We start from the raw sequence: 139,305 nt of genomic DNA on the forward strand, positions 1-139,305 counted from the left end.
TATACAACCCCTACATAAAATCATTTGATCCTAAAACAACCAGTGGTTTTTTTATTGGTTATCCAAAAAGATCGAAAGGTTATAGGTTTTATTGTCCATCTCATACACCACATATTGTGGAAACAGATAAGGCTAAATTCCTGGAAGATGACTCATTTGGATTAGATGCATTACAAAACCTTACTTTTAAGGAAATACAGGATACTGAATGTAGACCTGCAAAAGAGAATGTAAATGTGTATGATTATGTTGTCTCTCATGATGACATGGATGCAAATCATACAGGTAATGCATCAGATCAAGATGAGTTAAATGTAGATCATACTGATAAACACGAACAGGATGCAGACATACAAATTAAAAATGATCAATTACCTATTCATAGATCTACAAGAGCCAGAAGATCTGTTATATTATCAGACTATGTGGTATATCTACAAGAGCCTAGTGATTTCATAGATGTTGATGATGATCCTTTCACATTTATTAAAGCCGTTGAAAGCAAACAATACATGTATTGGATTAATGTCATGAAAAAAGAGCTTGACTCTATGGCAAAAAACCAGACATGGAGCCTTGTATCGTTGCCTAAAGGAGTAAAACCCATAGGGTGTAAATGGGTCTATAAAACGAAGGGGAACTCTAAAAGCAACATAGAGAGATACAAGGCAAGATTAGTTGCTAAATGATTCACACAAATGGAGGGCATTGACTATAATGAGACATATGCACCTGTCTCTACTAAAGAGTCAATGATTATAGTTCTTGCTCTTGTAGCTCATTTTGACTTAGAGCTACACCAGATAGATGTGAAAACGGCTTTCTTGAATAGTGATTTGAATGAAGAGGTATATGGTTCTTTGAGAGTGGTAAAGATCAATTGGTTTACAAGCTTAATAAAGCAATTTATGGATTTAAACAAGCCTCATGTCAATGGTACATTAAGTTTTCCAAAGTCATTACGACTTTTGGGTTTACAGAAAACATCATTGATCGATGTGTGTATCTTAAAACATGTGGGAGTAAGTTCACAATTTTGACTTTATATGTGGATGATATTTTGCTTGCTTCAAACGATCTTCAATTGTTAACAAAGACCAAACTTTTTCTCGCATCTCAATTTGAGATGAAGGACATGGGTGAGGCTTCATATGTTCTCGGCATTGAGATTCGTCGAGACAGACCTAAATGTATTTTAAGTCTCTTCCAATCAGCATACATCAATAAAGTACTTAAAAGATATGGGATGGAGAATTGTTCTCTTATTTCGGCACCCATAGCTAAAAGTGATAAATTGAGCCTAAATGATTGTCCAAATGACGAATTTGAAAAGGCATAAATGATCAACATTCTATATGCATCAGCGGTTGGCAGCTTGCAATATGCATAGATTTGCACTAGGCTTGACTTTTCATTTGTTGTTGGCATGCTTGGTAGATTTCAATCTAATCCAGACATGGCATATTGGAAGGCGTAAAGAGAGTCATGCGGTACTTGCAATGGACAAAAGATTACATGTTGACATATCGCAAGGTAGACCATTTACAAGTGATTGGCTATTCTGACGTCGATCTTGGAGGATGTTCCGATAGTAGAAAGTCTACTACTGGTTTTGTTTTCCTTCTATCAGGAGGTGCTATTTTATGGGGGAGCAAAAAACAGACTGTGACTGTTGCTCATACCATGGAAACAGAATTCATTGCATTATATGAGAATACATCGCAGGCAATTTGGATAAAGAATTTCATTTCGCAGCTTAAGATAGTGGAATCTATTGATAGACCACTTAAGGTTCACTGTGATAATGAAGCTGCAGTGTTCTTTTCCAACAACAGCAAAAGTAACACTTCTTGTAAGCATATGGAACTTAAGTATTTTAATGTTAAGGAAATGACAGAAAATCAACTAGTGTGTATTCAACACATTGGAACTACAGATATGGTTGCAGATCCTCTTACCAAAGCGCTAGCATTTGGTATGTTTCTGAACATATTAAGAGGGTGGGTTTGTATGGTTCAATGTAAACACACTATTATACAAACATTTATGAATGTGATCACATACAGTTTGTTGATTCTCATTAAGTTTGTTGCCTATTTATTTTGTATTCTAATTTGTTTATTGAGAAGTTTTGTAAGACAACAAAGGTGGGACTTTGAAGTGGATTTTAAGGTCAATTCATCCATTTTGTTTACCCTTGATATCAACTTAGACTAGTGGGAGATTGTTGGGATTTACCCATCTGGATAGTCCTACATCGATGTGGGTCCATATCCGTTGTTGGAACCTTGAGTATAAATACAAGACTCGTGTCTTGTGATGGTGTGAGACACATTCAGTTTTTACCGTCTGGGTGAAAGGTCTCCTCTGTCATATGTGAATTGCATGTCCCCATCACTGGGCTGCTATGACTGAGGAGAGAAACTCATTGCCGCCGCCGCCACCAACCCCACTGGGGAACGACTCTATGGGAACTGTAGCCGTTCTTCCAATAGCCGCCGACATTCAGTCAGCGGTCACCTCTACAGGTATCACTTCCGCTCTATGAAACACATGGATTGGGGAACGTTTTTTGATTTTTGCATTCTCGTTTGTACGCTACCTTGATTCCATGCAAACCTCCAACAACTAATACTCGATTCAGAACTTCTGTTTGGCCATTCGATTGAGGATGATTGGCAGTACCCATTTGTAGTTTCATTCCTTACAGTTTAAACTTTAAAGTAGTATTTTCAAAAATTGCTCAAAAATATACGACTGATGTTGGCATGCCGTGCAGTTTCCCAACCTGGACTTGGAAAGCTCTAGCCACAACCTTGGCTGTAAATGGGTAAGACAGGGCTATAAAGTGGGTATACTTGGATAACCTATCAAATACCACTAATATAACTAATTTTCCCTTCTATTAGGGCAGTCCCTCTGTAAAATCCATCGACAGGTCCTCTCATATTTTGTCGAAGATGGGTAGGGGTTGTAAAAGCCAGCTGGGCATAGAGTCTCATATTTATGTCGTCTACAAGTGTCACATGCCTTATATTGATTTCCCTTTTCATGTCTGGCCAAAAGAAAGTCTGTTGAATCCTATAAGTGCCTTCTTCCCCTTGATGTCCTTCTTTGACTCTATCATGGAAATAGGAAACCAGCTTCCTAATTAATTTGGGGTTTAGTGATGCATAAACCATGTTTTGATAGTACAAATAAGGTTCCTTCCACCTATATTCATACAATTTGACTGAGTCTTGTTCCAATTCTTCCTTTTCTCTCACACCGTGAGTGAGTACTGGTGCTCCTCTCGTAATTGATCCCAATTTTCTGCAATAGGCCTGTACACTGAGGGCAGGCAGAGGTTATGCAATTTAGCTCTGTTTTCATCCTCATGTTTTTGAGATAATCTATTATCCACTATGTTATCAGTCTCCTTCTTGTATATGACGTCAAATTCATATCTAGCTAACTTTATGACCCATTTTAGTTGAGTGGCATTGACTGTTTTCTGCTGCATGCAGTGTAACAGACCGCTTTGGTCAGTGAAGACCTGAAATTTTCTCCCTATCAAGTAATGATGCCACTTTTCGATGGCAAGAACCATGGCTATAAGTTCGCGTTCATATGCACATTTACTTTTAAATCTCCCATCACCTTGCTAAAAAAGGCACAGGATGCTTGTCTTGACTTAACACTATCCCTACTCGCTTTCGAAAGCATCTGTTTCCACCTTGAAAGATTTTGTGAAATCGAGCATTGCAAGAATAAGTGTGCTAGTGATGGCTAGCCTTTCAAACGCAACTTCACCTTGTCATTTCCACACAAGCTGAATCTTCTTTAACATGTTGGCTAAAAGAGCAGCATGTAGTTCAAAGTGTCTAACAAATCGATGAAAATACCCTGCCATGCCTAGAAAGGCCCTCAACCCTTGGACCCCTACAAATAATGTCCATATATGTATGGCTGCTACCTTGTTTTTTCCTCCATCCCCACACCTCGCTTGGAGATAATGTGACCCAAATAGGTCACCTGGACGTAGTCGAATATGAGTGTTCTCTTTAGTGTTTTCAGCATCACATTCAAATGACTTTGATGCTCCTCTTTGTCCTTCTATAAATGATGAGTATATCGTCAAAAAACACAAGAACGAATTGGGGAGAAAATGTGGTTCATTAATGCTTGAAAGATTGTTGGTGCATTTGTTAACTAGAAGGGCACTACCTTGAATTCGTAATGGTCTTCATGTGTTTGAAAACCTGTCTTGGAGATGTTCTCCCTTGCCATTCTAATCTGATGGTACCGAAAACCAAAATCTAGCTTAGAATAGATTTCAGCTACTTGCAGCTCATCCAACAATTCTTCTTTAAGAGGTATAGGATACTGATTCTTATCTGTGACTACGTTAAGTGCTTTGTAATCAACAAAAATCTTCATGCTCCATCTTTTTTCCTTACTAGCATGTTCTAACGAGCTTTTCTATCTTCCCTTTTATGAGTCTCAAACGCATGAGCGTATTCAGCTAACATATCGTGCAAGAAGGTTGGGGTTCTAACGTCAATGTATCACTTAGCGTTGCAGCTGTCTAGTCATGTATACATTTTTCTCCATTTTCTCCCTTAAAAGTCATGGTCATAATGGTAAGATCATGGTCATAGTGGTAAAATCCCACCACACCTTGCCCAATTGTTTCAGCCATTGGATGCCTAAGACCAAATTAGCTCCTCCCATGGCCAAGGGAAGTAATTCCACGATGAATTTATATCCCTGGATTTTGATCTCTTCTTGTGGGCAGCGTCCCTTGCACTATAATGAACTCTCGTTGCCTACCACTACCTTAAATTAACTGTTCAAGTACCCTACATCGAGCATATCTTGGCAGTCCTCTCTCCGGTGAAGTTGTGCATCGACCCTATGTCTACCAATATGCTGACAATTTGCCCCTTCAACCTGCCTTTCACTCTCATCATCTGGGTTATGTTATCTCCAGCCAAAGCATGGAGAGATATTTCTAGAATGAGATCTTCCATACCGTCATCAGTTCCTTGTTATAGGTATTCTTTGCCCATCTCTTGAGAGTTCTCCTGAGACTCATCCACCAAATACATATGCAGCTTTTTACAAGCATGCACCGGGCTCCATTTCTCGTTGCTTTGAAAACAGAGGCCCTTCCTACGCTGTTCCTTAATCTGCTCTAGATTCAACCACTTGACCAGCACTTGCTTGTTCCCAGCAATATCTTTGGTGTTGGAAGTGCTTCACGCTTGTCTTTCGAGACTCACACGTTTCTACCCAACGAAGCCCTGTTCACTATGTTTTCCCTCTAGTTCTTAAGGTGTCTACACGTCTTCTCATCTACTATGTGTGCTAATTCGAAGGCTTCCAGAAGATTTTGAGGTCTCGCCACTTGTACTTCTATGCAATAGTCTTCCTTCAAACCTCCTGCAAAGGTGCCGATCAAGGCCTTGACGGGCCACACATGCACCATGTTGCTCAACTCTTCAAATTCCGGTTGACATTCCATCACTTTCCCTTTTTATTTGATCTTTGACAAGTTGATTATAGTCTAAGTACGTTGAAGGCCCAAATCTCACAGTTAACGCCTCCACGAAGGAACTCCACAGTAGCTTCCCTTGCTGAGCCACGACCCATCTGCAGCAGCGTATGGCTGGTCCTTCAAGGTGAACAGCTGCATGCGATACCCATTATTTTCGCTTGAACTACGTAGCTTATAGGATCTTCTCCATTAATTAGGAGATTTCCATCCTTGGGACCTTCGTATATCCATTGTTTCGCCATTCTCATCCGGTGAACCACAGAAGCACCATTAAGAGGCTGCATAGATGTTTCTGATGGTCCACGCAGGGGAATGGTCTTCCACGGCGTATTATTCCCCCTCCATCGTTGGTCGTCTTGCTGATGACCTTTCTCAACAGTGTCATCATCTCATACTGTCCATCTTGCATTTCTTTCTCCATGTCGACCATACTCTGTCCCAGTTTGCTGCTGCTCTTCTCTACTCCTTCCAACCTCCCAGTGATCGCTTGTCAGTTGGCTTCAGCCTATCTGCACAAAGCTTCCTTTGCAGCTAATGCCTCCTTGGTGGTCATCTAGCTCTCACCAGATGTTAGCCGTCCGCCTAGATAAACTGCAATAAAGAAACACAATATGCACACACTTTTAACGTAATCTCCAAAAATTAGGGTAAAACCGCTCAACTCAAGATGGAGTCCATTTCATTGTTCATAGAATCATAATTCGCCTAATGACAGCATATAGGAATGAGCCGTCTGCTGTATACGACCTGACCCAAACCTATTACTAAGTTCCCCTTACGACTACTAAGGAAGACATCTTAGGGCGTGGGGCTATCACAAAGTCTTAAATTGGGGGCTATTGCAATGGACTTCAATTTTTGGATGTAAATGTTACAAATCTTCTATCAAAGCATCCTTTGTTTTTCTAATATTGGATATGATTAAAATAAAAGGAATATATATGTTATGTATCGAGAAATAAAAAAAGAAAAACATGTTTCTAGTAATTTTTCTTAAACTATTTCAATGACTTGATATGAAATATAGCAATGTACTACCGTGACAATGAGACCGTTAATGAGAGAGAGAGAGGGAATTCGTCATTCACCTTAGAAAAGCTTGTTATAGTTTAAAACAAGCTCTTAGAAGCCTGGTTCTATAAATTTAGTGATGTTATGGAACGCGTCATTTTAAATCTTGTTACACTAACACTGCCTTCTTGTTAAAAGTTGTGGAGAAGGAATTTTTATATTATTGCCGTATGCTGATGTTACGAAATAACTAGAAGTGACAAGAAAGGAATTACAAAACATTATTAAACATAATTTTGTTATGTGAAACTTAGAATTTTCATGTTATGTTCTTGGCATTCAGGTAGCCTACAATTTAAAATGCTACTTTAAAGTCGCCAATAATCTAAGGTTCTTGGTGCGAATGAAAATTAAAGAAGGGGAACTCCCGACTAGTTTTACTCCAGACAACTTATTGCGGCAGTCTTTTATCTCACCACTACATCAAATATAGTTCATATAGCTCAAATATAGTTCATATAGCCCACTTGGTAAGTCAATTTCAGCATATACCAACTATAATTCAGATTGGAGCTGTTCCATAAATGATATGTCAACAACACACTCACCAAAGGGACACTTCTTGTCTTCATCATCCTCATCTCATTGCCAATACTAACGTATTCATAAGGTGATCCTAATGCCCGCTTATTATACAAACAGGGGACGTGCCATTACAAGCCGCCCAGCCTGACCAATTGCAACCACCCATAACAGGTTCTACCAAATCTAAAAAGCCCAGACTTTGGAAGTGTGCTCTTTATTGAGTGTTGAGAAGAGGGACACTATTATCATGACATCATACTTAATACAAGTCGTGATCTTATATATATATATATATATATATATTGTGGTCTAGCTTAGTTAAGCTTCAAAAGTGGTTGTTCAAACTTGTTTATCTCCAGCAGGCTCAAGCTTGATTTGTTTGTTCTATAAAGCTGAAGACAGGTTTAGGTGAGTCAAGTTCGTTTAGTGCCAAGACGTTGGCTGAGTAATCAACTACAAGTGAATCGTTATGTCAACTCCACCAATACAAAAATCCAGGATCTTAATATTGATACCTTTGGAAGATATCCATAATAAAGATGCTCACAGTTTGACATAGAAAGATGAAGGGAGATGGGAAGTAATTCCTTGTTAAACCCCTTTATTGATTTATTGGCCTGCACGATCACAGTGGGATTTGGTTTTCAGCGTGCACTACCATCTTGTGCTTCGCTGCTTTGTTGACGTTCTCCACAACGTTCGCCACCCTTGCCACCTGAAATATGGAGCAAAGAAGACATTTTAACGTCTAACTAGCACGTCTAAAGAAAGGAAGATCCAAGAGGAGTGTACCAAAACCTGGTTTGCAACAATACATCCGCCTGAAATACTCAGCAAATGGGGTCTCTGGGACGGGAAGAAGCTTAGAAAGTAATGCCAGGGGCCAGCTGGATACGTAGGGCAGAGAAGGGAAAATTAGTCAGACTGATCCTTTGATCAAATGTACAAGTGGTAACAGTTATGATTTCCACTCTGCATATAATATTGTTGACAAAATAAGCAAGTAAATCCAGTCATATGCAACAATCATAGTCCCGTCCAAATATTCACTAAAACAAAAATATGCACGAGAAAATCTTTTTTTTTTTTTTGCTTATTTTAGCAGTGTTGACCAATTAGAATCCATAAAAAGGAAACAAGGTAACTACTTACTGTAATAATAATAACTATACCATGAAAAATCATGAAAGTCAACCGCTATGACTTCATGAGAAGTCATGCACCAGTAAATAACAGTTCAAATTAAGTATCAAAGATTCAAGACTAAAAAATAGACTAGCAGGACTTTGGATCTGTCTAGCTCCCACACAAATCCATTTAGCATGAATGTCCAGATAACTCTTGCAAATGGACCTCCATAGCAGATGAATAAGAACTCCCACCATATTCAGCATTTCATCATACAATAGAAAGCTGTGAAGCCGATTTCAGAGACCCAAAAACTTGGTCATAACATATAAAGGAAAGGACTGGAACGAATTCAAATAAAAAAGATACTTTCGTAAGTGATAAGTATTGAACATAAAGATGCATTAACCACCAACCTTATGAAACCAAGAGCAATAGAGGCAATCCATAACTGCCAGCTCAGCCTAACAGTCGATGCAAATTTCCCAAGGAATTCAACAATCAATGCCTACAGTAAGTTTTACAACTATAAGAAACATAGAGCTACAAATATAGAAATGAAGATACAAACTCAGCATCACTTGCCTGAAATATAACTGTAGCCCCTATAATCCCCATAAAAAGGTGGTTTTTGGTAACTCCAGAGAAGATATTTAACTTGTCAGGTTTTCGAGCGTTGAACTCATTAAAAACCTGAAACCAATAGAGAACATTGAAAAAAAATTAAAGGACTGCCCATCAACAATTCCACAGTGACCTTTAGGGTCGTTTGGCAAAAGGGACATTCTGGGAGTGTCCCATGAATATATTCCAATTTTGAGATAGATTCATGAGACACTAGTTCTAGTGTTTCATGAACCTGCCTCATTCTTGAGGAAGATTCATGGGACACTTTAGTAGTGTTCCTCAAGCCTAACGACCTCTTAGGTTCATGAATACTCACAAAACAAAGGAATAAAAACAACAAGAGTACATGGTTGTGTTGTTAAAGGAAAACAGAGTTGTGCCAAAAGAAAAAATGAAAGACATGCTAAATATGCTCAATTGAGTCCATACATGGTAGAGAGGGTCGTATCTCAAAAGTTACTATCAGCAAATCCATCTCAGAACCAGCTAAAGCAATCATCCCTCACCCAATTTTCCTGTCTTCTCTTTGTCATTTCGCTATCTACCATTACTCGGTCACCAACCCTCTCTCTCTCTTTCTCTCTTCATTAAATGAGATGGGTTCACATGGGTTACAAAAATGGGGGTAGAAAAGAGTGGGAAATGAGAGGAAGGCATATACATACATACATACACACATACATACATACATACATATATATATATATATATATATATATATATATATATATATAGGAAAAGTTAATGTGGTCATGTGCCAGATGACTAAAATTTAAAAATTTAAGGCTAAAATGACCATAAATCATGACTGAAGCCGCCATAAACCATGGCTACATTATAAACTGTGGCTAGTACTAATTTAATGACTGTTCTCTAGCAACAAATTTTTAAATTTTAACCATTCGGCAATGTCTAGTACGACAACATTGAGCACCTTTTCGAAAAACATAACCTTATGCTCCAAGGTTCTTTTTTGCTTCGAGGTAGGGTGGACCTATGGTACATCCTTCAACTCGAGTGTCGTGCTTGCCACCATTTGTAGCTCAGAAGAATAATGCACCTAAGTGTGACAATAACCACAAGATTTGAACTTTGGACCCCTTAAGTGTGAACAGTTTTGCTGCCCCAGCTGCACTATGTCCCTCTTTTTCAAAAACGTTTATAGCCGCAAATATCACAATTTTCAAAAATTATCACAATATTTATGAGAAAAATGATAAAAACAAAAGAATCTAAATAAATGTTTCTGAAAAAAAAATTGAGGCATATATTTATCTCATTTTTATCATGTTTTTTTCCCATCTTTTCCCTCTTTTTTGTTTTTCTCTTTTTTTAAGGTTAACGACAACATAGGTTCTCCTTTAAACTTAATGAAACTATTTATTATCATTCTTATCATCATTAAGACATTATTTTTTATCATTTTTATCTAGTTTTTTAACGTCTTGTTGTTAGTTTCTTATTTGTTTTATTTTTACCTAATTTATAGATTTTTTTATTTTTTTAAAAAATTGTAAATATTTTCCTGAAATTTTACTAAGAAAAACAACTTTACCAAAAAAATACTAGGCAACCATCTTGTTGTTAAAAACCCGAGAACGATATTTGTGGCAACGAAATGTTCCTAAGAATCTTCTGTGAATGTCGCTCTTCTACTTACTTGATCAATGGAATGTCCTCTAAGATTTTGGAAAATATCTCGGTTCACCATTCAAAAAATCTTTTTAACATTCATTTGAAATATATTTCAGTGTTTGGTAGAAGCAACAACAATTAGTGCTTTAATAGATGACATTCTAGAAACAAGGGCAAAATTTTATTCATTGTCTATATCATATTTGTGTGTATGTCCCTTGGTGACGAACCTAACCTACTATCTTTCAAGAGAATCACCCCTTTTAGTTTTACCCTTATAAACCCACCTACATCTTATACTTTGTTTTTTCATGTATTGCATTTTCATGGGATCTAAGCTCAGTATTAATGACATCCACCCAAGGAGGCTGATCTTTGGCCTCACTAGAAGAGGTAGGCTCATCATAAGAATGAACAGCTAATAGACATGTCCTATAATTTTGAGAAAAAGAACCATAAGACATAAATTTGGGGAGGTTTTGTTATCCTATGAGACTTAAGAATTGGTTTTGGTACTTAACTTGAGTATCCTTTAGTAGTTGACGAACTTTTCTATATGTTAGGACATACTTAAATGGCTCATTTTCATATGAAATGTCATTTTGCTCATTGAAAATATGATGTTTGTTATGGACATTTACCAACATATCATCATTATCATGAAACAAAGAGTATTCATTCTAGAACCATTCATAAAGAAAAAGATGATCATCTTCATGCCTGGATTTATACTTTCATTTCAATTTTTAAACAGATCAACTTTATCTTTCTCAAGGTCATAACATCTATACCCCTTTTGAGTATCAAAATATCTAATGTAAATACATTTTATTGCTTTAGAAGAGAGTTTATCATTTCTGTCATTTAAAATATAGCACTTACAACTAAAAAAGTTATAAACAATTATTATTGGTTTTCAAGTTACAAAGTTTCTATGGATGCTCCTCCTAGTTTTGATATGCATAAAAGAAAACTATTTTCGCCTAAGAAAGGCATTATATGATTTGAAACAAGCCCCAAAAAACTTGACTTGACAAATTCAACAGAGGTACATTTGATCAATTATTTAAATCCTATCATTTTCATACTGCTATATATGTCAAGAATCCTTCTGTGTGTGGTTAGATTACTACTTTATGTTGACAATATGATTATTAGGGGCAGTGATGAAGAAGAAATTAAACTGAGTTAAATGTTTTTCTAAGGAATAGACTGAGTCTATCTAACCTATTTTCTTAGTATTCAAGCTCCTTACAATAAAAAAGGAGACTTGCTTTCACATATCAAATTTGCCATTGATACTATAAGTATACATGAAATCACCATGACAATGTAGTCGATATTCCTGACATGCTAAGAGGTGAAGATAACTAATGGAGAAATTTTAGAGAATCCAACACATACAATCGACAATTAGTTGGAACCTCAACCTACTTATCCATCACCAGACTTGACATGTTATCCATGTTGCATGCCAGTTTCAGCAGCCAACCATCTCCAAGCATATAGACTTCAACAGCCTACTACACCTATGAGGCCAGATTTATGAAAAATGGCTGCACAGTATATGTGTGTCTGTGAATGTGCATGCATGTGTGCCTGGCGTAGGATCAAGTATTTTAGCTGGTCCTACCAATGACAATCTAGACAGTTAGTGAAAGGACGTCATGGGTTTGGATCCTGATTTATTTTGGATACAAAACCCATGCATCATGTGTTGTATATTTCTCTTGTGTAAATGGTGGCATGCTTGTATTTTTCATTTTCTTTGTTACACTTCTTAGTCATGTAAACTTCTGTTTATTTTTAATGAATGTTAGGGCCCGTTCATTACTTTGAAGCCGCCATCACGTTGTGAAAGAAATTCCTTCCTGTCTTCCCTTCTTCACAGCTGAAGAACTTTGGATACTAAAATATGTTTTCTCTGAGTTGAACGCTTTCATCCAGCAGTCCAGATCTTCATTTCCTTCTCAAAAACAGAAAGGGAAAAGGATGGTGGGTGGTTATTCTCTAAGGTAACCAATTCCTTTTCAAGAAGGGGAGATCTTTGGTAGTTGCTTCATCAAAAAGTCCAAATTGGCACTAATACAACCAATAAAAAAGCTTACGTGCCCCTCCACATCTTCACACTCACATATATGGAATTTAAATGTGGCTGCTCACCATGAGAGCCGCTCGGTAGTTTTTAAGAGTTTCTTCAAAAATCAAATATCATAGATGATGTAAAATGTTCGAAACTATATAAACCATGAAATTGATGTCCAGACACGATCTCATGAGTCAAGAAAGCAAAGACCTTTGATTTTAAGTCATAAACCAGATGCCTAGACATGGTTTTATAAGCCTAGAAAGTTAAGGCCTTTGACTCTCATGGTGCCATGTCCCATGGGTACAGGTGTGGATCAAGTTCAGCATCACGGGTATAAGGGTGCGGGCTTACATATACATACACTATATATCTATCTATCTATATATATATATATATATATATATATATATATATATATATATATTTGAAATAAGCTGGAAATTTCATGCATTAAGGTTTTAAATAAACCAAAAAATGCACCATTCACCATTGCAATCATGCTTCATCAATCCAAGTTTGATATCATCCAAACTGGATACATCGATCTAACATTGCCTTGGTGCTAGCATGCTGCAATTAGCAGGAGAAAATAAACAACAGATAATAAAAAAAAAAAACAGAAAAATAATATATGCTAACGAGTAAGAATAGTCACATGCACATAGTAATATCAACAAAGAATGAATAGATGAATAAAAGAATGTAACAATAGAATCTATAGATGATTAAACCGAGCAAAAAATAACACATAAGGAATTGATAGTTAAGAGACAAAAGACAAAAAATTGAATAAGGGGTTGCAAAAATGGGGCAAATCAGCATGGACGTCTGTAAATCGACAAAAATCGGACATTAATCGTATATGTCGTTGAAAAATGGACGAAGTCGATCAGAAAATTAGGGTTTGCTGAGAAAAGGGAGGAAAACAAGCCTGCCTCAGGTGGCTCCCTTCGCTGGAAATAGGCGTTCATTGGAGATAACACACTCACTGGAAATAGACGTCAGACACCGGAAAAAAACTCCTCTGCTGGTGACTCGACCAAAACGTAAAAGCCTTCGACCATTCAATGTTTGGTCGATGACTGCAATGTTTCGAGCCATCGTCTATATGCAGTGTTGTTAAAAAAATAAATAAATAAATAACCGATAATGGGACCAAAATAGGCTCAGTCAAAGTTGACTAAGTCCATTCTTACACTGTCATGGGGTCGGATGCATTGATCGTACCTGACACAGTCCATGCCATGTTGGGCCTGTGTCTAAATGAGAACCCATACCCATATCGACCATGCACCTGTGTATCAGAGATGTGTGTGTGTGTGTGTATTTATGTATATATGTATACTTATGGCTAGATCGATTCTCCTAGTCCATGCGGAAGGGATAAAGAATTTTGTATTTGTTGAAACAGTTGAATCGTGAAGAACAGTAGAATACAAAGACAAATGTAACGTGGAAAAACCCTCAACTCGAGGGAAAAAAAACCATGATGGAGATCTCTGGCGCCCACTAGCAGCCTATCTCTCTCTCTTAATTTTCATTCACAACTTGAAATAAGGGTTACAAAGGCTTAAATGGAGCTCAAACATGAGCAACGGGTCGGATAGGGGCCAGACCCAGACCCAAACATACAAACACGTCAACTGTATTATTCCTTTCGTTTTTGAGGCCTTTGGATTTTAAAAAAAAAAGCCTTTTTTATTAGTAAGTATGTATATATTCCTCCCAACTGAGAAAGAAAGAGGGAGGCTCTCTTCATAAACTTGATCCTAAACACACAGTATGCATAAATTAAATATGTAGGATTTACTTTTCAGATATACATGTGTGTTGTGTGTGTGCGCGCGTATTTATAGGAGGATTCAAATCTATCATATTCTGAATGTTGCAGATGATTAAAAATTAAGTTGAAACCACAATAAACTGTTGCTAAAAGTACCATGAACCATTACTACATCCTAAACCATCGTTAATGCTCTAGGGGAACTTTTAGCCATTTAGCATCCAGCAGATTTGAAATTGAACTATATATATATATATACATATATATATATATATATATACAGAGAGAGAGAGAGAGAGAGAGAGAGAGAGAATAAGTATTTTCCAAACAAATATATCCTAGACAAGAATGGGACTTTGGGCTGATTGGAAAGGGAGGGTTCAATGTACAACGTCATTGTTCCCCCCTTTCTCTCTTGCTCTCTCTCTGCCTGTCTCTTGGTGGCAGAGGTACTGCATTGGCCTGCTTGCCTCCTCCCTGAATGGGGAAAGACAGGAGGTGTTCCTCTTTTACCAAAAAAAAAAAAGCACTCTCCCTTTCTTCTTGTTTGCCCCTTTCTTCTAAATCTCTCTCCCTCTCTCCCTCTCTCTCTCATCAGGGAGGAAGACACAAGGTATTCATATTCTTTTTTAACATAGGAAAAATCACTCTCCTTTCTTCCGTCAACAATCACTGACACAGAGAGTTCCTACTCTCTCGTCAGCTCCTTCCAACAAGATTAAGGCCAAGCTGCCTTGGCAGACCCTTATTATTATTTCTTTTTTCTAAATTTCGCTCCCCTTTATCTTTGTCAGTGAAGGGAAGAGGTCCTCCTCTTCCCATCAGCCCATTTCAACAGTGTGGTGAGGGGTGGGGACAGAGAGAAAGCTGATAAAGATGATAATGAAGCTCCTATCCCCCATGATGACGATGACAAGAGTGTAACAAAGAAAGGAGATAGAGAGAACAATGGATTGTGTGGCAAGCCCCTCTCCTTTCATCCATTAAGCAAGGGCAAAATGGGGAGAAGAAAGAGGAAAGAGGGCGCCCTTCATCTGAGTGGCAGTTAGATTAGATCAGATTGAACAGCCCATATTTTCTCATTCTTATATGGGATATATTTGTTTGAGAGATACTACATATATGTACACTTGTATATATGTGATTTTTGTAAAGATATTCATTTATTTCATTTATTATTTTCTTTATTTTTATGAGGCCGAGTACTGCTTGATCAGGCTGGAGGCTCACATCTGCTGTCCTCTCTCCTTCATTGTATTCTTTTTGTATAAATAGCTATGCTGTTTCCGGAGTAAGACGTGCTGTTTTTGAACAGCTCTTGAAGTTAGTCAACAAACTTTCCTATTCATTACAGATCTGTGATATTGTTCAGGCCTTAGTGCCTCTGTTTGTTGACTGATATCGCTGCTTGACAGCTTCATTTACAGATCTATGCATCAAAGTTCAATCTAACTATTAGATCAGACCTATCCAAACCAATTATTATTTAAATCAATCAGAATATTAAGCAGACATATATTTCATTAAAAAAAAGTAGATAAACTTACTTGACACATGACAAATGCATTAAAGATAAAGGTATTCTTCACATCCTCAGCATCAGCCTTTGTCTGATTACTAAGATGCAATAAGCGTATGCCATCAAAGTTGAGCACAAGTAGAACTGTCACTTGATAGATTGCCTGAGTTTCATGTATTAATTATTAATAATCAATTCTAGACAGTGGGAACAATAACTTCAAGCTTCTCAGCCTTAATTATCACAATACACTTACTTGTACAATGACGTTTCTCCACATAACATTGGTAATAAGAGGATCCCTGAGGAAAAGAGGACCAATTTCACAGGAGATAGACAAGCTCATTACAGTTGTTCTTAGTAGATTCAAGCTCAAGAAGGAAAGGATAACAGAATTATGATTATCCTCAAAGCAACCTAAGAAACCATTTTACCAGCCAAGACTAAACGAAATAATCATCTAATGATTGTTATAATATCGCCTTTTTTTCAGAAAAGGGAAAAAGAAAGGAAAAACAAAAAAAAAAGTCAAAAAAATCATGAGTTCCTGAAAAACAACACCAAAATGCAAAAATTGTCTTTTTGCATTTTTTTTACATTTTCACAAAAAAAATGTACATAAATATATTTTAATTTTTTAAGATTTCTTTTCACATTTTAATAACTATTTTGAAATTTTTATCGATGTGTTTGTATGAAAATTAGTTCCAAATACATACTTTCTGTAAAAATTTTTTGCCCTCTATCTGTACTTTTTAATTTTTTGAATTCCTGAGATTTTCCCATGAAAACAAGCCCGATTACTAATTGATGAAAACCTTGCATGTGGAAACCCAGGAAGGATATTTATAACAATGCTTTTAGTTAGGTAAAAAATTGCTGAGCTAATCTGTTGAAACCATGCTTCCTCACCTCCGACCAACTGGGCGTCTCTGCATAAGATCATCTGTAGGTGGTTCAGTAGCCAATGCAAGTGCTCCAAGAGTGTCCATTATGAGATTAACCCAGAGAAGCTATAGACAGCAAGTTCAGGAAGAAAACATAACACAAGAAACCAAACTATAATCAAATCCAAAAGAGAAAAACCTGCACTGCTTTTAAAGGCACATCTCCTGCAGAAATTGAAGCGACCACATTTATTATGAGAGCTGCAACATTGACAGTGAGTTGAAATTGAATGAATTTCTGAATATTTGCATATACCGAACGACCCCATCGGACAACCTGAAGAACAAAACAAACAAATTAAAAATCCAAGATCTCATGTTCCTTAAGCTAATCAGCACTAACTGTGGAGTTTTACACCATGATGACCTTTACAACTGACGAGAAATTATCATCTAAGATGATGATATCTGCACTTTCCTTTGCAACTTCAGTTCCTTGAATACCCATTGCAAGACCTATATCTGCCTACACACCAGAACCAGGAAATTTTACAAAAACAGACCATATCCAATAAGAGTAAGGCATGCAAAATTGAGAAAAGCTCCACGTCACCCATCATTATGCCATAGGACACTAACCTCGTGCAATGCAGGAGCATCATTTGTGCCATCTCCAGTAACTGCCACAACATTTCCTTGTTTCCTTAGTGCTTGGACAAGTAGCAGTTTGTCATTAGGGGAAGATCTTGCCATCACCTGAAATCAAGCACAAGCCAGCCTAAGCATCCAAAAGACAGAAATATGGTAAAAACCTGAAAAGATAAAAGGGCACCATACAGATAAATCACGTGCAACATGCTGCCTTTCTGTTTCTGAAAGGACACGAAAAGCCCTTCCTTCAATAATTGCCCCTGGCTGAAGCTCCCTAGAGTCAAGAATGCCACACTCTAAAGCAATAGCTGTTGCTGTCTGGATATTGTCTCCAGTAACCATGCGGACCTATAAGAGGCCACATCAAATTACAAAAAAGATGCAAGTACAGAACACATTCCAAAATGCTGTCAAGCACATAATATGACATTAGTTTATAAATGTGCAATCAAGAAGCCCATTAGTACCTAATATATATAAATTGGGATATACATACATACCTACATATGTGTGTGTGTGTGTGTGTGTGTGTGTGTGTGTGTCATAGTGTATGTATGTGTGTCTTGGCTGTTATATTTCTGCACTTTTCTGTTATTTGTTTCTTAAAATAAACTAAATGTCCCAAGGGCACTACGTAATTAGCCTACGTAGCTGCTGTAAGTGTCCAATAGCCTAGCCATTGGTTACTCCCAACTATTCAGCCTCATCTATCATAAATAAGGGGAAGCCCCTTATTAATAGTTATACATCCTCAAATGTATTGTGAGGAATATAACAAGGGTCTTATGTTATAATTTGTTCTTTAATTCTATCTCTTTTTAAGTATTCTTAGTAAATTATTATGTGTGATTAAGATGATTAATAATTAAGCATTCGGTGAGAGATGTCTTTAAAGCCCTTATTGTAGGTTTGTCTGCCTAATATTCATGAAAAAAATATCCTTACTGCTTCAGGGTTCCTCCAGCTTCTCTTTTATTAATCATTATTTTATCATCATGGGAGATAAAGATAATGCTATGTTCCCTACAAATTCAACTGAACCAACAACGCAATGTGGCAATCAATTATGAAATAGCACATTCAAAGGAGAGGTGTCACAAACACCTTTTGTTCTGTTCTTACCTGCTTGGCCTAGGTTCTCTCTAGAACCCAATGGGGGCTGTAGCAATCTTTCGCTCTTATGTACAGAACCAACAAAGGTCTTTCCTCAAAGAAACTCTACAACTTTTATTACTTAAAGGGACAATTACATTTTTCACTTGACTGCCTGTTTTTCGGCCTCAAGATTTCATCTGTCAAGCTTATAATGCTCGCTCCTATGCAGTTACAAAACGGAACATGAAATTACACCATGGAGTGCCCCCTCTTGACACTGCTGCTACCTGCCCATGCAAGTAACATACCCAAAGCCTATAATCTGCCATCGAAGCAACAGCATCTTCCATGTTGCACGGCCCACTTTGCGTCTATTCTTGAGGCATTTTGTTTTGGGCCTTGGCTGCCCAATGCACAACCACATAACTAAAAGGCTCCAAGCATCTTGTGCTGCCTTGTTTTCCATTCCTGCGCCTTCAAGAACGAGTCTGCTTGGCCGAGTGAGTGAGATCTACTCCTGCAACCATTCTCCGCAAGACCATACGGCAGATCGAAATCCCCAGGACGTACATATGCTTCTAGAGTTCCCCATCAATGTGCCCATTCAATAGGCGAGCAGCTACATGACATGCGAGCTTGCATACATGGCTTCTGCTTAACTTGCAGCCATATGTTAGGGCAACCCTACATGGTCCCAGAACCATGAGCAGCTGTCAGAACAAAGGTTGTCCATACAAGAGATATGGGCATTGACCCCCTGCATCCGAGGATGGCCTTAAAATAACATGGTCTATCGTGGATTCTTCTAGGCCTGCCTTGGCCAGCATGGTCAGGTGACTTTGGCACGTTGGCCAAGCTACTTTGGCTAGCCTCAGCCAGCATGGCTAGGCTGCCTTCACCAACATGGGTAGGCTACCTCATGCAGCAGGACAGAGGGCTTCGGCCAGCATGGCCAAGCAGCCTTGGCCTAAGGGCTTCCAAGAGGTTTCTAGGAAGATGTTGATGGTTCCATAAAGAAACTTATTTTTTAACTTAGTAAGGATATGGCTGAAATATTCAATGAGCTTAAAGGAGATGAAAAATCAAAGTTGTAGAACAGTATGAAAAACATCTTCATGAAATGAGATATGAAGCACTCCGAGGTAACGTCGTGGATTCTTAACATTGTAGAGATAAGTATCGTACCAATGTGGTCAAACTTTCCCTTGCTAATGAAGCAAAGGTTGAATACAAGAAAGAACATTGACAGTCAATATCATTTTGAGGGGAAAGCTCCCACAACCTAGCAAGGTGACATGTCAATAAGTTTCCCCACCCCCACCCTTTATGAAATGTCTTATTTTGAGCCAACATGGAAGACTATTAAGGATCTTGATAGCATAGAATTGAAAAGTAACGAGTCTTTCAATTCTTCAATGGACTCGGACTGGAATTGGAGTAAACAGATCGAACTTACGGCATCATGTGTGTCTTCCTTCGATGGATGTTAGTACTCAAAACATTAAGCAGGTGTAGACTATGGACTTTAAAAATTGCCTAGGCAACACAAAAACAGTTAAAGAAAGGGAAAAAGGATGCAAAGGAAGAAGAATAAGGAGAAAGAAAATAAGCAAAGAGGAAAAAAACAGGAAAAAAAATGAAGTGAAAGACATTTTTCTTTTTTTTTTTTGAACTTGGGCACCTAAGCCTAGCCTAGTCTAGTTGAAAAGGTGGGTGCATAGGCATGCGTGTAGGCATAGACTATTTCTTATTAGTTATTTAAGTCTCCAATCATTCTTAAAGTAAAGGAAAAACTATTTTGCTATGCATGAGTTGAAGTTGAACAGTTAAGTTTGTTATATTATCTTGAACATTTAAATTATTTGATGCAGCTAAACATAAAACTTAAAAGACAAAAGAATAGGAAAAGTTTTTAATAAGGTAGGACAGTTGTGATTGGTTTAGTGACAAGGTTTTGATATTTTTTACCTTCTCTCTTTGAACCATTAAATGCTGATTTTTTGAATGATCAGTAAAATTACTATTTTTTAAAATAAAACACCAAAAAAAGTTCTTGTGAAACTTGCCAATGAGAAGCCCCTCTTTTTTCAACAGGAGCTTATTTTCTGAATAATTGGTGCTTGCACAGTATATACACAAGTCATAAGAAGATATAGGTGTTTCCTCAGATTGTGGAAAGAGAAAACCAATTTTAAGTAAAACTGACCTTTTTGTCATGTCAGCAATAGCGGGACACACACACACACATATATATAAATAGAATCCACCAACCTGCAAGCATGCATCCATTCATACACCACGCACAAAGATGTAAAGACCCACACAACACCCTTGACCATGTGATACAGGAAGTAAGATGCAACAAGATACAGGGAGTAAGATGCAACAAGGAGCTGATAGCATCTATAGATGTTGTATACCAAGACCTAGCAGTTCAACAACAAGAACTGCTGTTTATCAACTGAAAACCAATAAATGAAAGAGATAGACACAGAATTCACCTTCACTCCAGCATTCCTACAAAGGTTAACTGCTTCTTTCACACCTGGACGGCAAGGATCCTGTAAGGGGAAAAAGAAATCAAGTTCTATGACACACAATCAAACTGAAGACCATTTTTCACATAAACTTGATCTTTTTGCAACAAAAGAACTGAGGAGCTTTGATAAACTTCACATAGCTACAAAGCTATGTCCCATGGATATGAGTATGGGTGCAGAGCACTTTCAAGAAACTTGGGTACAGGGACATGGCCGTATATACATGCATACATACATAAATACATATATAAAACAAAAGTAAGATTTTAAACAAACAAAACCACACATGTAAATTAAATACATTACGGACTGATATGAAGCTTCAAGTTCGGGATCCGGTGTTAGCATTTTGGGCAGACTACAGTCTATTTTAGGCTTTTAAGTTTTAGCATTTTAAGTTTTTAACAGAATAGATTAAAGAAAACTACGTTAACAAACAGATCAAACAAAATACAAGCAAACCACCAGCCATAAAATGCAAACTACAAAGCTGCAGAAAACAACCTGTGTTACATAATAAAACAAATCCAAACAAGAAAAATGTGCAGGAGTGATAACTCTATACAATATATATATATATATACACACACACACACATACACCCACATAAGGAAAACACGTTGAAATAGAGTTCACAACTCGAAAAAAAACAAAAAAGTATGCAGTAACATTACACAAAAATGTTGAAGCAGGGCATGATAACAAAGAGGTTAACTTCAATACAAGTCCTCGGAGGGCAGGAAAAAGTGCCGGAGATGCAAGGGTTTGCTGGAAAAAGGGAAATAGAGATTACTGGAGTAAAATGCTGGAGATGCATAAAAACTTTCAAGAAATGCAAAATAATGAGCAGACTCTGTTTTAACAAAAAACTTGACGATCACTGGCAAATTTTGCTGAACAGGTGCAATATTGCAGATAACAGGAAGAGCCCTTTGGTTTCTGTTGAGGGAACTTCATTTCCATCGTATATGCACGCTGCTTTAGAAAAACCCTAACTATTGGACACAAATGGACTCAATCAACTTTAACAAAGTCCAAAAAAGGAACAGATACATCCACGGGTGCATTGACCGCACCCAACATGGGACTGTCCGTGTCTGGGCCGTATCTAGGGGTGCATACCCACACCCATCTCGCACCATGTGAGAAACGGTACCTCGCACAAATAGAGGTACTCATATAACATAGCCACAAAACTACATTGTTCCTATATCCAACTGAACAAATGGCAAAGATAAAGATGACACTATAGATTAATGCTTAAAAAACACTTTATAGATAACCAATGGGGAGTATAGGCCCACATGCGGTAAAATGTCCACACTAAATTATTTTTAACTAAAATATCCAAACGAATTATGGAGAATTGATCCTTGCTTTCAGCATCAAATATAACCATATAATTTAGTCAATGGCAAGCACTATGAGCAACTGATCGATCATGGTTGAAACTTAAAAGTCACAACAGCAAGTTTTTAACTTCCTATCCAATAACGAATGTTTATTCACTCTACCAATAATATGCTGAAGCAAATGATAGTGGCCTATCATGCATCTACTTTTGTATCAATAAACTGCTTCAACTATAGCACTTCATATTTAAATGGCAGCAATGATTATTGTTACAGCCGGCAGTCTTGGAGAGAGAAAATCATCTTATTAACTGTAATCTCACTAATAAAGAGATTAAGGCTTACAAATAACATCAACCAAAAGTAGAAAAATGTCTAAAGAGCACTCTTACTATTAAATATTGCAAAGGACCACCTAGAAACTTAAAATCTTCTAATTTAACACTCCCCCTCAAGCTGGAGCATACATATTAATCATGTTCAGCTTGTCAGAACATCTAGAGAAATCACCAATAGGAAGAGCTTTGGTGAAGACATCTGCAGTTTGATCTTCAAATGATGCATGAATAGTGGTTATGGTTTCTTCTTAAACAAGGTCCCGATGTAATGGTAGTCCATTTCAATATGTTTAGTTCTCTTATGAAAAACTAGATTGTTTGCAATACATGTGGCTGCCCTATTGTCACAATACATCCTCATGGGAAGAGGAATTGACACACTCAGGCTAGATAACATGGATTTAGGGCAAGTCATTTTAGCGGCAGTTTGAGCCATAGCCATGTACTCAAATTCTGCACTAGATCTTGACACCACACTTTGCTTTTTGCTTCTTCAGGATAGAAGGTTGTCTCCCACAAATACATAGAATCCTGTGGCAGACTTCCTGTTTTCGACTGAGCCAGCATAGTCAACATCACTATAGACTTCTACTTCCAAGGTCTTGCCTTTTGTGAACAAAAATCTTTTACCTGGAAACTATTTCAAATATTTGTTTACCATTAATGTTGCATCCCAATGAACTTTCTTGGGTCTTTTCATGACTTGACTTAACTTCGCCACTGCAAAGCTAATGTCTAGTTTGGTCACAGTAACATAGAGGAACTTCTCAATAAGGGATATGTATGATCGAGAATCCACTAATTTTGATTGATCATCATGAAGATGTATGTGTGGATTCATAGATAGAGTGGTCGATTTAGCTCCTAGCATCCCAGTGTCCTGCAATAAATCAAGAACATACTTCCGTTGGAATAGAACTACACCTTCACTGTTGCGAGCAACCTCTATTCGCAGGAAATATCATAGTTGACCAAGATCTTTCATCACAAAGTGTTTTTGGAGAAACAACTTTGTATCAGAAATTTCTTGATCAGAGTCACCTGTCAAGATAATATCATCAACGTTGTCATAAACTACTAGAATGGTCATACCCCTATGATTCTTCATGATAAACAGAGAATGATCAAGAGGGGATCTCGCAAAGCCATAATTTGAGACCACCTAAAAGAACTTATGGGACCACGCACGAGGACTCTGCTTGAGTCCATATATAGCTTCTTCAGTTTACACACTTTTCCACTGTCACCTAGGTCTGCCATGTTTGGCCTCGCACCCGCGTCGATGCGATGAGGGTGTGGTTGCGGGTGCGGGCGCACGGTGCGGTCAGGACTAAAATCATCTTTTTCAGACTCACACCTGACTCGCGTTTGAAGCGAGTCGGGTGCTGTCAAAGGAGAGTCGGTCTAATATTGTCCAATTTTTAGGCTTTTCTTTTTTTTAATTTTAACAAAAACAAAGTCGACCCCGCGTCTCCTCTCCCCTTTGCCCGTTTGTTGCAGCCTGCTGCTTTACCCCTTTCCCTTTGCCACTGTTTCTCTCGCTTGCGATTTTCTCTTCCACCAACAGCTTCGGGCTTCCTCTCCAGTCTCTATCCAGTGAACGGCGTCTGTGGCTTCATCTCTAGCCAGCGGCATCAGGTTTCCTTCTTTCCCTGTGTTTTCCTACCGTCCGGCGATGGTCGTTGTCTCGAATACTTCTCTTCTATTTTCCTTCGTTCTTCATAAAACCCTACCTCGACTCGACTGCTTCTCTTATGTTTTCCTGCATTCTTCATAAAACCCCCTTTCCCTGCATGCTTCTCTTTTATTTGCCGTTGTTCCTGCATTTTTAGGGTTTTTTGTTTTTCATTGTCTCGTCTGCTTCTCTTCTGTTGTATTTGTACGTTTTCTTTTCCCTTTTCTTATTTGGATTAATTGATTCGATTTCTTGTGTTAGCATTAACGAGTAACGACATTTTGATGAATGATTCTGGTGTATCATCTGAATTTCAAATCTTAGTGGATACCTCTTTAGGCACCAAGCTCAGTTGTCCCATTTTCTGATGGCCTAGGAACACTGCAAATATGCTCTATTTAGATTTTTTTTTTCTTCTGATGTAGCCGAACTTGAAGACAGCTCAAACTGATTATGACAGCGGACTTGAATGAATCTATATTGTGATTGAGAATGCATGAATGTCAGCAGTTTTTTGTTTTCAAAAGGCTTAGGAGGGTTCTCCTGATCAATGCTCCTGAGTAGCAGATTCTGCAGAAAAACACCTGTACAACAGGACCAAATCATTCTACTCTATTATTATGACCCTAACTTTATGCTAATACAAAAGCATCCTGTCTTATATTAAGCTATGGCTAGAAACATAGATGTAGGGTACTGGAAAAGGCTGTAAGACATTGTTGCATTCTTGACTTGGATCATAACAGTTTACTGGTTTTCTGAAAGTCTATGCAATTTACGGTTGATACCTTGCATGGATGTATGCTATACATGAACATGCCTAAAGTTCTGAATTTCTCAGATGAGGAGATCAAAGAAATTATATGTAACCAGGTCTGGGTGAGTACAGAGTCTACAAGAAAGTATGCCAGAGAATTTATGACAACCAATACAAATAGAGACAGGATTCAGTCCGATTTCTTGTTATCGTATCTATGTTTCGAGAGGAGTCAAATAGGCTTGAAATTGCAGACTCCTTTTATAGATCCTTTAGTTTAATAAAGATAAACAGAATTTGATCTGGTTGGAATGATCAGAATTGCAGATGTTTTTTTCCTCTTGGTTGATTGGTTGCATACATAGATGAGGGTAAAACAGTCTGAAAAGAAACCTTAAGGCTGATTAGAAGGGTTTGGCTGCAGTCCAAATATTAAATTCAAACAGAATAAAAGAAATTGGAGGACAAAGCCAAACAGGGGTTTGACTGAGGTTAGAATATGATTACAGCCAAGGAAATTTGGGCCTAATTAACATAGAGAAACATGGTCAGATGAAGGAGTAAAACAGAAAACAAATTAGACCTAAAACCTTAAATGACAGCAGCGATGGGGAAAGAAATAAGTGATGGCTAACGTTGTTGAATAAATTTGCATCAGTTATGTTGGCCATAAGTTTTAATTCTAGCCCTTTCTATAGCAGTATATTCCTTGGGGATCTACGAGTAGCAAAACTGGTTTTACCTTGGGAATAGTGTCCGATGGTTATTGTCATGGTAATTACCAAAATGTTGCTTGTGTTAGAAAAATCCTAAGGGAGGAAACATGAAAAGAAAGAACTATGTCTTAAACAATGGTATATGTGAGTGCAAGCTTAGTCTAGTGGATGGCATTATCCCAGAAAGTACTGGTGTATCATGAGCTCATTGTGATTGCACATTCATCCATCTGTATTGGCCACAGGGTATTGGGCGGCACAAGGGCTCGGGACTTTGTTTATTTCTGTTTGGAGACTGAGGTATCTCCTGGTCCCTCAACCTAGGTGCCTAGAGGGACCAGCCAACCACTTCAGGTGTGTCAATGGTGAGACCCTATTGCTATTGCAGCAATCTAGGATATCTCAGAAAGATTCACTGCAGGTTACTGGATCGCTTGGTAAAGATATGTTTGCCTACCTATGAGTATGCCCATAAGGTTTTCTGTTGATGCTTGTCATTAATACCATGTTTATAGTGAATGGACTGTCAGTGCATTTTGGTAACCATAAGAGCCTTGCATCTATCTCATGTTATATTTTGTTATAGTAAATCATACCTCTTTTGACAGCATTAAATTAATCGTTCAACTCATGGGTGGTAGCCATGATCTTCCATATTGATGTGTCATGATATAATTGTATATCTATTTTGTTGAACCACACTCCATCTATGGTGGGATATCGTCATATTCAAAGCAATCTGACCTTCTCCCTTCTACTACTACCTATAGTTCTTCATTGACTGATGGCTTTTGGATGGACTCCATCAGTTTTCAATGGACTGGCATGGGCGATCTAAGTGCTAAGTCAAATATGGATTTTTTGTGGAGGTCTATGTTTGTCTTTTTGTCTGAGCTTTAAATGAGTCCTTGAACGATTGTTCTCATATATTTTAATTTGTTATGCATTGGTCATTACTCAAGTTATGATTTTGTTCTAATGTTTAAATGTTTATTTCCACTGTGTTGAAAAAAAAAGGGGTCAAACTTGTGTCGTGGCAATCCAATTTGCAGAATGATGCTACATTTCTCTATGGTGGGTGTAGGTCATGGTCACTACTGCTACTGCAACCATGCTGCAATCTACTCTTGGTGTCATTTAGATCAAAAGACCCACCCATGCAGTTTGCATCTAGTTAACTGCTATAGGTTATACACCAATATATGGCAAGTGTATATGACCATTCATAAAATCTCCACCAAACTCCTCTTTGGAGTTTGGGAGTGACGAAGCTCATACATGCACCACAATATGGAATATGCAGATTGCTGCAACCATAGGATACCTAATGGAATATAGGCATTATTTCTTGGCACAGAAATTCGTTCAGATTATAGTTTCTCATTTTAAAGAAAGATCAATCACGTAAAAGCTCCTTGACCATTTGTGCTTTCAGATCCCAGGAATATCAATGTCATCCATAAGTGCTCCCCTTCTTTCACTCTGTGTGTGTATGTGGGTGGGTGGGTGTGGGTGTGTGTGTGTGTGTGGGTGGGTGGGAGAGAGAGAAGAGAGAGAGAAAGAGAGGGAGATAAAGTCCCAAGAGCTTGGTCTCCAGACCTAAATTTGTGACTGCTAAATAAATATCAATATATAGGGCTTCTACACCAGAAGAAGCACTAAGAACCATTCTCCAAGAACAGACCAGATAGCTAATATAGTCATGACAGAAATATCATTTCCAAAAAGAAGCTTCAGTTGTTAGTTTGATTTTAAAGCTGTACCAGCTTAGGTGACTATATGAGCCACTTCACCAGATCTGATTAGACTGTTAAAATAATGTTTCCCATGTGTTCTTAATGATTCTCATACCCCAAGAACACACACACACACAGATGCATACACATATATGCTCCATTATAAACTAAAGTATTTCATGCTATATTTTTTCCATAATCCATCCCCTATAAGCATGTTGCTGCAGTCCATTTCCTCAAACTCAATTCTTGATAATGGGTTCTGACCAAAAACCAAAAAGCTATTTGAATAGGAAACAAAAAAGTTTAGGACTTGATTTTAACTCTTCATAGAGACATTCAGGTGTAGTGGTTTCTAGACCATATAGATAGTGGAACAAATATAGTTCATGAGTTTCAGATTGTACTAATGGCAATTTTGTAACTTTACATTCAAGAATGCATAATAAATACATTTTATATGTATATATATATATATATATATATATATAAAGAGAGAGAGAGAGGCACAAATTCAATTATTTAAATTACTTTTCTAATTAGAACATAAAAATCATAAATAAATTAAGAAAAACATGATGTCAAGCTGTCTCAAGAAAGAGCAACCATCTCCCCTTCTCTAGGTCGTTTCCTTATATGTTTGAACTCTCTGCCGCCTTTAAAGAAAATTGTTATTAAGTTTTAGATGAGGGAGGGAGATAGCACTTCCCCTCTCCCAACACATCTGACAGAGAGATGTGATGCGAGAGAGGACGCCAGAGAGAGAGAGTGCCTGATATAGTTAGACAGATGGTAAAAAAAGCGGCAGTTCTTCCATTTTCTGAGAAAATGTATTTTCAATAGAATTAGTTTTTTTAGAGTGTGCAATCAATTGTTAACAGATACTAGTTTTACCATAACAAGACCATATCCAGATGCAATCAAATGTCGTCTCTCTGTTACAAGGGGAGATCCAAATGTTGCATCCTACGAAAGCAATCACTAAGAACACATTACTGGATTATTCTTTTAAAAAAAAAATAAAGTCAAAAAGTGTATGAAAAATTTTAGCCAAGTTTTTAAGTGCAATGTTGTTTTGCACCACCGACGTGTCACATGGATGTTAACTTTGCAACAATAACATAAAAGAATATATTCTGCTACAAAAGCATATGCAAAACAAACTAGGAAATTAGAATATGACAGATATCATTCGATTTATTTACGTCTCTGAACTTACCTTTATACCTACAATTGCCAACAAAACAAGGCCATCATCTGGTAGCACCCACTGTTTCCGCTGCTCTATGCTGACTGGAACCTTTTTGACATCACACTGTCTGAAACCAAAGGCAACACACCGAAGGCTCTCTCCTGCCATCTTTTCAATAACATGTTTGAATTCATTCATCTACAACAAAGAAAGGAATTGACCGGTTCAGTGTTGTCTCAGATTGATAACAATAATAAAAATAATAAATAAAAACATTGACCTTGTCAGGGTTAATCTGCTGAATTGAACCATCTTGATCAAGATACTGAGTGCAGGAATCAAGTACCAGCTCTGCAGCACCTTTCCAATGTATATGAATATCCGACTCTGACTGCATTTATAATAAGTCAAGCATGGGAATATATGGGAATCATGGTCACAAAATTTGTTCTTGGTCTTTTATTGGCAAGATTTTTCTTGGATATTAAATAGGCAGTTTGCTTTTTTGCAGAAAAGGCTCAGGAATTCAAAAATTTTAAAATATAAGGAACTAAGAGAAAAACTTTATGAAAATTTTGAGTTTTCTACTAGTTTCTCACAAAAAGATTAATCAAAAGCAATAGACATTGAAATATCAAAGAAAATTTTGCAGCATATTAAAAAACATTTTTTCTTAAAAAACAGAAGAAAGTGATAACAACATGATATTTTCATTTTGTTTTTTCTTTTTCAAAATATTGAAATTTTTCCCACTTTTTCATTTTCCACATTTTCTCATTTTCATGGCGATAGTTGTGGTAATGAAAGAAATCTAACTCAAGATAGGATGGGCAATAGTTGTTGACAATTATTTTTCTCCAAACATATGAATGGATAAGATTCTATTAGAAACAATGGATAAGGCACTGCAGATCACACATTGCTGACCAGGAACAGGAATGAAAATCAAAGGATCAAGATTGTAGCCAGGTAGATAAATTAGCAGGACATAGAGACCAGAAAGATCTATATGTTATCCCTAATTTTCTTTGTTTGAGTTTTGCATGTTCAGACGACCTCCATTTACAGAACATGCGCCTATATTGTCATCTACTGTACCCAATAACCTGTCATCAGTGCTTAAGACTTTCTTATTGACCTCATCATTTTGACATTTGGCCTCATTCTACAGATTCTTTGTTTGAGTTTTGCATGTTCAATCGACCTCAATTTACAGAACATGCACTTACATTATCATCTACTGTACCCAATAAATTGTTCTCCAGTAGTATAAGTAATCTCTCATTGTCAATGTGTAGAATCAAGTGCCATGCTGATCATAGGTTTGTCATGCTTACCTTCAAGTTAGCCATTGCACCATTCTTCACTAAGGTTTTTAACATTGTCTTCCACATTCACACGATCACCGTAACATCAGGGAAAAGCACATGATAAAATGGTTCAGCTGAAAACCTTGGTACAATTATCAATAACAGATCTAATGCTGCAATGGATATTGATTACATCTTAACATTCTCACGTCTACACTTTGGAAAATTGGCATCCAGTTTGATTGGTCTTTTAAGTGCCTAAACACACACTTAAGAGAGAGAAAAAGAGAGAGAGAGTCAATTTACCAGTTGAATAGCAACTCCACCGCGCTTCTTCTCTGAATTGAAAGGGAAGACTTGCACAACAGATGATTGTGACCGCAAATCCTCAAACCTCATACCAAGCTTAAAAAGATGCCAGATTTACATGAATCAAGACCAAAAATTACATAATTAAGAAAGAAAAAAGGGGGAAAAAAATTAACAGACAAGGAAGCAGTCAAACCTTTAGTCCCCAATAAAGTATAGCCTTCTCAGTTGGTGACCCAGTTACTTCAACCTGACCATCCTGTTAAAAGATGAAACATTGAACTACACACAATTTGATATTTTCATGGTTAAACTACCCAGTTTTTACTGACAATGGGCTTGTCTAGGATCTCAATCTGATGAATCAAGGATAGGAGTCAAAATAAATCGGATAAAATATTCAGATACTACTTGTAGAGAAGTGATTAAACAGAAAAGGCATCAAACTGCCAATTGACTAAGATCTATGTTACATAGGTATAGGTATGGGTGCCAGTATGGATTCCGGTACCGGTATGGTGCAGAACACTTTCAAAAAAACTTGGGTATTGGGACATGGCAATACACACACACGCACACATATATATAACAAAAAATATGATTTAAAAAAAAAACAATATAAAAAGCTATATTAAAGAAAATTAAGTTGCTGGAAAAATCACCAAAAAATTGCTGGTCACCAGCAAAATCCTACTAAACAGGTGGAGTTGGTCCATAGAGAACACAAACAGCCCTTTGACTGTCAAGGGCACTTCATTTCTGTCATATATACATGACTGTTTAAAAAAATCAGTGGACGAAGTCACAAAAATAGACTTGGTCAACCTTGACCGAGTCCAGAAAAGGACAAATACGGCCATGGGTACATTGACCGCACCCAACACATGTTTGATCATGTCTGGGCCATCTCCAAGAGTATACCTATACCCCAGATCGACACAGGAACCTCACCCAAATGAAGAACTCGTGTGACATAGACTAAGATACAGGTTGTTTATCCTATAAGTTATAATTACTCAATTGACAATTCATGCAAGAACTTTATATATTTAAGATGGCCATAGATGTTTATGGTGTAAAGTGGATGTAAAAAATAACAGCAAAGAAGAAAGACTGAAATCAAATTAAAAATGTATGTTTACAAGTTTCAGAAGTATCGGTCCAGTGTACACTTGGAGAGGTGGTCCAACTTGAACTGATTTAAATTGGAAGACATTAAAGTTTTGGAATGTAGAATACGAGCCCTAAGCTTTAAGGCCCAAGCAATACAATGGTCATTGGTATGTGGGACAGCCGGACAGGTTATGTGTTACACCCATGAGAAGCAACTATTGACAAGATCTAAGTCACACGGACGCTCCACTTTTGCCGCCGTGCCCACTTCAACAGGACTTAAGTGCAGGCGTGGCTTCGACTCGCACCCACAATCGGTCAAGAAGAGTCGGGTGTGGTCAGCCACACCCGACCATTTCTGTCCATTTTCGACACGCACCCGACTCGAATAAAATTCGAGTCGGGTGCGGTCAACCCGTGTCGAGTCCATGTGTCCTTTTTTAGTTTTTTTGTTTTTTAATTATATCATTATAAGTATTAAAAAGGAGGTTGGGGCACCACTCAATCCCTTTGGAGTTCAGCCTTCCGTGTGTGAGTGGAAAGACTTCATAAATGATGATTTTTTGGCGGCCATCAGTGCGACGCCGACCTGAGAGACCGGCAGGCTGTCTTCCAGCGGAGACCTTCAGCCCTTCTCTGGCACAAGGCAACCGACGTTCAGTCCTCTAGCAGCTCGTGTTTTTCTTTTATCAGTTTTCAGTCCTTTGGTGACCGGCGACAACAATCTGAGAAGGCAGGCTGCCTTCCAGTCCTCTAACGTCCAATCCACTGACGTTCACTGTTGAGCTTTATTATTCTATCAAGTATCAACTATCACCCTTTTATGTTCATTTTTTCACTGCTGTCCAATTTTTTTTCCAGTTGTTTTTTTTTTTTGACGTGTGTGATGACTGATGAATTAATTGTTTGCTCTTGCTGCAACCCTGTTTTTTTATGTTTGCTGTGTGTTTTTCAGTTCTTATTTGCGATGTACCTTTTTTTAGGATTTTACAATCTGAAATATATAATTGTTTTATTGCTGTTTTCATAGTATACGATGTACTAACTTGCCGTTTCAACATTTTGTTTTACACTTTTACTGTTGTTTCATATCATGGTATATTTTACTATCTATTGGTTATAACTTATTAATATATCAGTTTTGTTACTTGTATTATAGGCACAGCCGTGTTCTACTTTCCAAATGTTAATTTCAATTTCTGCTTTTGCATATATCTTAGTATGTTATATTACTAAGTTACAATATTACTATATATAGTATATGCTGTTCTAAACTTCTAATATGGTCATATGCATTACGTTCTATACATTAATAACTTAAAGACTCGTTGAATTGTTGATTTGCAATTTTTAATTTGTTATTTGATAAATGATATTTTTATTGTTCATAGACAAATTTGCTATATATATTTATATTAATCTAATAAATTGATAATAATAAAAAAAATTATTCTCGCCGCACCCTTGCACCTAAATTTTTTGGGATGTGCTGCTCACACCCGCATCCACAGCCCCACCCACACCCCACACCTATGTGACATAGAACAGGATCTCCTATCGCCAGCAAGTGGTATCATAAAATTTTCAACATGTTCACACATTGGTATGTGCACCAACATGTACCTATTGCTAGTAGGAGTACCCAATTAGCAAAGGAATACAAGAAGGTCAAGGACAGGGAAATGGGAAAGATGATGCTGACAATAATAAAAATGAAAAGATGTATTGGTTATGGGAGTTGGATCTGGATCAGTTCAGATCCAAACGTGGTATAAAATGCGAAAAAACACGATAAATACATTAAATATAAGTCAGTTGTATAAAACGTCAATAAAACGAGTCTTTTTCAAAAAGACATCGGAAAACAAAAAACGCAAAAAATATGGAGTTTTTTAGCGTGAGTTTCTATCTTTAAAATGTATTAAATAAGAGAAACAGGTGATTAACCAGAAAATTAAGCATAATAAAGAAGAGAGAGTGCGGAAAGGCAATGTTGTAAAAAGCGTATCGTAAGCCGTCGGTCTGGCTTTAAGATACAATGTATCGTAAAATGTCGTAATTGTATCATATTTAAGAAAAAATAATCAGAAAAAATAAACAAAAGTCTGAGAAAATCATAAAAAATTAGTAAAAAATCAAGAATAATATGTTCTTCATAAAAAACATGTTTCACAGAATGATAGATTTATTATTGCTATAAAGTTACGGTTCATTACTTCATCATTCATAAACATCAAAATTCATAACAATATGTCAATATCAATCTAGAAAGTACAAGAAGGAACATAACATAAATACATATAGGTATCATAACTGTATCGTAGTGTATGAAAGGTGCATGTAGTAATGAAGATTAATTATGTAATAAAGAGGAGAGAGAGATGGTTTATAGAAAATTAGATGCAATAAAGAAGAGAGGGAGAGAGAGCCCAGCTGCTCCTACGGAACCCCTAAACTCCTTCATTAACTCAGCCTTCATATCATGAAGGCTGAGTAAATTGGGTCTAGCATGGAGACCAACCAAATTTATTATTTCGTAAATCTTACGTATGGCTATTATTTGCTTTTAATGTACTACTTTTCACCCACATCCTATCATGTTTATGATTTTCATTTTTCAGAGTCTTATTATTAGTTTTTTTATTTATTTTACTTTTACCTAATTTTTAGGATTTTTTAATTTATTAAAAAATTCCCAAGATATATAATTGAGAGATTGTATATCCTTTGTAGAAGAAACACAAAAGCCCTGTTTTTCCAAACACGAATGGGTTTCCTATGAGCAAATCTCCCTCCAAACCAGTGATTTCTCCCTCAAATTGATGATTTATCTGGCAATTCTCTCTAAAACCAACAAAAAATCTCCCTCCCAGAGCTCTTAGAAGTGTTAGAAATCGAGAGGAACAGGTGGTTTTCAAAAAAAAACTCGATCAAAAGGGGCATAATGCCCCTTTTTAAAAAATTGAACTGTATCATACGCTATGGCAGCCATATCATAAGATATGGGCTGTGTCGGTTGTATCATACCATATGGCAACTGTATTGTAAGATATTGTCAACGAAAAATGTGCACCATAGGCGCATCATAAAGGTTTTGCCAACATATACTATATGTATCGTATGATAGGTGATTACGCTTTGCTTTCCTACATCGTTTTTCCTATCTTCCTTACTAGAATAATCTATGATGGTACATGAAAATCTAACAATAATGAGTCAGATCTATTTGTCATGCTCCAATATAAATAATCAAAGACGTCAGGTAGGTGATGCAATTCGAGAAATCAGAGAATCCTCAATAACAAATAGTGTTTAGGCTACAACAGGTCATGTGTCACCTAGTACAAGGGTAGTTTCTTCTGATTTAGTCCCATTATTCTCGTAATGAACATTACCTCAGAAACATATACACTTCCAGTTGTATTCTGTGCTATTCCTTCAGTTAAAAGGGAAGATGCCCTGGGTGACAACAAATCTGCCTTGTCAGGTGCTTCTAACATCTTCCCACCAGCAAAGGCCTTTACAACCGTCATCTGAAAAATCAACAGAGAAAAGAAGTTAAGGTTGGAAAATGGATCTTTATATGCGGAAAAATAAGGGAGAAAGTTAGTTCTTGACAACAAACTGTTGCATTTTCAACTGGGGAAAAACATAGAATAAGTTGCATTTTAATGAAAATTTTCCACCGGTGCTTAGTTAAATGAATCTGGTTGGGGAAGATGACCTGATTCAAGGTAAGTGTTCCAGTCTTATCGCTGCAAATTGTTGTGGCAGATCCCATAGTTTCACAAGCTGAAAGCCTGCGAACCTGTAAGTTCACTTGTCTAAGAGCAGTTACATGCATAACTTAAATAAAGCAATAAACATTGAAGCTGTATACGTGCCAGGGCTTTATCCATCATCATTTTCCTCATAGAATATGCGAGGCTGAAAGCATAAAAAGAACAAAAGGTCACCATCAAAATGCAGTAGCACAGACATGCAGTATTAGAAATGAGTCAATACTTATCAGAATTAATGGTAACAATCACTTACGTCAAAGTCACAGCCAACGGGAGACCCTCAGGAACAGCAACAACCACAATGGTCACCTAATTAATTTTAGACAGGCCTAAGAAACATGGCGTAAAACAAATGAAAAAAAGACGAAAGTGCTGGATATAAATGTAACAAACCGCAATAGTTATGATCTTAACAGTCCCATTTAGTGCAGTACCAACTCGGGTCTTTCCAGGCTGAAATTGGACTGAGCCATCTGCATTTTTGGTGTGACCAGTAAAGTATCTGAAACATTCATTGGTAGTCAATAATGTCTAAGATTAGATAAAAAGGCCACTATCAAACAAGATATGTTCAAACATACCTGACAACAAGAACCACAAGAACAACAAAGGCCACTGAGAGCCCTACCATGCCTATAAAAGTGGCCACACCATTCAGCCGTACCTGTCAAGTACCACCAAACTTTAAATGGCAAAAAATTAACCATTTCATGCAAGAGTCACATACGCAGTATTTGCAAGAAAAAACCTGCAATGGTGTTTCTTCACCATTATCCTCTGATATACTGGCCATCAGTAGCCCCCATTCAGTGTTCAATCCAACACCAGTCACCTATGCCAAAAAGTGTATATGGAAAAATAAAACAGTGTTGCAAATGTCAAACTTCATCATATAAGGTATCAAAAATTCAAGACCAGGTAAACTAGGACAACCGAACAAAAATGATAACTGAGAGTTCTTTTTAGAACAATTGATTTCAAATTTCCAATTTATGTGACACAGATACTTCCATTTGTGTCCTGCAACTGTGCCAACAAGACTGGATATGGGTGGATCATGAGCTCCAGACACAGCCAAAGAAATGCCAAATGTAGTCACCATGCCCATGTTCACTTTTGTCGTAGTGATTGAAAATTTAGTAGTATACATCATTGTCACAAATATCATTCTTGGGTTTTAAAAGGCAAGGTTTTTCTCCGGCATTTTTTGGCAAAGTTGTTTTTCTCAGGAAAATCTTAGGAAAAATTTGGTATTTTTTAATAAGGAAAAAACACCTAAAAATTAGGTAAAACTAAAATAAATAAGAAACTAATAAGAAAACATAAAAAAAATTAATTAAGATAAAATGATAAAAATGATGTTTTAGTAATGATAGAAATGAAGATAAATAGTTTAACTTCACTTTTAAACTTTAAAGAAAAAAATGTAAACACGATGCAAAAAAATGTGATACAACCACCCAAAATGCATTAAATTCACTTTGGCATTTTTTTCAAAAACAAGGCATTTCCAGTTTTTTTGTTTTAATCATTTTTCAGGCAAATATCGGGTCTCTTTCGAAAAAGACACAATGACAATGGTATACATTTGTTCTTATATGATTTGCTTATTATATCACCATTTTTGTTTTTGAATGTGTTGTACTAGTAGAAGTTTGGTGGGTCAGTCTCTAACAATATGGAAGCAAGGGTTCAGGAAGCTTGCTTGCGTTTTTTCTTGGACCATTAAAAGGTTTCACCAAAACAAAGAATGCACAACATTTTGGCAATAAATGGCAGAAAAAAATCTGAATTTGTCACCTCCTTACCCAATTGTCTCTTCAGAATTTATATGCCAAAATTCCCATTAATGACCATTTTATGATTTATCTAACAAAACACATGCAGACAAACTTGTATATGAACAAACACCACACAGACTTGTATATGAATAAACATGCATCGTTGCCTTTCATAGTAAATTTTGGATGTAAGAAGCCACAATGGCATCTCAATATCTAGGGAAAAAAAAAAACTGTGTTGAACCTACTAACATTGTGTGTTTGTATTTGCATGTTTATATGTATAGCATCTGTATGCATGTACACTCATTAAAGAAAAAGAAAAGAGAGAGAGAAAGCCCAGTTTGGGGGAATCAAACCAATCCAGTAGGCAGTAGCCTGCATTGGCTGAATGCATAAAAAGACTATGAGCTGACAAAAAAAAATAATATTGAGTTCAAATATATATAATCACCATCCGCTTTCAAAACTTACGATGGGAATGGAACTATCCTCACACCATTCTCCAATATGAGGTGTTGCAGTCTACCTCTCTTAAATAAAATCACCCTCATGCTTTTCATCCTTAAGTCCAATAGTTGAACATGGTATTGATATTTGATATCAATTGTACAGTTCAAAACCAACCAGAAGGTTCAGAACATTCAGTCCAACATACATAAACTTCACCTTATAGGCTTATCGCCATTTTAAGTTTGGCACCTAGAAGAATTATGAAGTAGGGTGCAAGATCGTAATTAAGCCCAGGCAGACTGTTTACCTTCTGTCTACAAACAGCAAATATGGGTCCCCTCCTAAGCAATTCTCCAACATGTAATGTTTGAAAAGAGAGAAGAGACGGGGATGTGCTTATTCAAATATTAAGGAACTTGTGTGAGTCCCGTGATCAAAATCACTAAGCAGGCATAGGGGGTGGACCTTCAAAAAGAAGGCATCTAGGTGGGCCTGTAAATAGTAAAAAGAAGAAAGAGGAAAAACAGGAAAAGAGAAAAAGAGAAAAAAAAGAAAAAGAAAAAAAGAGAGACAGTAGGTTTTTCAAGGTCTTTTAAATTGGGCATCTAGTTACTACAGTCTAGTCGAACAAGTGGAAGCCCACGTCCTAGGAAGGCACCTAAATGCGGTTTTGACTCATAGATGAAGCCATAACCCTTTGAAACCTATGTCACTGAAGTGTAGAGTGTGGGTGTGAGTAACAGTGCAAGCACTGACGCAGGTATAGCATTTCTCAAAAAAAACAGTGAGGGTGCAGAAAGGATTGTGTGTGTGTGACGTACAAAAAGTTTGTCCAGAAAATGATTTTAACAATTAACAAGCTATGATTTTATATATGACTTAATGAAGAAGCAAGCACATCACCAGTTACTGCACCTGCATCCAAGTCATGTCGACTCAGGTGCAGACACTGTTTTGACAAGTATCAGAGATAAGCAAGAAGAGGGCTTAGATGTACATCATTTTCAGGTCAAGAAGACACAAATAAAAAATTATGGAAGAAATAACTGCAAATATAGTCATAAAAGGTGAAGTGGATAAGCTCTAAATAAAGTAAAGCTGCAAAACAATGCGTCAGTAAAACTGCCTAGATATTTATAGGATTTAAACTTCCTAACAGAAGGCATTATACAACACAAAACTGTTGTAAGGAAGAAGAAAAGAAGTCGCGAAGGTACTTACTAGCATGTTACCATAACCATCAGCAACTTTGCAACCAGACATCAAAAATGGGTCCTTCTGGTCTTTGTGAACCTGCAGCAATGGCATATGTGAGTTTCTAGTTTTTGCAGCTGCAACATTGAAAAAGGTTAAGTAAATCCCTACAATTTTGCTCTCCCCAGTCATACTAGACTCATCAATTGCAAGAGAATGCCCGACGATAAGCACACCATCAGCTGGAACCTATAAACAGAGAAGTTTCAGGACAATGACTTAAAACATGTCAGATGATAACATGTCTTTCCCAGAATTTTTTTTACAGGTTTTTCACTTTTTTTGTTTCAAAAAAGTTCTTTTCCTCAAAAAAATCTCGCAGTTTCCAAAAAACTTAATAATAAGGATAATAAAAAAAAATATCATATTATGATATTTCTATTTTTTTTTCTAGAAAAAGTCATCGATGAACAGTCACAAAAGCTTTTAAAGTTAAAAAGATACATAGAATCAAAAGTGGACGCTTAAATGTACACTTTCCTGACAAAGGGAAAACATTGTGATGTCATTGTGATATTATCATGATAGTATTTTTGATATTTTGAAGATATTGGAACATTTTGCTGACAATATCTTCTGACTTCAAAATATCATGATATTTTAACCATCGGTAATATTTATAACTATGATGTTGGGACATAATAATTGAATTTAGCAATCACCAACGATGAAGAGCTAAGTCCATTACGTCTTCATAAAGAGAAGTACGGAAAAATGAACAAAAGATTTTGTCCATATGGTCTTCACAGATACAAAACATGCACTTTTTTATAAAGAGCAATGCTGAATTAATTAATGATAGAAACAGAAGTTTCAGATACCTGATCACCGATTTTCAAGGGAATAACATCACCAACCACAATATCAAATATTGACACCTCAAATCTTCGTCCACCTCTAATAACCTAGATATGCAACAAGCGTTAAATAGACCACTCATAAATTTATGATACAATATTGCTCATGAACATAAGCACAGACCTCAAGTTTGATGTTTCTCTTTTCTTCATTTAAACTTTGGAATTGAAGAGACTGCTTGTAATCACTAGTAGCTGAAATTGATAAAAGAATAAAACTGAGTGTCTATATCAACTTAAACAAAGAGATTACATGTGTCATTCACTATAGTTGAGATGCATAGCAGCATTCCAAAAGGAATTCATATATATGATCAAACTGGTAAATGAAAAAATTACAGGAAATAACTAAAGTTAATAGAATTTTACATAACAACTTTAAGGAAAACGAGCACATTATGTGTAATCATATCACTTAAGACAATGCTACACACACACACACACACACAGAGAGAGAGAGAGAGGGAGTTGACTGTGACATAAGAGATTCTAAATGAAGTTTTCTTGCTCTGGAACTCCTTATGTCATCCAACAATTAAGGGACATTCCTGCTGCATCAGCTACCTACAAGGAAACATTGTTCCTTTAAGCTACTAGATGGTCAAAAACAATAGCTTTCTAAACAAACAACCTCACAAAACCTCAATGCTGCTTTCGAAGGCATGAAACAAAAACCAACCACTGGAACACGGACTCTTCTAAAAAGCAGCAGTACTTGTATCGATGCAACACGACACAATTACGGGTGAGGCAGTGGACACAGCTTGGATGCATGTTTGACCGTGTCAGGTGTAGTCAACTAAAGCCGAGTCTACATTTAGGTCTTCCGTTTTTCTTTTTTATCTTTTCATGGTGAACTCGAAACAGCTTTCGAAGGCTATTCTGAGTTATCCTGGATACAGAAGAAAACTCCATCACCTTACGGTGTTACCGAACTTCATTTTCGGCATCCGGTGAGTATTTCTGACAAGCAGCAGCATTCTTTGGCACGCAGCAGCTTTGTCTAGCGACCGCAGCTTATTCAGGTTAGTTTTCTTTCCTTTTGTCAATTCCTTTTTCAGTATTTCCATCTCTTGTCCCTTTTTCAGTTTTTCTAAGTTTGCCTCTCTCTTTTCTCTCTATGTCCGCCTCTCTTTCTCAGTTTCCTAAGTCTGCTTTTTTGTCCTGTCACTTTTTTAGCTTTTCTTCCTTTTTTTTCTTTTTTTAAGCTCATACCTCCTTTCATTTTTTAATGTTTTTTCTCTTGCTCTCTATATCCCTCTCTGTTCCGATGCAAACTTGCAGGAAGAAATAGGTTTACCAACCGTTTTATTATAATAAAATGAGCTCTACACAGATATACAAAAATTCAACTACAACACAAGCACTGTGAGGACAAAATAGAAGTGCTCACCAGCATATATTTTCCTATCATATAGACAAACATCTTACTTGAAAGAAACACTCAAAAACCAGCTCCTTGCATCAGAGAAGAGATCTGCTCTAAAACCGCCCAAGGGGGTATCACCATCAGCAACTACCGTAGAGTCACTATGATAGAGTGCTCCAACCCACACCTGTTTTATAGATTTCAAGGCAAGGATATAGACATAGAAATCATATGTCTCACTCGGGATCTGTTGAGCCGTGAAGATGCCATACTCCAGTCATAGCTGAACTTCTCTCACGTGGTCTTTCCACTCCACAGACATCAGTTTCTCTGCGCAGGCTGACCAAGAGAGCCTAATGGCTTGAGGGATGGTGAAGGTGTGGCCATCAGGGTAGGATTCATTCCTTAATGACCACAGCTTACAGCAGACAATAGGGAAGATCATTTTCCAGCATCTTCCAACCTAAACCCGTTTGAAGGAGGTAGAATGCCACTTCTTAAACTTTTACTGACATATAAGGAGATCTTTTGGCATTAAATCTTCTAATAATAGCTGCCCATACATTTGAAAAGATTTTGCATCCAAAGAAGAGACCTTTCTCCCTCTCTGATGTTTTTTCAGTTTTTCTCTTGAATCTCACAATCTATATACCTTATCAGTTATCATATTCCTCCCCTCTAATTTTTTAGTTTTTTTGTTTTAATAGAACTGTAAAAACCATGTTTGTTATGTATATATATTAAGTGTGGAGTCTATGGAGTATGCATTGTGGATACACATAATTGATGATTGATCTTATCATCTTGTGACTATATATATATATATATATATATATATATATATATATATATATCCCTGAGTTCAAAATTATACATCAAGCCCTAATTTTTTTTTTTTTTTTCAATATACTGCTCCCCTCCGTCCCCTCCCTGTCCCGTCGACCGCCCTGGTGGATCCACAGGTGGAGAGAGGGAAGAAGAAGAGGGAGAGAGATAGAGGGAGGGATGGGGGAAATCTGGGCCATCCGATCTAATCAAACGGCCCAAATTTGATGTCCATCCACTTAATTGTGGAGTCACCATATATATATATATATATATATATATATATATATATATATATATATATATGTGTGTGTGTGTGTGTGTGTGTGTGTGTGTTGGTAGAGCCAAGGCCACTTGGGCTATGTGACATAGGTGTGGTACAGCTGTAAAGCACTTTCAAAAAAAATGGGTACGAGGACATAGCAAACAAAACAATATTAAAAGTTCAATTAAAGAAAATTAAGCCGCCGGAAAAGTTGCTGGAACTGGAAAATCTCACCAACAAATCCTCCTGAATAGTTTGAGTGAGACCACAGAGAACAAGAACAACCCTTTAGTGTCTATGTAAGGGTTTTGCATTTCCATTGTATAAACATGATGGTTTAAAAAAAAAAGTTAACTAGTGGACAAAAATGAACTTGGTCAACTTTGACTGACTCCAGAAAAGGATGGATACTGCTATGGGTGTGTTGACCACACCCGACACTGGTTTGATCGTGCCTGGGCCATGTCCAAGGGCATACTCATGTCATACTTGTGTCGAAATGGGCACTTCACTCAAACAAAGTACCAATGTGACATAGCACTTGGATAAAGGACAAAAACCAAAAGCATTAAACTTAATTATGAAAGTATTTTTTCTGCAATCGAACCTTATAAATGTAATCATACACGTGATTTGGTGAGAAACATATACAGTCATTCATTTGTTTTAAATGAACTGCTCTTATAACATCAAAATTTTGGTAGTAGAAAAGATCAATTTTTTTACTAAAGTAACTTGAAGAAGATCTATATAAAATTAGTATTTATATAGGAGGTCCACAGTTTGTTTAAAACACTTTTAACACAAATTTAAGAAGTCTGGTTTTTATCTCTTGCCCAAGTGATCTAATATTTACCAATTACTCTACACAAACACACACATATATATACATACACATACACACACACACACGTGTGGTCGTGTCCCCATACCCAAGTTTTCTGAAAGTTCTCCACACCTGTACCCCCACTTATAGAAAGTAACATTTAGTGATCATATAACTGTGGAGCAGACAAAGATTCAGCTGAAAAGGCAATCTCCATGAGGACCAGAAACTGAGCTTTATCATCTTTCATTGAAGAATTGCAAAGCTTTTCAGACATCAAATCCAGCTACATGCTTTTCTCTTATTGAATAAGAAATACAAATTCTTGTTTTCCCTTTGACAAAAAGACTCTGAGATACCAGATATGTTTTTAGTTACCAAAAATTTATCCTGCAGAAAAGTGAGGAGAGAAAAAAAATGCTCTCAAGGGAGGGGGCAGCATCAATTAATCCGGCCTTCAACCATATGCATTATATCTATAAGCATGATTATAAAACAAACAATAATGCCCCTGGTACATCGACAAAATATAACATGCCATTAGTGAGAACAATTTGCACATGTCTAATTCAGATTCACAGCTTATGTCAGACGTGTTTGTGTCTAGGGTCCAGATCCAAACATGATCTCACATCTTAACATGCTCCCTCAACTTGTATATGGTTCTAGACCATGCACAACTTTTCTTCCATAATCTAAATTGATATTTTGTCAGCTCTTTAATAAGCAAATCAACAATTTGATCCTCCATCTGAACATGATAGGGTTTGTTCTCTCTTATCCTCCACCTTCTATCAAATAAAATGTTGATCTATCTAAATATACTTGGTACAGATGTGATGAATAGGGTAAGAAGCAATATTAATAGCACCTCTTAATCACACATCAAAGGAGATCGAGTGATTTCTCCTAAACCTCCCAAGAGATGTCGAACCCCTGTGAACTTAGTCCCTACTGCCACGGGCCTATATATCTTGTCATTGTTGTTTGTTTTCGACTACCATGATGCAAGTTTTTGCTCAACGAATATACGATACCTAAAAATAGATCTCATCTCATCAAGATCTCCAGCCTATCACCTACAATACCTTTCAAATACCTCAAGAACCTTTTCACAGTATCTGTATGTCCATCCCTTTATGCATGTATAAATTGGAATACCTGATTAGCAGAATAAACAATGCATTGTCTAGTAAAAGCAAGATATTGAAGCATCTCACCAATACTTCATTAGCTAGAGGGTCTGCATATAATTCACCATCTTCGAAACTCAATCTCTGATGCAGAACACTAGTGATGGTATCACCAATGGTGAAGCCAGGATTTTTTATCCGAGCAGCACTTGCGTTGGTGACACAAGTTTGGTGTGGGAACCGTAAGTAATTTTTGAGTCATGAAAATGTGACCTTGAGGCATTGTACTAAGATTTTTTATGGGCTGGTGTGGCCCACACCAGCCAACAGGTAACTCTGCTACTGGTACTCACAAGCTTACAATTCCTTATGCCTGCCCTGCTTGAAAGTTTGGTGTGTACTTATTCATAATTTAACATCTCCTCCTTCGTTCATCTCCACCCTAAAAAAAGTCGCTCAACTCCCGAAGATCCTTTATCTTGAAGGTCTGCATTGATAAATTCTTCACTTCCTGTACATGAATATCTAAACTCCCAATAGTAACAAGATCATTTACATATATACCACTAATGTAGTGGCTCCCTTTTCCTGATCAGCAAATAGAGATTGATCAACAGCACACCTACAAAACTATAAGTTTGAATCTTGAGGGAGAAACTACCAAACCAAGAACACGATACCTCTTCAAACCATAGAGAGATTTTTTTCAACTTACCAAGTGTGGGGATCTCTCATAGTATATCCAGTAAGTTTCTCATTGCACAGTTCCTCTTTTAAGTCTCAAAGTACAAAAGCATTTCTAACATTCAACTTCCATCCATACACCACTGCCAATGATATAGCGATACGAATACCCATTTTTAACTACAAGAGTAAAGGTCTTGTCACCCTGAGAATACTACTGCAGAAAACGAGCCACAAGCCCCACATTATATCTTTTGATGCTTCCATCAGACATATTTAATCTTATAAACCCATTTGGGAATAACAACATTTTCTCTAGAGGCCTAGGGACTGCCTCCCAAGTCCAACACTCATGGAAGGTTTGTATAGCTCATACATAGGTTCTACTAATGGATGTGACTTGACAGCTTGATTAAAGAAATGGGCTCATCCTATTCAGCAATCTGAGATAAATAGCGGAAAAGCTAAAGAAAAATTTTAGTAGATAACCAATTGTTCGATTCGATGTTAAATCCACTCAAAAGTTCTTATAGATTGGTTCATCCCATCTTCTGCATTATTTGAAATTAGATATCTCTCTTCGAGAATAAACTTGACCATAAAAACATTGGATTGCATCATCTCTAACATGTCCTATAGTGGTTGTTCATCAAATTCCAAATCAAGGTTGGAGGATGGCAAGGTGAGGATGAACAAGAAGACTGGCAACGTTGATTTGCACTAGCAAACAATTTCCCACTCATCGATCAAAAACTTCCAATGAGTGAAACTTCTCTTGTTGCAGGTGCTTCGTATCTTCAAAATTTTGCTCATCAAACACCACAACCATACAAATTTGGACATGCTTGGCAATAGGATCATAGCATCTATATCCCTTATACTCATTTCTGGACCTGATGAGCTTGCATTTTGCATTGCCCTGAAATGTTCCTTAAAGATGTACCAATATGAATGGCACACACATAGTAGAACATTCAACTCATAACAAGTAGGGTATTGTCCAAAAAGAGTAAAATAAGGAGACTTGTACTCTCAAACCATTGCGGACAAACCATTAGTCACATGAACAGCACTACTAAAAGCATCCTTTCAAAGATTAATGGGCACATTACCATCATAGAGCATACTCATGGCACTTTAGCAATGTGGCATTGTTTAGATTCAACAACCACATTTTCTTGAGGAGTATATAGGCACAATACTTGTCAACTTATCCATTATTTTGAAGGAAATCAAGAACGTCTCCCGATGATTACTCTCCTGAAAGTGCAGAATATTAGGAGAGAATTTTGTTTGAAATGGAGCATAAAATCCTTGGAATGCTTGGAAACTTCATATCCGTGTTTCATAAAGTGCATCCAAGTATGACGAGAGCAAAAATTAAGGAACAAAACATAATAATAATTAATAAGGAACAAATGGAGCATATCCCCATACATCAGAGTCACAATTTCAAAAGGTTTGGAGGCTCTTTTCATTTACGACATAAAAGGGAAGCACATAACCTTTGCATAGTTGCAACTAGAACACTTCTTACCATATGAAGTAGAACACAAACTTGACTCTAGAATGAGATTTTCAGATAGGCTTTTTAACAAAACCACAATTATAGCAGCCTAGATAACCGTGACATAAATCTGGCATACTTCGAAGAGCAATACCATAAAAATCAGACTTACAAGGACTACAGCTCCAAACTGATTACTCTGAGGAAGAAGGCTAAGATGACTCTGAAGATGAAGACTTTAAATGATTACTTGAATAAGGCGATGAGTTTTCCTTGAAGACATAGGCATTTCCTTGTTGCTCCCCCTTAATGAATATCTCCTTCGTTTGAAAATTCTTGATATTCACAAAAGAATGAAATCAACAAAAGAATTTGTATCATCGATAAGCTTAGGGTCAGAGGCTGTAATCTTTTTTATGTTTAGAGCAATTAGATAAAGCAACGGACGACCCAAATAATATTGGAATGCATGCATTTCCAACATGTACACCATTTAGAGTCTGTTGTACTCTATTGTTGGCTGAAACCTCATTGCCAACAATGGCAAATGATCCTTGATTATCTTAACCTGATTCAATTACTTGATAATCGTCATGGAGCCCTTTCTTGAGACTCTAAAATTCTCTCTTCAAATATAGAACTTATGCCACTAATATCTGAGAACATGTCTAGGCAAGTTTAATCCACAATTGTGCAGTGGCACTGTCATCTGGGATGGAAAGCAACACTTCTAGTAAAGTGTCGGTGTATTGTGCACAACAAGCGGCTAATCCTGCTTCATCCAAACTACACATTTTGGGTTTCAAACAAGCTAAGAAGATAGCATTCCTTTCTCATCTTTGATTCTTGTGAGATAAACTGTGGTGAGACAGAAGCAAAACCATCTAAATGCCCAAACAGATACTGACTCCTTATAATATTAATCAGTTATCCTTTCCATGTCAGAAAATCAGTGTGAGTAAGCTTTGTAGACACGAGTTCACCCGGGAAATTTAGAAGAAAGACCAGTATGTGCAGAGGAATCCATTGATGAAGACAACTAAGAACATGAAGCCAAGAAAACTCAAGGATAGAAAAGAAAAGCTTAATCAGCAATTAGCAAAGTCAGCAAATATGAACCTTGGAATGACATAACAGCCCCAATCATGAGCCAGCATTTTTCTCTTTTTCTTTTGGCTGTTAGACCAATAAACAGAAATTTGGCGCAACTTGTTCTAGGTGATCAAAACTTAAACAGAAGCACTTTCTCTGCTGATATGTTGAAGGTAATCTGATTTATGTAATAATTACTTAGGCTTGGACATCTCTACAAATGCCAATTAAGCAAGAAAAGAAAGGTTGGGGACCCAACATGACATGGAACCCAAAGCAAAATAGGAGGGAGTGAAAATGATTGACATCACAAGAAATGCAGGGAAGACATAATCTTATTTATGACAAGCTAATCAGCAACATGAACGATCTCATTCATCAGTTTGCCGACTTTTATATGTCTGACGCAATCATACTCGAACACAAAAATCAAGAGATAACATGCTGACCAGAATGGCAAGGAAAACAGATTTGGAAGATGAAGAAAAACATTCAGCCACAGAGAAACAGATATAGGGGAAGACACGAAGGTTTTCAGATTAAGGAAAGACGAGGAATTGAATAAAGATGCAGAAACAAGGGATTCTTGGAAGAAACGTTCATAAACAAGACCAGATATCAAGAATAAGAAAATGAAGAGTTTATAATTTCCTAACCAAGAAAGAACTTAGGTCTCCTTACGTATACCTTTTGGTAAATCCACAAGAACCTACCTCTAATGCCATGAAACATTTGTGATACCAGACCTGTTTTAATCACTATACTACCCTGCATAAAAGTGAGGAGAGATATCCAGGTCTCAACCCTAATTCATTACAGCTGTAAGTGTGGTTACAAAGTGGACATCAATTCCCCTGTTACATCATGCCATTACTCAAAACAATTTACACATGTTTAATTTAGATTTCCACCCTATATTAGACATGTTTGGATCTAGATCCAGCTCCAAATGTGATCTCCACAAATGGAACAAATTTTTGCAACTGAACCAAAAGGTTAGACTATCCTCTTAGAAACAATTGTTTATTCTAATTCTCCTATCGTACATCACATACGACTGGACAGAAAATTTTCGAGATATTATGAAATCGTCATAACAATATACATTAGACAGTTTGGCTAGAATTGGCAGCACTTTTGCAACATCCAGATATATATGTAAGCATGAGGCCAATAGCTACAAGTGCCAAAGGTAGATAAAGAAAGAAAAAAGAAAAAAACTAAGGACAAGAATGCCTTAGAGCTGAAGAAGCAACAATGAAATGATCAATCACCAAAATTATCTAAATACACGAGAACATAAAAATGATAAGCCTGAGAGATGCATAAGAATAAATTTTTGAAGCACTTGTTTCGATTACTAATAGTATTTTGAAAGCATAAGATTGAAACAGTTAATCAACACAAGAGGACAAGTCTACTAGTTTAAAAGATGAAAAACTCATACCTGTGACAAAAATAACAAGAAAAACAGCAAATGCAATGCTTCCACCGTCATACCAGCCTTCCTTAATGCCCTACAAAAAATCGAAACATAATTGAAGTACAACTTCTGATTATCACCATGAAATGGCATATGTCATCAACATTACCACAAACATGATTCTCAGGTTTTTATCAGCGAGGCATCTTTCAAATATTTACCAAAAAGATCATTTTTTATTTGTCAAGAAGGTTCCCAATCAAGGGTTCCCCTTTCCTGCCTTCTCAGAAAGCCGAATAAATTTTAAAAAAATAAAACTATATAATTAAATTAAAGCTTCAAATTCGTTTTTAAATGCTAAAGAAACATATAAAAATGACAGCAAAGTCTTAAAATACATAAAAAATGTTTTCTAAATAAAAAGAGAAAATGTAATGATATATTTTAGTATTACCTTTTCATGATAATTTCAAAATATCAAAGATATGTTTCCATTCTTGATTGTCTTCAACTCTAATACACGGTGCAGCTGTAACAAGCCGAACCCTCACAATCTTCAACACGAGACTAAATTTTTGGGACGTTACAATCCACCCCACTTAAGGCACATGCGTCCGCGCGTGTGGGACCCTAGGTTCAAGTGTTGAAACTGCTCTAATACGTATGTAACAAGTCGACCCACTCTTGGGCTCCGGCCCCTGGTTTGACGGATCCCAACCCATCCCCTAGCAGTTTTGGCTCTAACCCTGAAAAGGCTAGGAACCAGGACAACCATCTCATTAATAACCCTCCCTTTATAAGCCCTTGAAGATCCCTCACAATCTTCAATACGGGACTAAATTTCTAGGGTGTTACAGCAACAATGCACCTGAAGTGTCGGTGTCGACTCAGCTGGACACAAGTGAGGGTACGGACATTGCACGTGGCAATGTCGGGTACGGTCAACGTACCAAGGGCCGTGTCAAACCAGTTTTGGGTACGGCCGTGCTAACCAACTCCTCTTTCGTCCAATTTTTTACTTTGATTTTTTTTTTTAGAATACTGCTCCTCTCCTTTACCTCATTCCCTGCATCTTCATTTTCATTTTTACGTCTTCGATCATTTTTTTCCTTGTTTCTTTTCCCCTTCTCATTGGCCAACCGCCAACAATTTAAGTCCTCCCATTCCGCATCACACTACAACTGTTGTGCTCTCCTATAATATCGTAATTCTATCGTAACGTATCGTAACTTTACGATACAAGTGGTGTATCGTATTTTTGAAACCCAACAATACATATCGTACGATACGGCCCCGTATCATACGATACGTACAACACATCAAGGACCTATGTCACATGGCTACGGGTGTGGTTATCAGGAAGTCAAAATTCAATAAATTTCCTCAACAGAAAATTATGGTCATTTATTCACAATCACAATACCAACCATATAAATTGAGGCCACAATATTTTTGCTTAATGAATTAACTAATTAAGCATAAAGAAGGCATGACCTGCATGTACACCAAAGAATACAGGCAAGCAACAATATTGATGTAAGCATCACATTATGTGTGAAGAAGGATGACCAGCAAATGTGTCATCAAAGGCATCAAGTTAAGTGTGTCATCCAAAACAATCAAAATAGCAGTACAAAATGAAGGCCTCCTAACCAAGAACAAAAGCATAGAAACATGTTGTACTAGTTCTCCCAATCAATTCAAAAGAATAACAGTAGATGGACTTGGAAGACTGGGCAAATAACATTAGAAAGAACCTATCATAAGGACCTTATGAAAATAAAATTGATTGATTGTCATAATCATGAAGCATATCAACATGTGTAATGTGTGCAAGGCATCTGACGCAGCAGCAAAAAATAGGAGATTCTTGTGCCCATGCCAAGCAGAGCCACAGTACTAGGATTTCTTTGTGGTAATTAAGCATGAACCACTATTCTTATATAGGGGCAGTACAACGTTGCAAACCCAAGTTCCTCGTTGATTGAATCCTGACTGACCAACTTTCCAACTATATGATGGCACATTAATGAATCATATGGCAACATCAAGTTATGCCATCTATTTGAATATGATCCAATAGCTTATTCAGAGTAAATTATGATTTATGAGGGGATAAAAGTGACGGTCTCTTCACGTTTGACTGAAACATGAGAAGTATAATCATGGAAAAGTGAAGACAATAAGCATCAACCAGGGTGAATTGGTAAGCCAAACACATCAGGGGTGAGTGCAAAGCAAATAGACTAGCAACTCAAGAAGGAGACAAATAAGACAAATTCCACTTCACCTCAGTCTTGATTCCTAATCCTAGTGAAAGGGCAGCAGCTATCATCAGGATAATAAGTGTTGTGTCTTGACAAGCTTCCCAAAGAAAGACCTGAAAAGCAAAGAATATTAAGTAATGAACAAACTCAAGAAACCCAAACCCCACAAACTGAAGAAATGGAAGAGATAGACAAAGCACTAGAAAAATGAACCCAAGAAACGTACAAAAAAACTCCTCCCCTTTTTTTTTGGATATGTATTTTCACCAAATGCCTGCCTTCTGATCAAAAGTTCGTTATCATCTCCAGGAATCCCCTTATCCAGGTTAGCTTTTAGCAGGTTAGCTAGCCCTTCAACCTAAAGACACCATGTGTAAGCAGCAGCAACAGAAAGAATAATACGAGAGAACATCTTTACTAAATTTCTTTTTGTGTTTCCAGAACTTGCCCCGCCATATTCTTGTAAGGAAGAAGTGTCATGGTCCCGATTCAATGCAGCAAGTTTCTCACATCCAACTCCAAAACCATGAACAGCAGACGGGAATTCCTGAGGTGGGCCTGGTACTAAAGAAAGCAAAACCAGATAGAACAGAAAATATAACCATCCATTTTCCAAAACCAACAAAATTTGGTAGATAAATAAGAGAAAAAAACAGCCAAGTTTGCATTAATGATACTGTATAGATTTTATCAGCATCATGTTTCTCATGATGAATTTCACATTAAAATTTCTAGCATCAACAAAATGAGCTCTAAACAAAAAAAGCTACATATGATGATACATCTAAGGGTCAATGAACCATTCACAAGCACAAAATATTCAAATAGAAAACCAGTATAAGAAAAGCACTTACACGCATGTCAAACATGCAACAAGCATAAGATAATGCATATCAAGAAAACCATGCATGCCCACATATATGCAAGATGAAGGAGAAGTCTTTATTTTAGTTTAGATCAATGACTAGCTTGATTACTGTACATAATCACCTAACTGCCTTAAAAACAATATTTGACAAATATAGATATGAATACAAGTGACATATGTCATGTAAACATGGATATAATAAGTCTGTAACAAAGTATATACAACTACAAAGAATAAGAGAAAACTTCATTCTCGATTCTACGAGAATTTTTATGAAAGCATTTCATTTGCTTCTCTTCAATGGAAGTTTTATTTTCCCAGAATGTATCCTAATTTTTGGCCTAATTCTTCTTCTGATGATCGATTTAACCTGTTTTTTAGAATTTAAAAAAAGACCACCAAACTTAACTAAACCAGTATAAGAAATGTCGTTATCATGATAATGAAACACAGTGACATTTTAAGCAGAAGTGAGATAAATAGAAAAAAAAACATATAGGTGCACCTTATATGTTTGCTCTCGTTTGACGAAGACACGAGTCAGCTTGTATAGCAATGTGAATAAGTATCATGAAGCAGTTTCCATTCAAGGCTGTATGAACTTCTAGTTGTCCATAGCACTTGTTTGGACATACAAGACATAATCTCAAAAAATATGGTAAATTTTTAAAATTTTAAAAAAACTAAAAATGAAAGGAAAATAAAATAAGTGAGAAACTAATAACATAAACATCAAAAAACAATTAGATTTTCAATAAATAAAAAATAGAAAATGAAAAAAAACTGTTTGAGCATTAAAAAACATGAAAAAAGAAAAAAAAATGCCTCGTTTTTAAGGGTTTTTTTCTAAAAAAATGTACGTTTTTAAGTTTTTAAACAGAAATGTTATTTATTGTGTTTTTTTTTTTTTTTTGCGTTTTTGTGACAATGGTACTAGTACAGAAAGATGTGCATGCATGCATACACACGCATACCTCACCTAGACTAGCGAATTAGTTACTTTTGATAACACGTAGTTAATTCATCTAGCAACTTTATTATTAACTCTCTCTCTCTCTCTCTCTCTCTCTCTATATATATATATATTCAAAAATGGTAAAACTAAAAAATGTGAAAAAATTATACTATTGTTGAAGAAAAAATGCAAGAATGAAAACATCATGCTTTTTAATGTTTTTATTTTTTTTCACAAAAAAAAGGTTTTCACTATATTTTACATCTTTTGAGGTTTCTTTAACATTTTGATAACTTTTTGAATTTGTCTAGACGTTATTGTAAGAAAGCAGTAGAAAACTCAAACGCTTTCATAATGTTCTATTTTTTATATTTTTAATGTTTTGAGTTCCCAATATTTTTTCGAGAAAAGCAAAATTCTTTAATAACTGAAGAGAACCTTGCCAATAAAAACCTAAGGATGATAGATGTATATATGACTTGGAAAGTACACATAACTTGGACTGAATAGTCTTAACTAGCCATTTTAGGACCTTGACCAACCTATGCCCAACTTCTGATTTTGACAACTTAGATACCCACAATTATACTCTCGGCAACCAGGAACAACTTGATCACTATCTTTTTACCCCTTATTATAATGATCTCCAACTCTTTTATGATCTAAGTCATGGTACCATTCTACATAACATGTCACATTGCTATTTGATTTCTTGTACAGATGATCAAACAAGTTCTAGGTCCTTTGTATCAGATTCTGATCTATATCCAACTAGATCTAACCTGAAATACTGATCTAATCAGGTGAAGCCTGAAACGGCAAATCCAAGTCCAAAAATGCACGTCCATATGGATCCAAAATTCATGTTCATATGGATCCTGCTTCACTAAAATCAACTTGTTTGTTGCAGTCCTGGACAAAAGATGACATTCATCCATTTCCCTAACTGAACCCCAAGCTGGACACTGCTAAAGTTAAATCCTGGTTACTGTCTCCTGCTTCTGAGAAGCATTATTACCCATGCAGGGAAGGATGTAGGGTATTAGCTAGTCAGCTATATCAAGGATCAACAATTAAACAAGTCAACAAATAGGTCAAGCCTCGGACCAGTTCATTTTCCAAGAAGCCAGCTCAAGCATAGCTTGCAGCTTTGGTGGTTGCATATATATAGATATATATATATATATATATATATATATAGCTATGCATTCCCTCCAGTCAAAATAGACCGTTTTTTTTTTCATTCTTTTACAATGGTAAATCATTGAATGTCATCTACAAGGTTGGTTTAGTGGCAATAGGCATTTGGATTGCCAGAACCCAATGTGCATCAATTTTTTTCTTGATGAACCAAAAAACATAGGGCAAAGACAGGAATATGTTTCTCAAGAGAGAGTCCATTTTGCAAGGACTCTATGTCTACATGGAGTGTCAATGACCAGCTTGCTGTGGTAGGATGTTCCATGAGTGATAGTGATTTGATGCAGCAGATTCTTAGCAGATTGGGACCAGACCAGGACATGAGTGCCACCTTCATCGTGTGACTTGCTATTCTTACTGGCTATCAAGAGTTGAGGACCAAGCTGTCAATATGAGACAACATTCAAGGGATTCTTTGAATGTTCTCATTTTTAGTCAAATCCATAAGATGTCCTTCTCACTGGCACATCTAATGGAGGGGCAAGGTGGTTTTGGTGCATAGGGTGGACAAGGCGGCCAGGGCACGGGCTGATCAAGAGATCGAGCCATTCTCCCTATCCCCAACATCCTGCCAAACCCTCAGATACAACAGGATCCTCCTACCTGTTTTCTATGCAATAGACGCAGCCATATTAAAGCGAATTGTTGGTTTAATCCTCAGAACAAAGAGAAAGCTCCACAAAATGAGATGAAGAAAGAAAATAGCATCAAAAAGGACATCAAGTCAGTCAAAGATCCATCGCTCTCTGCCCTTGCTGAGATAAATTTGTGATGGAAAGATCATAGAAAAGGGTTTCAAGATTCTGGTGCAGAAACCCATATCACAGGTGAAGTAGGGATATCCTTAATCCTCTTCCTGACTTTGCATGAGTTGCTTTTTCAATAAAGATGATACTCATCATGTTGGTAGTTGCTACTCATATAGGGAATTCTATCATTCCTATAGTCAATTCTAGTCTCCAACTCCAAAATGTCCTTCATGCACTTAAAAACACTAAAACCATTGCTTCTGTTTCCAAACTTGTTGACAATGCTTGTGCTAAAGTTGAATTTACTATGCCCTTTCTGCTGGTCAAGGACCTACTACAAAGAAGGTATTCACTAAAGGATGGAATGAACACAATACATACATGTTCCTTGAAGATCCTCATTGCTATCGTGCCATGAAGCACTGTCATGTTTCTCTAGTTTTGTCCAAGTATATTCATAGTGTGTCAAAATGTGTTTTCCTTTGACATTGTCACCTAGGTCATTTTGAGTATCATTTTATTAAGAAACTTGTGTCAAATAAACTTATTCCCCAATCTAGTCTTCATTATGAATAGAGGGATTAGAAGTGTCCTAGGTGTCATTTATGCAAGAGTCACGTATTTCCCATTCATTAAGCTAATAAAAGGGCTTCAGCTCCATTTGCTTCTGGTTTTGGCAGTTATTCTTGATATTCCTTTATATTTTATGGATAAATCTAAAGTTTTTGCCTTATCACAACATTTATATGCCTTGGTTAAAAATCATTTTTCTGAATCTATTCAGTCTCTCTCAACTGACAGTGGGGGTGAGTTAAAATCAGTGACTATTGGAATGGGGAGACCGGTGTCGTGCCTGCATACATTTCAACAGAACGGGATCGCTGAATGTAAGCATGGACATATTACTGATAATGCAATGAACATGCTGCATGACAGCATTCTCTCCATTTCTTCATAGACAGAAGCTTTTCATACTGCCGCACATGTGAAACAATAGGTTGCCTGTAACGCTCGTTGGTTTTGGCAGGTCGAGTCGAGTTAGGGTCCAGACCCGGACCCGACCCCCACTCGCGTAAGGAGCCCGACGCGAGGCCCTTCTCCCTCGCCTTTCCCTTTTTCCTCCTACGTCGTCTCCTGGTGGTCTCCCGTGACAGCGCAGAGGGAAAAGAAGTGGCGGTCGGTGTGGTGGTGGCTGGAACGGCGACGGCGACGAAGGTGGCAGCGGCGACTACGGCGACGGAGGTGGCAGCAGCGACTACGGCGGCGGCGGCTTGGTAAACCCTCTCTCTCTCTCGTGCGATTTTCCCTTCTCTGCCACTCATGCCCTCTTGTTTTTTTTTCTCTGCCGCACGTCCCCTCTTCTTCTCTCTCGCCACTCTCTTTCCCCTTTTCCGCTGGTTCTCTACCGCTCGACCCTCTTCTCACTCACCCGCACTCCCCCACCTGCTCTTTCTCTCTTTTCTCACCCCCACTGCCGTTTTCCCCCTTGAACAAACCCCTCCTCTCTTTGTCTCTCCTCTCTGTCAGCGTCCCTTTTCTCTTGTTCATTTCAGCTTTTCCCACTACTACCGTGGGTCTCTCCTAGCAACAGATTTTGTGTTGAACTTTATTTGGACGTGTGTTGACTCTTTTTATGGCGTTTTGGGGTTGGATTGCAGTTTAGGGACGTTTTTCCCCTCTTACCAGCTAGTAGGGCGTGTGGTGAGCAGCGGCAGCAAGCAATCTCGAGCATTGGCACTTGATCGGACGTGTGAAGTGGTTGCTAGAAGGGTTGTAGCAGTTTGGACGCTTGTTTTGGGGTGAGCGATACCTAATCAAGCTCAAAGTAATGAATATTATCTTCTAAAGCATGTATAATTATTGTTCGAGCATGCTAGAGCTTAGAATTGATGATTTTGGGACGCATGTTAGTGATTTTGTTTTTGGGGAAAACTTAGGATTTGCGTTGGAAAGTAATGATTCATGTATTTAATGATCGTTTAAGCATGATGGATTAATTTTCGAAGCATTAGGGAAGCATGGTAGAGATTGTGAGATTGTGGGGAAGATTTAGAACTGTCTTAAGGAGTGTAGCGCAGACTTCTGTGAACGGGTGTATCATGAAGTTAATTAGGGAAAATATACGTATTTGGATGTGACTTTGGGGTTGATGTCTTAATTAAAGAACGTTATTGAGGAAGGAATTAGTGATGGATTGATTGTTGGTTGAGGGTTTTGATATTTCGAGGCAACGTCAAGACGTAAAGGAGGAGGCCTATTGGAGAGCTTGTTGGTCGACACTACCTGTCGACACCCTCTTGAGGCGACGACACGTGCCTCAAGGATTTTATTTTGTATTTGTTCGTTTTTGTTTGAATTGTGTAGGTATCTAGTAGAAACCTTATTCTTGTTTATGTTTGCAGGTGCACCGGGCACATCCCGTCGACCTTGAGTTCGAAACTTGAGGCATTTTGAAGAATTTGGTGAGCGCGCCACAGGTATGGCGACATTCCAGGCAAATCCCTGCCTGGGGCAAATGTGTGATTGTGTGCTCCTAGGATCAAGGGATCCTAGGATTGTGATGTTAATTGATTGACTGCTTTGTGAATGAGTATATGTATGTTGCTTATATGATATGAATGGGTTAGAAAGATTATTAGTTATTTGTTTTGAAAAAGTTACGCATTGGCATGTGCATGCTAGAATTGATATCTGTTTAGGACAGATGAGGCGGGGTATCGAGTCGAGTGTCTCCTCGACCCCAATTGTGCATTAGAAAGCATCATAGAATGATAACTGCATAGGACAGCTACGAGCCAACCGCAGATCGAGACTACTCTCTGTGGATTGGCTAAGTTTTTCAAAGAGGTGATTGACGTGATTGATGTGATGACTGATATGAATGTGTACGTTGTTGCATATGCATTGCCATGGGCAACGATGCAAATGGATGAATTAGAGGGTAGTTGTACCCGTACTGTATGACGGCTAGCTGTTACTGTATGTATAGACCTCGTGTGGAGGCATTGGGAAGTGTAAGTGCACTCGTAGAGTGTATTAACCTCATGTGCTAGCCAGTCATCTTGTGAATGAGTAATGATAATGATAAAAAAAAAAAACGAAAGGATAAGAGATGAGAGGCCAGTGGGATGTGGCTGTGTTTGGGAGACGTCCCGTTCTCGCCACTGGTCTCGCCTATCAGAGCGCAGGCGGTGTAAGGCCCCAGGGTTCTGTTGTGTGTTGTGCTTGGAGCGTTGGGCTCCCGCCTTCCCAAACTGGGTGTCCTAGGGAAGGCTGAGTATCTCACCTTAGACTTCACACATCCAGGGATGAGTGCTCTACCGCTGCAGCGGGTGAAATGGATCCATACTGTTATGGGCCACCACGGGGGTTGTCTCTTGGCTATAGGCCGCCCGCGGTGTGCACGTGTCTGTGTTGCACCCACAGGAACTGTTAATGCACTAAGTTAATGAAAATGTAATATGTTTGATAGAATGCATGTGACTGACGTATATGTGATTGATATGAATGCAAGTGTTATGTTTAAGCATGCTTCGCATGTGACTGATGTTGTGTTAGTGTGGCCATCAAGTGGCTTTTACGTGTCGTACTCTGCCACGACATGACGATAGATGGGTTGATATTTGTTCTTTTATTTGAGCCTTACTTAAGAGGGTTTGGCATTTTCCTGGCTTGTTGTCATACTGCGAAGGCTGAGTCTTCAATTGTTTTCTTTTTCAGGTTTTGGCGGACCCGGGGCAACAGGTTGAGCAGATGGCTTCACTCACGTCATACTGCGGAGGTTTTGGGATTGTCGTTTGTAGTGCCGGCGCGTCATGTTTTGGTTTTATTGATGTCTTCTTTTTGTTAGGCATCAATGTTATGATTTTGGGGCATTTTGGTCATGCACATAGATGTGAATTTGTATGAAACAAAATGGTTATATAAATGAAAGTTCGCCCCATTGTTTTGAATTGCTTGGCTCATCGTCTTTTTGAATTGTTGGGTAGTCACACCTCAATGCTTTATGTTTAGAAAAAAAAAAAAAAAAAAGGTTTGTGGGTTAAAAGGTCGGGGTGTTACATTGCCTGTAGCAATCCTTGATAACCAATCTCCACATTTTACACGATTTGGTACCCATTGCAATTATTCTGATTTACATGTGCTCCAAAGTGTTTGATACGTGAATGTGGATAAATCAAGAGACACAATTTTCAAGACAAGGCCTTATTGTGCGGTTCAGTACTAGGCCTGGGCATCGGGCCCAGGTACCCGATGGGTACACGGTACCCAGCCCGATTGGGCCCGGGTCAACCCGACAGGTGCCAATTCGGCTCAATTTATTTTTTTCATATTATTTTTATTTAATAATGATATATATTTTATTATTAAAAAAATATTTTATATTTAAAAATTATCTTTTATTTTAACCAGGCCCGGGCTCGGATGTCAGGTATCAGGCCAGGCCGGCTTGATGCCCAGACCTAGTCAGTACGCTATGTTGATGAGTACAAGGATTGTCGGTGTTATGATCTAGTAAGTTGAAAAACTAAGACATCACATGATGTTATCGATGAGTTGGACTTTGATCATCAACTTGATGTGTGCATCATCGACACTAGTAATTGAAGATAATATACTGTTGCAAACCAAGTTTGGATTAGACACTATTGGCAGATCTGGAATATCAAATGATAGAATAGTAAAGACTCCTGAAGACATTGGAATCAAGATAAAAGATACTATGGAATTTGAATTGAAAGTCCTTGTTATAGACAGTTAGATAGATGTCTTATGTATCGTAGTATTACTAGAGATACCACGTGAAGTAAATGTGACCAGTCAACTTCCACATGTTTCAACTTCAGCCCACATGATGTTTGCATATTATCAAATACATGAAAGGAACTCTGATTCTGTCCTCTTCCTTTCATTAGATATAATTGCATATATTGATATTGACTAGGAAGAGCCAAATAATAGGAACTCCACAACAGATTTCTGAATTTCCTTATGTGAATTGCTCCATTGAAGTCTAAAAAGCGGCAAAGGGTTTCTTAATCATTGGCAATGAAGTATAGACTAAAAGAATAACTGTATGGCTCACACAACTTTTAATAGGCATGGAAATTTGTCTAGACAAGTCCATCAAACTATATTGCGAATTTGTCTAGACAAGTCCATCAAACTATATTGCGAATTTGTCTAGACAAGTCCATCAAACTATATTGCGATAATAATATATATATATATATATATATATATATATCAAACTATATTGCGATAATAATATAATATAATATATATATACATACATACATATATATATATATATATATATACCGCTGAAATCACAGATTCCATGCATGAAGTCACGAACTAAACACAAAGAGATGAGTTGTCATTTTGGTTAACAAAAGTACTTGAAGAATATAAGTGGTCTTGCTTATGTACCCTCATGTGTCATCTTGCGAACTTTTCACCAAGGCGTTAAGTTTGAGGATGGAAGTTAGAATCAACGTAAATACATATGTATTATCTTTGTATACATATGATAATCATATACATGTATATATAAAACATACACATTTGTATACTATTATGAACATATACTTGAACAAGGAATACTATACTATGTATATAGTTTGAATATGTATTTTATTTTTTGAATCTGTTTCTTTGTACTTTCACCTTTCTATTATTTTTTCTATTTTTTCTGTTTTAAGGTTTGGTCAAGGTTGTCCTTGAGTCCTGGACCATGACTACCCATTGACTAGTCCCAATGACTCTTTCCTTGCTAGATGTATATATGGATGAAGACTGTACCAGTCACAAAAACAGGCTCCTCACACTCAAGTTTATTAAGGATAATAAATCAGAACGAAAACTGAATATTATTCATACAACACAGTCATACAAAACTCGCTTCAAAAGCCATAACCTTAACTTAGGGTGATTAAATATTTATAGAGAACAAGAGACAAGAGAGAGAGAAGCTAGCTCTTGGGCTGAGTTCCAACAGCTAGAAAAGTAGCCATTGGAACTCCCAACAGCTAGAAAAGAAAAGAAAAACAAAAAAAGGTAAAAATAGGAAAACAGAACTATTATAAAAATAAATATAAACAAAACAAAATTGCAGTCTATGTACATTATATATTCATAAGTACATATGAGTTCATACAAACACTTAGATATAGTGATGTATGCTGAAACATATATATATGTATATAAACTAACAATGGAGGGCAGGACCCCCTTGCATTCTCAAAGCATTTTGGGACCTTAGTCACAGCGGTGCGCCACATTTGGTAGACTACCCGTACCGGTACGCCGGTACATAGGTACCGGTATGCTGGTACGGCCCGGTACGTTTGGATCTGGTTCCGGGTCGGAACTAGATCCAAACTATATTATAACCTAAAAAGTTTTTTTTTTTATTTATGAGATTATCTATGGATTCATGAAAGGAACATTGTCTTAATGTGATGATATCATTTGGTTTTTTAATTTTTTGAATTAAAAATATATAATAATATATAATATTCGCCGTATCGCCGTACCAGTACTTGTACCCCCATACCCATACCCGCACCCGTACCATTGTGACATAGTTTGGGACCAATTCCATTATATAGTTTTGTCTTTTACTGATGCCTCTACACATATTATGAAATTGTGATTGTGATTGTGATTGACCTTGACAACTAGTACTCTTTTCATTAATGGGCTGTTATTGGGCCTATGTACTGGTGACTTTTTGTACTCATTTTGTTTAAGAATGTGAATGAGCGAATGTTCAGGTCCTTTTTATAATGAGTCAATCTTCAATGAGCTCATGGTGTGGACCAACAGACAAAGTTATTTTGCTCATTATCAGCTCTACTCATGTTTTGACAATGACAATCACATACAGGATCCAGGAGTAGAGTGACTATAAATTAAACACTATCACAGATTGATAAATTTGAACACAATCATGTAAAGTATCAAGTCCAGAAATATTTGATGTAAGGCCATTGATTTCAAACATCAACCATTGTAGATTAATGACCTTAAAGAGAAAACATTTAGAGATATGACAAGAATCCATGATCACAGCATAAAAACAGCTGGATGAGTTAATCTCTCATATGAACACACACACAAAACATGCAACAGGACGAGCTTACAATCCTCAAGCAGAACAATGACAATAAAATTAAAAATTCAGCCTTCTACACAATCTCCTCCAGTATAAGTAGTGGAAGAGTCTTTCAATTGACCATCTGAAACACACTAGCTCTTAAGGCTTATCAGTGATTAATCATTACCGTAGGAGGCTACAGATAGTGTTTAAGAGAAAACAATGGCGTATACATGTATTGTATGCACAATGCTCAGTTATTCAGAGCCAAAAACACAATTGGCATATATCAATTCAAAATTCCAAACATTGTCAAAAGGAGACAAATACAAGATTACATAATCTTATTAACTATGAGGTAATTAACAATAAATATGCAAACATAACTACATAGCAAATTATACCAGGGGATGGAGTTCCACCAGCCTCTTTAAAGAGAAGTGCCGCCTGACATGTCAAGAATAACAAATTTAAGAAACAGAAGACAATTTTTTATGAAACTTCATTAAAGAAAAGCACTAACCCTTATTGCTTGAGCATGTGCCCTTATTTTTTTTCTTGCTTCCTCTTTTTCTTCTTCCCTTTTCAAGTCCAACGTGTATCGGAACCGGCGCGATGCATTCAGCACAAGAGCAGCTTGCTGTTCACAAAAGAGGAGGAAAAAGAAATTGGCTCTCAAAAGACACAAGTGGCAACAGTTCTAACTTATAACATGTAAGTCAATAATCATAACTCTGGTGCTAACTTTCAAGTTTAAGGTTATGCTTTAGTCCATCGAGACATTCCATTGGACATAATAACAGTATTTTTTCAATAAAAACATAAGACATGCAAATCACCAATTATAGAACTTCCAAGAAGCTCAGTTGGGGACCCTAATGTAGTATGACAAGAATGTGCTGCCTACTTCCAAGAGCTTCCTCCCATTGATGAAGCTATAGGATGGACTCCCCAAAAACATGTCCTTTTGAGTTTTGAAGGCCCATGGACTCTAATCATGATGTGCCTTTACACTCAATCCTTGATAGGAAGATTAGGACTATTCCAAGCAAATGTTTTATACACATTGGGATATTGTTGAGGGAAGGGGGAACCAAAAGTGATCCAAAGCCTCACTGTTGCCAACCTCACATAGATGACAAGCATTGCAAGATTTTGAAATTATCGACCTATATCATTATAAACATATACAAAATAATTAAAAAAATTATAAACTTAAGTACTTGACTGCATTGTCTTATCCAACCAAGGCACCTTCTTACCTGGACTAGTGCAAGGGGGGCCACGTTGGTGATGTTGGACATTCATATACTTGCAAGGACCCCATGTTTTATGTGAAGCTCAGAGTTTATCACTTTATCTAATGCATATCATGGGGTGATGAGAACATGGCTGTTGTTAGCCTAAGATGCTCGGGAACCACCAAGCCCATTAACAGGTTTAGATATGACCCTAGCATGGACACTTCAACTTTGTTAACGCACCAACGTCGACGCGACGCAGATGTTGGTGCAGCCCAGATTCACTTCTTGCTGCAGTCAAGAAGAGTCCAGTGCAGGCACCCAACCATTTTTGACATTTTTGGACACCCACCCGATTCGTGTTTGTGTCAAACCACGTCATCGACTTTTTTGTCCATTTTTTATTTTTTTATTTTTAATTTCTTTAAAACCAATTTAGGGCATGATCGTGCCCCTCCCCACTCGTCTCTATCTTCCTTTGTCTTCTCCCTCTTGCATTGAAGCACCCACCAATGGCTGTTGCTTCACGGTGCTTGTGTTTTCGACAGCCGGCGGCAGAGCTTGTTCCCCCAGCAGTGACTATAACAAGACAGTCAGCAGGTGTGATGTTCCTCCGGTGGCAAAGCTCATAGGATTTTTTCCACTGTTTTTCTCTAGTTCTTCAAATCCCATCTTACAGTCCCTTTCTTTGTTTTATTAATCTATTTTGTGACATATCATCCACACTAGATGGTAGACAAAAGGAAAGGAAAAGAAGTTGCTTCAAAGGTTCTTCATCTAGTGTGAATGATGTTAATGCTTCAAGGTCTTCTTCACAACCTGGTGAAGCATATGCAAATGAAGAACAGCCACTATGGAAAGAAATCAAAGTTGCCACTATGGAAAGAAATCAAAGTGGACATGAAAGATGTAGGCAGTGGTGGTAGAAATGTGTATTTTATATGTGGACATTGTCAAGTTACATTTGTAGGATCTTACACAAGAATTAAGGCACATCTGTTGAAGTTGCCAATTTTGGAACTCGAGCATGTAAAAACATTTCTACAAAAAAGCTCGAGAACTAAAGAAGTTGCAAGATCGTGTTGATTCAATCCACAACAAGAAGAAAATGAGTACTATTATGACAAATACTAACATGCCTCCTAAGAGTATTGACAGAAAAAAGAAAGACTATGGAGACATGTTTTGATCCTTATGGAAAAGCAAAATTAGATAAAGTGGCTGTTTAGTTTTTTTATTCTAACTGCATCCCTTTCAATGTAGCTAGAAATCCATATTGGAAGAAGTAACTACTATGTTTTCAAATGGCAAATTATCAGGATATGTACTTCCCGGTTCAAAAAGGTTGTGAACATTACTTCTTAAGGATGAAAAGAGCGAGGCTGACCAAAGTTTAGAAAGAAACAAATCTAAATAGAACACAACTGGGGTATCAATTGTTTTTGATAGATGGATAAACATTCAAAGACGCCCACTAATTAATTTTATTTTCATTGCACGTGATGAACTAATATTTTTGAAGGCTGTTGATGCATATGGAGAATATAAAGATGTCGAATATTTGAAGCAATTATTTGTAAAAGCCATCAAAGAGGTTGGTCCTGATGAAGTGGTGTAGCTAATCATAGAGTCACAGACAATGTTGTTATATGCAAAAGTGCTGGATTGAGTTTGAGGTATGATTTTCCACATATTTTTTAGACCCCATGTGTTGCACATACTTTAAATTTAGCACCGAATGACATATGTAATCCTCCAAGTCAAGAAGCAGATCCTAAGGGACATGAGCAATCCTCATGAATTCAAGATATTGAAAAAGAAGCAACAAATATTAGAAATTTCATCATCAATCACCAACAAGCATTGTCTCTTTTTTGTAGTTATTCTGATTTGAGAATGTTAAAAGTTGCAGAGACACGATTTGCTTCAATAATTGTCATGTTAAAAAAGAATTCAAAAAGTGCGGGATGCATTGATTCAAATGGTGGCTAGTAAAGAGTGGAACTTTTATCGGGTTGAAGATGAAGCTAAAGCTCAAATTATTAAAAACATTATTTTGGATAATAAATGGTGAGATAAAATTGCATATTTTTTGGATTTTACAAAAGCAATTTGGTGCTTGTTGAGAGCTGTTGATAAAGATGAGTCTATGCTTCATAAAGTTTATGAAATGTGGGACGATATGATTGAGTAAATTCAATCTACTTTAAGAAAGAGAGGAAAGACATTGCACTTGATAATTCAGAGTTCTTTGATCGCATACATACAATATTAGTTGAAAAATAGGATAAGAGCAATACCCCCTTGCATTGCATGGCTCATTCTTAAAATCTCAAATATTACACTAAAAAATGGATTGAAGGAGCTCCTGGACATGTCACTCCAAATCTAGATAGTGGGTAGTTATAGTAGAGCAAGGGAGAATGCAAACAAGAGACCAGTCTCATGATGAATATTTCTACAATTATGAAATCTCAATATCCCATCAAAAGCATCAACAGATGGCTACTAGGGGACTAAGGTTGATGGAATTCCGCTTTTCCAACTAATAATATTTTGCTGAACCTAAAAGCAGATATTAATGTGCACAAAGGTGTTGAATCAAGTCTCAAACAAATCTTTCCCACTTCACCTATGTCGCATAGGTGCTGGTACCGGTGTTCACAGAGGCAAGGCTGCCTACACAATGCCTAGCGTTTAAAAAAACTGAGTTCAGGGGCACAACTATATATGTAGACATATCTATCTATCTATCTATCTATCTATATAAATAAATAAACAAAGTAATATAAGTTATAATCTATATTATACACATATTATATAGTATATGAACAAATAAAACTTTAAACAAACTAGCAGTATACTCATTATGCATATTCGTACAACATAAACGAACAAACAGAAAAATACCAAAATATGTTTTGTCATGTCCGGTGCCTGTACTTGTAGCCAGCCATGCTGCCACAGGTGCGGCACCCATTTCGATGTGTCCATACGACATAGCTCTTCACCAATAAGAGGATTCGGTGGTAAATCTCAACAACAAAATAAGATGACAGGTAGCAAGGTTTCCCATGACATTTCTCTTGTTCACAAGGAAGCTTATCTTTGGTCTTGGCCAAAAATTAGTTACAGTTGTAACAGCAAGATTGGGTCTCAAGAAGATTAATTTGTTCTCTTAGGCTGGTCTATATTGTCAAAGACACATCCAGGCTTCATCCTACGTTCCCAAAATCAGAAGCGGGGTACAAGTAAATCAAGGTCAAGGCCCTTAAAGGCTGGTCAGACTAATAAAGAGTAGTAGGTACAAGTCAGTCTACGTCAACCAACTAGAATAAAATCCATAAAAGGACATAGAAACACAACGAGACATGTAGAAACATAGTGAAATGAGATATACAGAAAAAACACATATTCAGAAAATCAGATGTACACATTAAACACATGTACACATTCTTCTTATGATTCATATACTGGTATGATAAGAAATATTGTCCTCGAAACTATGATGAAAGTGTTGAAAACTTAATGTTCCTTGAACTTGCTCTTCTTATGCCATGTAATCCTTGAACTTCAACTGTTCAACTTTATTAAATTTGAATTTTTTGATAATTTGTTTAGTGTCATCTTATAAGAGGCTAATGGTGTTATGGGGTAGTCTAATTGTTTCGCTGCGATAAGCTGATAATCATTTTCTTCATTGAGAAATAGGAGTAGAATACACATTTGTAAATAATTTTAACACTTAACCATGCAGCTTCACGCTTTGTATCCATCCCGCTTCTGGTGGAGGAAGTCACAAAGATAGGCAATGGCCGGTTCTGTTCCCACCGGCTTCCGCTGTCAAATTTACAATTGAGATAATGGCATCGTTTTACCATAAGGTAATTGTTTTTACACATTTTATTCGTTTGGAAGCAAATAGACGGGCCTGTCTTTGTCCAAGTGCACCTTGCGAAACAGTTTGGAACAACGGCCTCGCTCATGCTTACTCGTTTGACGTACATATATGACTTCTCATTCCACTGCATTTAGAGAGCCATAATTCTAGGTTAAAACAACACGCGATATGAAACTTTACCCTCCAGCGCTTAAGCCGTTCAACGGAAGCCTTCTTTGGTGGCGGGATATCGAAGGCGTCAGAATCGTCATGTGAAGCACGCAACCAGCCATCGGAAACGCCCGACTCCTCGTCCTGCTGCCTCCTGTACCTCTGCGGTGACCAATCCGGAAGCCTCGGCAGGCTCATTCCTTGAAGTTGTTTATAGTTGCAGGAGAGATGATACCGGCGGTAGGGAAGGGAAAATCAAGCCCTCGACAAACAATGCAGGCCGAAAAGAGAGAGAAGGAGAGATGTTGATGGGGGAGACGAACGACCAGACGAGGTGAAGCAGGAAGACGGCCTCGCTTACCTCAAACCTTCGTCTCAATTTTTTACCCGTTCAGGCGGTAAATGCACAGAATATTACCGCCCCGGGCCTCTCCCTCTCTCGCTTTCCCTTTCCTTCCCTTCTGCAACCAACGAAAATCCCAACGGGGAAGACGAAACTTCGAGGTTCTTTCGGGCTTCTCTTTTTAGAATGACAGTTTTTAATATAGAGGTGCACAAAGCGGGGGAGGGAGACGCGTAGCCTTTTTACTTTTAGCTTTCCCCGTCCCGGTTTGAACGTCTCACATAGGCTCCTATCTCTCTGTTTGGATGAAAGGAGAGCAAAACCGGAAAAAAAAAAATGTTTTTCCCCTATTTGCATGACTTATTAACAGAAAGATTAAAAAAATGAGAGCTAGGAACTGTGTTTAAATACAAATAAAAGGAAAGAAGTGATTTTCTATTGTAAATCCAATCTCTTCAAAAATGAATAGATTGGGAGGAAATGGAGAGATTATTTTATGAATGAAGGGTAATAACAAGAGGAGCAACATATGGTTGCGGGAGTTCTTTTCATATTGCTGAGCTGAGTGGGAGTGCTTTGTTTTCCAGGTGGGTAAAATAATGATTTTCATGAGTCCGGACATAGAGGAGAGTTTTGCACACTTTTTTATGCTATGCGTTGGAAATTATATTTAAGTTTTTCTTGAAATACGTATTCGCACAATCTTGAATAAGACAATATACTTTTTTCATACAATTCTAAAAGGTACAAACAATACACAGCCACCTCAACAATATGTAGCTGAGCACGTAATGTTCAAGGTGCATTGACACGATGCTTATGGTCGTTATCCCGCATTGACACGATGCTTATGGTCGTTATCCTCCCTACAAGATTTTGAGAGTTTAGTAAGGGGCTACTGATTTTGAGAGTTTAGTAAGGGGCTACTAAAGTGACGGATTCCGTTTTCATGCACAATGGTTTCATCTAGATGTAACAACAGCCAAGGGCAAACGATATGAGTCAATTTCTTATTGTTATTATTATTTTTATTGCTGTTATTATATTATATTACAGATGTCGGCCTGCTTTATGGTGCAGTTGGTTGATCACCGTTAAATGACGTTAACATATCACAACTGGTGTGTAAGCCATGCATTCGTATAAATATTGTAAATAGATTATCGACAGTCCAATTACAATGCATTCCACTTGGCTTTTCATATACTATTGATTTGTGTGCTGTTCACACGTTGAAAATTATATACTGGAAAAAGCATATAAAAATATGATTTATGACATCAATTTTGCCAAAATATAATTAAAATTTTACCGGCTTGCATGCCTTTCCTAGCATAAAAAGGACATGTTTGGATTTTGTTATGTTTTAACTGTCTGAAACATGAATGTGGAGGAGCTACTGGATTTAAATTCACGTCGATTTTTTGGTATCACGAAAATTTTGTCACTACTGGTTGAGCCAGAAATTTCTCTGACATTACTAACTTAAATTTTAAATTTTAGGAGCGCTTGCATGTAAATAAGCAGAAAATTTAATTAGGTGGATATTTATATATAAACAAGGCAATTTATGTGGACTGATATGGGCAATTGTCCATATCTGTCCAACCTATGCCACATTAGTTTTTTTTTTTTACCAATACGGTGTATCGGTCAATATACATCAGGTTGTATAACTTTCGATGGGTATGTAACAACATCGTCGCAGACCAACTACAGGTTATGATGGATCGGTCAAAAGAAAATGAAATCTCTAACGTTTTTCCAGCTTTATATATAATATGATGTTTCGGACACTTTATTTTAACTCGAGGACATAAAAAGTTTGGCAGCAAATGGGTGCTGGTCCAACGTTCATTGCAACCACCTTAGAATTCAGGTTCCGGTTTTGGGATCAATGTCAATAACTAGGATTCAAATCAGATATATTTTTTACCATGTCTGGTTTTTCAAATGCATATTTCCCTGGATTTGAAGGCAAATGAAGAAAAATGTATACTGCATCCGAATTTGAAATGAATTTAGCATCCAAATCCGTTCTGAATCCAATTTTTAGATTAACATTTGAATATGAATCCTATTTATAATTAAATCAGACCGCTTTATGGACATTAATTAGCTATATGTTAGAATTATATCAGATATGAATTAGAATATGAACCCGATTTGGATATTTACTTAAATTTGGATCTGTTTTTGAATTTGATAGGATGTCATTTCTGAAAACGGACTCTTAGATGTCAATTTTTTTCATATCCAATTTTTTAAAAAAAAGGCAATTTGGTCTTGCATTGGTTATAAATCAGATTTATTAATATACCTGTTTGGGATGTTCGCACGCACGCACGCACGCACACACACCCACTCACACACATTATCTTCATTAATCCTCTTAGAAGATGGTTTTTAATTATGTCAGGTCGTTTAGGAGACTTGTCAATGTGGATCGCAGTATATTAGACAGTAGCAAGTTTGATTAGAATTTGGAGGAGGGCAGGTTTGATGGGCAGGAAATATGTTTTGTAGCAATGGAAACAAAATTTTTTAAAAATAAAATTCTGCCTTGAGATGCAAAAACTTGTGGTTGGGTTGTTTTTCGGAAACTTCTTTTTACAAATTTCGCCCCAGCTGTTCTGTTACCGGTGTTGTCGAACGATGGCTGGGCAAGCCGTGCCAGTTTGAAAATATGCATTTTATTTCCAGTCCACTATTTCCCCAATTTATGGGATCCTGTACGGATGTGCGTAAGTTAGATGTGGGGGTGGGGGAGCGCCCGCCAGAACCGTTACGGTTTGGCTAGCTCCCTGAAGCGGGCCGATCGAGAACTGGAGAGCAGAGGTTGGGACCAGCAGCCGTATTCGTGGGGCCTGGCCCAGGCGCTGAATGAAGATCATTGACCAGTCCGAGCTTTCAGAGCGACTGAGCGTCAACGATTGGGATTTCAGTCGGACGTGTTTGCCATGCAAAATTTCAATACCAATTTCTCATCAAATTAACAGAGAAATATCCCCTGCGCGCCATTCAAAATTAAAGTGTTCCCTCAACGAGTAAAATATTTATATCTTAGTACAACGTAAATTGTTAATGTTTTGAGACGTGAACTGAATACAATTAGCTATCATAAGGTGGTTGACAATACGTTGGGAGAATTATATATTCTGCAATTCAAAATAGATCAAGTTATCACTGCTACACGTCTTTTTTTTTTTTTTAATGTCTGTAGCTAAAACAAAAATATCCCGGTCTATTTATATACAATATATGTACATATGAATATTTTACTTCCATTTTAAGTGTTTAAGTAGTTAATGTATTGAGACGTGAACTGAATACAATTAGCTAGGATAAGGGGGTTGACAATACGTTGGAAGAATTATATATTCCGCAAAAGTTTCAAAATAGATCAAGGTGTTGAACAATGTATCACTGCTACATGATTTTGTTTTATATCTACAGTCAAAGCAAAAATATCACGGTCTATTTATATACAATATATGTACATGTGAATATATTGCTTCCATTTTCACAAATAAGATTGTAACCCATATCTGAGAACTAGTATGAAGAGAAAAAATTGTTCTGTTTGATATAACTAGAATCATGAAAATATAGACTTACCAAAACATGTAAAGGATACGGTACAATGAGCATCAATATGAAGCAAATTAACATGTACGACGATACTAGACAAAAAGACCAGCATGGAAAAAATTATTAAATCACACACACACACATATATATATATATATATATATATATATATATATTCCTACAATATTATGCTAATTTTCTAGACATGAAAAGTTATGCGAAAACAATAAATAAATTAATCATGCTGGATGATTCAGACAAAACAATTTTTAAATATACTTTCCACAACATGCTTGTAAGTCCTGACAGAGTAGCATGACGTTATTATTAGCGTTGATGAATTAATACAAAAATCCACGTTTAGGCTGACGTATTTTTCTCAACAGTTGGAACCTTGGGTCGGAAGTAGAGCTTTTCATGTCTATCTTAAAAAGGCAAAGTATATATATATATATATATATATATATACATACATTTTTTATTTATTTAATCAGAATGAGTAGATACTAGATCATTTTGGTAAGAGATAAAAACCAGACCCTATATTTGTGTTAAGAAATGTTTTAAGCAAAATATGAGCCTTCTAACATGTTTTTATACACTAATTTAATATAAAATCCTGCTTTAGTTTGAATCATATTTGTAAGAAATTGATATTTCTACTGTCAAAATTGTTGATGTTATAAGACCCATTCATTTTTTATTATTAAAACATTGTTGAAACAAGAAAATGATGTTTTCCACAAAAAGATCATATTATATATATATGTATATATATATATATATATACGGTTTGTAAAAAATTATTTTAATAATTAATTTTAATGGGTATACTCTAACAGCTTTTATAGGGTCCTTCCTTGGGAAAAACTGATCGAGAGGTTAACCAAACACAACTACTTTGAGGAATTTCATGCACAATATCTAATCCATTAAGTTCTAACCATTCTTATACAAATATCGATCGTATGACTTCTTCTCAACTACAGTACCATAAAAGCAATTCACCTCATCACGATTGCTCTCCATTAAGTCTATGCGCTGCCTTCCCCCAAATGCAGCCTATCACTATGCCAGCGATTTTTTTCCATTTTAAATTAGAATCTTTCAACCAATTGAAGGGAAAAACTGGGTATTCCCTTTCCGACACACTAAATAAGTCTTTTAGTTAAAATAAACGTGTTAACGTGGTTGCCATTGCTTAATTATTTAACATACTTAGATTTAAATTATTAATCGAAATATGTTAATCTTTGTCACAAAACTTTTAGTATCATAATAGTAGTTTATTTTGTTTGAACCACACACGGGTTTCTTATACCAGACGTCTATTTGGCGTGTTTCCTATGCCAGATGCATATTGTAGGAAGCATGTTTCCTATGTGTGTGTGTGTATATATATATATATATATATATATATTAGATTTAATTGCATTTTGTGAAGTAATCCTATTTTGGGACTAGCTTTTCAGGTCCACTCATCCTTTCCTAACAACTCTTGAATTTTAAGGTGAAGCAGATGGTCGTCGAAAAGAAAAGACAAGGAAAAAAAAAAAAGTACTAAAAAAGGTTAAATGCGAGTGAAAAGGGCAGCAATGTACACTCACATATATATATCCTCCGTAGTTTTAAAAAGTCAATTGAAACAATTGACTAGTCATCTCATGGATGCACGAATCCATGGGTTGTAAAAAAGCATGATTCTATTTCAAGGGGCATTTAGATGAATATAACCAAGTATTTTTAAAACATGGTTTTATAGAAAATAGGTTTTAAATGAGATTTTATTGAACTCTGCTCGTAGTCCATGGTTTGGTTTGGTAGTTGGAACATCCTTTCAATAATGGATTGCTGGGAGGTAGGGTCCCTACCAATTTGTTGCTCGAAAATGTTATTTACAACAAGTAGTAGTAGATGATTGCAAGCATCAGCAGGGAAACACAAGGAGCAAAACCATGAGCCAAAAAACATAGAATTAAGCGAAAAATATTCTTTGCTATGAGACTAACAAACATGCAATATTTACTCTTGCTGTCCATAATGCAAGAGCTGCTGACCTGCATTCACTGAAGGGAGGGAGGCATCGTCCACACTAGTTCTTTCAGAATACTTTCTGAAGAGGACCGAATGGTTGTGTGCCCTTCAATCATGGTCTGTAATTAATCTATGTTTCCAGCAGTTATTAGAGGATAGTTGGAACATGATCATCCTTATAAATTTGAGTTGAACATCGGCTTGAGCTCCATTTGTTTATTGAATGAGTTGAGCTCGAGTTGAAACTAAAAATAGAGCTTGAAAATGAGTTGAGTTGGAGTTACAGGTTGTTACAATATAGACGCTATTTTTTTTTTCCCCAAACAATTTGCTTATTTGGTTACATGCGTTTCCTGGTGTCTACTTAGTTGTTGCTGTTTAAATGTTAGTTCAATGTTATGAATTATTTAGTTTTTAAGGTGTATATCAAATTCAATGAAATGTGTATGTGATGACCATCTCGGTTGCACCAATCGACACATAGATTTGACCATATATTTTTTGTTTATTTGTCGTTCTGTTAATTAAGCAAAACTCATCTATGATAAGCATATGAACTTGAAGAAATACGTTGTGGCCCTCGACTAGTGTAGCGCAGACGCGGGCAAGGACAACTGAAGCACCGATCTAAAATATGTAGGGTCAGCTGCCAGCACGTTCGTTTTGAGATTTACCATAGCACATGTTTGATGGTTGCTGGGTTCTTTCATGTCTAACAAGAATTTCAATAGTAGATCCTTCTAGTTCGCAGCTTTAAGCGTACCACAAGCATGCGATGCCTTTGCTTGAGCAAACCATTCTTCTTTAAATCTGGGGCCCGCCAATAATGACCCGCCAGTTCTTCCTTGGGGACTAAGCCAAGTTGTTTAGAACAGCGCAAACTTTGGGGATCCACGCACTTTCATATGCTTGATTGCTTTCATCTAATTAAATATTAATGGTGTTTTTTTCCCCAACCGATCGACTCCGAAAAGTATGTCCGATCAAGCGACTGTGATCTTAATGAGATTCCACTTCAGCAACACTGCCTTCAAAATGACGTTCAAGCTACCCTTTCATCATCCACTCAAGGGGCTCTCATATTCAACTTAATTATTATATTGTCGCCAAGAATCTGCTGACGAAGTACTCTAAATGAATAAAAGCTTTCTTTGAGGTTAAGATTTCCAAATTTGAACATGGCCATATTTTCTACACTTTAGCATACGTATATCCTTGCTGTTGTGTTTGTTTCATCCAGAGATCTAAGATTCTTAGTGATCCATGGATTTAAGGTACGTATCCTTCCTTCTTCCACCCGACCTTAAATTCATAGCTTTTTAACGTGTAGTATGGATTTTAGAGATAATCCCAAAACACACTTTTTTTTATGCAATATTCGAGGCTATCAAATACAACATTAGCATTGCAAGTTGAAACATTTTAAAGGGCCGTATCCCTGCAAGTTGCATAAAAGTGATCATATAGTTGTTAAAAAGGTATCCTTAGGTTCACAAATCCCAGTCCCGTCACTGCTCCACTTTGAACTTGTTCATGCACCTTTTACCAGTTTTCTCGTCATAAAAAGGAAGATCTCATCTTACTAATGTGCATCATGGTTTCGTCACACATAAGAAAGTCTTGTTAGCAGTAACAACAAAACCTTACAAATATTAGATTTTATAATTTTTTGTGGTTTAAACTTTTTTGAAATGTTCTATTAAGAATCTAAAGGAGGCAGTTATGCCAAACAAAATATCCTGACTAACACTAGCTTTTTCTACCTCCAAGAAAAGGTAAAAAACGGAGATGACATCTTAATATATCCTTCTCTTTTTATTCTTCCAAAGAACCAGAGGCTCTTCTCGTTCACAGACATGGTCGATGAAGTCGGAATGGTAAGAAACAAGACAGGCTTTGACAAGCCTCTAATTAAAAGAAAAAAGCAGCTGGCCGACAAAGCAATAGACGGTTCTTTATGTTGGAAAAAGGATAAAGAAAAGCGAAAAAATAATAAACTTCTAAAGAAAAAGGAATCAAATGGACGATCGCAGTTCTAGATGAAAGTAAAAGAAGAAGAATGAAGTTTAGGGATATAAAAAGCCAAAAGTTAAGTTTGATGGCATAGAATAAGAAATATTCATTCTTCCCTTTGTCGTTCTGGTGGGATTGCCTTGGAAGCATATAATTTTTTACGGATATGGGAATAATAAATTAGAAAACAATAAACCAAATCTCAAGCAGCATGTGAACTTTTGGGAAGCTGAATATGATGCCTTACCATCGTCATGTTCCTCAAAGATACTTTGGCATATGCACTTGCCAACTGAAACACTAGCTACTTCTCTTTAATAAATTAAATTTGTCTTAATTTTGGAATTTTATGTCCCTTTAAACAGGGGGAAGGGAAGATCTTTTTTAGGGGTTGGCCAAAGGCACTTATTCGGATATGACCAAACTAAATCTCAATTCAAAAATACATTACATAACAATTTTTTTTAATTTTTTTAATGTAAATTTTTTAATTAGCAGGGGGTGAAGCGGCCTAGGCGGGGCCCCCCACTCCACTTAAAGATGCAGCCCCAAGGTATGCCCTTTTGCAACTCGCACATTCATACAGTATCATTCTCTAAGAGGCCGATGATTGCTTCTGATATAAGATTATCAATATTTGAGATCTATGGATTCAAGAGCAGCAGACCTTCTTCTCTTGGACGGACCTTAAATGAGACCTTTTGTCAATGCAAAAAATGAAATAAAGACTTTAATTGTGGATCATAATAAGTGACATAACCTATGATTTTTTATTTGATGAACTTTGAATTTTAGCACTGAACTTTTGCCGCATCAGATCCATAGGTCTGAATTAATCTAGATGAATTAATAATTACCAAATGTCCCATAAGAGTGCGATTAATTTCCTCCATTAATTGATATAAGTAGTTCAAAATTTGGTTCTTATATAAAAAAAACAGCAGAGGAAGATTACGAACCCTAAACACCTGAATTACAAACTCCTACATCCTCGTTCAAAACCTTGACGCAGTGGCGTAGATACATGGTGGCTGGTGTGGGCAGTTGCCCACACCAACCTTACAAAATTAGTTTAATATACATGTTAATGTTTTGATATATTTGATTGCTATACATGTAAGTACCCCAAAAAAAATTGAAGGTATTAAATAAGTGTTCCACGACTCCGCTAAGTAACAAATATATAATAATATTGCTGAATGGAAACAGTGGGGTGATGCCAACTAAAAAACACAAGGAAAGGAAGACTGTCGATATAATCACGTAATTGACTACTGTTGGCAGCAGCAGCTTTATACACGCTGGCGAAGCGTGTGGGCGTCGTCATCTTCCTGTAGTGGTCAAAGATCACCATACGAAAAAGGAATTTTAAATTAAAGGGAGGGCTGTAAGTCCCGGCAAGTTGACGTAACTAGCTTCACCGTTTCTTGAGCTGTCACTTGCAGCTGACAGATATATAAATATACGTGCATGGGGCAACTTAATTTTCTTGCGTCAACACGCTGAGCACAAGTAAGCTTTAATCGTTTTTACATCTCATGAAGAAGTTGTCCTTGCAAGGCAAGGGACGTTGGCGGTTGGGGCGGCGCTAGGTATTGCCGCTCGTCAGACTTGTCGGTCGGAACTCAACCTGGACGGGTTTACTCTTCAATAAAGTCTTTATATTTATAATGAACAAAAGTTTATGCCTATCGAGAAGATAAATTAAATTAGACTACCGATAAAAAATAATTTTGAAACTAGCTTAACTCTTTCATTTCATGTCTACCTGCCCCTTGGAGCTGTTAGCCCTCGATAATTTTGACGCTGACGCCCATTCCTGACACGTACGTCATCGTGTGTGTCTGATCTTTTAGTTGATGCGTCTATTAATGACGATTGGATACTACCATATTACTATTACAAAGTATGACGCTGGTGAGCGTGATGATATAGCCAGACACACTTGTCCGGGGTAAGCAGACCTAATACATACCAATTAATTAGTGCGTAGTTGTCCTCTTGGGATACGAATGGAAATGGTGCACCCGCATTTTGTGCCCGTATGGCTGCTACGGATGCAAATGGTTCTGATGCACCCTTATAAAAACAACTGATCATTACATTACAGCTAATGTTCACAAAAATCTCATCTAACTTCTTCTATTTGCGGTACCCTGCCGATGGTGTCCCTATATATACAAACCCAACATCATTTATGTCGTTAAAGTTTACATCTTGCCATTTGGTTAAACCAGGAACTTTCTGGTGTTAAAAATTGGCATATTGTGGGCCATTGATTTTGAAAATATTAAGATACCTATGTTTGTGCGTTCATTTGCTACTAAAAAACATATATGTAAATATGACCTATAATGTGAGTGAAAAAAGTATCTTTTAAGAAAAAACAAAACTTGCAATTGGGTGTAGGAGGTTACAAAAGTTAGCGCGCATGCGCACACCCAGAATGTTCACATAGAGGGAAACACATGAACCAGACATACCATGACTTGTCATCCAATGCTTAGGATTTGATCTACGAGATTTTAGAAGTGGGAGATGAGAAGAGGCTATGTGTTGGAATTTGCCATGAAGAAGAAGAGGAGGGAAAGGGACGCACAAGACAGGTTTACTTGGTTTGGTTTGGTGGATGTCATGTATATCACCCTCAAGAGGGTTGGTGCAGGGTAGGGGCGGGAACTGGTAGGCGGTCAGTTCCGGTGTTGAATTCCTGTGACATCAACCCACTATATTGCAAAAGAGGGTTAGTGACGTGCATGCACAGCAGGTGCAACACCCTGAGACACTAAAAGTAGACTCTGTATTTTTGGGGATAAGAGGATGAGCGGGAGCTTTGGCCTTCTTGTGAAAGGTGGGAAACCCTGATCACCTAAAATATACTTATATCATGGTAAAAAACAACTCTATCAAATATCAAGGGGAGTTGATAGATCTCTTTATTATATTTTGTTATGGGAGTTGGATGCACTACAATTTGGAAGGATCAAGATTACATTTTTGCTCAACCCACTCTTTGGCGAATGGTCATGTTGCCTGATCCGAAATAGCTCCTGATTTGGGTTGATGAACCTTCCATGAGGCATCTTCATCGCAACACATTTTGACAACAGTTTTCTACTAGCTTTAGCTTCCTCAACATTAAGGATGTCAACATATCTGATTTGAATCGAATATTTGCCTTGGGTTGATTGATTTGGAAGTCGATCTCCATAAATTTGATTTGAATCTTTCTCCTTACAACTTGCTTGGCAAGATTGGACGCTATTCCTGAACACCCCAATTTTCGCAGATTTTATTATAAATTTTGCCGGCTCATAAAAAAATCATTTCTTAAAAAGTTTCATTCATATATTTTGTCATTTTGCCATTCACCCAAGTCACATATGTCTAATGCAAACCTCGACTCAACCTTCACAGGCCGAGGATCTAGAATTCTGCAACCGAAATTCAGCTTTCAGATTGAAACTAGATCTGATTCTCAGTCCCATTTTAATTTTGGATCCAAAACCAGACGTCAGATTCACTTTAGATCCAAAACCAGGCCTAAGTCTCACTTCCGGATACATTTTGGATCCAAACAATCAATGTTAGATCCAAATGTTGCCAAATCTAACTTTTGGATCCATTTAACATCCAAACTATCAATTTCAGATCCTAATATAGTTTCTGGATTCCAGTTGGGTCCAAATCTAACTTCTGAATCCATTTCTGATCCAAACTATCAATTTTCTGGATCCCATTCTGATCCAAACTGTCAATGCCGGATACAAACATAGTTTATAGGTGTTCAAGATTTGAGATTTGACGGTTTTCAAGTTTAATGGATCTTAGGAATAAATTAAAGTTATTATATTCGATTAGTTTTTTTTTTTTAAGTAAAACTTAATTGATTTATGATTTTATGGTGTAAGTTTTTAATGTTTGATTATAGGTTTGGCAAGCACTTGATTTAGGTTTTTTGGATGAATTTAAAGGTCTATGCTTCAAGGCCTGACCAATTTTAATGTTACGTTTTGAGGTGATGATTTTGTAAAGGCACCCAGAGTTTGTGACTTGGGGCTTCGGTATTTTCTAATTTAAGTTTGGGGTTTCAGATTTATAAGGTTATCTATTGACTCATGTGTTAGTTAGTGGAGCTTTGTTTGGAATTTTGGACTCGGAATCTCGTATTGGTTTTCCTGGGGCTTTAATGTGGTAAGAGTTTTAATTAGAAGTTTAGGACTAAGTTGATGATTTTGATGTAATTAGAGAATCATCTTTGGTTTTTCTAAGTTTTAAGATGTGGAAATCATATAAATCTTTGACGTTTTTTTTTTTCAAAAAATTCTTTTGGAAAACGTAGATGCAATTTAAAAGTCTAATTAAAGTTTAAGCTAGTACAATTATTTTTGTACCCAAATGAGTACTTAGGGCATAATATTAAATCAATCATACTTAAACTCCAGTGAGAGGTAGAGCGTGTGCTTTTTGTGTATTAAAAGCCATGCATGCCAACTTAAGTCCGCTTGTTTGGGAATTTTAAAGATGATCTTTACTTATGAAAACAAAGGCTAGTATCATGGTTAAAGGATTAATCATCCTCAAATCTCAACTAAACACGTTGTGTGTGAAGGAGTTGCTAAAACATGAAATAAACTAAATAAAATGCATAAAAGTAAAACTAAAAATTAACAACTTAAAGTGGAAGGGACGGAAAGAGGGGTACAACTTATCCCCTATTACCTAACTGTCGAGAAAACCATGTAAGGCCGGGTTGCCTGTCCTAGAAGGCCAGTCTGGGCCGGCAGCCCATGCACGGCACTCGCCGACCATGGCCAACACAAGACCTTACATGGAGAGCGCACAGCCATGTCTTGTGATATGCGTGGTTGGCCCGCGTCAGACACGCACCTGGCCATGATGTGTCGTCCCTCCTTTGTTTGAAAATTTTTGGATAAAAATTAGGTAATTTGAAGAAAATATATGACAAACCAGGGTTATGTTTACATTTTTTAAATGGGTAATGTGGGAAACCAATGACATTTTTAGAAAGCTTTACAATGAAAGATGGGTAATTTGGGGAATTATGATGCATCAGGTTTTGTGCTGGATCTGAAAGATGAGTTTTGGATTTGAATTTCATGTCATTCTCACTCTTTTTTTTTTTTTTTGAAATCTTTTGAACAAAAATTAGGCAATTTTAAGAAATATATAACATATTGGGGTATTTTGGGAAATTATACTTTTTTTTACACTTTAAAGTGAAACCATGGGTAATTTGGCAAACCAAGGGTATTGCAGAAATATTTAAATGAAAATGGAGGATAATTTGGGGAATTTTCATATGCATCACGTTTTGTACTCCATGAGATCATAAATTGAATTTTGGATATAGATTACTAGTTTTGGATTTGAACTTTGTGTTTTGGATCTGAATGTGATTATTGAATCCAGAAGAAGATTTGGATCCAGAAAATAGTTTGAATCTGCATTGATTCAAAAGTTAGTATCGGACTTAAAATTGAAATGGTGGGTCTCAAATGGATCCAAAAGTGCGATTTGGATCCAGAAGTTATAGTTGGATCTAGAATTAGTAGTTTCGATTCAAATTTGAATTGGAAATAAGATTTGGATCTGTATTGATTTCATAAGCTAGGTTGGGGTCTGAAGTTGATAGTTGAAATCCAAAATGGATCCAAGAGTAATATTTGGATCTGAATGGGATCCAAAAACAATATTTGGATATGAAATTGATAATTTGGATCCACAATAAGTTTAAAAGTTAGATTTGGTCCAAATGGCATCAAGTATATTTGTATATGAAATTGATAGTTTGGATCTGAAATGGGATCGAGAAACCATATTTGGATCTAAAATTAATAGAGTTTGAAACCGAAATGGATTTAGAAGTTAAATTTGGTTCTGAAATGGGACCTATAAACTATATTTGGATCCGATGTTGACAGTTTGGCTCAGAATGGTATCCAGAAACTATATTTGGATCAGAAATGGCTTCAGAAGTTAGATTTGGACACAACTGGAATCCAGAAACTATATTTGGACCTGAAATTGATACTTATGATCTTAAATGGATTGAAAAGTTAGATTTGGATCTGAATGGGATTCAGAAACCATATTTGGACCTAACATTGATTGTTTGGATCCGAAATGGATCCAGAAGTGAGTTTAGGAATGGTTTTGGATCTATAGTCTGGTATTGGATCCAAAAAGAATATGGGACTGAGAATCAGATCGACTTTCAACCTGAAAGCTGAATTTTGGATGTAGAATTCTAGATCCTTGGCCTGTGAAAGTTGAGTCGATGTTTGAATTAGACCTCTGTGGCTTGGGTGAATGGCAGAATGAGAACATGTATGAATGAAACTTAAATGGTTTTTCATGGGTCGGAAAAAATTTATAATAAAATCTGCGAAAATTGGGGTATTCACAGAATAGCATCCAATCTTGCCAAATGCATTGAAATATATTGTCATTTGTGAGAGAGCAAGTTGCAAGGAGAAAGATTCAAATAAAATTTATGGGGATCGACTTCAGACATTTTCATTAAACCTCTCGGTGGATCAAAATTTAATTAACTAAGCTGAATCTGATATATGTCATCTTGGGGGAATGTTGAGGAAGCTAGTAGAAAACTGTTGTCAAAATATGTCTCCCCTTGATATTTGAAAGAGTTGTTCTCTACCATGATTTGATATACGTGACATTTTAGGTGAGTAGGGTTTATCACTTTTGAGAAAAATGTAAAAATTCTTGCCCAATCTTTTATCCCTCAGGTACAAAATCTGCTTTTGTTGTCTCGGGGTGCTGCCCCCGCTGTGCTTGAGCTTGCATGTTAGTGACCTTCTTTTGCAATATAGTGAATTGATATCACTAAGATTCGAAACGGAAACTGGTCGCCTACCGGTTCCTACTCCGACAATGCACCAACCCCCGTTGAGGGTAAAATACATGACATCCATCAAACGTAACCAAGTAAACTTGTGTTCTTGTGTGTCCCTTTTCTCTCCTGTGCAAATTCCAAAACATACCCATTTCTCATCTCCCACTTCTAAAATGTCGTAGATCAAATCCTACGCATTGGAGGATAAGTCATGGTATGTCTGGTTCATGTGAACATTCTGTGGGTGTGTGTGTGTCCCACCCGCCCTAACTTTCATAACCTCCTACACGCAATTACAAGTTTCATTTTTTCTTAAAAGATACTATTTTCACTTACATTATAGATCACATCTACATATATGTTTTTTAGTAGGAAATAAATTTTGGATCATGCTATTATGGCACAAACATAGGTATCTTAATGTTTTCAAAATGAGTGGCCCACAATAGGCCAAATTTTAACACCAGAAAAGTTCCTTGTTTAACCGAATGGCAAGATGTAAACCTTAACGCTTACGTCTATCACATACATAACGTTGGGTATGTATATACAGAGACACCATCGGCGGGGTGCCGCAAACGGAATAATTTAGATAAGATTTTTCTGAATTTTAGCTGCAATGATCAGTTGATTTTATATATGTGCATCAGAACCATTTGCGTCCGTTGCAGCCATACAGTTCGCACGGGGGTGAGATTTTTTACCCCGGACGAATGTGACCGGCTATTTCGTCACGCTCACCAGCAACATACGTGTAATAGTAATATGTTTGTATCCAATCGTCATTAGTCTCGTGCATGGCTGAATAGATGCATCAACAAAAAGATCAGACACAATGACGTACGTGTCCGGAATGGGCGTAAGTGTCAAATTATCGAGGGCTAACTGCTCCAAGCGGCAGGTAGGCATGAAAGAGTTAGCTAGTTTCAAAATTATTTTATCGATAGCATATTTTCATTTATCTTCTCCATAGGCATAAACTTTTGTTGACTCTAAATATAAAGACTTTATTGAAGAGTAAACCCGTCCAGGTTGAGTTCCGATCGACGAGTCTGATGAGCGGCAATACCTAGCCCCACCCCAACCGCCAACGTCCCTTGCAAGTCTCAATTTCATGAGACTTACAAACGACTAAGCTCAGGCGCGATCGGCCTTACATGTGCTCAGCGTGTTGGCGTAAGAAAATTTAGCGCCCGATGCACGTATATTTATATATCTATCAGCTGCAAGTGACAATCCAAGAAACGGTGAAACTAGTTATGTTAGAAATTGACGCCTCAGTGTAGGTAATTTCGTGTGTAATTTTAAGTATAACAAAAAAAAAAAAAAAAACCATGGTTAATACAAAAAGGAACTTTTTGTATGAATAAAATAAAAACAACAAAAAGAAGATTTGAGGTTCGATAAAGGTAAAATTTGTTAGTTCATATATGCTTATCGTTTTTTTTGTCTTGCCTATAACAAGATCTCATTATCTCATAAAAATTTTACTATCTCATCAACCACTTGTCTCAAACATTAACTCGGAAGCTGAATCGATGCCAAGCTGGGTCGAAGGCAAACCGGAAATCGACTGGTGCATTCAATATACACTAATGCCCCTCGGTTGATGGCAGGAATGATGCAAGTAGCTCGTACATAAAGTTGTTGTTATCAAAAAATACTCTTCGGTGCGGCAAAATGACTTTTTGAAAAGAGAGAGTTGCTAGATAAGTTAAAGGAGGTTTATCGGTCATGGAATAGAGGCTTCTCCATAATGCTTCGAACGTCCGTAGCAACAAAAAGAGTTGTTGGTCGTAGGCAGCGGTTATCGTCCTCGTTGGAGTGGTTCTCGTCATCAGTCGAGGAGTGTCGGTCAGAGCAACCTTAAGGACATCTATTGGAACGAGCGAGGGATTCTACTAGGTTCACATATTCCATAGGAAGTTCTTGTTTGCAGGGTGCGCTTATCATCATCGGCAGCAGAAGTTATCGTCGTTGGTTGAATATCAATTGTTGGATTGAGTGTAAGGACGATTGTTGGATCTATTATCCTCATTGGTGACATATATAGTCTATTACTTTTAGGTTGGTCACACACTTTTATTAGTTCATATATTGGAAAAGAGAAACATAAGGAGGTGAGATAATGAAATAACAACTCCTGCATATACTGTAGAAGAGAAACATAAGGAGGTGAGATAATGAAATAACATCATTATCTCATATCCTTCTGTTTCTTATATGTAGTATATACACACGTTGTTATTTCAAGGTCTTATATTTGTTCGTTTATATTCAGCTCTATTATAGTTTTGTTACTTCACTATCTGATATTTGTTTTTTTGCATGTTGTAGATCAACGATATCTACTTCAATCGATATGACAAAATACGACACTGAAAACCTATTGTTTGACATCAAATGGAGTGAAGTCGACCTATACATTGGATGAAATCTGGAGAACTTGAAAAAAGATAGAATGATATGTGAGTATAATGTTTTGGCAGAATTAAAAGAGGATGAAGCTGCCATTGCAGTACAACATATGTCACATGAGGTGGATCCGGTTGTGGAGAAGAAGAAGGAAGGCATGAAAGAAAAATAGGAGCAAGAGGTGACATAAACGAAGGAGATGCTGCAGAGATAGACAATGTAGTGGAAAAGGAATTTGAGCAAAAGTATGTGGTAGACACGAAAGGACAAGCCACAAAGCCAGACAATGCAGAGAAAAAGGAACTTGAATAGAAGAAGGTCGCAGAAACGAGGGTACAAACCAGAGAGATCAACAATACAAGAGAGAAGGGATTAGAGCAGGAGAGGTAGCCAAAACGAAGGGACAGGTCGCAGAGATGGAGAAAGGATGAGAGATTGGATTTCAACAGGAGGAGGTGGCGAAAGAGGAACGAATCTTAAAGGTGGAGAATGCAGGGGAGAAGAATAATAAGGAGGAGAATCCATTGTTAGATGAAGCAAAGCGATTAGTGTTAGATGTGCAAACTGTACTTATACGAAAAATTAGAGGTTATAGGAAGAGGAGGAAACCTGATTTCCATGTAGAGGTGATGGAGATAGTTTAGAAGAAAAGGAGGCGATTGTGTGACGTCGATGTAAGTAATCTATGCCATTTATTCAAGTATTTGTAATTAAAGTTTTTGTACAGGATAATGTCTTTCACACTAGTATTTCTGTTGCACAAATGTGGGTGCTGCCAATGAAGTTTGGTCCGATTGGTATGAAGTTCTGTTAGACTTCCAAAAACAAAGATTAGCGAGAATGCAATTCTTAGGGCCGCTTTCTCATGGCGCAATGGCGAGAATGCAATTCTTAGGGCTGCTTTCTCATGGCGCAATGGAACTCTAATGAGGGCCCTTGTATGCCCTGCCATAGAAGTGAGATTTTCAGATAAACATATTTGTGTTTGATCGATTCGACATGACGATCACCCTAGAAGACATTGCTAGGTTATTGCATCTGAGAACTCACGAAAAACCTGTGGTTGGGACGTCCAGGTACAACCTGATAGGGAAGAGCAGCGACCATCTAGGGTTGATAGATTTGGACTTTAAGAAAGTTTTGGCCTTTGGATGAAGTCGATGTTATGAGTTGTTTCAAAGCTATAGAGTAAATGGCAGCATGCAAAGCATGATGCACCTTCAAAAAAGTGGATCATGCATTCTAGTCCTTTCTTGTATATTTATTTGGCATGTGTCTATTTAGTGACTATTCAGGTTCAATAATAAGATGACAATATGTCCATTTTTTAGAAGAAGTGGACGAGATTCACTGCTATGCAAGGAGGACAACTGTGCTATCCTATTTGTATAACTAGCTGGAACGATTTAAGGATGAGGTTGCATTCGTTGGAGAATGCTGGTGGTTGCTGCACTTATATATAATATATTCATAATGTAAATTTATATGTAAAAAGGATTATCTATCATCTTGTAATATCTGTATCTGTGTTTTGTCTTCAGTTTTGGATGTGAGATCACATGCTTTTTATTAGATCCACTATGGACTGTCCATTTCCCAATGTTTTTTTTTTTCATTTCATGCATAGTGGAGAGGTATCAGTCCAAGAGATTATAATGATGCAAAGTCAGGTCGATCATATCAAATTTTTGATGGCTCATGTATGTATAGTAAATAGTGTTTTATACTTTGCTCAATAAGGGTGCTAGAATATTTGTGTATTGATGATTATTCCATTTTATGTGTAGGTGATGTTTAGGACATACATTAATTGCGACACCAATGACTGGATTATTGTGAAAGCTTTTGAATTGTCGTGCAAAGGCATGTGGTTATTTTGCATGAACAAAGTAGAAATGCACCACAGAAGCAGAGTCTTGTTGCAACATATTCTTAGCCAGTTGATTTTGTAGCTCACAAGAGATTAAGGAACGAGAGTGCTTTTAAGTATGGAGTTGACTAGCAAGTGTTGCTTCAGAAAGAGCTCAGTAACTGCTGTCATGGTGGTGAAATTGCAGTTGTTTACAACGGTGAGGGTTTTGCACTAGGGTATTGTGTGCAGTATTGGGATGTAGTTCATTATCGAGTACCTAAAATTTGTTTAGATGTAACCTAACTTGGATCACCATCTGCAACAACAACATCATCATCATCTCGGCCAGAGATGCTGCTCAGAAGGAGATCCATAGTAAACGACACCAAAATCATACGGGTAGAGAGATTAGAAACAAAAGATGGCAAAACCATGTGGAGACTACAACCCAACATCCTAACCACCCAATGGAAGAGAGATAGGTCACAACAATAAACTCCCTGATCGATCATATTGCCGATTTGACTCGAGAAATTTTTGAGTCGAAGAAGTTCCTGCTATGGCATGATTAAGAATAATCTTATTTTTTGAATCATATGTTTTTGATTGACTACAAACAATATTCTTTTTTTTTTCATAAGAATGTTTGATAAGAAGTTAATATTAATTCATTCTCTCATAAATGCATTGTTATTTTATTATCACAATATGCTTTGTTCGACTGTTTACTGCCTCCTATTAAATGCCTTTTTATCCATACAGTGTCATTGTTGCATTTATTTTTTTCGAGTGATTATCATGTGCTTGTAAACATAATTTTACTTGAGTGTGTCGTAAAACAAATTCTGTAGTTGCGTTATCACACGATTTTTTGTTTGACCACCTATTGCTTCCATGTAAACATGTTGTTATCATAAAACCAGTACATACAATGTCATCGCATTGGTCTGAGCGCTTATTGTGTCTTTGTAAACACAATTTTATTTGAGTAAAATGAATTATGCAGTTGCATTATCGCAATCTGTTTTGTCCTCCTAGTTATCGCATCTTAGTAAACACTTTTTTATCGTAAAACTAGTCCATATGGTGTCATTATCGCATTAAATTTTTTGAGTGCTTATTGCGTCTTTTTAAACACAATTTTATTTGAGTGTATCATAAAACGAGTTCTGTAGTTGAGTTATCATAATTTCTTTTCTTTGACTGCTTATCGCCTTTTAGTAAACTCTTTTTATCATAAAACATGTCCATATAATGTCGTTATCGCAATAAATTTTTTTGAGTACTTATCACGTCCTTGTAAACATGATTTTATTTATCGTAAACCGAGTCTTGCAATTGAAATATTATTATTATTATTTTTTTTGATTACCTATCGCCTCATTGTAAACGTGTTGTTATCATTGAAGCAGTCCACACAATGTCACTGTCACATTAAATTTGTCCTAGTGCTTACCGTGTCATTGTAAACAAGATTTTATTTGAGTGCACAGTAAAACAAATCCTGTAGTTGCGTTAGCACAATCTGTTTTGTCTAACTGCTTATCATCTCTTAATAAATTCATGTTTAACTTAAAACCAGTCTATTAGTGTCATTGTCATGTTTAATTTTTCTGAGCACTTATCGCATCCTTGTAAACACAGTTTTATTTGAGTGTATCGTAAAACAAGTCCGTGCAATAGCGTTGTCACATTATGTTTTGTTTGAGTGTTTATCGCATTTTACATTGTTCATGTCAATGGTTTCTGTTTTCTTCTTCTTTGCCTCGTTTGGCCTTCTTAGTGCGGCTTGTGATGTAATGCACTCCACTAAGTCGTCACATAGCTGTTTTTTGAGATGTGGCATACTATCATTGTATTATAAATTGTTTTAACATATTTGATGACAAAAACACTACCATCATAGCAATTGTTTTGGCGGCGAGCTTCCTTTCTATGAAAAACATGCGACTAAATCATGTAGATTCCACATTGACTCTATAAGAATTCTTTCATGAACTACAAACCATGCAGTACTGGTCCTTGCATTTGCATTGAATTGTAGTACAAACAAGCTTTGTTCTGCATGTCGAGAACGTATAATACCCAATGATGACACTCTTCCCCCAAGGTTGGAAGCAGAACCACTCCAAATGAATTCAACAAAGGGTCATTTAGCATATTTTTGGCATGCATAAACCCACAAGGACTTTTGGTGAATTGTACTCTATACAACATGATAGAAGTACATAAAGAATGTCGTAGGTCAAGCAAGCTATAAATGTATTTCAAAAACACTAAACTACGATAACGACAGGACTGAGAAACCAACACTTTTCATTCACAAGCCTTCGTTGAATTAACTCCATTGCATCTTGCAAAACCTGTGAGGAGAAGACAAACTATTAAATGATCCACTTACCATATTCCATTATAGTAGCATTAATGAGACAGTACTTATGATATTATTAATCTTTTCCTTTGGGTTGAGCTCATGAACAAGCCTACTTAAATCATCACTAAACAAAGTATGTTTCTCTTTCTTCATTGCCATCAGCTTCTGAAACGGGATATTACCCACTACCTCTCATGTATTTATGAATGTAGTCCAAATTGTTCTTGCCATGCAACATTTAATGTATCTGCATGCGACAATACATATCGCAGTGGTACATTTCCATTTTTTGTACTGTTGATGAACACGCGATAGTGCATGGAATGTTGCTCGGACATTGTGTGTGGTGCATTATCGACTGTGTTCATTTAATGCAGTTGCAACAATTGATGACTTCAATAAATGCAGTCAAATAAGTGTTAGAAACAATAGGCGATAGTACATATCACATGTTGTTCTCTCTCAGATAACCAATTGGTATAGCTGAATCTTGTGAGATAAGCAACTGATACAACCGATTGGGTGTCAAAGACAATACACAATAGTACATGTCGTTTGTTGTTCCTTCTCAGCTAACCAACTGGTATAGCTGAATGCCCATGACTGCCCATGCCAGCCCATCGAAAATCCTATTATAATGTCTCAACATCACATTGTTTTGACTAAATTATAAGCAGCGCCCACACCAAATTTGTGTCACCAAGGCAAGTGCCCCACAATTAAAAAATCCTAACTCTGCTACTAGTATTATTGTTGCTCAAATGTGAACATAAAGTTGGTATGAATATACACATCAATTAGGTTGTCATTTATCGAGACATATCAATAACATTATCTAAGATCTAATATGAACATATAATTGTCAATGATCAAAGTGTGACATCAGTACTGTTATCTCTAGTCGATTATGCACATATTGAAACCATATGTGTATATTATGCATGAGAAGTATTATAGCTGCTCAAACGTGAACATAAGGTTGATATGGATATACACATCAATTAGGTTGTCATTTATTGAGACGTATCAATAACATTATCTAAGATCTAATGTAAACATATGGTTGTAAATGATCGAAGTGTGACATAAGCACTGTTATCTCTAATCTAATGTACATATAGTTGTCAATGATCGAAGTGTGACATAAGCACCATATTCTCTGATATAATCGAGGTGTAATATAAGCATTGTTATCTCTGATCTAATGTGCATTTGGTTGTCAATGATTGAAGTGTGACATGAACACCATTATCTCTGATCTAATGTGCATATGGCTGTCAAAGAATGAAGTGAGACATAAGCACCGGTATCTAGATATATCATACATAAGATAGTGTTGTTGTTTTATATATATACTAAAACTAAGATAAATGTTATTATTCATGTACGTCCTTGACATCTATTTGTGCACGTTAAAGCTGAAATAATGTTGTTTTTATGCATATATAATTGGCGGCCTTTATATTCATGACAACTATATGAACACATTGTATAGAGCTAATGCTGCTAATACTTAAATGAGGTGGTTAAACGAGAGCATGAAAATTTACAAATTTTTTGAAAATAAATGGACATCATTTTCCCAAAACAAGTGGAATCCCAAGGAACATGCAATCTGACATATAATACAGGCATGATGATATTTTCGACACTGTTTCTCATAACAAAGTAGGCGATTTCAAATAGATTAGGGTAAAAAGGAAGATTGACTCATGTAAGAAAGAAATAGAGACTCCATGGTGAGGAAGAATAAGACTATTGATGCCACAAATTTACTCGGCTTTGCAAGAATGAAGATGCATTCAACCAGAATACCAGCCAGCAAATCCAACAAACTAGCCAGCAAATCTAGCAAGTGATGATGCAATTCTAGAAAACATTTGACTAGAAAACCAGACGGTGAGTCCAACAAAGCAGCCAATGAGTCTAGAAAACAGTCGCCGAGTCCAAGACACGTTCAAGGGAACTTAGGGACAATCTACTCTCTACTTGCATTAAAGACTTCCTCCATTGGAAGCAAGTAACCAATATTTTGTTGATCTTTTAAAATGTAGGCATCAAAACTAGGCCTTGGATGGTATCCTATAAGAGCAGATTTTATGGTACGTATCCTTCATCTTGTAATATTTCATTACGTAACCTTGACGTTGGAAAAAGTATTGATCACATGACAGATGTTTAACCGCATGCAGCATCATTTTTATTGACAAACAATACTGTGGCTTTGATGACAAATGTTATAGAAAATCTTTTGAAAATTAAGAAATAGGCCATTGCCTCAGACATGCCTTCGACATCAAAACGTTGGGTGACTACAAACTTTTACCTGTAAAATGTCCACAACGAAGAAACTACTGTGCTTGCGGTGTGTTTGTGATGAAATACATGCAGGAGATAATGTCCAGAAAGAAGCCTAGCTTCACCCAAGTTGATGTTATCAATATTATTAAAAGACCTTTTGAAAACTTGCTTCAAATAAGTAGACGTGCTGAAATATGAATAATGTCTTCTTTGTAACCATTTCTGTTAATTTTCGCATCCTTGTACCATTTCTTTTAATTACACATTTGTAAATGCAATTATCTCATTCTCTCATTTAATTATCACATTAGTTCATTGTTGTTTAATTAACACATTAATTCATCTAACACATTAATTCCTGCCCTTCCCGTCGTCATCTCATTATTTTATTAAGTTAATTTATCGCATTGTTTTCTCATTCTCTCGTATCCATTGTGGCCCATCCTATCTTTATCGCGTTCTCTTGTTATAGCAGAATTGTTATTATCTCATTAATTTTGTGACGTTAATTTATCATATTTTTGGGTGTCCATTTACTTATCACCTTCCATTGTTTTCTCATTCGCTCATCATTGTGTGCATTGTTGTATCCATTCTGGCCCTTCCTGTCGTTTTCATATTAATTCGTCTACATTTACTTATTGTTTTCTTCGTAGACACATAGTTATGTTATTCTCTCATATCCATTTTGCCTCTTCATGTCGTTATCATGTTCTCTCGTTATGGTAGACTCGTTGTTATTTCATTACTTTATTACGTTAATTTATCACATTTTTGGGTGTCTATTTACTTATCACCTTCCTTTGTTATCTTATTCGCTCGTCACCTTGTGCATTGTCGTATCTGTTACAGTCATTCCTATCATTATCACATTAATTTGTCTCTGTTTACTTATCATCTTCTTGTTATCTCATTCTCTTATATCATTCTGGCCCTTCCTGTCGTTATCTCATTCTCTCATTATGGGAGATTCGTTGTTATCTCATTTGCTCTTGGCACCGTGTGCCTTGTTGTATCCAATCCTACCCTTAGCATATAACCACGTTTACATGTAGTTATCGCATTATTTCATCTCTGCCTCAATGGCTATTACAAAATCATTTATTTGTATAATACATTACGAAAGTTGGCTGCTACTGGGAAGGACAAACTGAATCCATGTGATACTGTAACATTAAACAAAATCAATTATCAAAATGTACTTAAAGTTCAAACATGCAAAATATGTATAATAAAAAAGTTAATTCCATTAGACCACCGCGTTCATATGCATCTTGCATATATGTGGACGACATGCATGTCTCAATTGCATTGTTTGTATATGAAACATAATAGACTTTTGGAGAATGATTTTGTTTTTTTGATTTTTCTAGTCCTGCCTCTTTCTCTAGGGCACTTTTGACTTACGCAAACTCTTATATGACTTCCTCTTGAAATTAGAGACTGGTAGACTACTGCCCTCGTAGTTTACAAACTTCATCTTGGCATTATCAAACGCTATATTAGCACAACCATGGCTTTTCTTTGTCTCTAGGGGGTCTGTGGTGACGGGGCATATTGCTTCATGCTGGATTTTCATTGTTGTCTTGCTGTCACAACATAGATTCAAAAGGTTCTTTATAACTATGTTTGTCAACTACATCATATATTCAAAAGCTTGGTCGTTTCTTGCTGCCATATCTGCAACAGATGTCAATACCCTGTACAAATGCTGGTAGTGGAATAGGCTGCGAGATTTATGGCCATCATAGGAAGAAATTTAGGGAGAAATCTTCATTAACTCATCTTTAAATTTTTGATCCATCTACCTTGGATGTATTTCTCTGGCAGTTATCGATTGTTCTCTCGATCGAGATTCTTTAGAGCATGACAACATAAAATATTTTTAAATTCAAATTTCTTACAAGAACATTCGTCATCATATGTTTCTATGTCATAGGTCACAAACACATCATTGATCTTAGTCAACTTTCTCTCTCTTTTTATCACAAGATATATGTGCCAAGTTGATTTTTTGTGCATCTAATTCTATGTCACAATTAGTCGCTTGAATGATCTCTTCCTTGAACCATTCAAATGCAGTTGGTGTATAACAAATGCTTTGACATTTTCTTCAAGCTCACAATCCTTAAGACTATCCAAAAATCTGTTGTAGTGTTCCATGAATCGAGATATTTGTAAGCAAAAGAACAATCTCCTTTTCAATACAGCGTGCATGCTCTCTAATCTCTGTGTGCTTATCATGCATATACAAAAGTATTGTCTTCCATATGCCAATGCCTACTTTTCTTCGTCCTTGTACAATTTTTGAAGCCATGTATTTTCTTGTAGGTTATATGTTTTAATCATTTGTGTCCACATATATTAGAATGAGTCACCATCTTCGCACTTAAGGACACAATTTGTCAAAGTCTCCTTAAAGCCAGCTTTCTCATTCATTACATGCCGTATTTTCTTTGATGGATTTTGGAATATATGCCACAAACACAAATGATGATGTGCTTCTAGCCATATGAGGGATACTGCAGCTACTATTGTACTGTCACCATCCATCAATATAACTTTGAGGTGTTTCCCGTTCATGGGCTTGATGAATACCTTGAACAAGCACTCAAATGTCTTAGTAATTTGATGACAGCAGAATGCACTGCCGAAAATGCCACCCCACAAACTGTGGAAAGGGCCACCTGTGGGTTTTGACCTTCACAGTTGTGTAAAAAATAAGCACATCACTGAAGCATCCATAATTTAACCTAGACATTGAATCTGCCCAAAAGACATTTGTAGCATAATTATCATCGTCCATCTGAATGGTGCTGTATTATGTCTTAACTTAATCTTTTCTGTCGACTAGTGTCATAATTTCTCTTCCTTTCATCGATTCTGTTCCCTTTCTCCTCAAGTGGTTTCTATTATCCATACATGTAAACAGAACATTCTCATGACCACCTTCTACTTTAACAAACAGGTCATATGCCTTCCTTAGCGGTATACTTGCACCATTCACTAACTCACTTATTTCAGCATGCGAAAATGACAATTTGCGTGACTTCAACATGCAGCTCAATGCGAGAAGGTGCCAATGGATGGTTGTATTCAATCGTAAATGCGCGAATACAATATTTTCCGTTCGGATGCCTTGAAGCTCCAAATCTGACAGGATAACCACACCTTGTATTGATCATGTGCTTGGTTACACCTAACCTCTTCTATCCTTGCTTCAAACAAACATATGACCTTTGCACAACCATGCCTTGTGTGTTTCTCTCCATCCTACCCTTCTTACATTGAAACTGTGGTGAAAAACATAACAATGACAGAAACTGTATGTTGTGTCATTCGTATTGAACCCCATTCCTATAGCAGAAGCATGTTCTTGAGGATCCTCCATCTCGAACTTCATTCCTACAATAGGAAAATCCAATCCTATAGTAGGTCCATCTTCTTCGGTATCTTCCAAACTCCATTCCTATAGAAATAGCATGCTCTTTGGGATACTTCATTTCCTCGCAGAGGGACTTAGTCTCTTGTTTGTTGTCATATGATGATGTAGATATTTTATGCATTGTGCCATCTACACTGCATAAAGTCCATCGATCAAATAACATTTTAACATTATCTCAAGAATTATTTGTTTCACACATAAATACCTTCCATCAAATAATATTCAACATTATCTCACCATAAAATGTGTCGATCGGACCTTATCTCACGCTATTTAGTTGACTCTATCTGTTGTAGAAACATTGTCATCTCTTTCTCTTGTTAACATTCCTGGCCTTCGAGGTAGACTTGTTGTTATCTCATTACTTTATAACCATTCCTTTCATTACATGATCATATTATTTCATCTCCATTTACTTATCACTTACTTTGTACACTGTGTCTTTTCTCATTCTATCGATCAATAATGAGAGGAATGATTATGAAATAATGAGATAAACTCAGATGCATAAACTTATCCTCTGAAGTCATTATCTCACGCATCGTTATGCTATGATTTTGTTATCTCAAGCAAACTATCTCATACCCATTGCATCATAACATTATCTACCATATGAACTGAGATGCACTCGTTATTTCATTTGCAACATTATCTATCACATGAACTGGGATGTACTCACTACCTATTGCGTTGACATTTTTTTTTTCTTTTTAAGCTCTTCCACCACCTTTGCCTTCAGTTCCTCAGGAGTGCTCATTTGATTTCTTTAAATGTCCAACCGTAAAAAAAAGGCCCTGTAGAAGCCATTGCCTTTGTCATTTAACATCAATGAATAAAAAACCATAGTGACATCATTCTGTACTCACCCCTTTCCTTCTATTGCCATTCCCGCCATTTCTACTTCAATGCGAAGGTTTCTTCACCAGCAACCTTTGCTTTCCTTCCTTCCTTCAGCAAAAACCTCTCTCTTGTTTTTTTCTTCCTGATCGTCTTCCTTTTTTGGGTGAAATAATGCATGCGGCGTGAAGGAACTCATGTTAAGTACGTATATGTTATGTCTGTGCAATGCAAAGGCATTGAGGTAAATATGCTCAAAGGTCATTACTAAAACTTTACATATAGGTAGTATGGACCACCTTATAAGCACATTCAATTAAATATGGACATATACCTTTTCATTTACTAAGGTCAATACTAAAACTTGACATACACATAATAGGGTCCACCTCCAGTGTAAGCTTGTTGTGTGCATTGGGGTGGCACACATAACTCGGCCCTAGTTATGTCAACTTGTGGGACTTACAACCCTCCCTTTAATTTAAAATTCCTTTTTGATTTGGTGATCTTTGACCACTACAGGAAGATGATGGCGCTCACATGCTTCTCCAGTGTATATTGCAGCCGCTACCAAAAGTAGTCATTACATAATTGTATCGACAGTCTCCCTTGTTAATTTGATGTAGAAGTTTGTAATTTAGGTGTTTAGGTTTCGTAATCTTCCTCTATGGGTTTTTATATAAGAATCAAATTTTGAACTACTTGTTTCAATTAATGGAGAAAATTAATGGCACTCTTAGGGGACATTTGGTAATTATTAATTCATCTAGATTAATTCAGATCTATGGATTTGATGCGGCAAAGTTCTGTGCTAAAATTCAAAGTTCATCAAACTAACAATCATAGGTCATATCACTTAATTAGGATCCACAGTTGAAGTCTTTATTTCATTTTTTGCATTGATAAAAGGTCTCATTTAAGGTCCAAGCGAAGAAGGTCTGCTGCAATCCATGGATTTCAAATCTTGATACTCTTAAATCAGGAGCAATCAAACGGCAGAGAATGCTACGTACAATGGTTATGCGAGTTTGCAAAAGGGCATATCTTGGGGCTGCCTCTTTAAAGGGTCACAGAATTCCAAAACCAAGACAAATTTAATTTATTAAAGAGCGGTAGTTAGTGCCTCTTAGTTGGCAAGTGCATATGCGAAAGTATCTTTGAGGAACATGACGATGGTAAGGCATCATATTCAGCTTCCCAAAAGTTCACATTCTACTTGAGATTTGGTTTATGGCTAGATACTTGTTTTCTAATTTATTCTTCCCATATCCAAAAAAGAAGAAGGAAAAGTTATATGCTTCCAAGACAATCCCACCAGAACAACAAAGGGAATAATGAATATTTGTTATGCTATGCCATCATACTTAACTTCCCGCTTTTTATATCCCTAAACTTCATTTTCTTCTTTTCTTTCATCTAGAACCGCGTATTACTTCATCGTCCGTTTGTTTCCTTTTTCTTTAGAAGTTTATTAATTTTTCAGTTTTCTTTACGCCTTTTCCAACTTAAAGAACCGCCTATTGCTTTGTTGGCATCTGCTTTTTCCTTTAATTAGAAGCTTGTCAAAGCCTGTCTTATTTCTTACCATTCCAACTTCGTCGACCATGAGTGTAAACGAGAAGAGCCATTGTTTCCTCGGAAGAATAAAAAGAGAAGGATATATTAAAATGTCTTCTCCGTTTTTACCTTTTCTTGGAGGTAGAAAAGGCTAGCTTGGCTTGTTAGTCAGGATATTTTGTTTGACACGGCTTAAAGAAGGAAACAGGTTGGTATATCGGCCTTTCGATCTTTAGATTCTTAATAGAAAATTCCGAAAAAGTTTAAACCACTGAAAACTATAAAATCCAATATTTGCAAGACTTTGTTGTTATTGCTACCACGACTTTCTTATGTGTGATGAGGCCTTGATGCGCACTAGTAAGACGAGATCTGCTTTTTTATGACGAAAAAACTGGTAAAAGGTGCATGAACAAGTTCAAAGTAGAGAAGTGACGGGACTGGGATCTGTGGATTTAGGGGTACCTTTTTCAACAACTATATTATCCCATTTAACAACTATACTATCACTTTATACAACTTGCAGGGATACGACCCTTTAAAATATTTCAACTTGCAATGCTATTGTGTCATTAAGGTTATATTTGATAGCATCGAATCTTAATGCTATTGTGTCATTAAGGTTATATTTGATAGTATCGAATCTTAGATCCAAAGATGCATAAAAAAGCATGTTTCGAGAGCATCTCTAAAATTCATGCTACACGTTAAAAACTATGAATTTAAAGTTAGATGAAGAAGAGAATGAATCTCTACGAGTCTCAGATCCCCCGATGAAACAAACACAAGGACATATGCATCTTCAACTGTAGAAAATATGGTCCGGCTCAAATTTGGAAAACATAACCTCAAAGAAAGTTATATTTCTTGGCGAGAATATAATTAAGTTGATTATTAGCCCCATGAGTGGAGGAAGAAAATGAAGCTTGAACGTCATTTTGAAGGCAGTGTTGCTGAAGTGGAATTTAATTAAGATCACACTCGCTTGATCGGGCATAATTTTTGGAGTCGATCGGTTGGGAAAAAACACCTTTAATATTTAATTAGATAAAGCAATCAAGCATATGAAAGTGCATTGATCCACAAAGTTTGCGCTGTATTGCATGTACCAAACAACTTGGCTTAGCCCCCAAAGAAGATCCATATGGCGAGTCACTATTGGCGGGCCTACATTTAAAGAAAAAATGGTTTGCTCAAGCAAAGGCATCGCACGCAGGCGGTACGCATAAAGCTGCGAACTAGAAGGATAAATAATCACGCTTACTGTTGTACTGAGACACGTTGAATAATTTGCCCTTTTCCTGAATATTCTTACATCGTCGGAATTAGTTCGTTAATTTTCAAAAGGTGAAGGCCGAAGGGCATATGTACTTGCCGTACAGGATAAGAAAAGCCTCCCATCACCTTTTCTGTGGTAGAAAAAGGTTAACTCGCCTCTCTAAGCAAGTATCAAAGAATCAGTACTGGAATTAGGTTCTACAAACAAATTAAATTGCTTTCTGCAAAGATTGTTGCCTCATCATGATAGATGGAAATTAATGATCTACTATTGATATTATTTGTTTGTTTTGTGTGTGTGTATATATACATAGCACATAAGGAAGAAGGAAGGAACCCACCAGCCCTCAAACATCTGGTATATATGCATGGTAAATCTCAAAACGAACGTAACGGCGTTTGCGCTACAGCAGTCGAGGGTCACAAAATCGATAATAAGTTGTCCCAATTAAAATAAAGGGTGGCTTATAATATAGGGGCATGTAAATTTCAAACAAAATTTTCATTTCGGTCCCCGGTGTGTGCAGCCCACTCGATCGAGTTACTTTGTTAAACCTTTCGATTTCAAGCTTATCTAGAAACTTAAGCTTCCAACCATGCACCAACCTATTTCTTCAAATTCATATGCTTATCATCTGGTGAATTGGACAGTTGAGTTTTGCTTAATTAACAGAATGAGAAATAAACAAAAGTATGGTTAAATCTGTGCGTCGATTGGTGCAACCGAGATGGTCATCACATACTCAATTCATTGAATTTGATACATACCTCAAAAATTAAATAATTCATAAACAGTGAGCTAATATTTGAACAGCAACAACTAAGAAGACACCAGGAAACACGTGTAACCAAATAAAAAATCCAGTCTATATTTTAACTTCTCTCTGAGTTCATGTAACAAAAACTTGGCTCATTTTCAAGCTCGATTTTTACTTTCCATTCAGACTCAGACTTGTTTAACAAACAAATCAAAGTCAAGTCGAGATTAGCCGAGTGAGTTTGAGTAAAGCTCGAGTCTGTTGAACTCAAATTTACAAGGACGTTGCAACTACCAAAGGAACCCATAGAGTACAAGCAGAGTTCAATGACCACGAAATCTCATCAAAAACCTAGTTTCTATGAAACCATGTTTCAAAAATGCTGGGTTACGTGATGGTGCCATCTAAATGCCCTTTGAAGTTTGTAGCATGAATGGAAGCTTGTTTTTTTACAACCTATGGATTCGTTCATCCATGAGATGACTAGCCAATTGTTTTAATTGACTTTTTAAAACTATGGAGGATGTATATGTGGGTACATTGCTGCCTTTTTCACTCACATTTAACCTCTTCTCGAACTTTTTTTCCTTTTCTTTTCAACGACCTTCTTCTTCGCCTTAAAATTCATGCGTTGTTAGAAAAGGATAAGTGGACCTGAAAAGCTAGTCCCGAAATGGGATAACTTCACAAAATGCAATTGATCTTATATATATATATATACATGATTCCCTACACAATGCGTCTGGCACAGGAAACACGCCAAATAGACATCATTCAATCTTTTAGATCGGAGAGTCTCTATTTTCAGAAAAAAAAAAAATCTGCACCCCGACGCCGCAAGGTGCTATGTGGGACTTGGCACCGGCACTGCATCGGAGGCGATGTATTTAATCACCATCCAACCCCATGCATGGCGTCAAGGAAAATCCAATTGGATGGATGTTCTGATGGCCAGAGGATTCCACGTTCTGTATATGTAATTCATGCTTGTAATCACAATCCTAATAAGGTTTAGACCTTTATTTGTTAATTTTACATATAAAATCACATTCGATGAAAAAAAGAGAGAAAAGTAAGATATACTAGAGAGTCAATATTAGTGATAGTTGACATTTGTATGTTACAAACACAAGCAACACAATAACAAAAGTTATTTTTGTTTTCTTTACATAATTTAGCCTTGTAAATGTGATGCAACAATTAATAAGAAACCCGTTTGAGGTTCCAAACAAAATAAACTACTATTATGATATTAAAAGTTTTATGATAAATATTAACATATTTTGATTAATAATTTAAATCTAAGTATGTTTAAATAAATAAGCAATCGCAAGCACGTTAACACGTTTATTTTAAGTAAAAGACCTATTTAGTGTGTCGGAAGGGGAATAGCAAGTGTTGCCCCTCAATTGGTTGAAAGGTTCTAATTTAATTTGGAGGCGCTAGCATGGTGATAGGCTGCTTTTGGGGAAGGCAGTGCCGCATAGACGTGCTTGCGATACTTTAGTTGAGAAGTCATACGATCGATACTTGTAGAAGAATTATTAGACCTTAATGGATTAGATATTGTGTAGGCAATTCCTCAAAGTGGTTGTGTTTGGTTAACCTCTCCAGCAGCCTTTCCCATGGAAGGACCCTCTAAAAGCTTCTTGAGTATATAAAAGTGTGCATTAATGTGTGTGTGTATATATATATATATATATATATATAAGTGGGTCAAAACCGAAAACCAGACCCATTAAAAATTCATTATTAAGATATTTCTTTACAATCTAACAATGTATATATTAAGTTAGTCATTTTTTAGTTTAAATAATTTTTTTTATGAATAAAGAATGAACGGGTCTTATAATATCAAAATTTTGACAGGATCAATTTCTTTTAACAAAAATGACTTAAACTAAAGCATGGTTTATATTAAGTTACTGTTTAAAACATGTTAGAGGGTTCATTGCTTAAAACATTTCTTAACACAGGGTTTGGTTTTTATCTCTTACCAAAATGGTCTGGTATCTACCAATCATATATATATATATATATGTGTGTGTCTCCACGTACTCCTGCATCATTTCGTCCAACAAGAACAGTTCTTCTAATTTTATGAATCCTTCTAGATCACGATAGTATGTGACTCATAAATACGCAAGGGACTGAATTTACTTTGCTTTTTTAAGAAAGACATGAAAAGCTCTACTTCCGACCAAAGTTCCACCCGTTGAGAAAAATACGTCAGCCATGTCCTAAACATGGAAATTTGCATCAATTCATCAACTCTAATAATAATGTCATGCTACTCTGTGGGGACTTAGAAGCATGTTGTGGGAAGTATATTTAAAAGTCGTTTTGTCGAAATCATTCAGCATGATTAATTAATTTACTGTTTTCGCATTACTTTTCATGTCTAGAAAACGAGCATACTATTGCAGGCTCAATGTTTCCAATGTGTGTCCGCTCACACACACACACACACACATATATAAGTGACCAACTTAATAATTTTTTCCAAGCTGGTTTTTTCTTTCTAGTATCGTCGTACATGTTAATTTGCTTATTATTGTACCTTTACATGTTTGGTAAGTCGTCACAGTTTTATTTCCATGATTTTATATATACAAAACGCCCCCTAAATTTGTTCTCTTCATATTAGTTCTCACATATGGGTTTCTTTTTTTTTTCCTCAGGTAGAATTTTGCATGCAACGAACTTTTGAGCATTATCATGAACGGTAAGGGAGAAAGCAAGTGCATGAATATTGGCCGGGCTTTGTTTATTGTAGTGCTCGTGAGGCAGGTTGCGAAACTCAGTAGCGCCTTTGGCATCTTCGTAGTCTATCAGTAGTGCGAAGCAGCTTTTCAATTTGCGAAGCGAACGTCATGAGCACTGAAACTCTTCAGTCATGCATTATTGTGCTGATTCATTCCACAAAAATAATTAAGCAAATATATCTTTCATGCCTCCTTGGCTCCGTCAACTCTTAAATGGATCCGCAGTGGGAGGAGAAAATCCACCACTTAAAAGAAGGGGCTTAGGGCTGTTTCGGGACTTAAGCGGCCGACCTATGCTGCAAAAGCATCCATCAACTAGGATGTTTTATATATTTAAAAATAATAAAAAACTAAAATCTTATATAAGAAAATGAAAGTAATATATTCTTATGCAGATACATACATAAATAGACCGTGATATTTTTACGTTGACTACATATATACAAAAAATCATGTAGAGTGATAGACATTCTTCAATAAGTTGGTCTCTTTGAAACTATTGGGGAATGTACAATTCTTCAAACGTATTGTCAACCACCTTATCTTATTTGTATTCAGTTCACGTCTCAAAACATTAGCTACTTACATTGTACTAAGATATAAATATTTTATGCGTTGAGGGGTCTCTTTAATGATGTATCAGTAAATTTTCCATGGCGCGCCAGGGATATTTTCTCTGTTAATTTGATGAGAAATTGGTTTTGAAATTTGCATGGCAACTATTCACGTCCGAATGAAATCCAAATCGTTCACACTCGGTTGCCATCCAAGACCCTGGTGAATGTACTTCAGCGCTTGGGCGGGGCCCCACGAATACGGCTTCTTTCTAACTGGTCTTGACCCTGCCAACCTCTTGCCCCTTCAGTTATCGGCCTTCCTGGAGCGAGCCAAACGGAGCTAGCGGGCCCTCTTCCATTCCCCACAAATAACTTAACCATAGCGTACGTACATCCGTACAGGATCCGTTCTACACGTACTTCCCTACTTCATTAATTACAGAAATTGATATATGTATTGTGTGTGTGCGCACACGCATGAGCGTGTGTGTGCGAACATCCCCAAACAGGCATGTTAATAAATCCAATTTATAGCCTATGCAAAACCAAATTGTCTTTTTTTTTTTTTTTTCAAATTGAATATGAAAAAAATTGATATCCAATTAAGAAATTGAGTTCATTTTCAGAAATGATGTCCTATCAGATTCAACAGATCTAAATTTAAGTAAATACCCAAATCGAATTCATATCAAATTCATATCGGATATAATTCAAACCTACAACAAATTAATGTCCATAAAGCAGTCTGGCTCAATTGCAAAGTCGGGTTCATATTCAAATGTTAATCTCAAAATTGGATTTAGAACGAATTTGGATGTGTAAATTCATTTCAAATTCGGATGTATTTTAAAATTTTCTTCATTTGTCTCCAAATCCAGGTAAGTATACATTTGAAAAACCAGATATGGTAAAGTATATATCTAATTTCAATCCGAGTTATTGACATTGATCCCAAACCCTGAACTTGAATTCTAAGGTGAATTGCAATGAACGTTGAAAATTGCTGGACCAGCACCCATTTTCTGCCATTTTTTTTTTGTGTCATTGAAAGAATTCTAGATCTAAAAGAGAACGAGAGAGGAACGCTTTTTCTATGTTCGCTTTCATTGTTGATGATACACGAGGTATATCACCTTCTAATGATATCTCTCAAATGATATATAGAGAATTAAATCATTACAACAGAAATTGGGAAAGAGATAAATTTGAAATTTACTATCCTAAAATACAAGATATGATGATATTTATCTCTTGGCAACTTTAATGGTATCAGCTTCAATTCTTTCCTAAACAGCCTCCTGCAAGCCAAACGGAAGTTCCACAACGTTGAGATTGTGCCGGGAATGTTTAAACATAGTTCCTCCAGAGGCCTTTATCATTCCATCTGTTAATTGTTCTTTGGTCATGATAAAGTTCACTTGAATTTCTCCTTTATGAACATGATCTCTAACAAAGTGAAAATCAAATTCAACATTCTTTGTTTGAGCATGAAATACAGGATTTGATGCTAGATATAGGACCCCTATATTGTCACACCATAAGATTGGTGCTTTTGATGAGAGAACATTTAGCTCATTGAAAAGAGATTTTAACCATAGTATTCAACAGCAGCATAAGCTAAAGACTTGTACTCAACTTCAGTGCTTGGCAGAGCGACTGTTCACTGTTTTCTAGAGGCCCATGAGATTCTATTGTTAGCTAAGAGAGCAACAAAACCCCCCAGTTGATTTCCAATCTTTTGGGCTTTCAACCCAATCCACATCGGCAAAAACACTTAATTGCAATGACAATGATCGAGTCAAGCGAATAGCATAATGACTTGTTCCTTTTAAGTACCAGAGAATCCTTTTAACCATTGTCTAATGAATAGACTTCGGAGAGTGCATGAATTGACATGCACGATTTACAACAAATGCAATGTCTGGACGAATCAGTGTGGCATATTGTAATGCTCCAACCACACTAGGATCCCAAAAGAAAGAGTCATCATGAACTTTATCAACTTTAGGGGTCACCATGGGAGATGTCGTAGGTTTGACATTATCCATTTAAGCTTTGTGAATAATGATATCAATATAGTTTTGTTGGCATAGATATAGTTCCCCTGGTCTTCGCTTGACTTCAATGCCGAGAAAATATGCCAAGGGGCCAAGATCCTTCATGGAAAAGACAGATCCAAGCTGCCGAATGACTTGCGAGATAAGGTGAGGAGCAGATCCGGTGACGATCAAATCATCAACATAGACTAAGAGATATAGTTGGCGAGAGCCGCAGGAGTAAATGAACAACGATGCATTTGATTGAGAAACATTAAATCCAATATCTCGAAGATAGCAGCTTAGGCGATGATACCACACACGCGGGGCTTGCTTGAGCCCATACAGAGCCTTGTCTACTTACATACAAAATGGGGGAAATTTTAATCTTCAATGTCCTCTAGTTGAGCCATATAAACATCGTCCAAAAGATACTCATTTATAAAAGCATTGTCAAAATCAAGTTGCCTTAAAGGCCAACCAAAATGAACTGCTAAAGAAAGTAATACCCTTCTAGTAGTAGGTTTGCCAGTGGGGTTAAATGTTTCTTGATAATCAGTTCCAGCAGTTTGAAGAAAACCATGAGCCACGAGTCTAGCCTTATGTGTGCAATAGAGCCATCAAGGAGACATTTAATTTTATACACCCATTTGGACCAGATGATATTGAATTCCAGGTTTAGGCAGTACAAGGTGCCATGTTTTATTTTTCTACAGTACTGAAAATTCTAGTTGCATATCTTGACACCAACACTTAGAATGAACAACTTCTCTGAATGACCCTAGTTCCTCTTGCTTAGTGATAGCAGTAAAGACCTAGGGTTTTAAAGAACCCATCATGGAGTTGGTCACCATTGGATGGGAGTGACTGAGAGGCCGGTTGATGAGTTCAACTTGAGTGGTTGCAGGTTCTCTAGGCATTTCTGATGGAACCGATGGTGTAGAAGCATCCATTAAGATCAATGCAGAGGTTGGCAATTGGCATGTAGGCTGATTAGGGGTATAAGAGGTGGCAGAAGGTTTTTCATGTGTCTGCAATATAATTTCCTTGAGGTAAGAAAGAGACAGTAGTGTGAGCAGGTGGAGGGAGTCCTGTCATAGAGGTTGAAGGAATGACCTGTAAGACCGTGTAAGATGGTGCTAGCGGTGAGGCCTGAAATTGGACGTCTAGCCTAGAAAAACAGTCTGTAATTATATTTGGCATTCAAAAAGACAAAATCTCATACGAAAGATCCTTATTTTTGGCTGATCCCTCTTGTTCATTAACTTCGTCAAAAATAACATGCTGAGAGATAATGACTCGCATAAGCTTCGCATCACAACACAAGTACCCCTTATAGTGACCAGCATAGCCCACAAACATACATTGAGTAGTCTTCAGATGAAACTTGGAATCATTTTTGGCATCAGTAGTGGATAACACTTAGCCCCAAAAACTCGAAAATGAGCATCATCTTGATCCTTTTTAAAAAGCATGTAAAATGGTGATTTTCGCTTCAATTTAAGAGTAGATAAGCGGTTGATAATATAGATAGCAGTTCAAAATGAATCTACCTAAAAATTATAAGATAGACCAACATCATAAATCATACTCAATCCCGTTTCGAGGACATGGCGATTTTTTCGTTCGACTATACCACTTTGTTCCGGAGTGTACGAGCAAGAAAACATGGAGAATCTCATGTTCTTCACACAATAAAAATAAATCAGAATTCACGAACTCCTTACCATTGTTGGATTGAATCAAATATATAGCAATGTTTAATTGCTTTTCAACCAATACCTTAAATTCCTTAAAACAAGCAACAACTTCAGATTTATCTTTAAGAAAAAACAACCATGAAAATCTATAGCAGTTGTCAACTATGAGCAAGGAAAATCTGAAGCCTTCTCGAGATGGAATTGGGGCAGGTCCCATACATCCATATGAAGAACTTCAAGAGGCCTTGAGGCACAAAATTCATAACTTGGAAATGGTTGTTTATATGCCTTTCCCAAAAGACAAGACTGACATACTTCTTTTGAAATATGAGAATTTATTGAAATAGGATGACTAAAATTAAGAAAACTAATTATTTTCTTGTCTGCATGACCAAGCCTCCGATGCCATAGGTCGAAGGATGCTGAAGCCTTACTGATGCCTGCTAGACACCAACTACTAAACGCTACTTACTTGGTTGAGAATTGATCTCTGTTTGATCTGGTCGCGTTGATAGGATAGAGACCGTTATGCATCTTTGGCCCCTGAAAAGGAACCTTGCCTGTCTGCCGATCTGTTATAACCAGTCTTGTGGTGAAAATTGAAAAATGCAATCATTTTTTGATGTAAATTTGCCCACTTAAGAGGTTATGAGCTATCTTAAGAACATGAAAACACATTTTTAAGATGGAAAGAAGTTCTTGTATAATTTACTAATAAATTGCTTATATGCTTATAGAGAGACTTGAACCATTACCGATCATGATATTGTCTGGTCCGCCATATGTTTTCTTATATCATTTCATCATTGTTGACAACATTGTTAGTAGCCCCTAAATCTAGATACCAAGATTTATCAATGGATTCCTGCAAGTTCATTGCTGAAAAAGCACACAAAATGTCATAGCATGTGAATGGCCCTTCCTCCCACAATATTGACAAACTATGGAGTTGCAAGAATGATTTCTGCTTCCTCCAATGTTGTTTGAATCTCCATGACGTGACTGAGTTTGATTTTGAGATTGAAATCGATTTCTGGTCTTTGAAAATGACCTCCTTCCGAACTTCTGAAATTACCTCGTCATTTTCCGCGTACTTGAAAAGTATTGAAAGCAACTTGTTTTTGTACATGTGGTCATACTTGGACAGAATTGTTACATTCAGCCGTTGTTGACTTGGGAATATCAAGTCTTTTTTCTTGAGCGAGAAGAAGATCAAAGAGCTCTAAAAATGAGATAGAGACACTCGAAAAGCCAACACTTATAAGAGTAATAAAACTTTCTTATTCCACGGGCAATCCATCACAAGATCACTATCGACCACTTCATGCCCTGCCAAAGACAATGTGTCTGCAAGAAACTTAACTCCCTCCAAATAGTTTTGCATATTCATATTTCTTTTCTAATTGAAGTGCAAGCTCCTTTTTCAATAGCATTATTCTCAAAGGAGAATGAGAACCAAAGGATTTCTTCAACGTTTTCCGTGCTTCATGAGCAGACTTGGTTGGCACAATCTGCCCCAAAATAGGTTTTGAAACAGTGGCCTTAATCCAAATCAAGACCGATCTGTCAGATCTCTTATATATAGCAAATTTTGGGTTGGCTTCACTCTTGCTATCCTTTATAATGGTCTTAAGAGGAGGTGGAAATGACCCGTCAATGAACTGAACGAGGTCTTGAGACTCTATAACAAACTTTAACTGACTGCTCAGTAATAGATAATTATCCCTGTTGAGTTTAACAGAGGCAAGGGCTGCAATCGCATTCCATTGGGTGGATGAGGATGATGAACCAGCCATGACACTTCTAGAAAAAGAAAATAATCGTTCTGATACCATAAAAGATTTCTAGATCTAAAAGAGAACGAGAGAGGAATACTTTTTCTATATTCGCTTTCATTGTTGATGATACATGATATATAATCTTCTAAAGATATCTCTCAACTGATATACAGAGAATTAAATCGTTACAACAAAAACTGGGAAAGAGAGAAATTTAAAATTTACTATCCAAAAATACAGGATATGATGACATTTATCTCTTGGAAAATTTAACGGTATCAGCTTCAATTCTTTCCATGACAGTCATCGAGTTAAAATGTAAGTGTCCGAAACATCATATTATATACAAGGCTGGAAAAGCGCTAGAGATTTCATTTTCTTTTGGCCGATCCATTATAACCTGTAGTTGGTCGGCAGCGATGTTTTTATATATGCATTGGAGCAAGCGCATCCGTCCGTGTCAGCCAATTCACATCATATATAAAAATTGCCCCCATGCAAAGCATATATATGGTAATGGCTCATACCGGCTTTTATTTCTGGTTTGTCTAAAACAATTTTAAAAAATTTAATAATTTTTAAATAAGAATAAGAATGTAGGCCGACACAACCTGATTTATATTGACTGTACAACGTATTGGTAAAAAAGAATTTTTTTTTTGCTTATTTATATGCAAGTACTACAATTTAAAATTTGAGTTAGTGATATCCAAGAAATTTCTGGCTCCACCAGTAGTGAAATTTTTTTCGTGATACAAAAAATTGACGTGAATTCATATTTTAGACAGTTAAATATAACAAAATCCAAATATGAGCTTTTTATGCTACGAAAGGCATGAAAGCCTGTAAATTTTAATTACCTTTTGGGAAAAAATTGATGTTATAAATCAGATTTTCATATGCTTTTTCCAGTATATAATTTTGAACGTGAAAAGTCCGTGATTGAATTTATGAATAGCGCACAAATCGATAGTATATGAAAAGGCAAGTGGAATGCATTCTAATTGGAATGTCGATAATCTATTTACAAAATTTATATGATTCACTGGCTTCCACGTGAGCTGTGATGTGCTAACGTCATGTAGCGGTTCCAAATTGACCAACCATCTGCACCATAAAGCAGGCTGACATTTGCAATATAATATAATAGTAGCAATAATAATAATAGCAATAAAGAAAATGACTCATATCGTTTGACTTTGGTTGTTACATAATCTATGCCATGGTGCATGGGAGAGAGAGAGAGAGAGACAAGGGGATCCGTCACTTTAGTAGCCCTTTAACTAAACTCTCAAATCTTGTGTGGAGGGTAACGGCCATAAGAATCCTATCAATGCACCTTGAACATTGCGTGCTAAGCTACAAATTGTTGAGGTGGTTGTGTATTGTTTGTACCTTTTAGAAAAGAGTAAATATTGTATAAGAAAAGTAGATTATCTTCTTCAAGATTGTGTGAATACATATTGCAAGAAAAACTTAATTTAGTTTCCAACGTATAGCATAAAAGTGTGCAAAACTCTCCTTTCTGTCCGGACTCATGAAAATCATTATTTTACCCCATATGAAACCTGGAAAACAAGGCACTCCCACTCAGCAATGGAATAGAAAGAACTCCCCCAGCCATATGTTGCTGCTCATGTTATTATCTTTCATTCATAAAATAATCTCTCCAGTTCCTCCCAAATCTATTCATTGTTGAAGAGATTGGATTTGTACTAAAAAATCACTTTATTTTCGACCATCTTCTTGCCTTTGCATTTAAACACAGTTGTTGGGTTGTGGCCATGTGCCTGACCTACAATCTCATAAGGTATGAGTGGGCTCGCTCATGCGTTATAGTAATTACTTACAACTTTTTACAATAGTTATTTAAAACTAAAAAGGTTGTAGTACACATATGACTTATTCTTGTGACGTACATATACGACTTCTCATTCCACTGTAGTACACATTATCACCATCCACCTCTGATCTTTATCTTTGTCATATTTCTCAAAATTGATGCAGAAGCCCTGTGTGGAAGCTAGTAATCCTCATGAAATGCCGTGTTGGTAAAAGAATTTTGTCTTCTTTAGCGCCGTAAGAAATGTAAATGGATGCCTTCGACATTCATTGACAGCCGCCTTGGCCACCTATAGTGTTGATCCACCAAATTAGTTCATTAACTAGTATTGAACTTGGAGATCTCTTGGATCCAGTCCACGAATGAAAAATTCCGCAGGCCACTGCCTTAAAAACTTGATGAAGAGCTTTTGCATGCAATTGGATCGATAAGACATTGTTACCTGGTCAATTCTGAATTTTATAGTCTCTTGAATGCGATGGTTCCCCCTCTCACAGACGACAAGATTCCTCTTGGAAGACAGTGACTGGCCTACACGTAGCTGCATAGGTGCTGTACGATATATCTTCATATGAAGCAATACCAAGTCTCCTTTTTTAGAGGGAGCCACCTGCTCTTATCCTCAACATTAGATGTTCATGTTACATGAGTAGGCATTTGTCTTGATCGTCAATCAGTCTATACCTCTCATTGCTGGATGATAACACAGGTCCTGTATCCCTTTCAACCAAGCCACATTTTGAACCACCACAACATTGTAAAAATGTGCAACTTCGCCACTGCCAATATCTCACTTAATTGCTTATGAGTTGTCATAAAACCAGTGTCTAAAAACTCACCGAGTCTAGTTGACTCGGTTGACTCGACCCTCTAACGAGTCAACCCAGACTCAGTTTTTGTCAAAACTCGGCACTTGGTCTGACTCTGCCATGACTTGGCCGAAAATTGGTTTGACTAGGCCAAAACTCGTTTGGCTTGGTGTAGTCTAGCAATAAATTTTATATTTTGTAATTAACAAGGTCATTTGTTTATTAATTACTTAATTACTTAAATTTTGACATGAATCTTCTAACTTATTGAAATATAAGAATTTAGAATGATTGCTCATTTACTAAATTTAGGTATTACAAATGAAAAGGTAAATTAATTAGGTTTTACTTCTTGTACGGTGTATTAGTTCAAATTTTTACGACATTGGACTCTTTAATTTTGGATTTTCATTTTTTATATCATATTAACATATATGTCAAAATTGTTAACCATTATATAGTTGTAAATATTGAATGTTTTAATTTTAGTGTTTGGTTTTTATTGATTTGTTTTTCATTGATATATTAATTCTTGCCACACAATTTTCTTTGAAAAATGCAACTATAGATCTTGTTATCAAAAGAGATAATGTTACCTAGTTGTTACTTGATGGTATGAATTATACATGCATTCAAATCATTTTACAACTTTTTTATATTTAAATGACAAGTTGTATATTGTTTTTTCCTTTAAAACAAAAGTTAACAAAACCTGGCCCAAGTCACCGAGTTGACCCGCCGAGTCACAAGTCAAGAATGAACCAGTTGAGTCCCGAGTTACTAGGTTTTAAAAATTTACTAAAACCCTTGGAGTAGTGCTTCCTTTCCAGAAACTGTGTTTGGAAGATAGTTGCTACTAAATAAGGTGGCCAACGGAGATGCTTGAGCAAAGGTTATCCGAGGATAAAAGCTATGAAAGCTTTGTTGATTCATTAATCATGTCTATCCAAGACCCACCTTCAACTTTAGACTTGTATTTTGGTGTTGCAGGCATTCAGCTAAACTTGGCACGTTTTAGTATAACTGCTTTGAAGGAAGTTTACGAATGCTTTGGTAGTGCCTTCAGGTAAACACAATGTAAGGAGACATAGCACAATCCATAGGCTTCTGTATAGTCAAAAGCGCTACAAACTGCCTAGGTCGAATTAAGCTGTCCAAAGCAAACAAAAGGGAACAGAAGAAGAAAAGCAACCACTAGACTGCATGGTTAAGTGCTAACATTGTTTACAAATGTGTATTCTACTGCTATTTCTCAATGAAGGAAATGATTATCAGCTTATCACAACAAAACAATTAAAATATACCATTAACATATTATAACATGACACTAAACAAGTTATAAAAAAAAAATTCAAAGTTAATAAAGTTGAATAGTTGAAGTTCAAGGACTACATGTCATAAGAATTGCAAGTTCAAGGAACATTAAATTTTCAACATTTTCATCATAGTTTCCAAGACAACATTGCCTACCATTCCATTATATTTTTGACAAATGAGAAAAAGGTACTAGAAGAATAATACATATATATGTAAAGCAGATAAAATCCTAAAACAACACAAAATATTAAAAACATGCCAGTACATGAATTATAACTATCACATATAGAAAAAAGGGAAATCTGCATAATAATAATAATAATAATAATAATAAGAAGAAGAAGAAGAAGAAGAAGAAGAAGAAGAAGAAGAAGAATGTGTTTAATATGTACATCTGATTTTTCGTATATGTGTTTTTTCTGCATATCTCATTTCACTATATATGTTTCTACATATATGGTTGTGTTTCTATGTCCTTTTATGGGTTTTATTCTAGTTGATTGACGTAGACTGACTTGCACCTACTAGTTTTTATTAATCTGACCTACCTTTATGGTGAAGCTAGATACATATGCCCCCCACATAAAAATTTTCATGTGCCATCTTAATAATGACATAAGTGCCCATGATTAATAGAAAAAGAAAGTTTATGTAGGGATAGAAAAGTAAACCACTCAAAGAAGATTTCAGGATTCGATAAAAGTAATTTTTGTTAGTCCGTATATGCATATCATTATGACCAATATACCCCTACCAGCGGCAAAATCCATATTTATAGCATTATCTCATTATCTTATAAATGTTCTATTATCTAATCATCTACTGTCTCAAAGATTAACTCAGAAGCTGAATCAGTGCCAACCAAGTCTAAGGTGAATTGGCAGTTGGACTTGATAGACAATAATGCGCCAAGGTGGACGGTGGGAATGATGCACCAAGCCCACACATGAAGGTGTTGTTGACCAAAAATACCTCTCGAGGCTGCAAAATGGCTTTTCGAAAAGAGCAAGGGGCAGAAGTTTATCGTTTGGCGAGCGAAGGCTTCTTTGTAATGCCTCAAATGTTCCGGTTATCCATTCACCCTTAAAATTCGCAACAATAGAGGGAGTTGTCGTTAATAGGCAGTCGTTTTTTCCATCGTCGAAGAGCGTCAGTCAGAGCAACCTTAAGGACGTCTATTGCATTGAGTGGATGCTTCTCCATGCCATCGGTCGAAAAGCGTCAGTCAGAGCAACTTTAAGGACGCCTATTGCATTGAGTGGATGCTTCTCCATGACAACAAAGGGAGTTCTCCTTCTTAGGGAGCAGTAATCTTTCTCGTCATTGACTAAAGAGCATTAATCAGAGCAAGCCTCATTGTAGAAGAGAAACAGAAGGAGGTGAGATAACAAAATAATAATGCATGTATATATTGTACAAGAGAAACAAAAGGATGTGAGGTAGTGAAATAACAACACATTTATACGTTATAGAAGAGAAACAAAATGAGGTGAGGTAATTAAATAATAACATGCGTATATACCATAGAAGATCAAATAGATGAATATTAGATAATGAAATAACAATGCCTTTGTAATGTGGAAGATAAACAGAAGGATATCAAATAATGAAATAACTCATGTCCTTATGATTGTCATCTACAGTGCATGCCATAGCTACATATAGGCTGGCGTGGGCAGTTGCCCATGCCAGCAACAAATTTTTTATTTATTTTTATATATTTTTACATAGATTTCTTACAATTATTTACATATTTGTATATGTTGTTCCCCTTCAGAAACGAGAATTTTTATAATAGTGCCCCATAGCCAAAAACTTCTAGCTCCGCCACTAGTGCAGGCATTGTTTTTTCATTATCTCATATGTTTCTGTTTATCTTCTAGAGGATATACATGCATTGTTATTTCATTATCCCATATCCATCTGTTTATCTTCTACAATATATTTACACATTGAATTTTCATTATCTCATATCTTTATGTTTCTATTATATTATATACATACACGTTATTTAAGTATCTCATATTCTTTTGTTTCTCTTCTAAACATCCATTGTTATTTCATTGTCCTATATTCGTTCATTTATGTCGGCTTTATATAGCATTCTGATTTTACTATCTTTTATATATATATATATATATATATATTTACTTCTTGTCAATCAACAATGTCAATTTCAACCAACATAAAAGAATTCTACACCAAATGTCCATTGTGCGACATCTGTTGGGGTGAAGTCCACCTATATATTGGGCCAAAACTAAATAACTTGAAAAGAGATAAAATGATAGGTGAGCATGATGTTTTGGCAAAAGAGCATATGTCAGTTGAGGTGAAACAGGTCGTGGAGAAGGAGAACGAAGGGTTGAAAGAAAATGAGGAGGAGGAGGGAGCATGGGAAAAGGAGGAGGTGACACCTGAAGATGAAACTGCTGTTGCAGCAGATGCTATGTCAGTTGCGGTGGAGCAGGTCATGGAGAAGGAGGTGGCACATAAAGATAAAGCTGTCGTTGCAGCAGAGCGTATGTCATTTGAAGTGGAGTAGGTCATGGAGAAGAAGAACAAAGGATTGAAAGAAAATGAGGAGGAGAAGGCAGCAGGGAAACAGAGGGACATGTCATAGAGTCGAAGAATGAAGGGAAGAAGGAATGTGAGAAGGATGAGATGGTGAAAATGAAGAGATAGGCTACAGAGATAGAGAATGCAGGGGAGATGGAAATTGGGGAGGACGACATGGCAAAAGGGGACCGACTCCTAGAGGCAAAGAATGAAGGGGAGGAGGATAATGAAGAAGAAAATCCATTGTTGGATGAACTACAAGGATTAGTGTTAGAAGTGTAGATTGTACCTGTACTAAAAATTAGAGGTGCTAGGCAAAGGAGAAAACAACTGGCCAAAGTAGAGGTTGTAGAGATAGTTGGGATCAAAAAGTGGTGTTTGTGTGACGTCAATGTAAGTAATCTATGACATTTATTCAAGTAATTGTAATTAAAGTTTGTATGTTGGATAATGTCTTTCACTGGTATTTGTGTTAAATAAATGCAGGCACCAATGGCGTTCGATTGTCGATTGGTTTAAAGTTCTATCAGACTTATTGAAGCAGAGATTGACAAGAATGCAATTCTTTGGGCTGTTGTCCTTTGATGGCATGGAACTCCAACAGGGACCTTTGTATAAGTGGGATTTTTGGATAATCACATATCTCTGATCTAATATATCCATACGTGAGCATATGATATTGCTATGTATATACATGTATGAAAATCGTTATTTTCACTATAATATATCTATTTCGTTTTGTTGTATATATATATATATATATATATAACATTAGCTCAGCAATAACGAATCCATATAATGTTGCAAATTTTGTTACCACGTGTATATATACATATACATATGTACACACACACACACACACACACACATATATATATATATATATATATTTATATATATATATATAACATTATTATCTTTGCTATAACGTGAACATATGATACTGCTATGTATATATATGTATAAATATCATTATCTCAACTATAACATGTCCAATTGATTGTCATATATATATATATATATACATAAGAATACTATTATCTCAGTAATAATGTTTTCATATGGTTGTTATTGATGTAGATTTACACAAACAACATTATATTTGATCTAATGTGCACATATGGTTACCATGTATGTATAAAAGTATGAAGAGTATTATCTCTACCATAACGTGAACATATGATATTCAATATGAATATACATGTACAACCATCAATTGAAACTATTATGTATCCATTTGGTTATCATGTATATATATATATATGTACAAATAACGTTACCTTAGCAATAATGTGTTCATGTGGTTGTGATTGATATAGATATACATAAACAACGTTATCTCTAATTTAATGTGCATATATGGTTACCATGTTTATATGTATATATGAACAATATTATCTTTCCTATAATATGAACTTATGATATTGCTATGGATATACACGTATATACACCGTTATCCCTATATGTCAATTTGGTTGTCATGTGAATATATATATATATATATATATATGAACGATATTATTTCTGCAATAAAGTAAACATATGATATTGCTATAGATATACATGTATGAACTTCGTTTTTTCTATTATAATATGTCCATTTGGCTTTCTGTACATATATATATATATATATATATATATATATATATATATATATATATATATATATATATATATATATATATATATATATATGATAACATTATCTTAGCAATGCATATTGTTGTTATTGATATACATAAACAACATTATCTCTGATCTAATGTGCACATATAGTTACCATATACATATATATGTATGAATAATATTCTCTGCTATATCGTGAATATATGATATTGCTATTGATATACATCTATAAACATCATTATTTCTGCTATAATATGTCCATTTAGTTGTATGTATATATATATATATATATTATAACATTATTTCAGTAACATTGTATCCATATGGTTGTTATCCATATGGTTGTTATTGATCTAAATATACACAAACAACATTATCTCTAATCTAATGTGCACATAAGGCTACTATGTATTTATATATGTATGAAAAATATTATCTCTACAGTAACATGAACATCAGATATTCCTATAGATATACATGTATAAACATCGTTATCTCTGCTATAATATGCACATTTGGTTGTCATATATATATCAGAACAACTTTATCTCAACAGTAATGTATCTATATGGTTGTTATATACACACACACACACACACACACACACACACACACACACACACACACACAACATTATCTCTGATCTAATGTACAAGTATATACATGTACATTGTTTTTGCTGTAGCGTGAATATATGATATTTCAATGGATTTACAAGTATAAACATCATTATCTCTATTGTAATATGTCAATCTGGTTGTAATGTATATATATGTATATGTAAGAATAACTTTATCTCAGCAATAATGTATCCATATAGTTGTTACTGATATAGATATATGTAGATAGCATTAACTCTAATCTCATATTCACATACGGTTACCATATCTATATATATGTATGAACAATATTGTCTCTTCTATAAAATGAACATATGATATATATATATATATATATATATATATATATATATATATAAGAATAACATTTTCCCAAGAACAATATATCCGTATGTTGTTATTAATTTAAATATACATAAACAACATTATCTCGTATCTAATGTACACATATGGTTACTATATATATATATATATATATATATATATATATATTGTATTACCGCTGCTATAACATGAACATATGATATTGCTATGGATATATATGTATAAACATTGTTATCTCTACTACGATATGTCCATTTGGTTTTATATATATATATATATAATATACACACACATGGTAACCATATGTACACATTAGATTAGAGCTAATGTTATTTGAGTATATTTATACCAATAACAATCACATGAAATACATTATTGTTGAGATAATGTTATTATTATTATTATTATTTTATATATATATATATATATATATATATATGTACTTGTTATTGGTATAAATATACTCAAATAACATTATCTCTAATCTAATGTGTACATATGGTTACCATGTGTGTGTGTGTGTATATATATATTGTTATGACATGTACGTATGATATTGCTATAGATATACATGTATAAATGTCGTTGGCTCTATTTTTAATATGTCCTTGGTTGTTTTGTAAATATATATGTAATAATAACATTATCTCAATCGTAATGTATCCATGTATTTGTTATTGATATGGAAATACAATAACAACATTATCTCCTATCTATTGTGCATATGTCGTAAGCATTTTTGCATATGTGTTAGCAACATTGTCTCATTTCTAATTTGCATATATCATGCCATGCGTATATGTGTATAGATAACATTATCTCGGCCCTAATGAATCCATATGGTTGTTATGTATAAAAGAGTAAAGACTAATATTATGTCAGCTCTCATGTACACATGTAGTTGCCACATTTTGTTGCCATGTATATCTACTTATATATATATACTCTATTATGCATGCTGTTATAGATGAGATAATGCTGTTTTTGCTAACAATGTGAATGAGGGGGTTAACAAAAATTTTGAAATTCAATGGATGCCGATTCCCAAAAAGAGACGGTATCCCAAAGAAGACGCAATGGGACGTACAAAACGGGTGGGAACAATCTTTTTGATGCCGTATCCCATAATATCAGAGGTGTTTCAAATAGATTAGGGCAAAACATTGTCTCTAGCTAGAATGACTCAAACAATAATAATTTTCTCCAGCAGAAATAAAAAGAGAATCCTTGGTTAGGGGAAAAAAAGACCATCGACTTCAATAATAACGAGGATCCATTCTACCACAAAACCAGTCAGTGAATCCAGCAAACTAGCTAGTGAGCCCAGCAAACTGGCTATTGTTTCAACCAGGACATGTTCCAAAAGAAATGCTGTCGAGGCCAAGGATAGAACAGTTGTCAGCAGGGTGAAGAGAGAATCTACCCTCTGTTTACATGCAAGACATCCTCTCTTGCAAGCAAGTAAGCAATATTAGTTTGAATTATTCTCTTGACATTCTAAAGCATAGGCATGAAAATCTAGGCCTTCGAAGGTATCTTATAAGGTCGGATTTCATGGTACGTATCCTTTATCTTGCTATTTTGCATTACATATTTTTCATCTTGCAAAAAAAATTGATCATACTAATGGATGTATAACAACATGATATGTGGCATGAATTGATGGACGATAGTGTAGGAATATTGGCAGATGTCATAGAAAACATTTTAGGAATTTAGAAAGAGTCCATTACTGCAGTTGAAATGGTTGTTCCTCTTTTTTATTTTTCCCACATCTCTTGCTCTTATTTTTTTCTACTTTGGTTGGTCTGTAATGCCCATACTGATCTTATTTCTGTTTTTGTAGGAGAAACAAGAACATTGGGTACTGTACATCTTCCACAATGCAAAAAAACAACAGTGGATATATGAACCATGCTTAGGCTATGACGACTATCAAATAGTGAGAGACCTCTATAGACTGGTATGCAATTTAACTTTAGGTGTTATTAAGTCAAGTTTTGTTTGGTGTTTTAGAATTTTTGGCTATTTTGTAGAAATATGGCTTCAAACATGCCTTCAAGATCACAATGGTGGACGACCACAAACTTCTACCAGTTAAATGCCCATAGCAAACAAACAACTACGATTGCAATGTGTTCGTGATGAAATACATGCAGGAGATAACGTCTAAAAGGAAGTCTATCTTCACCAAAGATGATGTTACCAATAACATTAAAAAATATTTTAGAAATGTGCTTGCAATAAATAGACATGCTGAAATAAGTTGACCTAGTGAAATTTGAATAAACTTGTTAACCTATCACATGATGTGAAATCAATGAAACTTGTTATTGCATTATTAGAAACACATTGTTATTTCATCCTTTAGTAAGAACGAACCTGTCGTCATGTTATCGCACTGCTTGCTCCATTATCGCCTACATGTATAAACGCATTGTTGTTTGATCCTCTGATAAAACAATCCTACCATTACATTATCGCACTCCATTCCTTGTTTACTTATCGCTTTCCTTGTATATATGTCTTATCTCATTACTTCATGACTATTTCTTATGTCAAATTATCGATTATTTTGTCTCCATTTACTTATTGCCTTCTTTGTAGACACGTTGTTATCTCATTCTCTCATTACCATTCCTAACCTTCTTGGTAGACTCATTGTTATCTCATTATTTCATTATCATTCTTTTTGTTATGTGATCGCATAATATCGTCTCTGTTTACTTATCGCCTACTTTGTACACGTCTTATCTCATTACTTTGAAACCATTATTTACTTTATGTTATTGCATTATTTGGTCTTCGTGTACTTATTGCTCTTTTTGTACAAATGTTGTTATCTCATTGTCTCATTAGCATTCTGCCCTTCTTGGTACGCCTGTTGTTATCTTATTATTTACAATTTGCTTTCTTATGTGATCACATTATGTTGTCTTTGTTTACTTGTCCCATACTTTGTACACACGTCTTATTACTTCGTAATCATTATTTACATTACGTTGTCACATTATTTTGTCTATGTTTACTAATCGTATTTTTTGTAGGCACATCGTTATCTCATTGCCTCATTAGCATTCCTTCCCTTCTTGGTAAGCTCATTGTTATCTCATTATTTTGTAGCCAATCCTTTCGTTACGTGATCACATTATATCGTCTTTGTTTACTTATCGCCTACTTTGTACATATATATTATCCTATTACTTTGTAGCCATTCTTTACATTCAATTATCACATTATTTCATCTCTGTGGCTTCCTACGAGCACACATATTCATGCCGCTGACTGCCACATTGTTATCTCATTCTCCATTTACTTATATCCTTCTTTGTATATGTGTCGTTATCTCATTCTCTCGTTACTGTTCCCATCCTTCTTGATAGACTCATTGTTATCTCATTAATTCGTAACTATTCCTTTTGTTATGTGATTGCATTACGTCGTTTCCATTTACTTATTGCCTACTTTTCATATGCATCTTATCTCATTACTTCATATCCTTATGTTTTATTATCGCATTATTTCGTCTTCATTTACTCATCACCTTCAATGGTTGTTACTTAAGACAATTATTTACTATATTATACATTGTGAGGTCTGGCTACCTTTGGGAATGGCTGATTGAATCCATGCGTTTCTATAACAATTAAACAAAATTGATTATCAAAATGTGCTTAAAGTTCAAACATACAAAATACGTATAACATAAAAAAATTATCAGAAGTTTTGTAAAACTGCCGCGATCATATTTATTTTGCATATATGTGGACAGTATGAAGGTCTCAACACCGTTTGTAAATGAAACATACTCAACTTATTGAGGATGATTTTCTTGCTTAATTTTTCTTCTCTTGCTTCCTTTTTCAAGGGCTCTTTTTGTCCAATGCAAACTCCTATCAAATATTGGCTTCCTCTTCAAACCATTGACTTGTATCGTGGCCTTGTATTTTATAACCTTCGCCTTAGAATTATCCAACACCATATTGATACTGGAATCATGGCTCTTCTTCTTCTCTGATGGGTCTGGGGTGATGGGACCTACTATTTTAGGCTAGCTTTAATTGTTGTGTTGCTATTATGGTATAGAGTCAAAACATTCTCTACAACTAGGTTTGCAAACTACATCATGTATTCATGAGCTTGGCCATTTTTTACTATGATGTCTACAAAATATGTCAATGTCCTGCATAGATGCTGGTAGCGGGACAAACTGCGAGATTTAGGACCATCATAACAAGGAATTTCAAGAGAAATCTTCACCATCTTCAACTTTGCCTTTTGGGTCTATCTTTCTAGGATGTATCTCTCTGGTTGTTCCTAAATGTTCTCTCGATCTCGAGTCTTTAGAGCATGGCAACACAGAATACTTTTAAGTTCAAATTTCTTATAAGAACATTCAACATCACATGTTTCGATGCCGTAGGTCATGAATGCATCATTCATCTTAATCGAATTTCTCCATCTTTTGATCACAAAATATACATTGATTGTTGTATATGTAATTCTATGTCACATTTACTAGCTTGAATGGCCTCTTCCTTAAATGATTCAAATCCATTTGGTGTGTACACTGCTGTAACTCGACAAGGATATTCATACCTAGACTTTGAGGCTGACATACAAATGCTTTTATGTCTTCTTCAAGCTCATAGTCCCTAAGACCATCCAAAAATATGTCCTAGTGTTCCATGAATCGAGATATTTCTAAGCAAAAGTACAATCCCCTTTTCTGTGCATCATGCATGCTCTCTACTCTTTGTGCGCTTATCATGCCTACACAGAAGTATTGTCTTTTATATGCTAATGCCCACTTTTTTGAGTCCCTATAGAATTTTCAATGCCATATTTTTTCTTGTATGTTATATGCTTCAATCATTTTGTCTACATATATTCGAACATCTCACCGTACTTGCCCTTAAGAATGCAATTTGCAAAACTCTCCTTAAAGCTAGGTCTTTTGATTCATTACATACCCTATGTTCTTCACTGTATTTTGAAATATATGTCACAATTACAAATGATGATGCACCTTTGGCCATAAGAGGGACACTATAGCTGCTATTGCACTATCACCATCCATCAGTACAACTTTGGGGTGCTTTCCATTCATGGGTTCCACTAATATCTTGAATAACCACTCAAATGTTTTAGTGGTTGATCAATGCTTAGTGCCCCACTGAAAAATACAACTTTTAGAGTGATGGTTCACCCTTAGAAACTGTGCAAATGGCCAGCCGTGGGTATTGACCTCCACTGTTGTGCAAAAAATAAGCACATCACTGAAGCATCCATAATCTAACCTAAATCTCGCGTTTGCCCAGAAGACATTTTGTAGCATAACCATCGTCATCTGCCTGAATGGCATCGTAGAAACCTATGTCTTTGCTTAATGCCATAATTCTCATTCCTTAATCGGTTTATCCACTTTCTTTTCAAGTGATTTCTATGATCCATACATATGAATGGAACATTCTCACGACTACCTTCTACTTTAACAAACAAGTCATATGCCTTCCTTGACAGAATGCCTGCTCCATCAGCCAACTCATTTATTTCAGCATGCATTGACGATAATTTGTGATGTGATCTCAATATGTGGCTCATGTGAGAAAGTGTCAATGGATGGTTGTGTTTAATCACCATTGTGCGACTACAATACTTTCCATTCAAATTTCTTGCCAACTCCAAATTGGCAACACAACCATACTTTGTATCAATCATATGCTTCTTTATACACGAAACTGATCTCTTCCATCCTTTTTTTGAACAACCAATTGACATTCTTACAACCATGTCTTGTGTGTTTTTATTCATCCTACACTTCCTTATACTAAACATGTGGCAAAAAGCGTAACAATTGTATAAAGTGTATGCTGCATCATTTGTCTCGAACTATCTAATGATGATGACATCACGTGCATTGGGTCATTAGATGATGTAGATATTTCATACACTGTACCATCTGTAATGCATAAATTCCTTTGATCAAATAATATTCAACATTATATCACCTTATTTCATGCTGTTTACTTATTGTTTTCTTGGTAGACTCGTTGTTATCTTATTATTTTGTAACTATTCTTGGTAGACTCTCTGTTTGTTTATCACCTACTTTGTACACGCGTTTTATCTCATTATTGCCTAACCATCCTTTTCATTACATTATCACATTATTTTGTCTTTGTATACTTATCGTTTTCTTTGTAAATGCATTGTTATCTCATTCTCTCGTTACCATTCCTGTCCCCCTCGGTAGACTCATTGTTATCTCATTATTTTGTAACTATTCTTTTTGTTACGTGATCGCATTATTTCGTCTCCATTTATTTATCACATACTTTGCATATGTTGATCAATAATGAAAGGAATGGCTACAAAATAATGAGATAAAATGGGATGCATAAACTTATCCCTTAAGTTCGTTGTCTCACGCATTCGTTATGTCACAAATTTGTTATCTCACACAAACTATCTCAAACATGTTACATCATAACATTTTCTAGCACATGAACTGGGATGCAATCGTTATTTCGTTTGTAAGATTCATATGACACCATACCTTTTGCATCGATATTTTCTTCCTTTTGTTCGATTTTTTTGAATGTCCAATTATTGAAAAAAAAAGCCTTGTAGAAGCCATTGCCTTTATCATTTAATGTCGATGAATGAAAAAACACAATGACATTGTTATCAACTCACCATCCTTCCCTTCTATTATCATTCCCATCATTTTTGCTTCAAGGCCAAGTTTTTTTTCACTGACTACCTCTGCTCTCATTCTTTATTTTAGTGGGGACCTCTATTCTTCTTTCTTCCTTCAATGGAAACCTCTCTCTCTTTTTTTCTTCTTCCTAACCATCTTCCTTTTGTGAAGGAATAAAAGCCACGTGAAGGAACGCACGTGAAGTACGTATGCTACATTCATGCAATGTAAGGGCCATTCAAGTAAATATGCACATGTACCTTTTATCTCTTCACTAAGGTCAATGCTGGAACTTTACATTAAGAGCATTCAAGTAAATATGCAATGCACCTTTTCTGTCACAAAAGAATAATGAAAGTTTACATATGCGTAGTAGGTCTCCACCCTCGGCATACACTTGTTGCGTACATGGGAGTGGCGCACACCCTTTAAGGGCCTTGATTTACTTGTACCCAGCTTTAGGTTGAAGCATGGATGTGTCTTTGATAATATAGACCAGCCGAAGAGAACAAATTAATCTTCTTGAGACCGAATCCTATTGTTACATCTATAACTAATTTTTGGCTAAGACCAAAGACAAGCTTCCTTGTAAACAAGAGAAATGTCATGGAAAACTTTGCTACCTATCATCTTATTTTGTTGGTGAGATATACCAACAAATCCTCTTATTGGTGAAGAGCTATGTCATATGGGCATGGCAAAATGGGTGCTGCACCCGTGGCAGCATGACTAGACATAGGAGAAGGTACTGGACACAACAAAACATATTTTGGTATTTTTTGTTTGTTTGTTAGTTTATGTTGTATGCATATACATAATGAGTATATTGTTAGTTTGCCTGAAGTCATATTTCTTGTCATAATATATATATATATATATATTATGACAAGAAATATGACTTCAGGCAAACTAACAATATACTATATATATATATATACATACATATAAGAACTCAAGTTCTTTTAAAATGTTACACATTGTGTAGGAAGCATTGCCTATGTACCATCACCCATGTGACATTGTTGGAGTGGGAAAAATTTGTTGGAGACATGATTTGGGAACTTTGTGCACACTAATATCTGCTTCTAGGTTTGGCAATATATATTTGTTGGAAAAGTGGAGATGATAGCATTTCATCAACCTTAGTCCTCTAGTAGCCATTTCTAACTTGATGCTTTTGTTGGGATTTCATAATTGTGAAAATATGCATCGCCAGAGTGGGTCTTTTGTTTGAATTATCCCTTGCTCTAGTATCACTACCCTTTACATTATTCATGTTAGGGGCATCAATACCGGTGGACTGGCAAAGTTAACCAGGTTGGCTAAAATCCTAAGTGTAATAATGTGTTCAAAAGTAAACACACCCATTGTCCCAATGATGTGGGCCCACCTAGGTCCAATGACCCATTCGCACACTATTCTCATTCCAAAAAATATTTGGTTTGCAATTGGGACTTAAGGGCAAACGATTTTCAACCAATAAGTCTGACATATCTTCATAGGTCCATGCGAAAACTTCTTGGTGGTTTATAAGAAAGTCCACCAATTTTTTCTTGTCATCTATTGACAAATTGGTACTAATTTGAAAGATCTTAAGATTCTCATTGATTCTAATGTTAATCTCTTCAATTGGATCGTTAACTAAGGATGAAATATGTTTTTGTCTCTAAATCTAAGCGAGTTTTAGTAATTCTGACTCCAGTATTGTCGTACGTTCAATTTCATTGACTGTTTGTTTGGTAAATGCTTTATGGGGGGACTTCCAAAAGTTCTAACATCCTGTAAAGGGGAGGATAAAGAAAAACTGAATAAAATTAAAATTGATAACAAAAGATTACTTGCATTGCATACTGAAAATTCTTAGTTCATAGAGGGGGTCTTCTCTCATGAGACTAGACAAGTACAAGTTAAGATTACAAAAATTCGTGGAAAGAATTGAGACTAAAGGCGAATACTATAAGCCAACAAGATCTTCTTTAAATTCCTTTATGATATCCCAATCGTCTGGTATTCATCTGAAAAGGGATGCTGATCGGCTGCAAGATGGTATCTTCATTCTTTCAGAGGCCAGTGAATGGACGATAGCCACATTTTAAAAGTAGCTGAAATCCCTTAGGGTTTCTCACAAAGTGAGCACACAAGGGATGTTTTTGGTAACCCAGATGACTGCTCGAAATAGTATAGGCACTGCTGGATGATTCGCCTATCTCCATGTTTAGCATCCACTCTTCCAAAGGTCATTCCTTTGTCGTTCTTATGTTGGGCATGTCCACCGAATCAATTGGCCTAGGGAGCATTGGTTGCACCAACATCTCGACCGGATCCTCAGTGCGTACAGTGATGACAGATGGGCCAAAATTTCATTTGAGACATTGATGAAGAGTGGACGAGATTCCTCATACTTCATGGATCCAAGGCCGCCCCAAGAGCAAGTTACATGATGGTGGCACATCCACCACATGAAATGTAATGCAATGACTGGTGCGTTCGATGATCACGTTCATGTTTATGGTACCTTTGCTATTCATGTATTGGCTATCATATCTGCATATCTTGGTATCATCAGAGTGATATTCGTCTTCACGAAATCCCAAAACTTTGGCTGTGAGATCAGGACAAATATTTAAGCCATTTCCTTCATCGATCAATACATGTGGCACAGTCATCTTGTTTGACCTGGATGACAATGTAAAGAGCAATGTAATATCCCCATTTTGAGAGGTCCTTTTTCTGGAAAGGTAATTGACTGGACTTTAGATGATTTATCATCGCCGCCTCGTAAGATAAAAGTTTTGGAATTATGGAAGGTTTTGTGGATGAACTTTCAACCTCGTTATTCATCATAACAATAAAATTTAGAGGTTTCTTACCATGATTCGTTATCATGACTTTGCATGAACTGCTTCGATCATGAGGTCTAATGTGCTCATGTGGATGATATGAGAGTGGAGTGCCGATGGTGATTATGGCTATTGCCACCTTTCCCTGATCAGAAAATGAATTCCTTAATACCTCAAGGATGCTATCATCATCAACTTGAGATCGGTGTTGATGAAATCTTGGATATAGTTTTTGAGAACAGAACAATCCTCAGTGTCATGACTAGGAACACGATGAAACTTACATAGTTTTTCTTTATTACCTCCCATCATTTTCAGGGGTTCTAAAATTTTTGGCAAGACGATAGTTCTTTGGCGAGGTAGTACTCTAGGATCTTCTCGCGAGATTGACTGAAAGGAGTGATCTTCCGATCATAACTCCAGCCTGGGTGTTTGTTCTTCACTTCTTCATTTTCCTTGGATAGCTGTGTGTTCTTTTTGTGGTTGGCTTCTTTGTCATGCTTATAACTGATGTCGTTGTCCTTTTTAATGCCAACATTAGCTAGGAAGTGTGCAAGCAACTGTATCCTCCTCCTTTCTTACCCTCTTCTTTATACTTAGGAGCAATGATTCCATCAAAATCGCATTCCTCAATTCCTTCCTCTATTGAATTTAGTTGTTCAATCAACTCGACAAAGGTCTTGATTGAAGCATTGGAAATGAGACTTTTCAAGGGTTGGGCGAGATTTTTCCTGATGAGTGACAAAGCTTGTGTTTCATAAATTGACTCATTCATCATGTTGCATTGAATTTTTCATTTTTGGATGAATTCTCGAGCCTTTTCTTCTTGTTTTTGATAGAGACTACAAATGGTACTAAGGGTTGGAGTCATGAGAACACTTTGCTCAAACTATTGATAAACATGTTAACCAATATATCAAATTCCTTCAGTTAAGCTAGGTTGACATTTTTTCTTGTACCACTATGCGACGATGCCTTCAAGACTTTTTGGAAAGTAGCGAAACAATGCTCTGTTGTTCACCCGGATCTTGAAGCAATCATTGATGGAGGTTGAAAGGTGAACGCATGGGCAGGTGGTTCCATCATATTTGATGAACTCCATGGGCAAAACCTTTACATCTTTGTCTCCCTCAATGCCAAGGTAGTAATCCTTGCATGAATATGAGTGTTTTCCTTCCCCCCTCAATTTGTGGTTGCTCATTCTTTTTTCTATTTTATGAAACTTACACTTAGTCAGACTTTTATCATCACTTGATTTGACTAATATTGGCTTTGTCTTTTTCTTTTTGCCCTTGATCTCTTTTACTTTCTCTTTAGAACTCTCCATGTCCGAACTACTGCTTGGAATGTACTTTCTTGCCTTTTTGTCTTTCTTGGCAGGCTTTATCTTTCTTTTTGGCTTTACAAATTTTCACTGGTGATAGGGCTAGGTGAACTGCTTTCCTCTATGATTTCTTTTCTTTCTTGTTTTTCTTTTTATCTTTTTTTTCTTGAGAGGAAGCAATTCAGACTTTTCCTCCTTACTAGTTGCTGAATCTGAATCTAGATGGTCTTCATCTCGATCTGTAGAAAAAGGTTTGTTGTTTTTCTTGTTTCTCTTTTGCTTGGCCGGCTTTTCAGTAGCTGGCTTTGGAGTCACCATCAAGGCCTTTTGTTCTTCTTGCTGCCTTATGAATTGCTCCATGAACAACAAAAACATATAGTAGTCTTCTGGCTCGATTGCTAGGAAGCCAAGTATTTCTGGCATAGGATCAGAAGATGAAGCCTCATTCTAAGGAGTCTGCTTAGCTTGTGCTCTGGTTTCAACAATTTTGTTGTCTTTCAAGTATTCACCTTGTGAGAAAGGAAAGTGAAGAGTCATTGAAAGGAAATAATGAAAAAATGAAGGTTCATATTGCATTAAGAATTTTAAAAGTTGCATAAAAAAAACACTAACAAAGATGACAACGATTGAAGATGAAATGAGAAGTACAAAGTTAACAACAGAAACTTGTTAAGGAAGGATGGATGGTGGTTGGTTGGCATCCCACCACTCGGCGTATTCCTTCTTTACCACTGGGCCTATGGACCAAGTGCATGATATATGCATCTTTAACTCTTGTCGAGTTACTGCAAATAATTCCACCCATTGAAGAGAACTGAGGTCAAATTCAGGAATAATTCAAATTTGGGCATGCACAATAACTACCTTTAGTCTCTAAAAGAATTGTCTCATGCATCTATCAACACAATAATTGACAATAAAATGAGGGCCCAAGAGTGCGGTAGGCCATGATACAGGTGAGCGTATCGAGACGGACTTTGACGACGATCACAATGGTCCCAAATGATCTCTTATCCATTCAACTTATCGATCAAAGGGCAATATTGCTTCAAGACTATCAATGCTTCATTAGTGTTTCTAAATAAATTGGCTTGGGGTCCTGTGTGCTTGAGGAACTACAATTGTAAAGCATATGTGCATTCTTCTATGAAGTCGGCGTCTCCAATGGTGAAGCGGGTGAGTCTTTCGTAAAGGAAAGCCAAGGCTGTTATTGCTATTGACAAGTGTCAGGTCCCGCTATGTCCCCATATCCAGAAAAATTGGGCGATACGAACATCTAAGATGTCAGTTCCATTGGTGAAAAGGGTTACTCCTACTGTGCAAAGCATCATACAATGTTTAATTCTTCAAATAACTTTTTGAGATAAGGTGGAAGGTTCAACATAAGCTCCAAATTCTTCATACAGATTTTTTAAGTTGATGGTTTGACTCTCATGATTTTTTACTAGGGGTCAAGTTTTTCGTTCAGTAAAATGAGCTATAAGGTCATTTGCATTAACCTTAGTTAGACTCATGAGAAATTGTTTCTCCAATGGATCACTTGGGTCACAAGTCAGGGTGGGGAGGTCTAGTATTTCGGCAAATTCATCTAAGAGTACTATCATTTTTCCTCATGAAAACCAAAAAAAGTAGGTCCTTGGGTTCCATCGCTCGCAATTGCATGCACAAAATTTTCATCTACTGATTGCATTCCTCCGGCTGCCACTGTCTCTAGCCCATATTCTTCAAAGTAGAAAGGAAACATCCGAGAGAAGTGGGATGCCAAGACCAACACAATCAGGAGCCAAAGGTTTAGACTCAAGAGAGATATAAGTAGACCGTTCGGGTCCTTTCCCGAGGAGGATGTGATCAAAAGGGAAGGTGACACTACATTGGAAAGAATACATTTTGAGTGATGACTCTCTAGAGGGTAGAGATTAAGTTAGTGGGAAAGATTGATAAGATTGACAAAGATGATATGAGATAGAGGTATATAAAGAAGTTGTAAATCATCACATAAGGTTTTATGCACACCCAACATTATCTATGCTTCCATCATGCGAAATAATTTGGAGGAAAAAGGGGGGTATAAGGACCTAATTGAGATAATTTCACGTCATGATAGTCCAATGCTAAGTTATACTTACATACTTTATCCAAACGGCTTAGTACTAGCATAGATTCTTCCTTAAGCAACTAAGGGTAGGGTTTATCAATTTTTTCTTGGACACTCATCGATATACAACAAGTTACCACTCATAATACTAACGAGAGGACTTTCCCACCCAAGGTATGGTCTACTTGTAAGGCTTAGTCTTGCATTACCGCCTAAGACCAAACCCGATAACATGATGATCAGGATAAATAGGTGTGGGAAGTTTTTGAAATATAAGCAAACATGCAAAATCGGTTATCTCTAATGCAATGTTTCCTAAGATGGTGATTAAAATAATAGAAGTGCAAGCATTGTTTTCAACCAAACCTTAAATTGAGGAGAGTTGTATTTGATCCTAGATCTAGGTGAATATGATTGATTACCCTCAACTAGTCTTCTATGCAAGGAAACAAACAATTACCAAACAATGTAATGAAATGCCAATGGGGTCAAGGCCAAAGAAGGGGACATGCTTTATCATCGGCAATATATGAGATGTTCAAGTTAGCGGAAATGCATCAATCATAATCATAGCCAAACGATAATGGGTCCCATCATGGTCGCCCATCTCTTCACATCACCAAAAATATTTGGTTTTTGGAGTGCTCCAGAAAAATGAAGTTTTATTTTAAATGAGAGAGAAAGAGATTCATCCGTCAGTGCAAGGATTGACCGCTCCTGGTGCCTTACCGGAGGTAATCAATCCAATAGCTATGTTTATTCTTGATGCATCTCGTTTTGGCTTAAACATCATTTCCATTCTAAATGCAATGTAGTGTTTGAGAAAAATGTTGAAGATTTTATGTTTCAAGATTTTGAGAAAGTTTTGAAGAATCATTTGAGAGTGTAAAACATTTTGATTTGAAAAATTTTGAATTGAGATATCTTTATGAACATAAGTTGAAAACCTTTGAAAATCATTTCTGGAAATCACTTTGGTGTTCTTTTTTGACTTTAAGTAGGTTTTGAGGTTTTGCTCAAATTCAGTTACTATCTAGTTAAAACTCCATGTCATCTTGTTTATGTTCTTTTATAGTCGTGCTTGTGATTGTAAGTGATGTCAAGTGAATATGGATGTAGGAATGCATTAATTCAACATGATTAGAAAGAAATCATTCATTCATACCATGACATTCATCTAAAAGTATTCCTACCATCACATTCATTTAAGTTTCTCATTTTTATTTATAAGATTGTCATAAATATTGTTATGAAAAGAGAAAAGTTTTTGAAAATGGAATGAGGTTGTAGACCATCAAGCATGATTCTAATATTGGGTCATTACTTAATTTTTTGTCTTGGTAAAGTCGACAAATGAGAAGTTAAAACCTTAGATCTTTGGAGAAAAGTATCCAAAAGAATGGAAAAGATGAAATACTCTCATAGAAAGGAAAAAAAATAGAGAAAGAGATTTTAGAGATCAACAAATAAAAAACTTAAAAAGAGAAGGAGATTCGTATCCTTATATATATATATATATATATATATATATATATATATATATATATATGCGTAAGTATGCGAAAGCTTGTGAAAGATTGTATTAACTAAAATGGAAAGAGAGAAGAAGATCTTAAGGGCCCGTTTGATGCAAAGGAAAAATTTAACGTGATAAATTTACCATGGTAATTTTTTCTGAAAAAATTTACAGGATGAAATTTCTCCCTCTTCCAATCTAAGACCCTGTTTGATGTACAAGAAGAATTTAATGTGGTAAATATTTAACGCTGTTTAGTACAAAGGGTAGAAAAATTAAAAGACTTTTTTCAAAACTGTTAGTAATTGTTTTTTTACTATGACTAACTAACATTTCCTTTCCCTAGCTGTTTATGTGCTTGTTAAACACATACCAACAAATTGTAGCCAAAACTACACCAGTGATTAGGAAATGAAACATCAACACTGAAAGAACTTTTAAAACAGTATGCATCACAGTCCTTCCACTCAGTTCTTGTAAGTTGTATTCTCTACTTCTATCAATTCATCATAATTTTCCTCTCTAAATTCAGAAGTGCAAAAGGTAGAAGCTGTAGCCATTCAAATGTCAATATCTTATACTGCATACATGAAGGACTGAGTCAAGTGCTCCCATAGTGTGTTTGGAAGATTGTACAAGAAATGATTTTTAGGCTTCTAGTTTTTCAATGGATGATATAAAGATGTGATCCCTTGACCTCTTAGCTGACAGTCCAAGCACTGAACCCAGCAAGAGCTCTGGGTGTCCAATTTTTTTTCTTCTTCTTTAACTCGCCTTGCATAAATCAAAATTCTCTATCGAGATATGCTATTCTGAGTGTCAATTGTTTCCTGAAGTCCTCCGTGTGAAGAAAGAGAGAGCGAGAGAGGATACTAACGACAGAACAAGAGAGCAAGAGAGGAGAGGAACGAGAGACCGAGAGAGGAGAGGGAAAGAGGAAAGGGGAAGAGGAGAGGGGAAGAGGCGACGTAGGGAAATACCAGAGAAAACAGGAAAGGATGGAGAGAGCGAAAGAGGAGAGGCTCTGAGAGTGGAGAGGAATGAGAGACTGAGAGAGGAGAGGGGAAGAGGCGACAAAGGGGAAAGAGGAGAGGGGAAGAGGCGACGCAGGGGAAATACGAGAGAAAACCAGAAAGGATGGAGAGAGCGAAAGAGGAGAGGCTTTGAGAGGGGAGAGGAATGAGAGACTGAGAGAGGAGAGGGAAGGGGCGACGCAGGGGAAAGACGAGAGAAAACGGGGTAGGATGGACAGAGCGATAGAGCTGCGAGAGGAGAGGAACGAGAGACCGAGAGAAGAGAGGGAAGAGGCAAGGGAGAGGAAAGATGAGAAATATCCGTGGTAAAAAGTCCGAGCTCTCACCACAGACTTTTTACCGGGTGAAAAATACCATGATCGTACGAGTTTTGCAGGGTGAATTCCTTCGCGTTTGATGTACTCAACAGCAATGAGGTGAAATTTAATGGGGATGTACGTTTGTCACCTGCTCCACGACTTTTCACCCGGCAATCAAACGGGCCCTAAAGGGATATATATATATATATATATATATATATATGTATGTATATATATATATATATATATATATGTATGTATATATATATATATATATATATATATATATATATATATATATATATATATATATATATATATATATATATATAAATTTGTAAAAGAAAACATTCAATTTGAAGAGAGAAACAAAAGATTGTAGAGAGAGAAAATAAAACATATGTATATATGCATTCATGTGTATATACAAATTTGTAAAATAATATGTACAACCATGGAGAGATAAAGATAAAAAAACATTATCATGTGCACATATACATATATAACATGTATATACGTATATGTCTTTATGAGACTGAAAATCAAGAAATGACTTAAAAATATCTGAGTTCGATTTTATATATAGGCCAGAGAGGAACTTGGGCTCATGCGAGAGCCTAGGCTAAGTCTCCAAGGCCTCATTAAAGAGAGTTTTTGCTTTCAAAAATCTTTTGAAAAACATTATTTCAAATATTTTCATACATGAAAATAAAAAATAATTATTTCATTTATTATGAGAGGATATATTTCTCCCACCCTTGGGTATGGAAGAAAATTAATGAAGAGACATTTTTAATATGTACAAATTCGTGAGGGCTTTCTGGGTTGGACAAATCCCAACCTCAAAATCAACATAATAATGGAGAAGAATCCCAACTCAAACACTCATTCTCACCATTCATTCATATATAAATGAGAAAAATCAATCAACTATGCATAAATAATATCTCAAAACAAAGCAACATTCAAGAGAAGAGAGAAACATGTTTCAATCTAAAATGAAATCTTATTTCATCTTCTCATGCTCTTGGTGAACTCAAGAATAACTTCTTGAATCTGAAAAGGAGGTTTGAGAGCTATCTTATGTGGCCTTGGGGAGACGAAGAAGGGATGAAATAACAAAAGGAAATTGAGTGAGATATTGATTACATACCTCTAATGAGAATGATTCAGAAGATGAATCTCTTACTTCAGATGATTTTAGGGTTGCTTTGGGTGAAGCTCCAATGTGACGAAGATATGCCTCCAAAAGATCTTCTTGTGCTCCCTTGAAAAGTTGGACCTTGAAGAAGCTTGCTCCTAAGATTGGAGAAGAAGAAGAGAAGAAGAGAGAAATGGAGAAAAAAATTTAAGGAAATCTCTAAATCTTCAAGTATGAGAGCACTAGAGGTTCCCTAAGGGTTAGCTCATGCCCAAGAGGGAGGATTGTAGGGGTATTTATAGAAGTTTTGGAGCAAAAACTCAAAATTTGAATTTTTTTGAATATGACAAGATTTTAATGCAAATTTTAAGTATTTTTTGAATAATTTTAATTTTTTTAAAATAAGTTTTGACTAAGTGGGATTGACCATTAACCCTGCAAATATCCATTTAGGGTATGGGCAGGGTTATTGCCCATCCAACAGGGTTAAAACCTACCTCCAAGGGGCAGTTTTTATCACCAAAAGGGGGCGTACGCGGCCGGCTTGGCCGTTGTCGCGCGCAACGCACTGCCACGTGCACGCGATCACGCTGCCGCGCACGACATGCAAATTTTTTTAATGCGAAATAAATATGAAATGAAATATGATTAAATAAAATAAAAATAAAATAAGATAAAAAGGGATAAATAAATAAATAAAAGGAGCTGTTCATATAAAAAACATAGAACCATTTTTTTATTTAAAATATGTATAAAATTGGTTTCTCTTACAAATGGGTGGCCGACTTTGGTCTCCTTCTAAATCCAGATTGGGTTTAATTGGTCGCCAACATGTTCTAGTGATGATTTAGGCTCAAAAACATATTTTTGACATCAGAGCGAGATATATACTCAAAAGAAGGGTCTATGCATGCGTGTGCGATGCTTGATAACAACAAAGTTTGTGGTTTTGATCTCTGCATTGGATCTTGAGTTTGAAATTCTTGATTTGGATCTGGACTTGTATTTTGGATCTAATTCAGATCCGATGGTTGGGTTTTGGATTTTAACTTGCATCTAACGTTTGGGTTTTGAATTTGAATTTTGTGTTTGGATTTGGAAAAGGGTTTAGAGATTCATTTTGGATCGAATAGTCGTGAACTTGTTTTGGGTCTTAGATTTGACTTAGGGTCTAAAAATAATATCTTTTGGAATAAATTTGGGGTGATAACACACACTCTTGACTGACCCACGCCTGGGAAGGCTGGCCCAAGCCAAAAACACATACGAAGGGTCCAAGCCATGAACTGTGGGCCTCAACAAACGATAGATCCAAAATCAAGGTTCATTCCAAATCTATTTGAAGTTCATGAACCGGATCCAAAGTAGAGAATGAATCCTGCATGGGCTTGAAAGACCTTATCCGATTCAATCGTAAGCACAAAAAGAGGAGAGATCGATGAGGCAGGTCAACAATTGTGGGCTGTTGTGAGTTGCCCGCCAAGTCCATGCCCAATAAATTTGAGGTTGTATTCTATGCAGGTACGTCTCATACAGGTGAAGGAAGGATGATATTGGTATTTCTCTTTCAACAATAAGGCTGATGCATACGGTGCAGCACTTTCAGCCATCATTTTTGTACTTTCAAAAGGAAGGCACGTTTTGGCCAAGTCTCATGAGGAAACTTGCATGGGTCACAAAGAGGCCCTTGGAGCACACAAAGATTGGACCAGCATTTTGCTGGCTGTGGGGATAACAAATTCATCAGCATCATTTTGCTTACCCATAATGCAGTGAAGATAGTTTAAATAGAAAGCGAATAAATGCAATGGAACCTGCGTCGAACCCACCATTACCCGCAACCACACCCGATCGGCATTGCTTCTGTGCCCGGTGCCCCTACCCACACACTATGAACTCGCACCACCGCACCGCACCCGCATCGACCCGCACCCATAATATGCTGACTCGGGCGCTTTCATTAACCATGGGTGATTTTTCCACACCAGCCTTCTTTTGTCTCAGATTTACAAGTATCTGCAACTGACTGCAACTGCGAGCCACGGCTCTTATAGTTTAGTGGTTTCTTTGAAAATACCCTCCCCATCAATTAATTTTTAAGGTGTTTGAAAAAAAAAATTATTATTATTGATTTTGTCCGATGCTATGGACCCAAGAAAAGAAATGATGAAGGCACATCAAAAAGGAAGAAACAAACCGTGGTTTTAGCTAGCCTTGCCCCTTATTCTATTGTTTGCGAGTTTTATTTTTATTTATTTATTTAGAATATCTGCCTAGCTCGGATACCGAATTTAATTCTTGATCCGATGATGATAATATCTCTCATGCATGTTTAGCCGGGAAAATCTGATTTGAGCAACTCACTTTCTCATTGTACGTAGACCACGAAGATGAATGAACTTGAGTCTTAAAATTACTTAAAAGAGAAAGTTAGTCGGACTTCTCTAACAGCCTGTTTGGATGGAGGGAGAGGGAGGGAAAAGAATGAAAAGAAAGGTTTTTCCTGTGTTTTGGATGACTAATTAATATGGAAGGAAAGAAAGGAAGGAAAGAAAGGAAGAACTAATAAGTGTGTTTGGATGCAAGGAAAATGAAAGGAAAGGAAGGGGAAGAAAATGATTTTTTAATGCAATTTCAATCCCTCCGAAAATGGAGAGATTGGAAAGGAAATGAATGGATGATCATTCCCTTTCTTTTTTTTGCCTTTCCCTCCACATTCCCTTCCTTTCCCTTCTATTCATTCCTTTTCCTCTCTTTCCCTTTATCCAAACATTGCGTAAGTAGGTCTGTGATGGGCAACTCCGGGCTTCGACGGAACTCTCCTTGTTGGTAAGCAATCTTCACGTGTTGCTGGCAAACTTGCATCGATAATAAGGTTCTCCTGGTTGCACATGGAGATCAGTGCACACCACATGTAGGCCAATGTCAGACCCAAAACTGTTAATGGGCTTGGTGGCTCCCGAGCGTCCTGGACCAGATTCTCGTCACCCGTGATACACAATTAATAGATAAGCTCTGCTTCACACAAAACACAAGGCCCTTGGAAGTATATAGGAATGTCCAACATCACTAACACGACCGGGCACCTGTACTGCTCCAGGTGATTTCTTGGTTGTACGCAACGCGGTCAAGTACTCTTGTTTACAAATTTTTTAATGATTTTAAGTGCATAATGATGTAGGTCAATAATCTCAAAATCTTGTAATGCTTGTCATCTATATACATATGTGAGCTTTGGCAAGAGTGACGCTTTGGATCACCTTTCTTTCTCACTTCCCGCATCAATGTCCCAATGTGTATAGAACATTTGCTTGGAAAAGCCCATTGGGTTCAGAGTTATTGTCTCTGCATATGATCAATGTTGGAGTCCTATAATTCCCATCAAGGATTCAGTGTAAAGGCACATAATGATTTGATTCCATGGGCCTTCAAGAGAACATGCTTTTGGGGACTATCCTATGGCCTCATCAATGGGTGGAAGTAATTCTTGGAAGTAGGCAGCACATTCTTGTAATACCAGGTTAAGGTCCTCAATGGGGCTTCTTAGAAGTTCTATAATTGGTGATTTGCATATCTTATGTTTTTTATTGAAAAAGGAAAAAATTTTATACGTCCGTCAGAATGTCCTGATGGACTAAAGCGTCAACTTTAAACTTGGAAGTTAGCACCAGAGTTATGATTGTTGACTTAGATCTTAAAAGTTAGAAAACTATTGCTACATGTGTCATTTGAGAGCCAGTTTCTTTTGCCTCCTATTTTGTGAACAGCAAGCTTCACTTTTGCTGAATGCATTACGCCAGTTCCGTTACGTATTGGACTTGAAAAAGGAAGAAGAAAGATGGGAAGCAAGAAAACAAATAAGGGCACACACTCAAGCAATAAGGATTAGTGCTTTTCTTTATTGCACTTTCATATTGTGTCTTCTTAATTCAATCTTCTTAAATTTGTTGTTCTTGACATGTCAGGCAGCACTCATCTTTAAAGAGGCTGGCGGAGCTCCATCCCCTGGTATAATTTGCTATGTAATTCTGCTGCATATTTTTTGCTTATTACCTCATGGTTAATAAGATTATGTAATCTTGTATTTGTCTCCTTTTGACAATGTTTGAATTGATTTATGACAATTGTGCTTTTGGCTTTGAATAACTGAGCATTGATACAATGCATGAGTCTGATGTTTTCTCTTAAACACTATCTATATCCTCCTAATGTAATGCTAAATCACTGATAAAGCTTAAGAGCTAGCATGTTCAAGATGGTTAATTGAAAGACTCTTCCACATCTTGTACTTGAGGAGATTGAGTAGAATGTTGAATTTTTAATTTTATTGGCCTTGTCCTGCTTAAGTCATTGTGAAAACATGACTACAGCTGATAATGATCTGAACAACTTTGTCCACGATCCACCATGAACTCATTGATGATTGACTTGTTATAAAAGAACATTCGCTCATTCAGGTTCTTAAGCAAGATGAGCATAAAAGCCACCAGTACAAAGGCCTAATAACAGCCCAATGGAAAGAATACTGGTTCTCAAGGACAATCACAATCACAATTTCACATTATGTGCCGAGGCAAGGGGTCCTGCCCTCCTTTGTATGTTTCGACATACATCACTGTATTTAAGTGTTTGTATATAAATACATATATACTTATGCATATATTATGTACATATGGTTGCAATGTGCTTTGTTTATATTTATTTTTGTAACATTTCTTTTTATTTTTACCTTTTTTTGTTTCTCTTTTGTGCTCTAGCTGTTAGGAGTTCCAACAGTAGTTTTCTAGCTGTTAGGTCTTGGGAGTTCCAACATCTAGTTTTCCAACCATTGGAAACAAGCCCAACAACGAGCTTCTCTCTCTCTCTCTCTCTCGTGTCTCTTTCTCTCTATAAATATTGTATCATTCTAAGTTAAAGTTATTTGAAGCCAGTCTTGTATGAATTTTTCGTATGAATACTATTCAGTTTCCATTTTGATTCGTTGTCCTCAATATACTTGGAGTGTGAGAAGATTGTCTTTGTGACTGTGGTATACTTTTTAATCATATATACATCTAGCAAGGAGAAAAATGATTGGGGCTAATCAGTGGGTAGTCAACAATGTTCCAGGACTCAAGGCCCAAACTTGACGAAACCTAAAAGTTGATGAAAAAGCAAAAGTACAAAGAAACAAAGACAAAAAATAAACAATATATTCAAACTGTATATATAGTATAGTATTCTGTGTTCAAGTATTGTGTTCAAGTATATGTTTGTAATAGTTATGTATACGATGAGAATACTATGTATTTACATAGATTTTTGCACCCACCTTGAAATTTAGCACCTTGGAGACAAAGTTCATAAGGTGACATTTAAGGCCAGATAAGCAAGTCCACTTATTTTCTTCAAGTACTTTTGTTAAACAAAATGGCAATTAATCTCTAGGTGTTTAGTTTGTTCATGAAATCTATGATTTCATGCTTTGTAA

The 139,305-nt window shown here is 36.4% G+C and overlaps 1 protein-coding gene across 1 annotated transcript; it reads right to left on the reverse strand.

Moving 5' to 3' along the window:
- Positions 1-7,453: 7,453 nt before the first annotated feature.
- On the reverse strand, positions 7,454-67,808 carry LOC116253599 (calcium-transporting ATPase 5, plasma membrane-type-like). The gene is made up of 34 exons (XM_031628505.2): positions 67,302-67,808; positions 62,503-62,619; positions 62,384-62,426; positions 51,554-51,669; positions 51,332-51,463; positions 51,129-51,218; positions 48,863-48,932; positions 39,839-39,909; positions 39,679-39,762; positions 38,969-39,046; positions 38,825-38,896; positions 36,118-36,201; positions 35,951-36,033; positions 35,763-35,871; positions 35,623-35,678; positions 35,472-35,514; positions 35,312-35,395; positions 34,983-35,120; positions 30,671-30,733; positions 30,472-30,570; positions 29,136-29,246; positions 28,883-29,053; positions 21,051-21,110; positions 17,641-17,802; positions 17,443-17,559; positions 17,231-17,329; positions 17,003-17,140; positions 16,829-16,929; positions 16,173-16,218; positions 15,945-16,079; positions 8,849-8,956; positions 8,680-8,771; positions 7,934-8,022; positions 7,454-7,850 (listed from the first exon to the last, which is right to left on the reverse strand). Exons 1-34 carry the CDS (start codon positions 67,467-67,469, stop codon positions 7,780-7,782), a joined length of 3,300 nt encoding a protein of 1,099 aa, XP_031484365.1. The 5' UTR covers positions 67,470-67,808; the 3' UTR covers positions 7,454-7,779.
- Positions 67,809-139,305: the final 71,497 nt, after the last annotated feature.

Source organism: Nymphaea colorata, chromosome 4 (assembly GCF_008831285.2).
Source record: "Nymphaea colorata isolate Beijing-Zhang1983 chromosome 4, ASM883128v2, whole genome shotgun sequence".
In the NCBI taxonomy this organism is placed as follows: Eukaryota; Viridiplantae; Streptophyta; class Magnoliopsida; order Nymphaeales; family Nymphaeaceae; genus Nymphaea; species Nymphaea colorata.

Bases quoted from the DNA above. Each gene is read 5' to 3' on its own strand.
- LOC116253599 (XM_031628505.2), bottom strand. From the start codon at position 67,469: ATGAGCCTGCCGAGGCTTCCGGATTGGTCACCGCAGAGGTACAGGAGG. The intron at 39,047-39,678 runs GTATCTGAAACT...CTCTGTTTATAG, and splicing joins CCTTGAAAATCGGTGATCAG to GTTCCAGCTGATGGTGTGCT. The intron at 30,734-34,982 runs GTAATGTTCATT...ATCTTTTAACAG, and splicing joins GAAGTGTATATGTTTCTGAG to GATGGTCAGGTTGAAGTAAC.